The following is a 127,288-nucleotide window of genomic DNA, read 5'->3' on the forward strand; positions in this document are numbered from 1 at the left end:
CCTTCTTCTTCTTTTTCTTTTCTTTTTTAACAAAATGAACAGACTTGATGACCGACGCTCCCCCGTTACACGTTAGAAAATCTGATTTTTCATGACGTCCGACACACTTTATCCTATCGTCCGACAGGGTTTTTTTTTTTTTTTTTTAAAGTGGGTTTAGAAAAAGTGCGTGCATGACACTATGTATGCATAGGGAACAAAGGATGCATAGTTATTTTAGAGCCCGAAAGCTAAGAACATTATAATCATTGGAACTGGCAGATGTTATTGCAGGAAAGGATCACCCAACTTTGACTTGGCCCACAAGGATGAAGATTGCTTTAGGGTCTGCAAAGGGGTTGGCATATCTACATGAGGAATGTAAGTATGCTCTTTTAAACCTTATTTTCATGATAAGTTTTGTGGTTCATCTTTATTGGATTCAATTCTCAGGTAATCCCAAAATCATTCACCGTGACATCAAGGCTGCTAATATTCTTCTTGAATCCAATTTTGAGGCAAAGGTATGATATGCAACTATTTAATCATTACACGATAATAGCAATCATCTAGGTTATTTATGGAATTCACTACCATATTATTCATTTATAACTCCTTAAGCTAGTGATTTACTTCATATCTTGAAAAGCTTCGCATCCCTCCAATGTCCTCTTATAAGCCAAAGCTAAGCGAAATGGCAAAAGATCTTTGGGCTACAAAATTTGTTTTCGTGATGAAATCATTTGGAAAACTAAATAAGAGAATTTTCGTCGTGAAACTATTTTTGGAGTTATGATGAACTTTTAATACGTAATTTAATATGGTGGTGTGAAGCTATTGGGATGTGAATTTAGAAGTTGACACTCTAATTCCAGGTTGCAGATTTTGGACTTGCAAAGTTTGCTTCTGATACAGATACTCATATATCCACTCGAATAGTGGGAACTTTTGGGTAAGACCATTTCTCTTACATATGGTTTGTCTAAAATTGGTACTATTTGTTGTCCCAAAAAAAAAAAAAAAAAACGATTTGAACATAATATTAAATATAACATAGAAATAAATAGGATATTGACTTTACATGGTTGGATTCGATTTGGTCGGCGACACCTACACTCCATGGGGAGACTAGCAAAGAATCTCACTATAAAATAAGCGATAAAATTACTTTAGTCACTCAAAACCCCCCAAAAAACAATTTCTCATAATTCCCTGAGAAAGAGTTTTGCAATCTAACAAAAGAATCATAAATCTTATCATAAGATTTATTGGCTTCATGGCATTTGCGATTTCTTTAGGACGTAATTTACAAGCACACCACATAATTGATTATTATGGCCTAAAGTTCCTCTACTCAATCTAGTTCGTGCATATATGAATCCAAACTAGAAAACCCCTTTTAGCCAACTAAAACTAGGAAATCTACTCAAGCTCGAAAATCACTCAAGCTAAGAGACCTACTTAAATTAGAAACTTACTTGGATCGAATTTTCTTACAAGCTTAAATTTGTAACTTTTTCTCAACAATCTCCACTTTTGCTTGAGGTTTGAGTCAAATCACAATCACCTTGATGGAAACTAATCACTCCTACTCTCCCATGGCCCTTCATGGGCTCACCCGTCACAAGAATCTTCCAAGTCCAAGTCATTCTTGAACTTCATCATAATAGTGGACCTTATCAATACACCAACTTTATCTATAAAGGATGAGCAAAAAAATCAGATTGAATCAAGAGGACTAAGCTGGTCAGTTTTGGGAGGTTCTTGGTTCCTAAAATTTGGAACCAGTGAATATCGATTATATTCTCAATTCTAGGTGTGGACACACCCACCCGGACCACCTGGATCAGACTAATTTTTTTAATTCTTATTATTACAAATTTCCAAAACCCAATTCACAATCTTTTCCCACTTAGACTCAATCACGCACACTTGTCGCTCACACCTCTCCCTCTCACTTCTTTTAGTCTCAGTCATGCAACGCTCACACCTCCTCTGTGGCTCGACGCCTCTCAAACTTGGTTCTTGATCATGATTATAACTTTGTTCGTGAAGGAGATCATCATGTTTAGATTTGTAAAGTAGTTTAGACTATGCAATAACACTTGAGGTCTTGTAGGGAATAGGGGGAAAAGGATATATGGCCAATTTCTAGACCTACCCAAGAACCGAATTGAACAAATTGGAATGGTTGGTCTAGTTCTCTGGTGGGTTCGGGATTGGGTGGGCTAGCTCGCAATTCCACAAACTAGGAACTAACCTACCTTGGAACCAATCACCCTTACTATCTGCATCTTTAAACACTTCACAAGAATTTTCCGACACAATAGTATTTTATGAAGAGAAGTATAGCCCAAGTACCAAAACTTGGCACGGAGGGATACTTAAATGCCAAAAGTGAAACAAAATTGATCACTTAAGTGCCAATCTGGCCAAAATGCTAACATGGTGATTTTTAGGCAAAATAAGTGCAAAACGATGTCATTTTGTATGTTGATGTGGTTAGATAATGCAAAAATGACGTCGTTTTAGTGCTAACATAGTAAAAAAATTAATTTAATTTAATTAAGAAATAAATTTATTTAAAAAAATTAAAATACAAATACAAATATTTTTTTTTTTTTTTTAAATGGAGGGGGAAGGAGGCGGTGAGGGTGAGCCTTTACCGTTCGCGGGAAGGGTCAGCGACGGAGGGGAGAGGGTCGGCCAGGGTCACTGGCCCTTGGCCGACCGGTGGTGAGGGCCCATGAGCCCTTGCTCAAGCCCTCCCAGATCCGGTGAGGGTCGGCAGCCCTCACTCAACTGGGCTAAGGGCCATCGCTCGCTAGGGGGTCGCCTCGGCGGGCGATGGCCCTTGGCTCGACCGGGCGAGGGCTCCGGGCCCTCACCGCGCCCGAGGTCACCGGCCCTGGCTGGGCCCAAAGAACCCCAACCAACGCTCCCCCACCCTAGTCGACCCTTCCTGGCAACGGCGAGGAGGCAGCGAGGGGCCGCGAGCCCTTACCAAATATGGCCATCGATCGGCCAAGGGCCAGTGACACCAGCCGACCCCTCCCCCTTCATTGCCGGCCCTTCCCAAAGAAAGACGAGAGCTCGGCCCTCGCCGCCCCTCCCCCTCCTTATTTAATTTTTTTAAATTTAAATTAAATTAAATTAAATTAAATTTTATATTAATTATTTACCACATCAAAGATAAAAAACGACGTCATTTTACATTTTTAGCTATGTCAACGTACAAAAACACCGTTTTGCACTTATTTCGCCGGAAAATCGCCACATCAGCATTTTGGCTGGATTGGCACTTAAATGATCAATTTTGCTCCGATTTTGGCACTTAATTGTCACTTTCTTAACTTTTGACACTTAAGTATTCATCGTGCCAAGTTTTGGCATTCCAAGTGTCTAGCACTAGTATTTTATGGGCTGTCTCTAGCAATATTCTCCTAATTAACTTTGCTTGTTCACTTACATTAATGTTGAATCTCATTGTGCCTTCCTTCATGCATAAATTGTTTAGGGAAAAAGCCACCAAAAACCTTAACTTTGTCTAGTGTAACAAATTTACCCTAGATTTTTTTGGTGATACAAAAAATCTTAAAGTTTACTAATTATGACACATTTACCCCGAACTCCATGGCCGAAGGGCATCTTCATCTCTTTTTTTTTCTAATTTTTTTCTTTTTCTTTCATTTCTCTATTTTTTCCTTTTTCTTTTCTCTTTTTGCCTTTTTTTTTTCTTCTCTCTTCCTTCCGCCATGGTCGGTGGAGAGAAGCCAGACTCAGGCAAAGGCCGCTATTACCGACATCGAGCAGGGTCGCCTTTGCCTGGGTTGATGAGGTTCGACAAGGACAGCCCTCACAACCCAGGTGAGAACAGCCCTTGTCAAATCCGATGAGGGCAACCTTCACTTGTGTTGGGTGAGGGCGGCCCTCACCTAGATCGAATTTTGCAAGGGCCCTCGCCTGAGTCTGGCTTTTCTCCGCCACGGTTAGCAAGAGGAAGAGAGAAGAAGAAAAAAGAAAAGAAAAAAAATTAAAAAAGAAAAAAAAAAGTAAAAGACGAAAATGTTTTATATTTTGGCGTAAATGTATTACATGGATATAAGTTTAAGGTTTTTTGTGTCACGAAAAAAGTTTGGGATAAATATATTATGGTTGGCAAAGTTTGAAGTTTTTTATGTCATAAAAAAAATTGGGGTAAATTTGTCACACCGGCCAAAGTTTGGGATTTTTGGTGGCTTTTTCCCAATTGTTTAACTACTCTAAGCAAAACTCCATGCTATTGTCAATCCACATATATTTAATCGTCGTACCAACCTCCATTTTGCTCAAAGCTCTCAATCGTTTGATCTTGACAACGGTATTCAACTTGCACCTTAGCACAAACACTCCTAGGAGTAGTCATCCACAATTGTTAGCATCAATCGGTACTCTTCCTCGAAGGAAACCATGATAGCTTGCACACATTTAAGTGAATCAACTTTACAATCTTTGTGATTTCTCTATAGTCATACGAAATTGTACTTTCCATCATTTGCCTAAGCCATAGGACCCGCATACATTCAGTTCTTTGGCCACATAACCACACATCAAATTCCTATTACTCAAAACTTTTAGGATTCTCTCTGCAATGTTCCCTAAATGCATATGCAGCTAATCTTGAACCAATGCATCTGATATCTGTGGAGAAATCTAATATTGTCTACCCTTGATCTCAATCAGGCAATAATGCTCTATTCATTTTGTCATTATCATGACACCTCCAACAAACATATAACTAGCTAAATGTAGAGCACGCAAGAAATCAACTTCAGCTTCAATTCTTGGATGTGTCTCACTCTAGTGAATTCTGATTCCAGCGACATCAACACTCACAATACCGTAGTCAACATTATTCCTTAACATCATTTCACCACTATCCATGCACTAATAAGTAGTACATCAATTTATGTTTGATGTAGCATGAAATAAGCAACCAGAATCCATAACCTATCCATCAAATGACAAATCCTCAATGACAAGCATGACATCTAAGTTACTATAAGCTATTGCAACAATATCATTAATAGACTAGACTCTAATTCCTTTACCTTTTTCGTTGTTCAGCTTGAGTCAATCCATTTCAAGGTGTGCTCTCTTACCATGATTCCAACAAACAATACCACAATTCTAGATTGATTTCATCTATTCAAGTTCACATTATTCCTACTTGCACGAATATTAGTTCTTCCTCTACCTTGACTTACTATATGAGTGGGTAAGGGTTCACCCAATTCTCTTTTATGGATGTCTTGGTTTAGAATCAAATTGCAAACCTCATCAAACATTAAGTTTCTTTACCCGAATGAATTATTAATTACAATGACAATAGTATTCTGACTATTGGGTTATGAGGATAATAGAATTAAAGCACATTCCTCGTGACCAAAGTTAATTTCAACTTAATTCAGTTGACTAGCAACCACATGCTTCGCAACCGGCCCATACTTGCCTATTTTTAACTAGAACCAACATCGCACCAAGTTGTTTTTAATGATCACAAAGGACTTCCATAAATGTTTGACATGGCATTAATCAAGTTTGCAATGGTCTTCTCTTTCGCAATATTAAATGCGACATTTTGAGTCCATGTCAGCCAAGTAACTACTAATGCTTGTCTATCCAACAAATCCAACTCAGCTTGCTTCATCTTTGCATAAAGGAATAAGAAAAGATTTCTTTGATATAGGTAATACTCAACTGCATTTTCTAGAAACCGAAACTATTCCCATCAAATCTATTGATTTTTACTTTTCCTTCTTTTGTCACCATCTAATCTCTTTGACTCATTTAGACTTAGCTCTAACATTAACTATTGCAAAAACATATGATCAAACACAATAATAAAGACAATAGTGAAATAAATCAAACATCAAATTTACATGGATTTGATCAATGAGACCTACTCCAATAGAAGGGTAACATAACACTCCACTATAGATCAAGTACAACAACAAATATTATAACCACACTTTAGTCACTCAAACAGTCCTAGTATTTCTGAATTCCCAATTATAACACATAGTTCATACAATGTTTTGTCACAATTCTTACAAAACAATCTCTCAATCTCACAATAATATTTAGAAATCAAACAAACAAGATTTATTGGTTTCACTATACTCACAATTTACTTAGAATGTAATTTCTGAGCATGTTGCACAATTGATTGTTGTGGCCAAAAGCTCATCTACCTTCTCTATTGTTCTAAAACCAATACCCACCTCTTTTATACACATATATATATCCAATGCGGCCGATTAAAATTATAAAACTCATTGAGACTAGGAAATTTACTCAAACTAAAAAATCTACTTTGATCGTATTTCCTTTGTGGGTACAAACTCAAGAAATATTTTCTACACCAATGATGGTTGAGTTTATTCATTTCCTTTCTGAGCATATATTAGTTTTGTAAACTTTTGTTGACGTAAGTCTACCTAATGCACAGTTATTTGGATCCAGAGTATGCCTCGAGTGGGAATCTCACTAAGAAATCAGATGTCTTTTCTTTCGGTGTTGTGCTTCTAGAATTGATAACCGGGCGTCGTCCGCTTGACAGAACTCGACCCTTTGATGAGGAAAGCATGGTTGATTGGGTCAGTGGTCTGTCAACAAGATATTTACTTGTGGCCTATCATCGTTAGTGATCTTATCCAATTGGAAAAAGAACCAATTTTTAGGACTTTGAGCATCTATACATCCCCCCTCTTCATGTTACTTATCCTTTCCCTCCATGCTTTCCTCTCTCCACCGTGAACGTCATCATACAATTGACTCTTCTAATAAAATTTTAGGCAAGGCCTTTGCTCACACAAGCCTCAGAAGATGGCAATTTTGATGCCATTATTGATCCAAAGCTGAACAAGGACTACATTACTGAGGAAATAACTCGGATGATTGCTTGTGCTGCTGCTTGCGTTCGTCATTCTGCACGACACCGTCCATCAATGACACAGGTACATTGCCTAGTAGAAAATAGTTTGTTTTAATATGAGAATGGGTGCCTCTTTTTTTCCCCCTTTTTATAGGCACAATACAATGCTCTATCTAGAGGTTTTGCTCCTCCTACAAATGAAGTGTCATCGGTTATCACTTCATTTGAGCCAGAAAAGGGGGGAAACACTATTTTTAGTGTCTTAGTTTGCTACAACTCACTTTTCAACATGACCGGTCAATGCAAATTGTTCTACAAGTGTGGAATTATATATGAGCTTTGTGTAATTAGGTAGTTCGAGCACTGGAAGGAAAGTTTTCTATGTCCGATTTAAGGGCATATAATAGTTGTCAAAGCTCAGATTATGACACCAGCCAAGACGAGGAGGATTCAAAGAAATTTAGGATGATGGCCATGGAAAGTCAAGAGCAAGCTACAAGTGAGTTCAGCGGGCACAATAGCGAGGATGGCTTCAACCATCCACTCAAGCAGCGAGGGTCAACAGACTACCAAGAGATGGACTTGGGGAATATGGCCGAGGAAGGTCGTCACGCTAGTGGAGGCTCTTAATATTAATACAAATCGAGAGGACAGACCCTACTTTCACAGTTCCATGCGCTTTGACATGTGGCCACATGTTAGCAATTATTATTTGTATATAGAAATAGATTAGATTTGGGAAAGGCAGAAAGCACATCAGATTTCGTCATGTCTATGTTGCGGATTTGAGTAGTATAGTTTGAGGTATTCTAATAACAGTCGTTGCTGGTTCGGTAATGTGCAAGATTGAAACCACAAGGAACTCAAAGCAGGCGGGATCTTTCTTGTGATCTTATAGGAATAGTGGGTTGCTGCAATTTTTGGTTGGAAAGTTATGGAGCCATGATCATTCTTCATAATGTTGTAAAGACTTTCGAAATCTTCCAGGTGCGGTCAGCATATATGAATCTGCACATTTGTTTAATTCATGTTAGAAAAACCCCTAATTATTAATAAATGATTTCTCTAAGATAATTTCATTTGTTAGAGATATATTAATAATTCAGTCAATTATTTATATTTCTCAAGATTGCATGTATATTTCCCTTTAATTGTTCATATCTTGATTGAGATATTATTTTAGAATAGTTTAATATAGTCTATAACTAGACTCGTGTATTCCTCATTTATATATACATCGAAATAAACATAAATTCCATAATTCTCTCTTCACTTTATTATTCTTAACTCGATATTAGAGCCACCGTTGTTGAGGATATCATAAGTGCACCAGACGCAATGTGCACCAAGTGCATCTGCGCACCTATTACACACCCGGTGCACCGACTAGCAAAATAAATCCATCTCGATTCTCAATAGTGTTTACTTTATGTGCACAAGTCTCATATAAGGAAGCACTTGATCAATTATATTTCATGACAAATTGTCATGTTTTGATGCTAACAACACCAACTATATCGCCTAGTTGAGCCTTTTTCACGGAAGTGGCTTTCTTTCAATGCCCACCACAGGTTACATTGCTCGGTAACTCTTTTACCAAGCCGGCATTATAAGCCATTTGATGCTACAAGGTCAAATGTGTAGTTACTATTTCGCAAGCCCACACATCCGCCGCTCGTCATTTCATCACGTGGAGTTTTTTATGTAAAATTTCCTCAGGACTCCCTTTTTGTTTTTTGGCCAAAAGATTCATCGTCCAAATCGGATGCAGCATCTTCAACAGGACCGGACAGCGATGAGCTCAAGTGAAGGCCTCATCGATGAAATACCGACAATAAGAGGGTGTAAATGCGGACGCACTGATCGCCCCCGTCGGAAAACACGGACTCATCGGACGGCTGAAAAATCGCTCTGATTGCTGGACACGCCCGTGCGTTAAAACTGCTGTCCGAACGGATTGTCCTTTTGGATATTACTTCGGCCACTAACCCACACAAAAACAAAGGGAAATAAATCAATAAATGAATCAATAAATTAAAGGTTTACGATATAAAAATCAGATTTAAAAAAAAAAAAAAAATTGGTCTGCTCGTGTCCACCTACAAGTCAAATTCCGCTTCGATTGTCCGGTCCGACTCCCCGACCCAAGGAAGGAACGACGTCAAAAAAAAAAAAAAAAATACGAACTTTCTCTGCCTCAAGACTCGCTAGGAAGTTGTCTTCTTTGAGAGCTCCGATCGGCATCAATGGCTTCTCGCCGGCGCATGCTCCTCAAGGTCATCATCCTCGGCGACAGCGGGTAATGCGCGCGCTTCTGCTCCGTTGATTTTGCAGATTTCCGCGTGATCTTTTTGCTGTGATTGACTTCTGCTGGTCTTCTCTCTCTTTTTCTTGATTTCCTTTGTCAGGGTTGGGAAGACTTCTCTGATGAATCAGTATCCTTCTGAAACCCAGATCTCCTTTTTCTTTGGGTTGATTGATTGATCGGGTATTTTTTGACATTGGGGACTGCTGATTGTGCTCCAGGTACGTGAATCGCAAGTTCAGCAATCAGTATAAGGCGACGATCGGAGCTGATTTCTTGACGAAGGAAGTTCAGTTTGAGGACAGGCTGTTCACATTGCAGGTGAGCCCCCCAAGAAACGAGGCCGAATGGTGTTGTTGAGGATTATTGGCATGGTCCCTAGTTTCTTTTCTGTGTAGCTTGTGTAATTTTAAGGATGGATGGATGAATTGACTGCTGTTGTGCTGATCGGATTCTGCGAATTTGGATTCCCCTTCTTTTATTTGAGGGAAGTTGATTAGCTCTTGACACCGTTTGGGCTTTCCTGTTCTGAAAAAAGTTTCCCATGAATACCCTGTTACTGGGTTTTTGTCATATGACTCAAGCTCAAGAACGAAAGACTGCATAAATCTCTGTTTCCCATCTCTTATTTGCAATGCAAGAACTCACCATTATGCTGCTTAGAGACTTTTTTTTTTTTTTTTTTGCGCGAATATGTTCTATCGAGATTGGTTGAGCCAATTCCAACCCAATCAAACTTTAGCCATTTGTTACGAGCTGTTTGGTCAAACAGAAGGTCTGCTGTTTTTGACATGGAATGCTATTCTTGATCTCCCTTCGATTTAGTAGCAGCACAGCAAGCATAAATGCTGCATTCCCTTTGGGATTTGTTACTTTGCTGCAACGGTAGAAGGCATATTTTATTTTATTTTTTGGTAGAAGTAGAAGGCATATTTGAATCTGCATAAATATACAATTTATTACTGGATAAATTTTGTTTTTCTTCTGGATCTGACACGATGAGAATTCAGCTATGCATAGTACAGACCCAATTCTCTAAGTAGTCAAGTCATGGGTAATTGGTTGCTTAGGTTGTTGATTCGACCATTTGTTGATACTCCTCCAAGTTCTCTTTCAAAATGAAGAGAACAGGAGTTGTTGCTTGGTTATTTTCAATGTGTGATACATAAAGGTGATCTGGTTACATGCAAAATAGATTTAGTTGGTCTATTCAGCCAACTTTTATGAGATCTGGTATTGTCCTTGATAGTCACTCTTGGCCACATCTGTTTTATTATATCATCTCTCTGTAGATATTAAATTAGGCAGACATTGGCATCATTGATATTAAATTAGGCAGACATTGGCATCATTTTCATAGGGTATAAGACTCGCACAGAGTCTCGTACTCTTTGAAGAAACAACATTTTTTTTTCTGGAGTCACCTTATAATGCTTACTATGCATCGTTTGTGTTCAACATTTGAATTAGTGTTCACTTCAACGAAGAGAAGGTAAAAATGTTTAATTCCTTAGAGGATGAGAAACTTATTTATATACTTGCAGATATGGGATACAGCTGGCCAAGAAAGGTTTCAAAGTCTTGGTGTGGCTTTTTACAGAGGTGCCGACTGCTGTGTTCTTGTGTATGATGTGAATGTAATGAAATCATTCGACAATCTAAATAACTGGCGGGAGGAGTTTTTGATTCAGGTAACCCTCACTAAAAAGATGATGAATGAATTGTGACTTAGAGCTTACAAGGTTTCGGAAAGAGGGGCCTAAAATTGTTTTGATGACTTGGTGTCCAGGCCGGTCCTTCTGACCCTGAAAACTTCCCATTTGTCGTTTTGGGTAACAAGGTGGATGTCGATAATGGCAATAGTCGTGTGGTGAGTTCTCTTTCCTTAGCCTTTCATCCCTCACCTTTATGTTGAATACATTGCTTATGCTAGTAAGAGACCTGCTCAAGGAAACTTCTTTTCTCATGTGATGTATATTTCTAAACATCTTTCCGCTGTTAAACTGCATGACATGGCATCTTCTTCTTTCTCCACTTCCTGATTCAGGTTTCTGAGAAGAAAGCGAGGGCTTGGTGTGCTTCCAAAGGAAACATTCCTTACTTTGAGACCTCTGCCAAAGAAGGATTTAACGTGGAAGCTGCTTTTGAGTGTATAGCCAAAAATGCTTTGAAGAATGAACCAGAAGAAGAAATGTGAGTCCTTTTTTAAATCGTAACTGCTGATGGTGTTGACTATTGAGAGAGTGTGTGCTTCCCTAATCAGACGAGACCCTCATCGTTGTGATTCATCAGATTGGGAAATAGAGTTATGATGTGCTTAAACTTAGATAACAACAGAAAAATAAACTTCAGTTATGAAACCAATGCAAGACACCGGCTGACCTTGAGCAGTTGTACTTTACTAGTTTGGGGTGCAGTAAATGTTGCTAACCTAGTGCTCTGAACTTGTGTTTGTTGCAGATATCTTCCGGACACCATTGATGTTGCGGGTGGAGCACGGCAGCAGAGGTCCACCGGCTGCGAGTGTTGAAGAGTCCAACAGTACATCAATTCCCTTGGGATGCGTATACGATGCGGCTCAAGGTGTATCAATTCGTGTTACAGATACCATTCTCTTATGTATTGTCAAAAGCAGAGTAAAAAAAAATTCTTCCTAAAGGATTGATGTAGAGAACCGTTGAACTTCCCAGTGTGCATTTGTATCATAAGCCAATCAGGGAGACCTTGTTTGTTTTTTCATCTTTTCACACCTATTTGGTTCCATGATATCTTTGGTCACCCTGAAATTCTTAATATCTTTTCCTATGATGTACTGTCAATCTGAGTCCTGGGACTCATTAATAGTGGTTATATGGTTCTGTCTTTCCTTGATACTGACTCTTTTTCAATCTCTACGGAGGAACCAAACGGGCCGCCTTCTCTCTCTTTGGGCTTGTCTGGGAAATGGATTATAGATTATCTCTCCCGTCTTACTAGAAAACAGCGGTCACTGTAAAAATTCGTGTCCCGTATGATAATCCATGGAATCAAGACACGTTGCTTTAGGAAGCAACGTGTCGAACTTGAAGACGCGATGTGTCCGGGCGTCCTCCCAAATGGGCTTCTCTCAATCCTCAAAACTATATATATTTATAGAGAGAGAGAGAGAGAGAGAGTTGGAGAGGACCCCTTTCTACATCGGCAATTTACACACACCATATCCATATTTTGAACCTTAGAGCCACGAGAGAGGCAGAGGACCTCAAGAAATCGAGAAGAATCGATGGAAGCCACGAAGGAATCGGAGCCGTCGAGGATTCTGGATGCCATCCTCCCTCGGCACCTTGAAGACGATTGCCTGGAAGACCCTGCGCTTCCACCTGAATCCTTCAAGGATGCCTTCGCCAGGGCCGCCGCCACTGTGAAGTCCCGGGCTGCCTCAATCTTCACCCCCAGCCACGGCGAGGACTGCGTGAACGACCCGTGGCCCATCGGCGATGGCCTGACCGACGTCATAACCGGGGAGCCAGGAGGCCACGAGCCCGAACAGCCATGCACAACGGAGAAAGGGAGCGGCGGAGGAATAGGAGAGGTCGGCGAGGACGTGGTGGTCCCTGGCGTGAGCGGCGAGGGAGACAAGGTGGTGGTGGGCAAAGGAGCGGAGGAGGACGACAGAGGAGCTTGTGTGGATGGCCTCCAGGGGCTGGATACCGGAGAGAGAGGCGAGAATGGCGGTGGCGGCAGTGGAGATGGCGATGGGGAAGGCGGTGGTGATGAGGTGCCGACGCTAGTCGAAGGCGTTGCGTGATGAAACTCTATCCTTGAAGTTTGTATTGATACAAGATTAAATCTAGATGAACAAGCCTTTTGTATCTTCAGCACGCGTGTACATGCACGATTTAGACTCTTAATAAATTGTAAATTTTTCATCTTTCTTGCATACGAATAGAAAAGATCTCAAATTTCGGCAAGAATCAACATCGATGGCCTTCCGAATCTCATAAGAATCATACAATTTCATGCTAAAAACAATCTCGAAAGCTCTCATCTTTTTTATTCGAACCTCAAGTAACTAGGGAAAAAAAAAAGAGATCTTTAACCAGTCAAAAAGAGATCTTTAACCAGTCAACGATTCCGATCCTCCGATGAATCATATCACCGGAGTCAGCAGCGGCTTTCCGGCGAAGTGCGCCTCCAGGTTCGCCACGACGAGGTCCGCCATCGCCGTGGACGTCTCCACGGTGTCGCTCCCCACGTGGGGCAGGAGGACCACGTTGTCCATCGGGAACAATTCCTCCGCCGCCTCGGGCTCGTTCTCGTACACGTCGAGCCCGGCCCCGCCGAGCCGGCCCTCCAGCAGGGCCGCGACGAGCTCGGGCTCGTCCACGTGCGCGCCCCGCCCGACGTTGATCAGGACCCCCTCGGGGCCCAGCGCGTCCAGGACTTCCCGGCCGACGATGCGGCGGGTCTCCTCCGTCAGCGCGCACGCCACGACGAGGATCCGGCAGTGGCGGGCCAGCTCCGCGGCGGTCGGGTAGTACTTGTAGCTCACGTGCGGCTTCTCCGACCGGGAGCAGTAGCTGATCGGACAGCCGAACGCTTCGGCTCGTTTCGCGATGGCGGAACCGATCCTGCCCAGCCCGACGATGCCGACCGACTTGCCGCTGAACTGAAACCGAAGGTCAGAGTCAAAGCCGAGGCGAAAAGCTTCAAATTTCGGACAGGGCATTCGACGGAAGCGACTGATGATGAATCTACGGAGACAACCCAGATCGAAAAATCAAACCTTGGCAGTCAATCCGAAATCTCCGCTCTTCCACTTCCCGCTCCTGACGAACGCGTCGCACCCGCAGACCTTCCGCAGCACGCCCAGCATCAGGGCGATGGCAATGTCGGCCACGTCGTCGGTCAACACGTCGGGAGTGTTCGTGACCCGGATCCCCTTCTCCCCGCACCTGCCCAGATCGATCTTGTCCAGCCCCACGCTGAAGGTCGCCACGATCTCCAGCCCCGGCAGCGCGTCGATGAGCTCCGCGTCGGCGCCCACCTTGGTGTCCCCGACGACCGCCCGGATCGAGCCCGCGTGGGCCTCCAAGAACCGGCGCCGCGAAGGGAAATCCCAGAGCCGGTGAAGGTGGAACCTTTGCTCGAGTTCTTGCTCGAGGTATGGGAACATGGGGCATGTCATCAAGACGCCGATCCCCTCCATTTGCAAGAAATCTTTGCTTTGGGAATTCTTGGGAGGACGGACATGCATATCGAACTCCTCTCCTCCGCTCTTTCTTGTAGTCCTTTCACTTCTCCCTTCCTGTAATTTTTCTCCATTTTTTTTATTCTTTCTCGAGTCGATTCATTTGTCCCTTCGCCTACCCCTTTGGCTCACATTCTTTTACATTTCAAGCTTGATAGTATTCGTACAACCTGCCCATTATATTCACGATGATAAACTTCCATTGATTACCGTATGGTTAGATAAGTCTGGCGTGCCCGGACCGTGCAGGACCGGATCGCTCGGGCCTAATTTTTCTTATCAATTATATCCTATCTTCAGAGAATGACGGGATGCTATATGAATTCCGAGTTTGCATTTCTTCAAGCGCGTTTTTATCGTTGATCATGTGATCTTCGTGGCGGTGATTCACATAATTAATGGTGGAGATGATGTTTGGTTAACGTGCTTCTATATCAATGCGATAATAGAGAGGGAGAGACAGAGAGAGATAGATTGTTTTTGGGTGGTTGAGCATGCATATCTCTCTCGGCTTTTGTTTTCTCAAAATAAGGCTGGACAACATAGAACAAGAACACAACAGTGAACAACTAAACATGCACCCCACGTTCACAACAGCAAGATCCTCCAGAATTAGAAATCACCCAAAATTCCCACCGAAAAGAGAGAGAGAGAGAGAAAACAAACAACATCAACTCACTGGATTCTATTGACATTCTCTCTCTCTCTCTCTGTCACACTTTGGAGTTGGCTTCTTCCCTTTTTTTCCTCTCTCGCTCTCGTTGCCCAGCAGCTAACTCAAACCAGACATATCAATCATGTCTCTCCCTCCTCCTTGCTGAAGTTTTGACGATATTGGGTCGGGGTCGGTTCTATTCGGTACCCGATTACATATGCTCTTTCGCCTGTGTTGCCGGCTCATTGGATCGGTATCCTCTGTTGGTGACCAATGATGGTGCGGGCCCTGGAACAAGAGCAGGAGGACTACAAGTCTAGGCTCTTCCATTTCCAGGGTATGCATGACAACTCGGGGCGTCATGTCAAAAGCTTGAGTGTCGACCAGAGCATGTCAAATGGAGAGCTCTCGGGCAATGACGGGATAATGTCGAGAAGCTATGGAGCGAAGCCTCAAAATGAGAACCTGATGGAGCAACAACAGATTGGTTGGTCGCTCCATAAATCGACCGCCAAGGCACCAAAATCGCGCCTAGCCCGTGAAGAAGCTAAAGATAAGCAACCTTCAGGCAAGTCATGTTGAATGTTCGTCGATAGGACTGGTGAAAGCTCTGTGATAAGATGCAAGCGGTTGTAATGGTTAGGTGACCAATCTTTAAATCGCAATTGATTATTGTGATTCCTTTCCTCGGTTTTATTTCAGACACGGAATTGATGAAAGAAAGGTTCGCGAAGCTGCTTTTGGGTGAGGATATGTCTGGTGGAGGAAAAGGCGTTTCCTCGGCCTTGGCCTTATCGAATGCCATCACAAATCTGGCCGGTACGTTCATCTTTCTAATTGATTCGCTTTTCCATCAGATGGTCAAGAGTAAAATTTAAAGAACCAGCGAGACAAGATGATCTCGAACAGCCGAGAGATGGATCTAATGTAGTCGGTCTAGACTACCACGAATCTTCTCTAGTTTTCGTCCTAAATCACGCATGCCGTGACTTCTTTTGCAACAAGTTATGTGAAGATTGTGTATTTGCCTAATCTGATCGTTATAAGCACAATGCAGCTTCTGCATTTGGCGAGCAGAAACGGCTAGAGCCCATGGCCCCGGAAACAAGAGCGAGGTGGAAAAAGGAAATCGACTGGCTCTTATCTGTGACAGATCACATTGTTGAATTCGTTCCTTCTCAACAGAAAACCAACGGGGTGAACATGGAGGTAAAAATGAAAATTCCTTTCCCCTTGGAAAATTCCTGGTCTCTCTGTCGCATTTCTTGGTATATTTATCTCTTGGTCAATTTAATAGATTATGACAACGAAGCAACGCACCGATCTCCACATGAACATCCCTGCTTTGCGAAAGCTAGATGCCATGCTCATCGTGAGTATCTGTAACATTTTACCTTTCCTATTAATTATGCCTATCAAGTGATTATCAGTCAGACTTGCAACGTGAATTTCTACTCCATCAGGATTGTTTGGACAACTTCAAAGACCAAAGTGAATTTTACTATGTAAACAAGGATGACAAGGACTCAGGGAAAGGAGGTTCGAAGAGAAAAGATGACAAGTGGTGGTTGCCCACAGTAAAAGTGCCGCCTAACGGTCTCTCGGAAATGTCAAGGAAATGGCTCCAGTTCCAAAAAGATTCTGTCAACCAAGTCCTGAAAGCAGCTATGGCGATAAATGCGCAAGTCTTATCAGAAATGGAGATACCCGAAAATTACATTGAATCTCTACCTAAGGTAATGAAGGACGAGTCCAGCGAAAGCATAGCTTGAAAGTCGTCTCTCTCTCTCTCTCTCCTTCTCTTTTTAAACAGCTTCCGATTCTTGACCTGCAATTTTCCTCTGGTCGTTAGAATGGAAGAGCAAGCCTTGGAGACTCCCTCTACAAGAACATAACAGACGAATACTTCGATCCCGATCAATTCCTCTGTGCGGTGGACATGTCATCTGAACACAAAATCCTAGACCTCAAGAACAAGATTGAGGCCTCGATTGTAATATGGAAGAGGAAGATGAACAATAAGGACAGTAAATCATCTTGGGGATCGGCTGTGAGCATGGAGAAGAGGGAGCTTTTTGAAGAGAGAGCGGAGACAATTTTGCTCCTCCTTAAGCAACGGTTTCCAGGAATTTCTCAATCATCATTGGACATTAGCAAAATTCAATACAACCGGGTAAGTGATCGTCCACCTTAACCATTAATTCTCCTGTCCTCTTGAAACACTCCACGAGCTTACACATTAGGAAGTCTTTAAGTATCAACGCAAATCAGACTTAGCAAGGCCTCTGCTTGCCATTTGCATGGTTACTTATCCTTTCGCTTGCTGTTTTCTGTATGTTGCGTATAGTTGTGAGAGCGAAATAAGGCATTAGAAATATCGACTGTTTTGAAACTAATCTGTAACCACATTGCTCTGTAGGATGTTGGACAGGCTATCCTAGAGAGCTACTCAAGGATACTAGAAAGCCTGGCCTTCACAGTGTTGTCCAGAATCGAAGATGTCCTCCATGCCGATTATGTCGTGCAGAATCCATCGCAAGCATCACAAAAAAGAAACCCTCTAATAGATTGTCCATCACTGACAGGGACACAGAAGTTCAACGCTCGAGAGGAGATAGAGAAGCTAAATTTATCAGAAGCACCTGGTTCGATGACATTATCGGACTTCATGGGGTGGAACATGGATCAACAAGAACCCGAGGAAAAGAAAGACAGAGCTGCTGAGGATTTGCTTAAAGACAGTGACGGGAAGCACATGGATAAGCTCACCAATTTAACCACCACCACCAAGAGGGTTTCATATCTCGAGAACTTGGGCGGTGTAAGAAGCCCCACATCACGCCATTAGTGCTAGTTTCGTAGAGGAGGAAAGGTTAGGAAGGATGGTAAGCAAAAGAGAAGATTTATGGGAGGAAAATTCAAAGCTTCAAGGAACAGAGATCTCAATCGAAGATACAAGGACATGCATGAAGGCCCTCATGCATTGTATTTGGCTAATGCTACTCTTTTCCTTCTGTAATCTAGGAGGAGTAAGAGGATGAAGAAAGCTAATAAACCGAGCGTCTTGTAAATGCTAACTTCAGTGCAAGCAGAGCTTTGGTGCTGCCAATCTTTCCTTATCATTTGTTTATTGCCTTCATAAGGATTTGCATAGGTCAAAATCGTCTCTGTGATCACAATGAGCAAGGATCTATAAATAGATTGCTGAACTGCCTGAAAGAACATGCTGAACATGTTTTTCATGAGAGCTACGGTGCAATTATTCTGAAGGTCACACTTATACCCTAAATATTTCACTAGTAAACACCTACTAAGGCTTTCAGAATGAAGTGAAAACCAAAAAAGAAAGTCTGATCTCAATCACGCAATTACCATAAAAGGTCAACAAATCAAAGCTTATGCATTAGCCTAAGTTCAAGCACCATAGCCAGATAAACTAAGGTGGAAGAGAAACCTCGGATTGATTTCAATGTAGTTACGACTTTCTCAATGTACTTACAACTTTCAAAGCCAGATAATGACATATTTACTAAAGATTGTTCCAGAGATTATTTCTGAGCTGAATTAGATCTTGCCACGAGGACCCAACTTCGGTGGAAGTTGAGGACCCTTCTTGATCGGCAGAATGTCACCAGAAGCCGTGGCACTGAAATAAGCAAGAGTTGAGCCCCCTCCCAATATCAAGAACTTGAGCAAGAACCCTCTCTTCGTGAATGGAGCAACGGCTGTCTCAAAGAATTTGCTCTGCAATATCATGTTTCCACAGTTAATACACACCACTCTCTATTCATGCAAAGAGGCTAATTAATCACAAATTGATTAAAAGGTCAAATTACCCATGACACAGGAAAATGTATTACTTAAACCGATGCTAAAAAATATTCGCTTGCATATCTTGATCAGGTTCCTTAATATACGTGGTAAGTTTGGGACAACTTTCATCCACTTCTATCCCGGTTACTTCGGGTACTGAGATTCTTATGATAAACTCGCTTTCTTCCTAAGCATGTCACTACTCATCGACACTTTTAAATGTTAAGAGCACATTAAGAGCAGAAAACATTCCTCTTTTAGATCTCATCCTTGAACTAATGCATGACTTGGTCAAGAAACACAGAAGCAGTACAGACCTGAAGGGAGTTGTACGGTGAAGGTGCGTCAGATCCGTACAAGTCCCATTGCCCAGTGGTGTTACCCAAATCTTCCAAATCAAAGTAGACACTCTTGTCCCCATATTTCGCCACCACAGCACCACTCCTACTAGATCAAAGACCCTCAGTTATCAGCAATTACAGTTCAATCGTCTCCTTTAAATACCGCAGCTCATGACTAAAACTGAAACGTGAGAAAGCAGGATGACCCAAGTGCTCATGAATAATGAATAACCTATTATCTGATGCACTCATTACGGTCATTAATAAGGATCCTCATCCATGTCATGCGCTATTTGACTTAACTTATACACACCTTAAGGTTTTGGGTCTCAAGCTCTGGGCGGTGGGCTTGAGGTGGAGCTTTTTCCCGGCGAGCGAGCTTCCGGCGAGGCCCTTGATGGCGGCCGGGGGTGCGGCGGCAACGGCTGCTAGAGATGCCATTCTGTCAAGTTGGTCCTTGGCTCCTAACTAGCACAACTGACTTTACCGTTTGGGTTGCCTCCAGAGAGCTAAGCAGTCTTTTACAAGGTTTTCGAGAGGGACACGTGGCCAAATGGGTTTCCTCGAGCAGAAATTTGGAGTCCCATTGATGAGGTGACACGTGCGTCTAAGTAGGATAGGCCTATCCTTTCACGAAATCTAGTGAAAACCAGTAAAAAGCAATGAAATCTTTCAGTAGCAAACCCCTCGTAACGCTTTCATAACTGAAGCTGAGCCACCACGGCGAGACTTCAGCATGGTCGCACCATCTTATTCACACCAACCGTTTTGAATGCGTATCAACATGTAATCTCTCGTACTATATTATGTGAAATTTATAGATTGCATTATGATTTTCATATTTGCAAGTTACCCTCGGAACAATAGCGATGAATGTGGAGCCTATGAACTTGAAAATGTGTATAAAAGGTCTAAAAGTGTCTTGTGTCAAATGAATTCACATTGTCCATAGTATGCATGAGGGGCCATGTAAAACGTTGTGCGGCAAGTACATCCCTTAGAGGATCAGGTAAAATGGTGAGCTTAAGCTTGTAATTTTTATAAAACTATCATTGTTCAATGGATGAACACGGCTAGGAAATTTGAAATTAAGATGGTGGTATAACTCATGTGACTTAAACAAGAAAATTATTTGAGAGGGGAAAGTCAGATGCAAATTTGATAATTTACAAAAAGATGGCATCTGGACATGAAGCATTTTGCGATTAGTCAAAAAAGAAATAAGTATTGCCCAAGCTCACAATATTATAAGGCAGTTCTTCCTAGTACATGTCCATCACACACCTCTTTCCTCTTTTGGGGCGAGTGCAATATAATCAGAAAATTTCTGTGGTGCCGATAACTCTCTCTCTCTCTCTCTCTCTCTCTCTCTAAAGTGGCATCCGAAAAAGCCAGAAACTTTGTGTCTAATTCTCGATCATTTGCCTCTCCATATTGTGAACTCCACGAGAGAGAATATTCTTCTAGTTCTTTCTCGTGTTTGGAGTTGCAAATGGCTTCCATTCTAGCGAACTTGCCGGCAACACCACTCGTCCACCATAAGCCACAGCCCCTTTTGACAACCGTCGGAATATTCTCAGTTTCCACATCTAAAGGTACGAGATTTCTTTTCAGTCTGGTATTTGTTCTAGGCCTATCAAGAATTCTCATTGCCTGTAGTGCTATCCTCGGGGATTACTAGATTGTAAAGTTCCGAACTTGGAGTCTTTTCTCACTATTTGAGTGTCACAACTTGCGAGGAAAGAAGGTTAAATGCAAAAACTTGAGTTCTTTTTTAATTGAAAGGTTTGCGGATGGGAATGGAGTCCAAATGGGTAGTAAAAACTGTAGCTCGTATGAGAGCATGCCGTTCTTGCCTATTTTAGCAAAAGCCTACCCATTTTGGCTGCTAAGTATATGGAGTAAGACTACTAGCTATAAGTGGAAAAGAGGTTCATGATGGAATTGCAAGCGTGCTGCAACTCCCAGTTAAAACTGGGCGTAGGCTCTTTTCTTGTGGTGGTAGATACAATCAGTGATGCCCGTACTTAACGTAGGATTTTATTTTTTTATATTTTTGTGTTTTTCTGTAGAAAGAGGAAGTCGCCTAGCTGTTGTAGTGAAGGCTACGGGCGAAAGCTCCGATTCTTCCACCTCCCTAAGCATTGTCAAATCTGTGCAAAATATTGTGAGTTACTCCTCCCCCTTTTGTTTTGTACAGTGGAGATTGTTTAAGCCAAATTATGGGTACCCTGTACAAAGATGCATTTTCATGTAGCTTTCTACTGGTTTTACAGGTATGTCAATAGTTAGAAATGTTTTTGCAATCTTTATATGAGGAAATAAAGGGTTTTCTCGGAAAAATAAACTGCATCTCTAAGGTGTTATTTGCCTGTCTTTGAAAATTTTGTCCAACTTATTAATTTCATCGGCATTTTCTGTTTGGGGTCTTAGTTGGTACCTGGTTCTATCACTGTTTCTTCTGGTAGATTCTTTTAGTTGGCACCTGGAATTTCTAACATTCCACTTAGGCATTTCCAAGGCCATTGGACAAAATGTGATATTTTCCCTGATTTGATTTTAATTTGTCTGGACAGTGGGATAAATCTGAGGATCGGGTGGCTATTATTGGCTTGGGGTTTGCAGGTGTAGTGGCTCTCTGGGCGTCTGCAAATCTTATAACGGTACTCCACACTGCTTTGGTTATTTTACGCAACAGTGGAGTCTTGGCATGAGAATTGAGATGTTTAACAAGACTTTGGCACCTACCCAATTGATGTCATTCTCTCTGGTTGAAAAACTAAATAAAAAAACAAAGGGTCATTGTCCTGGCTTTGGTGTAATTTAGACAGTGTCGTCTGTTAACATCGCAATTACTATTTATTGTTAGCCCATGGAAGGAAATGCAGAGTTTGAAAATCCCCAAAAGAGGACTTCCTCTTTGTTTTTCCGGAGGGGCATCTCAGTTTCAAATATGCTGTGGATGCGATTAATTTGGAAAGCTAATTGAACTGGAATTCCTAATAATGTTCTCATGTTTATCCACAAAAGATTCTTTAAAAAAATTTACATTTCCTAATGGATTATACTCAGATTCATGCATATGCTATACTCTTCATTGGCTTATCAGAAACTCTACTCTTCATTCTTGACTTGATATACGTGCACTCTGCAGGCCATTGACAAGTTGCCCCTTATACCAAGTGCTCTGGAATTCATTGGGATACTGTTTTCTGCGGTGAGATTTGGAATATATATTGTCATTGGATGTTGCCATTTGATGATCAAACGAAAATTTCAAAAGTTTCAATTATTACTTCATTCCAAATATGTTGTCAACTTCAAAATTTTCCTTTGCTTTTCCTTGCTGCCTTGGCAACCGTGGGAAGTAACACATCTAGTCGATGGTTTATCATTATGGTCAAGTTCTTTCTTCTGTCTATGTTCTTACTAAAACTTCTTCTCTATTTGTTTCAGTGGTTTACATATCGCTATCTCTTATTCAAACCTGATCGGTAAGCCCATTTCCAGCTAATGCTATCTGTTTTCTTGTCATTCAATACCAAGATTTGCCTTCCCATTTTCCATTTTTTCTTGATATGTCAATAAATCTGAAGGAAAACGTATCATGAAACGGGTGACTTCTTACTTTTCAATTTGATTGCTATATTTTTAACAGGGAAGAGCTTTTCCAAAGCGTCAAGAAGTCCATCTCAGATATCTTGGGACAGTAAACTGTAACATATGTGCTGGACAGTGATCGAAAGGTCTCAGAAGTAGAAACTTTCTTTGGCTGTATCCTTGTCTCACCAGTTACACAAGCCTTACAAGCTGTCATTTGGTTGTAGAAGTTGATGGTGATAAAGTATCAATTTCAGGTGGAGCATGAAAACTACATAGTTTCCTGAGGAATTTTGTTCCTTTGGAAGCCTGTACCGGTATTCTGCTCACGGTTTTCTCAATAATCTCTCTCAGATCATTTAATCTTTCATTTAGTTTGAGCTGGTTGTACTTGTCTGTAAATGAGATCTGGGCACAAATGCAGTATCATTTCGTCTGTGATCAAGTTTTAAACAAAGCTGAAGCATGCAGTTGTGATTTTGCTGAGAAAAATGCTAAAATCAGAGTTTTGTCCAATGCCTATGGAGAGATGAGATGTTAGAAATTTGGTGGTGCAAGTTGTTCTGCATAGTTTTCATTCTTTACTCTGGAACTGAATGACCATTGGACCTCAGTCTGCTATCATATTGTGGATGGAGAAGAATAACCCGCTTTTAACACTAACGAATGCCGCACCCCAACCCACATCGCTCATTATGCCGTGCAATGGTGTAAGACAGAGAACAGTGAGCTCTCCAGTTTGATGTAAAATTTGTGTATACCGGAGATCCTGACAATTAGTTTAGCACAAACTCTCTCTCCCTCTGTATTCTCAAAGTGAAATGTCGACCCACCAAGCAATTTGGATATCGTACGTGGTTGTTTTGGCTTGCCGTTTGTCATTTGGCAAACGATCAATTGGTTTTCTCTAGGTTGAGGAGTGTAAAGATGGATTTGAATAGCTATGAGACAAAATGCTTAGAGTGAATATCTGGAATACGTGAATAAGTCACTCTGTTTATAAGTTCATTTTGTGAAGCTCCTGTAGTATATATACAGTCTCTTTGGGTGGCGTTAGTTTTTCCCCGACAGAAACATGGGCTGCCTCGCTAGTTTCAGTTGAGAATCTTTCCCGCCAAGAACGGAGCTGGGCATTCTTGAAATTCCAGTCAAGTTCTTGCCATCGATTTCCAGAGGCGACGGCTGCTTCATCAGTTCATCACTCTCTGTAAACATCAAAACCCGATCCGTATTTATCAAAAAGTTCCAAGCTTTGATCTCCCGTTTTCCTTTTCGGCATCGAATGGAAAGGAACGGCATGGCGAGCTTGAAGAAACCCTCGTCTTCAGTCGCTTCTCTGGTCCAGTCCACCTTCTTCAGTTCGCTCGCTGCTCTCGAAATTCAATTACCAAACGGCTCGAGTCCCTCCTCAACCTCACCTCGCAAGTCAAGCCCGAAAACCCGTAAAGCGCAAACTGGTTCCAGCAGTGGATCAACCTACTCATGTTACACCAATCTCTTGAAGTCTTGCGTCGCCCAAAAAGCGTTGAGTCCCGGCAAGCAACTCCATGCCCGCTTGTGCATGCTCGGACTGGGGTTTGATCCCAGTTTGGCGACCAGATTGGTCCATCTTTACTGTGATTGCAACTCCTTGCGTCCTGCCCACCTCCTGTTTGATAGAATCCCCAAAAGAAACAATTTCCTTTGGAATATCTTGATTAGGGCTACGCGTGGAATGGACCCTACAAGGCTGCAATAGCGCTTTACTACCAAATGCTTGAGCACGCACTTGTGCCAGATAATTATACGTATCCCTTTGTGCTTAAAGCATGCTCTGCACTTTCTGCAATTGACCAGGGGAGAGAGATTCATGAGCATGTTAAGAAGTCTGGGTGGGAAAAGGATGCTTTTGTAGGTGCAGCATTGATTGACATGTATGCGAAGTGTGGTTGTGTGGAGGATGCTCGTGCAGCTTTTGACATGATTCACGAAAGAGATGTGATATTGTGGAATTCGATGCTTGCAGCCTACTCCCAAAATGGTCGCTCATATGAGTCGCTGGCTTTGTGCCGTGAAATGGCATTGGCAGGTATAAGGGCAAGTGAAGGCACACTTGTCACTACAATTTCAGCTTCGGCTGACATTGCTGTTCTTCCCCAGGGAAGGGAGCTGCATGGTTTAAGTTGGAGATGTGGGTTTGACTCTAATGACAGGGTGAAAACTGCTTTGGTAGATATGTATGCTAAGTGTGGTTCAGTCAAGGTAGCCAGGAATTTGTTTGGGCTTCTTAAGGGTAGAGATGTTGTCTCGTGGAATGCCATGATTAGTGGATACGCAATGCATGGTTATGCCACAGAAGCATTGAATTTATTTGAAGAAATGCAGGAACAATCTTTCCCTGATCACATTACTTTTGTCGGTGTACTATCTGCTTGCAGCCATGGTGGCTTGCTCAATGAAGGTCGGAAGTTCTTTGAATTGATGGAGAGGTATTATAATATAGAGCCCACAGTCCAGCATTATACTTGCATGGTTGATCTGCTGGGTCACTGCGGTCGATTGGCTGAAGCACAGAACCTAATAAGGCAAATGAAAGTTGTTCCTGATTCTGGTGTCTGGGGTGCTCTACTGAATTCATGTAAAATGCACGGTGAAATGGAGTTAGCTGAACTAGCTCTAGAGAAGCTGATAGACTAGAACCTGATGATGCTGGCAACTATGTGATTTTATCTAATATGTATGCTCAGGCAGGGAAATGGGAAAAAGTAGTGAAACTCAGAAACTCAATGACAAACAGGGGAATAAAAAAAAGTGTCGCATATAGCTGGATTGAAGTGAAAAACCAAGTCCACCAATTCCTTACAGGAGACACTTCCCATCCCATGTATGATGAAATTTATGCTGAACTGAAGAGGGTGGAAGGATTGATTAAAGAAGCTGGCTATGTCCCAGATACTGGATCTGTTTTCCATGATGTAGAGGATGATGAGAAAACTCATATGATATGTAGTCACAGCGAGAGGCTAGCAATTGCGTTTGGACTCATTACTACTCCACCTGGGTCCAGGCTTCTAATAACCAAGAATCTCCGAGTGTGTGAGGACTGCCATGTCGCCATTAAATTTATCTCGAAAGTCACAGACAGGGAGATCACCATTAGAGATGTGAATCGTTACCATCATTTCAAGGATGGAAGTTGTTCTTGTGGTGACTACTGGTAAAGATGGCCAGGGGTCCATTGACAATATCATCCATGACATTCATTGCCCCAAAGGGTATAACTCGAATCGGGAATAAAAAATTGGATCATTTTGAAGACCGTGATGTACCAAATTTGCAGGATACAGGTCTTATCTTGCTGATAGAGTTCAAAATATCGACGGGAAAATGAGATGTTCATTGAGAGCAATTCCAGAAATTTCACTTGAAGTGGTAGAGCTGAAGAAAATCATTGTTTCAGTGGTTGCATATTTACATCCCACAAATCCATTTTGCTTATATCCCTAATTTGAGGAAGACACATAGGTTTTATAGTGAATTTGGATTATGGCATTCAGCAAGAATTCACCTATGGCCTGGTGATGGTAAATTGTCTAGTCATGTAGAGGAAGTATCTTCAGGAAAGTGAATTATATGTTTATTTGTGGCAATTGCTAAGTGCTCGTCAACTGCAGGACAAAGTGTCTCCTTTAGGTCCAAGAAGAGTATAAGATATCCCCTATCCGTTAGAACTTTCATATGGATTGGCAGGGCGAGAGCATCTTTAGGGCAACAATTTCAGAATCTCGTGAGGCCTGAGAACTGATTGTGTGGGATAGGCAGATGAGGAATGGCGTTGGAGACATGAATTTTTCCCAACTTCATTTTTCTTAATTGGCTCGGCTCTTGACCTGATGACTCCTAAATTATGTGGGGGAATTGGCTATTTTGGCTGGGTTTATCTGTCAGGCAAGTCATGTGACTTCTGTTCAGGGTTATGGTGAGCACTTGCATCGTGACTACATACTGATTTATAGTCCAAGTTCTCAGAAAAACTAGATTTGAGGGACCAAAGGTGAACGAGTGCGAAGTTTGTAACCTGTAACCTGCGTTGTGACTACATATTGCCAACTTTTGTAAAGGATGTCAACATCATGTTGCTTGACTAATTGGAGGTAATTGTGATCGACTTTGAATGATAGCCCTTTTTTTAATCAAGCATACAATCAACACGCAAGGCTATTTTATGATTTGCAGCTGCATAGTACTGTTTCTTGATAAATGATTAGGTGTAGGTAGTCGCCTTTGCCTTCGTTTGTTCAGACAGTCAATAATTCAACAGAGCCACATGAGAGTTGTTGCAAACATAGTTCTTGGGAAGTTTCATTGAAGAATTAAGTAACAATTCATGTTTGGACTTTTCTAAGGGTTTGAGGAAGTCTTAAACTGAAAAGTAATTGAGATATTCTAAGATAGCATCGGAAAACATAAATGAGTGAGTTAGTCAAAGATGACGGCTAGGAAATATTAGCAGAGAGTGCACTGGTTTGTTATTCACGTTAAAGAGGAGGTTGACTTTAAAGAGTTGGGCGTTTCCATAAACAGGTACATAGAGCTTTTTAACTATTTTAGCTGCAAGAAGAAGAACAAGCGCTGCCTGTGGAATGGACAAGGATGAAACAACTGACAATAATGGCGATCCTAACGCTGGCGAGCTTATTTGCACAAATTCATCAAATGTTCAAGCAGATCACAACGGAAATCCATGGAGCACAGGTTTATTCGACTGCCATGAGCACAAGACAAATGGTAATAACATTAACGATTCCAATTAGTGAAGTCCATACATACTTCATAAGCTCTAGCATGTCTTCAGCTTGATTTATCTGCTGAAAGTTTTTGAAGAAAACTTCTCTGGTTATTTATAAGCACTAAAAAATCTTCACATCCCAGTCACAGTTGATATAATTAAAGTTCTTAAAGGAGGAAGGTGTAATTGGCATTCTAGACTTGTGCTGGAGCTTGTGCTTCAGTTATCAGTGGGTAGGCTAGGGGAATCCGAGCAAGTTGGATCTGCACAGCAGTTGGCTCAGCCTCCACAGTTGTACGTCAAGATAGAGTAGCAACTCCATATGGCCTTTCTCAAGATAAGCCTGCAGTTCAAATGTTGGACGATATTGCTATTGGACATGCGTGGACTATGGGATTATTTGATTGCAAGAACATCCTATGGAAAACACATCAATATTAAAAAATTGCTAGTTTCCTTTGACAGCTTTATTCTTTGGGTCAGAGAAACCAGCTTCTCTGATGGCATGATTATGATTACATAGCTCTTGCTAAATAAATCAGGAAAGTCGCATAGATAATAAAAGCTGGAAATCTTTTTCCTATCATCATCTGTAATCTAGTATCTTAAAGGAGTACTTCCATTTGATGAAGTAAGAATGTAGGCCGTTAACCAGACTATTAGAGAATGAAGAAATTTATGGTAAGTTACAAGGGAAAGCTCTGACCGGTCAATTCAGTACAAGGCTTTGCAGAAGTAGCAGCTGACAATTGTATTGCCATTAAAAACACGAAAAAAAGCTTATTTACATTCTTTTGCCTGAGACTCTCACTGACTTGCATCTGGAGCAACGGTCAATGGTCATCAGAAAAAAAATTGACTCCGACCTACCCCGATATCTAATCAACTCTTTGCAGCTCTTATGACAGTATGTTTCCCTTATGTGACCTTTGGGCAGATCTCAGAAGTACTAGATGCTGGAGAAATGAGTAAGCGCTCCTTTTCTTTTCATAGCAATTCCTTGTTAATCTTTTCTAATCCTCAAAACACCGGTATATGCAACATCTGTCTTGCCATATTATATCCACTTATTATATGTTCGAGATGTGAAATTTTTCTCCCTTCTCTTCTCCTGTTTCTCTCCCGTGTATAATATTGTTGGTCAAACATGTGCAATATAAACCTTGTTCACCGCCTAGTTTCTGGTAATTGCAGCTTGTCCTCTGGGAAGTTACATTTACCTACTCATGATGTCAGCTCTGTGCACTCAGTGGCTTATGGGCTCAAAGTATAGAAGCAAACTGAGGAGGAAATACAATTTAGTTGAAGCTCCATACAGTGATGTGATTTCTCATATCTTCTGTCCATATTGTGCCCTGTGCCAGGAATTCAGAGAACTGAAGAATAGAGGACTTGATCCTTCTCTTGGTACCTGTCATCTCCATTTTGTTTCTCTGCTACATGTTCTCCTCACTTTTATATGCATCTTGACACCATGAATTTGGATAGTTATTTTCCACTACTTTATAAAGAGATCAAAGTCATGGTTTGAATCTTAGTACAGAATAAAGCTCTATGTGGGGGATGATTATAGTATTAAGGCTGTATTTTGGTTTAACTTTTCAGTGATTGCACCTCATTAAACAAGAAAAAAAAATGGGGAATGAACTTGCTAAACTACTTAGAAAGAGAGATTTTTTACCATCATATTTCTCCACCTAGAACTGAGGAGGAAATACAATTTAGTTGAAGCTCCATACAGTGATGTGATTTCTCATATCTTCTGTCCATATTGTGCCCTGTGCCAGGAATTCAGAGAACTGAAGAATAGAGGACTTGATCCTTCTCTTGGTACCTGTCATCTCCATTTTGTTTCTCTGCTACATGTTCTCCTCACTTTTATATGCATCTTGACACCATGAATTTGGATAGTTATTTTCCACTACTTTATAAAGAGATCAAAGTCATGGTTTGAATCTTAGTACAGAATAAAGCTCTATGTGGGGGATGATTATAGTATTAAGGTTGTATTTTGGTTTAACTTTTCAGTGATTGCACCTCATTAAACAAGAAAAAAAAATGGGGAATGAACTTGCTAAACTACTTAGAAAGAGAGATTTTTTACCATCATATTTCTCCACCTAGAACAGTCTATAAACTTGATTATATGGCTTTTTACTCCATATCAAGTTGACATATGCCTGGTAGATAATCATCTTTAAGCTTTTAGAGCTTAGCATAAAAAAGGACAGGCTTGAAATTATAATTTTTGGATTAGTCAGCTTGAAATTAGAGTTTTTGGGATAAGACCAGCACATAATTTTGGGTGCTTTCCGAACTGAACTTCGACATCATCATGGGCAGAGTAAACTATTTCAAAACAGAAATTGCAAAACACGACTTGAAACGGGGTTCCTTTATCTGGTCCACAACTGCAAAGCTGAGTGATGGATATTGTAAGTTTAGGTATTGGCATTAATAAGCTAGGATCAAGTTACATAGGTTCATTGCTATTCAACTCATGTCAAAACTAGAACATGATCTCGGGTGAATTTCATGAATTGTATTTGCAGGATGGAATGGTATACTTGCCGAGCAAAGGGGGACTCGGTACGCTGATCAGCAAATGAAGATTCCTCCTCCATATCAAGCCATGAAGAAGTGAAGAATGAAAAGCCAGAACAGAGCTAGTTTCCAATATTTTCCTTGTTTGGAATTTGAAGATTGAGCATGCTGTACATTACATCCCAACTCTTCCTTGTCTTTGGAAAGTAACTCGTATAGATCAGTAGGCATTCCCTTCCAATATAAGCAGTGTCAAGTTACTTAGATTATCCTTTGGATTCATTGGCTGAGATTACCAGAAGAGTAATTATGAACTCGGTTAGATATGAAGCACATAGATCTAGCGACTGGCTAACACAAGCCAAATTCCTCAAGCCACAGGATAGCTTAGGAATCACCATTACATCTGAAAAGCACTTAACCCGCAGAGTGCTTGCTCGGTTGCAATTGGTTTGGGATTTTTCCCTTCGAGAACCAATTTTAGCTTCGTTTTTGGGTCTTCCAACTCATCAGAACTTGCAGATTAAGCGAATGAGCCTACTCCTCTTGTGACATCGATGTTGAAGGTTGCAACTTTTAAGAAGTTTCAGATGACAAGGAACTCGGTGCATTTTTTTGTAATATGCGGTGTTGAAATGTCAAAAGGTCAGAGGATGACCAGAAGAAACAAGGACAAACAAATGCAAAAGAACGTTTGACAAGTTAACAAAGTGGGGAGAAAAGGGAGACGCTCGGCTTCCCTCTTTAACCGAGAGCTCGCCCAGAAAGAAAAGGGAGAGAAGAGAAAGAAAAAGAGAGAGAGAGAAAAAAGAAAGAGGAAGAAATAAGAGGGGTATTTTGGCCAAGCCGATTCGGCTACATATTGAAACGCCTGGTAAGAACTCACGCCCTTGTTCGTCCAGTCGGGGTAGTTTTTGGAATTAGGTCGTATATTCGAAGTTTTGTTAAAATTAAGTCGCGAAATCCAATTTTTTAGCTGTGGAGCTATTAATTTCTTGGAATTGGTGGGTTGTGGTGCTGTAGAGTCATGGGGTTTGACGTTTAGAGTTGAATAATCGTTTGAGTGAGCAATTTATTGACGCGTGGGAGTTATTTTGTTAGCATTTAAGCTTAGTTTAGCCGAGTCATAATTGAGACAGTGTTTTACTTGGTTTTGATGCTATTTCTCGCTATGATAAGAATGCGAATTCGTTGATTCGAGTGAACCCTATTGTTCTTATATTTATTGCGTAAAAGTCCGAATCAAGCAATTACCATATTTTTGTATTGGTGAATGATTTGAGAAAGATTTTATGAAAGACATTTCGTTGTGAAAGTGGTTTATGAAATGAATTCTAAAATGTTTTGAGAATGGTTTTAAGAAAAATATTGCAAATGGACATGTGTGTGTATTGAGTTACGAACTGGTCTATGCAATGAGTCTATAATGATTTGAGAAACTTTTTACAAAAGACATTTCGAAATGCTAATGGTTTATGAAATGGATTTCAAAACGTTATGAGATATATCTTACGAAGTGTATTTTATTTGATGGACTGAGTTATGAAAAGTCATATGATTGATTTATGAAATGTATTTTGATATGTGAGAATGTTTATGAATTGGATTTTTGTATTGGTGGATGAGGTTGGGTCTCAATGTCGCTATTAGCCTAATGAGGCTTGTAGGTATGCATATACTAGTCTAAGATATCTTTTTGTCGAGCCACTGATTAATAATAAGTAAAGATTTAAGAATCTCGATTGCCTTGTCATTAGGCATTGTATTATGAATTTATGACCATAATTAATTATTGAGCAAAAGATTGGTCGACAAATGAATTATCAACGTGTATTTGATATGAGATGGATTAATAGAACGAACCGTTAGCGTTGTTATGAATGGGATTAATCAATGGATTTGACCATTGGTATTTGAATTGTGAGGATGATTTAAATGAGTTTTTCTAATTAGTATAAACACTCTTATTAAGAAACAACTCGTATATGATTTGATACATATATTAAAGAGTTAGGATTATAAGTTTCTAATTGTACTTTATAATCATATATAAGCACAATGACAACTCAATCTACATAGAAAAAATATACTATTTACTGAGCTTGTGGTTGCTCATCCTTTTTGTCCTAATCTTTTTAGGTCCTTCAGTCAATGGCCATTAAAGTGAGAATGATGTGGATGGCAACTTTTGGGAGTTGGATTTGGTGATTTGACGCTGTGTCATTTGTGTCATTCGTATGAAAGGACGACTGTCTCATCTGGTTTTGGGGGGTAACACCTTTTCAAACGTTTTGTCGCCTTGGATTCGATCGCCGTCTGTTCGATCCGAAGAGACAATGCGCCACCACCGAATCCTTAGAATGGTCTTGCTTTTCAGGCCCCGTGTCCCCATATACCTCCCAACTGTTGCAGTCATTCCGAGCCCCTTTTCTCCCAAGAGCCCTGGTAGGACCACCGATGATCGGACGTGTTCAATGAACGATCATATAAAATCCAAGAAGCAGAAAGCTCCAGCATTTCACCCTCAATCCGAAACTTCCCAGAAAGTCCTCCAAAACCCACTTTTTCGGCGCAATTTTTACCACATCTCCAATTTCAGCCATGTCATCATAACTCGGTACTGCCCCTAGCCAACTCAATTGGTAAAACAATTATGACCTCAGATCTTCAACCACGATTCGATTCTTATCCGCGTAAATTTACTCCAATCGAGCCACAAGGAAATTTCGCAAATTTTAATGATCTTGATGCTGACGGGTCCGCCTTTGATCGGGACCATAGAGGTGAATTTATAATTCAATGTAATGCGCGCAACACCACCTGGTATTTGGCATATAGTTTTAACGACAAAAAAAAAAAAAGGAGAGAAGGTCAAGCGGGAAAGCCAATGGCCCTGCATCCTGCTGCTTGACTTTCCATCTTGAACGCTCCACCGTTAACCCGCCAATCCGAAAGTGCGATCGCGCGCTTCAAAGCTCGTCCCTTTTTCAAGATTTCGGGCGCACCATCCTGCCCTTCCGACAGCAGGCGAAGGAACAGAGCTTTGTCCGAACTCTCATGGGGTCCGTTTTCATTATTTTCATGCACCAGAGAGTAAAGACCAAGAGCAAGATGAGCACCTAACCAGAATAAACGCCATCACAAGAACCCACCTACCCGGGAGTCCTACATTTGTGCTGGTCATATCCACCTAAATGAGCTCCCCATTAAAGACTCTCAACCACCACTTCCTGAAACCCATCCAAGCCTGTCGCTCATGCCACCCATTTTCTTCTTCTTCTTCTTCATTATTTAAGGCGTGGGCGCTATCTCATCGTTTTCATCGGTACCCTGGTTTGTCCCAGTCTCGCTTTGCCTCAAGTAAGTGGCTTTTCGGATTGCTTTCTGGGTTTGTTTGTTTGTTTGTTTGTTCGTAGAATTTGAATTGAAAAGAAGAAAAGAAAAGAGGAGATCGGGTTTCTGGGGGCGTCTGGTGTTTGATGAATTGAGAAAGCCAGTGTGACGTTCCATGTTGCATGTTTAAGTGATACTATGTCTCATTTTGTGGCGCACTGGGGGCTGCAATGTAATAGATTCAATTATGCATTGATATGAAGATGCGCGAAAATCACAGTGGCCGGTGTTGGTGAATGAATTTGTCACCTTTTAATGAGGTGGCGGTAATCATGATTCGTGGGAAAACGTCTCTGTTGTTTCATCTGGTACCTTCAGATCAGTGTTGATGAGTGCAATTGAGGGGAGTTTGAAGTTTTTTTTTTTTTTTTCACTTTTGTTGATGTCTTGGCCATTAGTCCCTTTTTAATACATTGATCGCATTGCTTGACCTATTAAAGCCTTGATTCCGTTGCCTGCTGTAGTTTTTCTATTTAGATTCCTCAATACCTTATTGGACCTTCAAATCCTTCATATCCAATTTATTTATGACATGAAGACCATAATCTACTCATTAGGAATTTGAATTATCTCTGAAAGTTAGGTACTTGGATAGAAGTTATTGGGTATGTTGAGAAATTTGATTTGTACTTTTTGCCAGTTATTCACCTCTGTCAAGACTGGAAGATTCGACATGTATTGTTGTTGGTATAAGGGCTCATATTTCTCAGCATCAGTAATTTTAGAACTATGCATGCGTTCTTAATTATTATAGTGTCAAGAGTGGCCAATATAATCTTATGTCATTTCCAGGAATAATATTACGTATCCATGGCAAATAAATTGATTTATTTTTTTTCTTTGCTTTCTCTATTCCATCCTTCCTGGTTTTATTGAACAGTTTCGCTTGTTTTTGCTGTCCAGCATCACATTCCCGTTCATTTATGGAGGTAGTCAAAGCAGCTATCAAGCAGGGATCTACAGCTCGTGATAGCATTGCCATTAGAGCTGACCAGAAGAGCTACAGTTACTTACAACTCATATCATCTGCATTTGATATCTCTAAACTGTTGTGTAGCGAGGATTTGAAAACTGTGAGTGCTCATTCCCATGGCTTATGGATTTTGCTGACCTAATTCACGATCTCACACTACATTATCAGTTCTGAAGCACCAGCATTTGTATGCTAGGTCAATTCCTTTTGTTTATAACTTGTTGGGATTTTGAATAATATTCTTCCAGGAACCTTGCAAGTATGTTTTTAGCATCACTAATTGTCAATGAAGCAGCAGAAAAAAACAAATATTTATGAAGCAATTCATCCAAAAGTGTGATTCTGTTGCTGTCCCGGCTTCTTTGACATGTCAATATGCTGTAGCTTTTTCTTAAGTATTTTTATTTTGGTCATCAGATTGATGGTCTAAGGAGAAATGGCTGTCTTAATGGGGCTCGAATTGGAGTTGTGGCTAGACCTTCAGCAGAATTTGTTGCTGGAGTGCTTGGAACTTGGCTTAGCGGAGGTGTGGCAGTTCCACTGGCACTCAGCTACCCTGAAGCTGAGCTCTTGCATGTGCTAAATGATTCGGTATGATTCCAATCCCTCTATTCTGTAACTGGACATCTGAAAGGGCAATAAGAGTTGCTTGTACTTTAAGTGCAACAGTATTTTCTACATAAAACTTGAGTTCATGCTCCTCAGCCTAAGACTGGTGAGATCAAGACCTTATTGCCAATTTGAAGGCGCATAAAGAAGATGTTAGAAAGCAGTAATTGTTTCCTTAGGTTCATTTTTAAACATCTTCTTGATTACTCTTTTTTTTTTTGGGTCAAAAAATTGATTTACTTATTTTCTGCCATTCTAGTCAAATGTGTATATAAGCGTGTTGTTTTTGTGTTCACTTTGCAGAAGTATCTGATAACTCTATAATTTATAGGATGTTTCTATGATATTGAGTACTGAGGATCACCACAATTTGATGCAAAGTGTTGCTGCTAAAACTGCTGCCAAGTGTTCTCTCATTCCTCCTGTAGACAGTTCATCTAAAGCAAGCACACATGAGACTTTCCAGGAAAATTTTCAGTCTCATGAGCGAGAAGGTGCTTTAGCAGTTAGAATTAATTGCTTTCATTGTATGTTCAGTAATATGGGTGGTTTTTTTTATACGAACTCTGTTGTGCACAATGGTTCAGGTGAGGATCCAGCTTTAATTGTATATACAAGTGGTACAACAGGAAAACCTAAAGGAGTTGTACATACACACAAAAGCATCTCCGCACAGGTTATCTTCCCCCTGTCATGCATATTATGACATGCAGTTCCCTCTAGAACACTGTCGTTCAGCTCTTACATAAATAGTCAAGTAGGTTTTGATTTCGCATTTTCATGGATGTGGCACATGCACTCTGTTTTATTGCATAAGATAATTTTTTATCCAGAACAACGAAGTCCACGCAGATTTTTGAAGAAGAGTGTACATCTTTTTCCTCTTTAGATTATTAATCACAAAAGCGTACTAGGCTCTTCTTGCATTTTCTCAACCATAAATGGAGAAATGTCAATGGAGCTGAATCAAGGCAAGAACTTAGTTTCTTTCAGTTGGTGATCGAAGCTATGTTTTGTTAATACAGTACTTTGTTGTTGTTGTCAAGATAGAAATACATCAACAAAATCCTTCAGATAGGAATGGTTTATGTATTTTTGGAAAAGACTGTTCGTTTGAGCCATTTATGATCATATTTCAGGTCAAAACTTTGGCGGAAGCATGGGAATATACATCAACAGATCAGTTTCTGCATTGTCTACCTCTACATCATATCCTAGAAATGCCTTCTAGAGTTGCTTTTCAGAGAAACCAGTACTGATATATTTATTACCTTCTCTATTATGATCTATCGAATGACTGCAATCTACATTTTAGTGTTATCTCTTAACTTTTCAATACACGTTCATGGACTCTTCAACGGTTTACTTGCACCTCTCTATGCTGGCTCCTCGGTAATATATTCTTATCTTAAATACTTGTTTACTTTTAAAGTCCTTGGAGGAAACTATTTTGATTATGAAATCACTTCTTTTGATTTGCTTTGCCAACTGAAAGTATTTGAATTTGGCTGCATTTTGAAGGTTGAATTTATGCCAAAATTCAGTGTGAGGGGAATTTGGCAGAGATGGCTGGAATCATATCCGGATGGCAGTAAAGCTGCAGATGCTATAACAGTGTTTACCGGGGTAAGCTTGCCTCATGTTTACATTGTGAAATTATCTTCCCCTACGACTCAGAATAGAAAGTAATTTGTTTACATTACAAATTCTAAGAAAGTGGGACTCAATTTTTGTTTGTCAATTTATTTTTCCTATTCATGCTCTCTCTCTCTCTCTCTCTCTCTCTCTCTCTCTCCCTCCCTCTCTGGTTTACTATTAAATGAACTATATGCCAGTCGCAACCAGTAATTCGAGTAAATTGATTGCATGTGTCATAATCTTTTCCTTTTCCTGATCTGTTATTTCATGAAGAATTCTTTTTTATTAGCACTAATGCACAGTCAGCACCAATAAGTTTCATGGTTACTGCAGCAATTCTCAAGATGCTTAGAGAAATGGTTAAACTGGCCAATTACTTTTAGCATAATTCTTCACGTCTCGTAAATGGGAAATTCTGATAGTTGTATGCTTTTAGTTTTCAAATTTTTTACTGTTATGTTATTACAGCAACTCTTTTAATTTATAGGTCCCAACTATGTACACCCGCTTGATACAAGGTTATGAAGCTATGGACCCAGATTTACAAGCTCAGTCTGCTTCAGCTGCGAGCCATTTGCGTCTTATGGTAGGTGGTAGAGATATTCATCCACAGATCTGAGATTGGTTGGTTGTTTTCTTTGAGTTCCGATGATTTTTTCTCAAGTTAATGGAGGGATGACTAGTATGGGTATTGTTGCCTGTTATTACACCTTTTCTTTTAGATGTATATGCATCCTTTTCACTTATTTTCTCTGAAGTACTAAAACTTTGCTGATTCTGCTTTCCTCTTCATAACATCAGATGTGTGGTTCCTCTGCATTACCATATCCAGTCATGCAACAATGGGAAACTATTACAGGACATCGCCTTTTGGAGCGCTACGGCATGACTGAGGTAAGTGATATTCTATGTCTCCTTTCCCCATGCTATCTGTTTTGTTTTTGCATGAAGTAACCAACAAAAATTTATTGTCTCATAATCATACATGCGGTTTGGTATTTGCAGTTTGTCATGGCAATATCTAATCCTTTGAAAGGCATTCGAAAGGGAGGCACTGTTGGCAAACCTTTTCCTGGAGTAGAGGTTAGTCAGTGACGTGGCTCGTTTAATGTGATAGTGTAGATCATGTCATGATTTCGGTTGACCTATTCATTTGGGAGGTTTGGGAGGTATAAGCTAAAGATCCTAGAAAAGGTAAAAATGTTGAAGGCTTTTCACCATAGCCAACAGCAATCTTTCAATTTTTGATGTGTCAAGCCAGCAAAATTGACGGAGTGACAGTTGAAAGGATTTGATTGCACCCAAATGAAAGCATTTAGGATGTGATCGTTTCAGTTGACCCATTAACTTGGAAGGTGTGAGCTAAAGATCCTAGAAAAGGTAGAAATGTTGAAGGCTTTTCACCTTGGCCAACAGCAATCTTTCGAATAGCATGTCCTGCAGTTTGAGAGAGTCATGCAATCTCATGCTAACCGGTGATTATGAAAATGTGAAAATTCTATGCTTTGATATTGATCACGAGGGAGATTTTGCAATTATGATAGGTCAAGATCATTGCAGAAGATGAAATTGGAAATGAAACACCTGGTGCAGGTGAGCTATGTGTCAGAAGCCCTTCATTGTTCAGGGAATACTGGAAGCTCCCTCAGGTATATCTATGAAATTCTGAACTATGGAACCTGAAAAGGCTTTATTTATTGAGAATATGCTCAGCATTTCTATCAGTAGAAACCTACTATCAAGTGAATATATATTCCTGTCTTACTTAAACAAAATATTGACTAAAATTAGCTTTGGGAGTCACTCAGTACCAATTCCTCAAAATGAGGATTTTCCTGAATGAATCCTATAAAGTTGTTCTTTTTCTGATAAAAACATGTGATCCTTGTAGGTAACTAAGGAATCATTCATCGATGGTGGATATTTTAAAACTGGAGATGCTGTTAGAGTGGATGAAGATGGGTATTATATCATTTTGGGACGTGAGTACATTTATATCTAAAAGTTGTTTACCTGGTGTTTACAACAACAATGTCATCTTGGAAATTTTTAACTACTGGCTGGAGTTCAGTTATTGAAGTCCTTCAACAGTAGTCTGTTGACGTGTTATTTCATGGTTGTGGAAGTCATTTTGCATTTAATAAATAATGCCACCTCATGTCAATTTCTGACTTGAAAATTTTTTTGCTTAGTCTGTTTAAATTATTTTATACTTGTGAACTTTGTTCAGGAACCAGCGCAGATATTATGAAGGTTGGAGGATACAAATTATCAGCATTAGAAATTGAAGCAGTTCTTTTGGAGGCAAGCTGGCCTTCTTTCTGGTTGTTTACTCTCACATCCATAACATTTGGACTTTGATTCTGATATCCAGTTGGTGCACCTTTCTGTCTATGCAGCATCCTGTCATAGCAGAGTGCTGTGTGTTGGGTGTACCGGACAAAGATTATGGAGAAGCTGTATGTGCAATAATTGTGCCAGAGGCAGAACTGAAGCAGAACAGTGGGGAAGAATTGAAGCCTGCTTTAACACTGAATGAACTTACTACGTGGGCAAAGGATAAACTTGCACCATACAAGGTTTGTCCATTCAATGTTCAATTGTAATATGGTGAATTCAGCTGGTACTTGATTTTTCAAATTGAAGACGAGTCTTCATTTAGCTGCCTAGAATTCTTATGAGTTAACTTTGCTTTGTATGCTAAGTCTATTGAAACCAAAAGGCTGCATTAGCCAATGTTTTGCTGGTGCATCTGGGGAAAAAGTAATGTGTGCTTTCAAGTCTCACACCACACAAACTTATAAGTTACAAGACTTATGACTACCTTTTCAGTGGTCATCATCTTAACGGAAGACAGTTCATAAGTTTTCTTAAATTTCTTGCAGTTTGAGGTTCATGCCACCTTGCTTGTCTTTTTGTAATCTATTGCCAGAGCCGAAATTTCCAAAGGCTTTAACTTTATGAAAATTTATGACAGGATCATTTATTTGCAGCATCCACTTTTAGTTCCAAAACACTGCACGAGTGCTGCAGAAGATTAAATCAAAGAGAAGGGAATTTACTTGTCATTGAGTTAAGAGACACTTTCTTTGGTTGGATGTACCAAAACAATGCACTTGAATGACCCTCATAATAATATTATTGAAGTTGCGGAAGAGAATTTAATGTAATTTTGACTATTTCTAGCTTGGAAATATTAATTAGAATCTTGATTTTTAATTTGACCGGATTCTTGATTGTTTATTTCAGCTGCCAACCAAAATGTTCCTGTGGGACTCCCTTCCTCGCAATGCAATGGGAAAGGTAAATATTTTCAAATGCTCTTTTGGTGCCAGAGGCAGATGCATGGCTTTTCTGTTATTCTGTGCTCATCTTGAAGAAGGTAGTAAATGTTTTTTATCAATATTTCATGCATAATTCTAGGTGAATAAAAAGGAGTTGAAGAAGAAGCTGGCCGCTGAAGGACAATCAGCTTCTGTTGCTCAACATCCAGCATGACACCAGGAAGACTAACTGGGCGACAAGGTGGTGTCATCTCTTCCTCTTCCCTTTTTGTTTAGGCTGATTTCTGCTTGAAGACTATTTCCATCAGTTCTTTTTTGTTCCTTGTAAAAGAATGACAGTTGATACGTGCTCTTGAATTTTCAGGGCATAATGCATGTTGAATTATCGAAGAAGATGGCTGGAGATACATTATCGCAGCACCGCTGCACAGAGTTTTAGGAGATGATTTTTTGTTTTGCTTTTGAAGTTCTTGTAATTTTCATCGTTGGATTTTGATGTTGCATAGCTAATGTCCTGAGACCGCTTTGCACAAGAGAAAAAACTTCGTTATGCTATGATTAAATCATCTACAATAAGATGATTCTTTTGGTAAATTTGCGACACTTGATACAGCTTCTTTGGTTAGCAGTCACGCACAGGCAGCAATATACCCGTTTGACAGAAACATGTTGCTTGATATTATGATAGATATTGTTTAACTTCCACTTGTGTGCAGCATACATTAGTCTTTATTTGGATCTACTGCGTTAATCTCAACAAGCAATTTCCATTCCTCAGCTTTCGCAACAGTGGAGAAAACGCATACTCAAACGAATTTGTTGAAAGGAAAAATAGTTCTTTGGTTCGATGCTCAATTTGGAATCATTGAAGATACCGAGTAAATTCATACAATTAAAACGTGAATGATTGGCATGGGTTGTTAAATAATTGGTTGAAGAAGTACAAGTACCTTATGTTGATTTGAATGCTCAATTTAATGGACATTGCAACAGCTATCAACATTCCAGGGGGCACATGGTAAAATTTGAAGATTATAGTAATTTGCAAGAAAGGCGAAAGTGGCAAATATTGTAATCTGTAGCAGCACGAGCACTCAAATTTATTTTCTCAAAGCAACTTAACAAATGGTACAGCATGAGCATTCAAATTTATTTTCTTAGTGCGAGTTAACTAATGGTAAAACATGCCATATGATTGATCTGCCTTTCAATGATCCTCTCTTATCTGTCTAGTCCATCAGATTGATCAAGTTCAAGAAGCGGACTGCCGCCACTCCTGCAATGTTGGTGTAGAAACTCCAATATTCTTCATGTCGAAGATATTCGCTGTCCCAGAAAAAGGAGAAATTTTGAATCAATTGTAGGACCATAACAACCAAAGCATAAGCTCACTTGATTATTGTAGTCTTTCATGAGAAATAAAACAAAAGAAAGGGCCAAAAATCTATTTTGCACCTAAAACATTTCACCATGAGGCTCATGAGACATCACAGCACCACTTAAACTATGTGAAAGACCATCAGGTCAGTGATCATGAAAATGAGGCTAATGTAATTGTTCTAATATCCTTAGGATGGAAGTGACTATTGGTTAACCTTCATCTATATCTGTCTACTGCTATCATTTCTTTTAAAGGAAGTATAGAGAACAGGAAATAATTCCTGTTCAGCATCATACCATGATGGACCTCAGGAGTAGCAGCAGCTGTGGCATCAACAAGAACAGTAACAGATCGGTAATCAAGTGCCACTGCATCAAAGACCGTCTGCCTAATGCAGTTTGGAGTTTGAACACCTGCAAATGTCAAGACCGAGATATCAATAATCTGCCACCACCAAGAAATTACTTCAAAACAGTTCAGCCAAGACAGCAGCTGGAACATTGACTTGACTCACCAGCTATGACTAAACTATCTATTCCAGCACCCTGAAGAACCGAATGAAGATGGGTCGCGAAGAATGCACTGAAACGCGTCTTCACCAATTTGTAATCTCCTTCTCCGATCTCCAAGCCATCGACCAATTCGGCGCCCGCACTACCCTTGCTCGTCGGACCCAACTTTCCAGACGAGTAGAAATGTCGACGGAAGAGCTCAACATCTCTTCCTTGAGGATCATGCTCCCGAACCACCTAAAAGTGAACCAATCACAATGGCCATCGAGCATGAGAAAGCGTACAAGTAAGACAACCAAGAATTCCTGCTCTCTCTCTCTCTCTCTTCGTTCTCTCTCTCTCTTCGTTCTCTCTCTCCATGGAGCATGAGAAAGCATACAAGGAAGACAACCTAGGATTCCTGCTAGTATGCTTTTGCCAAGTTCTTTAAACTCTCTTTCTCTTTCTCACACACACACACGTAAAGGGCAAAAGAAAGCATTTTGTCCTCGTTCACGGTCACCGAAGGTTCACTACATTCAGACAGGTTGAACAAAATGAGGAAAAGTGGGGTTGGAAATTATGGCTTTTAAGACTCTTGTCAATCAAGGCATCATTGCTGGCTTCATGAAAATATTTCTCTCTCTTTCGTTTAAGTTCATCATTTCAAGAACCACTCCAAACAGCATCAAAATACCATCTTTTTCAAGAACCATTGCAGTCCCAAGATTCCAGCAGATTTAAACTGGGAAAAACAAAAAGGGAAAGTCGGCACAAGAGCGAAAAGCGAGTACCCAAACTACAAGAAGGCCACGGCGCCGAGCTAATTCAACAGCCTCCATCACATTGGGGACGATGGCTTTCCCACCTCCGACCCACATCACGCTTCCCTCTTCTATAAAATCTTTCTGCCAACAAAGAAAGAAAGATGTTCAAGAAAGATGTTCTTGTCAGTGAACGAGTGACGCACCCACTTGCGCGTTCGAACAGAACCATACGAAATCCGGGCAGTCGAGAGAGACAGACAGACAGACCTGCATGTCGATGACCAGAAGAGCCGTGCGCTTCCATTGATCTTCCATGTGGCAAACACAAGCTGCAGAATCGGAGCTCGGAAGCAGTTTGCAGAATCTGCTGCGGAGGTGGGATTGAAACTGATCTTGTGATGGGACTGATTTTAAAGATTTCGTTCTGCCTTCTGGGTGACACCGAGGGGCGCCGATTATTTATATAAATCAGGGTCCTATCCTTTCTGCTTTTCGAGTTGGCAATATCCACCAACGGGAAATGGATTTAAGAAATTTGGAAAAAGTGGACTGAAATTTGTGCGGTCATAATGATTATCTAAACAAATTCAAATTTATGACGTGTCAATTAATTCAATCTTAAACTTTAACGAAATCAATGTAATTTATCAATGCATTTCGTCTCACTAAAGTTGATCGGAAATCACTCATACAAATATTGGCCGTCTTGCATGGTCAGGCTAACGCGAATGATTTTTATCATTTCATTTCATTGTCTTTACTCTCTTTTCTTTCCATCATTTTTTGGAAAGGGTTGGCGAAAAAATAGTTATATGCTTATTTTAATCACACAAAGATTAATCTCTAATCATATGATGCCCTCTTAAGTCTCCTCTATAAATGCATAAAAAAAGTTAAAATTTGGGAAAATGTCACAAATAGTCCCCATACTATTACTTAATGTGCAATTTGGTTCATAAACTTTCGATCAGCTCAATTTAGTCCTTGAACTATTGATAAATGTCCAATTTGGTCCCCGAACTTTTGATCGGCTCAATTTGGTCCATGAACTATTGATAAATATCTAATTTAGTCATTCATTATTGTTTTTCCTTTTTTTTCTTTTTTTTTGCTTCTTCTCTCTTCCCTCCGCTGGAGCCGGCGGAGGGAAGTCGCGATCCGTCCGGCGAGGGTCGCCCTCACCGGCGTCGGGCGAGGGCCGTCCTCGTCGGACATAGGCAAGGGCGGCCCTCACCCACCCCCGGCCGCATCACCCCCGGCGTATAGGGTTTCGGGGAAGGTAACAGCAATGACGCGTTCGAGCAACAGCTTGGCTAGTCGTCGAGGGACCAAGCGGCAGCAGCAACCGGCGTCAGGCCAGAGGATTTCAGGGTTGCTAGGCTGGTGGCTGGTTGACGAGGTGGTTGGATAGGGGCTTGGTTTCAACGACGGCGTCGAGGGGTGGCGAGGATGGCATGGCTCAGCGCATGCATCGGGCGGCGTTGACGGCGCTTTCTCTCTCGTAGATCTGGCAAGGGAGCCCCTCACCGGCGTCGGGCGAGGAGCACCCCGACGTCGAGCAAGGGGCTCCCTCGCCAGATCGGCGAGGGCGACCCTCACCAGACGCCGGCTTCCCTCCGCTAAAGCTGGTGGAGGGAAGAGAGAAGAAGAAAAAAAAAAAAAAAAGGGAAAAAACAGTAACGAATGACTAAATCATACATTTATCAATAGTTCATGGACCAAATTGAGCCGATTGAAAGTTCATGGACCAAATCGGACATTTATCAATAGTTCAGGAATTAAATTGAGCCGATCGAAAGTTCAAGAACCAAATTATACATTAAATAATAGTATGGAAACTATTTGTAACATTTTCCCTTAAAATTTCTTAATTATATCTAGCGGCGAGCACAATTTCAAGATAAAACTTGGAACCTAAGAATTAGACCAATAGGAACCTATAGGTTATAGGTTCCAAAGTATACCTAAAGGTTCTAGGGTTCTAGGTTCCAAAGTATTTTTCTTGGTACATGTCTTTGCACGATCGTGTGATATTCCATAGTATATAATCTGGAAGTATTAGTTTTAGTTTCTATTTTATAACTGAGATTTTTATTTATTAATATTCATATTTTTCATGTGTCTTTATGATCAGTAAATTGTAGTAGTAAGTTGTAGTAATTAAAGATTTTAATCTACTACAATTGTTCAATTAAAAATGTAGTGAAACCTAAGTAGACCTTGGAGCCGACCTTGAAACTTGTGATAGAATAAGTTCTAGATTTTAGGGTATGCAAGTCAAGTTCCGAATTCCAAAAAATGAGAAACATATTATAACGGGTAGGTGCCGGATTTCAAATGACATCTACATGAAACCCGGAACTGCTCACCCCTAATTATATATGGCGTTGTGATGGTTTCCACGTTCCGCTCATCTAGAGGTTGTAGGTAATAATAAAACTATCGTCATTATTTCTTCTCCTTGTCAATCATGGTAGAAGAGGAAGAACACGATCCTTCTGGGAAGATCGACCCAAGGTCCATTTGACAGATAGGTCAGTGAATAATGTCGGAGCTTAAGTTTAATAGGCTCAAATGTTGAGTAATTCCAACCATTTTGTGTCTATTTTCATCCCTTTTTAAAAATATCTTTAAAGAAAATCATGAAAGCTCGATTAAGCTTGTGAGCCATCAAGCCTAACTTTTGACGAAGCTCGGGTTTAGCTCGACAAGATATTCGAGTAGCTTGAGCTCGAGCTCAACTCGGAAGTAGGCGAGCTGATCTCCGGTACATCGAGCTGAGCCGAGCTAACACACTGAGATCGGGCTACAGATCGGCCAGCTCTCTGCATCATCCCACATGAAGGGAGACGTGCATGTCGATGACCAGAAGAGCCGTGCGCTTCCATTGATCTTCCATGTGGGAAAGACAAGCTGCAGAATCGAAGCTCCCTCCCTCTCCCTCTCTATCTCTCGACCTTTTTTCTTCTCTTCCATTCTCGGAGAGGCCCCTCCTAGCTGTTTTTCGTTTTATTCCCTTATATTTCTTTTCTTACTTTCGCAATTTAGTTTTAGATTTGGGAGTTTGCTCTTTTGATCTCATATCCGAGAGCTTTTCTCTCCAATCCAATTCTAGATTTTGGAGTTTTAGGCCATATTTGTTAACATTTTTATTTCTCTATCTTTCTGTTTCTTTTATTCCTCAAAACAAAAAAATAAAAATAAAAATTCATTTGGTAATATCAACTAATTTTTATATTTTTTTTGGAATAGATCGGTAGTCATGGAATAGATTTGAAACATAAAATAGAAATAGAAAAAAAAAATTATTTCTTTGTTCTCGGAGGCAAAAGAGAGATAAAGTCATTTTAGGAAAATAAACTCAACTAACTTAATACTCATCCTTACACAATCAACACAAGGTCTGGTCTCTTAACCCAATCCGATTCCCTATTTTTGGGAATAAAAAAAAATAAAAATAAAAATCACAAATTTGGGAAAAAAAATTAGAAATTATAGTTTGAGTAGTTTTACTAGATTTTAATGTCAATTTTATTTTAGAATTAGTTTAATATAAATAAAAAAGTGAAAATCTTTTGATGAAAATTGGATTCAAATTAAATAAGCTTTTAGGGTTTTATTATATGGATTTTTGAATGCCGTTTTCTTTTAGAGACAATGCTATGTTGTGAAAGCTTGGTGACTCCGAGCAACGTGTGCTCTTCTTCTTGTACTTAACAAAAGCTCAAAAGGTCCATACACCTCTTTATTATAATGCCCATATATTTACTATCAACCTCCTCATAATGAGTTATAAATCAATAGGACTCTTCATTGTCATTTCCAGCCATCTATCTTTAACTAACTATTACGTTGGATTTTCTTAGGTCATCTTAGAATATCTTGATCAATTAAATTATTACAAAAGTCTCGTTTTATCCAAATATGAATGTTAAGTCTTCACTAACATTTTTATAATTCAATGAAAGAAATTAAGAATATATTTTTTTAAGGTCATATCAAACGCATTTTTGTTCTTTTTTCATTTTAAGAATAAAAATTTTGCGTAATTACCAAGCACGTTTTTCTGGTCGGAAACTCGTCTAGGGAACAGAAATAGAAAAAACTATTTCTGAACAGAAATTATTTCCATGAACAGAAATGTTGTCAAACACACCTTAATAAAAAGTACATCACCTCCAATTTCAATGGTGTTCAAGTGTCAAATTTGTACCCATTTGGAGTTTTGGCTCACAATGTCAGATCTAAGTTTTTTTCAACGCGTTTATATTATCTCTAAAGTGGTGTTGGAGACGCCGAACCTAGGCACACATCACCAAAAGACAAAGCCATAACTATAGATGGAGATCCCAATATGTGCTTATCACGATGGTGCTGTGTGATTTGGTGATCAGCCGTCAATCTTTTCACATAGATGTAGTCCTAAATTTGTATTTGAGGGATGAGCCTATGATTATTTTTGTCAATCATGGTCTAATGATATACCTTGATTTCTAGTTTTTGGTTTGTTTTGGAATTCTAGCTTGCGTTGTTATTGTAACTTTTGAAATCTCTTATCATATATCATTTTGGTAATAAATGAAAATTTCTTTTTGAGCCAAAAAAATCCTAAATTTTAACTAAATGAATTTTAAGTCTTCTAACAATTCGTCATTGCATTACTTCCATTAAGAGTTGGTTGGAATTCACTTATGTAGCCACCGACTGTCCTACATGACTAGCACTAATGTGGTCGATTTTTATAAATTATTTTATTTTATTTTATTTTCGCCATCATTTTTTCGAAAGTGCCGGTGGGGTCGCCAGAGCCTAGTGGATGCCATATCTGCGTGTCCCAAGATTTGTGATTAAGCCTTTCGGCGGACCATCATCCACTATCTTCTTTTTTATCACAAGACATTGAATTTGTTATCTTGGCAATCCTTGTTCAATGATAAACAATAATCCATCCACATTATCTGTATGTTGCCATCACCGCACCCTGTCCATATGCTTATTTTTAAATCGCGCAAAGATTAGTCTCTAATTATATGGTTCCCCCAAAGTCTACTTTATACATTGATAAAAAAAAAAAAGTTGAAAACTCTCAATTATGTCTAGCGTTGAGATGGTTTCCATGTTCTTCTCCTCTAGAGATTATAGGTAATACTAAAACTATCGTCATTATTTCTTCTCCCTGTCAATCAATTCAGGGTCAATATGATAGACAGGTTAGTGAATAATGCCGAAGCTTGAGTTTAGTAGGCTCAAATGTTAAGTAATTCCAACAATGTCATATTTATTTTCATTCCTTCTTTAAAATATCTTTTAAAAAAATCATGAAAGTTTGATTAGACTTGCGAGCCATCAAGCATGACTTTTGACGACTTTCGAGTTTGGCTCAACAAGATATTCAGGCCGCTTGAGCTCGAGCTCAACTTGAAAGTAGGCGAGCCAATCTCTAGTACATCGAGCTGAGCCGGGCCGAGCCGAGCTATACAACAACGGGACCAGCTACTCTATGTGTAGCTCACCTGACAATAACAAATAGCTAATATTGCTGAAAATTGGGCATAGACATATGGGGACCGCGAAGCGATAGCACTAAACCAAGCCTTCATCATCCCACACGACAGTGCAGGTCGGCCAAAACTCTGCATCATCCCACATGAAGGGAGACGTGCATGTCGATGACCAGAAGAGCCATGCGCCTCCATTGATCTTCAATGCGGCAAAGACAAGCTGAGGAATTGGAGCTCTCTCTTTCCTTTCTCTCTCTCTCTCTCTCTCAGCCTTCTTTTCATCTCTTCCACTTCTGAAGAGGCCCCTCTTTGCTATCTTTCGTTTTATTCTTTTATATTTCTTTCCTTACTTTCCCGATTTAATTTTAGATCTGAGAGTTCTGCTCTCTCAATTTTACATCTAGGAACTTCTCTCTACCGATCTAATTCTAAATTTTAAAATTTTAATGAATAAGTATTACTCCATCTCCAATTTCAATAGTGTTCAAGCGTCAAATTTATACATATTCAAAGTTTTGGTTCACAGGTGTTAGATCTGAGTTTTTCTAACATGTTTAGTGCTAGGGATGCCAAACCTAAGTGCATACTATCAAAAGGCAAATTTGTAAATTGTAACTATAGATGGAGATCTCGACGAATGCTTATCATTCATAGTGTATATTTTCACTTGGATGAAGTCGTAGATCTGTTTTTGAAGGACGAGTCTCTGATTATCCCCGTCAATAATGATTATGTCTTGATTTCTAATTTTTTATATGTTTCGGAACTTTGGCTTGTCTTGTTATTTTGACTTTTGAGATTTCCTATCATATATCATTTTTGTAATGAATGGAAATTTATTTTTGACTGAAAAAAAAAAAACAAACCTAAATTTGGACTAAAACAATTTTAAGTCAACAATTCGTCAATGCATTACTTCCTATTAGAGTTGGTCAGAAATCACTTACATAGCCAACAATTGTCTTATATGAATGGCGTTAATGCGGTCGATTTTTATAAATCATCTTATTTTATTTTATTTTCTCCCTTTTTTCGCCATCAATTTTTCGGAAGTGCCGGCCGGGTCGCTCGACCCTAGTGAACAACATATCAACGTGTCCCAAGATTTGTGATCGAGCCTCAGTGGACCATCATCCACCATCTTTTTCATCACAAGAAATTAAATTTGTTTATCTTGGCAATCCATGGTCAATGAGGAACAACAACACACCACCATCATCCATATGTTGCCGTAACCGCCCCCTATCCATATATGCTTATTTTTAAATCACACAGATTAATCTCTAATTATATGGTGCTCCCCTAAATCTACTCTATACATACAAAAAAAAAAATAATTAAAAACTCTCAATTATATCTAGCGTTAAAGATGGTTTCCACGTTCCTCTCATCTAGAGGTTGTAGATAATATTAAAACTACCGTCATTATTTCTTGTCCCTGTCAATCATGGATGAAGAGAAAGAGCTCCATCCTTTTGGTAGATCGATTCAAGGTCAATGTAACAAACAGGTTATAGACCTTTCTTTCATTTTTGTTTTGACTGCGTTCCTTGTTACTTTCAATAGACAAGACCAAGTAAAATTTTAGCCATCTTCTATGTTTTCTTTGACCGTGCAATCAAGAATTAGCATCTTTATTTGATTTGAGAATTCTATATCTGCTGCCAAATACAATCGTATCGGGTATTTCTCTTTGGCCAACCCTGGATTTCCAGAATTCATGGACAGGAACTACTGTAACAGATCATCTACCCACTCCCGCCTCCAATCTGGACTAATCCCTAGTAAAACCAATTAAAACCACCAAGGAAAAAGAAGAACCCTCCACTTTTCCCTCTCTTTGCACATCCAGAAGAAGGTTAAAAATGGTTTCCCTTACAATGTGGGGCACTTCATGGTTCCCAAACGACGCATTCTTCAATGCATCGGTTAAAGCTGCTGCAATGCTCCCTTGCTCCCGCCAGATTAATCATTTTCCGGAGCTTGTACTTCCAACTGATTCACTGAACCGTTGCATCGCGACGACCACTTCACCGCATCGGGAACATCGGAACGAAGGAGTGGCTGCACATCGAGTTCTCAGACAGTAGTAACAGTACCTGCCATCAATTGAACCGAAAATTATGTAAATTCAACACCCCATGATACATTGGGGGCCTATATAAATCAGGCTGGACAAATTCAATTTGACCTGTCTAAACTATGTGGATGAGAAAAGAGCTGAATGAAATGCAAAAGTGAGAACAGACTGTGCAGTTGGGTTTTTCTACCTGTGCTGACATGGGAGAGCGAGAAAGGGAATGCTTGGGCTATTTTGGCAAATGGGGCATGCAGAGTCATCCCCTGCAGAGTCTGCATCCTTGTCCTTTGAAAATGGGCGGAGGAAATTTTTTACAGTTGAGGAATTCAAAAGAGGAAGAAGCAATAGCAACATTTCCTGCACATTCAAGTTCACGTTTAGAACAACAGGTACTTATTAGAACAGCAAAGTGTATTGTGCTACTTTCAAAACAGAGTTGCCACAGAAAGCAGCTAAGTCATATTAGATCCATTTCTCTACTGAAATTCTAACTACTCCACAGTATCTCACTTCACACGGATTACTGGAGATCACTTGTAAAGTCTGACTGCTTTTTTATGCACACCCACTTTGTACATAACCACCATATAACATAGCTTAGGATATTTACACCATTTATATGAGGGGCAGATAAAACGGAATTAAAACAACTGCTTCACGTCACCACAACAAGAACAACAACGATACCAAGGCCTTTAGCCACCAAGTTGGAAAGGGATTAATATATATTTAAAACTGAGCAAAAAGAAAAGAATGAAATGGATCATTAAAGAGCTTTCTCATTATATTATTAAAGCAATGGCCAATGGCCTGGTGTATCTCCTAGACTGTGTTGATGTATCCCTTTCCCCCCTTTAATTAATAGAAATCAACTTTAGCCAAAACAACAAAGAAATATTACCGAAAATTCATTCCAGACTAGTTGGCGGTTCATGTACTCAAAGCTTACGGCCCGGTTCATGTTTGGGTTACCATAGACAAGCCTTGCTTTCAAAGCTCTTTCAATAAGAGTCCTATACCTGTAATTTGTCAACAAACAAAGATTATTATCCCACAAGGTAATATTTTGAGAGATATTTCCCCAGCCTGAAATTTACTGTACCAGTAGATTGCAATCAGACTTGTAATGCAAAAAATCTCCATATAAGGACATATCACTAGGAAAGAAAAGCAGGAAAGAAAACTACCCCAAACACCCAAAAGTAAAGATGCACACCCCCAAGAAAAAGGGAAGGGGGGGAGGAATCCTTCCCATGAAAGTCTTAAATGCTTCACAGTGCTCATCAAAGCCGTCATCATGGACATTTTTCATACCATTCTACATGTTCAGGTAAATGACAACTGGAGGAAGCTATTCTGATTTCCGGCATGCTCACTAATGTCTTAATAGTCACAAATCTTCAATATCATATCTATTCTCCATCCTTCAAGTTTTAAATGAGCTCAAATTTGCAGCCAAAATGCCGCTTTCCACGTTCAGAAACGAGTTGCCTACAAAAGCAATGTCAATGCTTGTGGAAAGCTAGAACTTCATGGGATTTTAGGACCTTCTCATCCCAAGGCACAGCAAGGCCCAATATTTAACGAAATTAGGGCAGGGAGAGTCGGTGGATTTCTTCAGCAAGACTTTACACTGTATTTTTAAACCAGTGCGGCTAATCATCCCAACTGGTAACTACCATCAACTTAGTTACAACATTGCTCATAGTTAGTTCTTGCAGGATGTGTAACAGTGATGACAACCATTCAACTCTAGCTTTGGGAACATAGCAGCAAAAGAGAGTTTGTTGCCCAAGGACTTACCTTCCAGTGTAAAGAAATATTAGTAGGTTGCCAAATGAGGCAGCTTTATAAATTCCTTCCACACGTTGTACCAAAACCCATGCCCACCGCAACAATGACCTCTGTAGATATCAGAAAGACACATTAAACTCAATTCAATAAATTTATACACAGGAATAAACGAAGATATATTAACAGATTCAATACCTGCTCAGAATCACCCCATCTACGAAAAGCAGAGAATGACTGTAAGCGGGCCCAGATATATTGACCACCAACACTGGCAATGCAATACCAAATCTTCTGAGCAACAGTAAGGCCAGGTCCTTCCAAGCCTGTTCTCACTGTGAGAGAGATTGCCAAAGTTCAATAGCATGTCCAAACATATATGTTAAACTGATCTACATGTGTCATTCTTACCTACTGATAGACTAACTATAGGCAAGAATTACTAGTCTAAACTTAATTTGAATGCAGAAAAACAAGAAAGTTGGTGAGATAAGTATTCACTGGAAGTTGTGATATCTTGCAACTAAATTCAGACAGTAGAAAGGAAAACAAATGATAACTTCTGTTGCTCACAGGTATGACCCTAAGTGTGTGTCAAGGCTGTCAAGCGGGAGCAAAATGGTAGAGCATATGATGACTCAATAATATATAAAAGCTTATTCTCTTCCTTGAGTATCAGTATGCGGCAGAATAACAATGTCTTTTCATCACCATCATTATCACTTGTTATAGTAGATTCACAATGAATGTTGACACCGTATTGATCAAGCATGGATCATAGGCAAAGACATAGCAACTTACACTTTGCTCTTGCTTCGGATGCACGTTCATCTCGATATCTCAAATTCATCAAGGCAATTCCAGGAGTGGGCTTATCTACCCAAATGGAGAATCTCCATATAAGGAATTCAAGAAAAGCATCAAGTTCCGGTTCATATTGAAATAACATTCCTGGCTAAACCGACAAAGGGGGCAATTACTTCAAGATGCATATTACACAACCTCAAGCAGAGGGAGGGGAAACTACAAAAAAGCAGCAGGTACCTTCATCAAGGAGAAGACTTTCACCAACTGTTCTTTCAACATCGCTGACATCTCGACATCGAGTCTTGCCGCATCAAATTGATTAACTCGCGATATGGAAATTGGAATCAATGCCTGCAGCATTATTTATGTGCAAACTATATAAGATCGCGACAAGCTTGTCAGAAGGCCAGGCATCTTATGCTTCTCCGGCATATGACAAATAGAAAGTACACAGAATAATCATCCAAAAAGCCGAGTACCACATATATAAGAGAAGTGAAAAGGAATGCAATCGAAATCTTGCCGTCGAACCAGTGACGACCTATTGCCATTTCAATTCTAAGCCCGTTGCCGCAAGAATTCAACCACTAGACCAGGTAAAAAAAAGGAAAAAAAAAATCGAACTTTGCCTACGCTGAGCTCGGGCTTGAGCTCGCCCAGAATCAATACAACTCCAATTCTCAAGATTCTAACTTCCATCCTTTCAGGCTCTCAGCGCAACGGGGACAGAAAATCATGAGAAGCCTCAATTCATTCGAATCGAACCCTAGAACAGAGCTTCGGAGGACGAAACTCCCCGCGCCAATCCGCCCGTTTTCCACGACAAAAGTAGGGATGCAAAAAAAAAAAAAAAATGAAAAAATGAAAACTTGAGGAAGAGGCAACGACAGGAAGGAACCTCGTGGTACGCGTTGAAGGATTGCCACTGCGGTTGCAATCTCCGGTAAGTGCCGACCCAAGCATCCTCCGGCGGCGGCGGCGGCGCCGGGGGCGGCGGGGGCGGCGAATTGCCGGTGCTGCTGCTGCCACTCATTTGAAGCTCTCACCTGCTGCTGCTAGTTGTAGCAGCAGCAGTCGTAGGGTTGGTCTTCGTCCCGATTGTTCACACGACGGCGGCGACGACGGCGGCGGCGGCGGCGATGAAGATGAAGCTGCCGGGAGGAGAGAGAGAGGGGGTGGAATCAGCTCCGTTCCCGAGGAGGTGGGAGGGGATTTTGGGGAAAATGAAAGATGACGATGCTGCTTTGGGCGGTTCCTCGAAGGATGCCCCCCCAACTCCCCAGCGAAAATCGGCTAAAATAAAATTTTAAAAAAAATGTTTTCTCTCTTTTTTATTTTGCTTTTTCTTTTTCTTGGTGGGATTTTTTTTTTTGTTCGTATTTTTCTTGGTGGATTTTTTTTTTTTTTTTTTTGGTCGTATTTCTTTCTTGGTGGAATTAGCTGAACCGATTTTGCTGGTGAAGAATTGGCGCACGTTTCCTCCTCTCTTCGAGGAACCTCGTCGGCTGTCTACTTGGTCTTTTGAGAATTTAAGAATTCGTACCTTTCCCCCCATACTAAATTGTGAAATTTAAGATCGATTTTCACTGATATTATGAGGTGGAAAAAGTAGATCAAATTTATGATATGCTATTCTCGCTTCGGACAATAACCTTCTATAATAAATACATAGGTAGGTAAATCTATTTTAAAGATTATGTGAGTATCAAAATTATGGTATCACACTCAATGCAAATGCTTTCTTTTTTTATTGTTTCCTCTTCTTTAATAAATGAGGTGTTCTTATCTTACTTGAATTTAAGCTTTGTCTTTTCAGCTCAACGTAATTGGTTATTTTGCACTCATTGATTTGATGGGAATCAATTCTCTTCAATCCTCGTTCTTTCCATTAAAGTGACTTTATAAGTAAAATATTCCTCGATTGGCTTCGCGATAATGGAGTTAATTCTTGAAAAGACACATGATGTGTTGTCTAAAAATCCGTCATATTTTGCATTCAAAAGCTTCTTAATTGTCGACATCTCGATGAGATCGTATCAATAATCTCATTAATTTCGAATTTTAAATCATGAGTGTTATTAAAGATAATTATGATTCAAATCAAATATTCGGAAGCCGGCAAGGATCTTTTATAATAATGTCCCCTCTCTACTCCTCTGTTTTTTTGTCAAACCATCTTAATTTACCAATTCGACTGATACCCATAAAACATCAAGAGCCACAAATACTAAGAGGTTCAAGATTCCAGCCACTTGACTATAGTGTAAATCAAGATTCCAAAATTAAGATTCGACCGAAAAAAATCAAGAATCCAAAAATTACAACGCCTTACAGCGACAATGCCTTAAAGCTAAACTCTCAACACCTCCCTCTCTGGATCGGCTCTATCGCCGGAATGACTGCCGCCGCCGCCGAGGCCGAACTCTTCGTCGATCTCATCGGCCAGCCCCACCTCCCCCATCCTCCTCAGCCCCCGGCTCAAGACCTTGACCGCGTGATCCTCCGACTTCGCCCCGGGCCCCCACCCGCTCCTCCTCATCATCCCGTAAATCCTCACCGCCGCTCCCCTCCTCCCCGCGCCGATCACCGCCTTCAGCAGCCTCGGCACCGCCTTGTCGCCCCACTCGACGGGACCCTCCTCCCGCTCCAGCTCCTCCACCAGCGCGTCGATCTCCTCCCCCATCCCCTGCCTCGCCAGCGCCGACGCCACGTCGGCGTAGAGGGAGAGCGTGACGGGCCCGTGTTCGGACCGGGTGACGGCCGGGACCTGGAGGGCGAGGGCGCACCGGTCCTGCCGGAGGAGCTTGCGGAGGGCAGCGAGGAGGTCGGACTTGAGGAGGCGCGTGAGGGAGCGGCGGAGGTGGGGGGAGGGCCGGGGGCGGCGGCGTCGGTCTGGTGCGCGCGCTTGAGGGACTGGACGGCCTGGATCGCCTCGGTGCTGAGGGTGCGGCCCTTCACGAGGGGCCCGCGGTTGCCTCTGGGGCCGCACCGGATGGAAAGATGGCCGCCCCCGCCGCCGGCCGCCGGAGAGAGCCGGCGCGGCGGCGGGTGGAGGGAAGCTCGGGGGATGGAGCGGAGAGAGAAGGTTGTGGTCATGGTGGTTGGGGGTGATGTGCGGTGGTGATGGGATGGACTGGTGGGATTTTCATTTTGGTGGGGGTTTGGATATTTTCTCTTATATGTGAAGTGACGTCTTTGCCACTGAGAAGTTAGAATATTTTCCCTTTTTTTTTGTATGGCGGGGAAGGAGAGGAGGAGGTGGAGGTAAGGATAGAATGGGAAAAAGAGAAGATAGAAAATGGGGAAAATAAAAATGAAAAATACATACCGAGTGGGGTAGAAAAAAGCGTCGACAGCAGGATTCGAACCTGCGCAGGCAAAGCCCAACAGATTTCGAGTCTGTCTCCTTAACCACTCGGACATATCGACATTTGTGCTGACTTATGCAATTTATAATATATACCTTATATTAAACCTTTACCTTTTTTTCCCACTTTTCAAATATGAGTGACGCTACATGTAGAAATTTGGGCTGCACGATTAATTTGTGGCATTATTATGGACTACAGATAATTCATATTCAGCATGTGACAAGAAATCATCCTAGTAGATTGATGTTATGGGCCGATATCTATTCATAATTGTCATATTATGCTAAGCCGTTCTAAAGTTCTAATTAGTATTAACTATCAATTCCACAAATAACAATGCACATCCACATGCCTAGATCTTCTTCTAGTACTACATAACTACATACGATGGGGGAAAGCTCATCCATTGAAGAGCTCAACTTATGGTGTAGAATAATAGTCATTCTCTAAGGTTAATTTAATTTAAAGGCTGTACAACTAATCATATCTCAATAAATAACGAGACTCTCATCAGATTGCGTTATAAAAAATAAAAATAAAAACCGCACATTCTTCATTTTGGTAGGGATTGGCTCTGTCAGCTACATCTTCCACCTTATAAATTTATTAGACAATCTTTTCGACTGACGAGATGGGTTGTTGGCAAGTTTTGTCTAACCGTATTCTAGCAAAGGCACTTGGTACAGAAATAACGAGGTGACATTTCACATCAAAGTGAAGGATAACTGAACTGCCGACCTTTCCACCACTGCATTATGCATGGCCCGAGCACGCACTGACAAGTTGCACCCCACCGAATACGGTACCTCGTACTAACTACTAACCCTAACATGGACCATGGACCATACTAAGGATAGCAACACTACTTAATACTAACCCTCCAAAAGGAAAGGCACTGCCCACGTCGATCGTGCATCGCCTTTCCTTTCCTTTCGCCATGGAATATGGCGAGAGAGATCTCCGGACGGCCTCGCCGGATGATTCACCCAGCTCGTGCCCTCCAAACCCATCTTTCCGGATCACTCCCGACAAGAAGTTCCGACGATCCCTCTCGACCAGAGAGCCCTCCTTCGCAGAGATCTTCCCACCCACAATCTCTCCACCTAGGCCGAGCACTTCAGCTCTCCCCTCGTCCCCTCTCTCCTCCCCGCTCCACTGCCGCCTCCCTCCTCCTGATGCCGCCGCCGCCCCCGGCCCCGCCCCTGCCGCCGCCTCAGAGCCCTCCTACAGGTGCATCTCCTCCCTCCTCCTCAAGAAGGACGGCCAGATCCTGTCCATGGCCATGTCGAGCGACCTGATCTACACGGGATCCGAGCGGAACGTGATCAGGGCTCGGAAGCTGCCAGCGCTTGTCGAGTGCGACCAGCTCAAGACCAAGGCCCCCATGGCGGTCGCGCTGGCGGCGTCGGACGACCGGGTCTGCGCGGCGTTCGCCGACTTCAAGATCCGAGTGTGGCGGAGGGTCTGGGACGGGAGGTTGAAGCATGTCCGGCTGGGGACGATACCGACGGCCGGGGGCTATGTCCGGACCTACATCACCAGGACAGACAAGATGGTAAGTGAATGATTTGTCTCTTTTTCTAATGATTTGCACGTTGACATGGCGTTGGACATTTAGTAGATTGGCCTCGAGTTGGTAAGCGTGGGGTTAGACGCATTTGTTGACTTCTCGTGGGTGAGGAATTATTGGAGCGAATAGCCGCCACGCAGCCACGAAGATCCTTCATATATATACATAATATATTTTATATATATACGTATATTACAGTACTTATAAATTTTAACTTGATTAGCTCATTCGAAATTTGTATCTTCTGTTATCTTCCAAACGGCACGACCCATTAGGGGAAGCACGTGGGGCCCATAACCTCCCTCGCCATCAACGCCGCCGCCGACATCCTCTACTCCGCCTCCATCGACCGGACCGTCAAGGTGTGGCGTGTCTCCGACCTCCGCTGCATCGAGACCTTCCACGCCCACCCGGACGCTGTCAATGCCCTTCTTGTCGCCGACCGTGATGGTGTGCTCTTCACCGCCTCCGATGACGCCACCATCCGTGTCTGGCGGCAGGACCTCTGCGGGGGCTCCCGCCGCCACTCCCTCACCGTGACCCTCCCTGCCAAGCACTCCCCTGTCAAGTCCCTCGCCCTCTCCCCTGACGGCAATGTCCTCTACGGCGGTTGCTCCGACGGCTACGTCCACTTTTGGCTCAAGGGCTGGTTCACCGGCCAACTCCAATACGGCGGCTGCCTCCAAGGGCACACGCACGCAGTGCTCTGCATGGCGACCGCAGGCAAATTCTTAGTCACCGGGTCGGCAGACTCGACTAGTCAGGTTTGGGTGCGAGGCCAGGACGGCGAACACAGTTGCCTGGCGGTCCTGGTAGGCCACAAGGGCCCGATCAGGTGCGTCGCGGCATACCATGGAGGATCGACGTCGTCGTCCTCTAGCGGGGCCGATGGGGGTGGTCGATTAGGCGGCGCAGATGATCATGATCATGAGGATGGGTGTCCAATGATTTGCACTGGGAGTCTTGATGGGGTGTTGAAGCTGTGGAAAGTGACTAGACCAGTTGTTTGAACGGCAGCGCAAGAGATTAAAGGTAGCAATTTTTCATTGTCTAGCATTAGCAAGATTCTAATGTGGTGGGTTTCTACAGTATATATAACGCTACTAATGCGCAATTTATAGAACAGTAATTCCTTATCGAGTTTTTACATAGAACGCGAGATCCTTATCGAGGTCCTGCTAAGTCGAGCTCCTATTTCCGGAAAGACATGTCGCCGGAAGCCGACACCAAAGAAGAAATCTAACTGTAAAGAATCAAAGATCAGAAAGCGACGTATGATTAACTAGACTTATGGGATGGTTTGGAATTGAAGTACATGTCCATCGGGTGATGTTTTGCATTGCCGAAACCGGTAACTTGCCTTCTCCGACACAGGAGCAGATCGCTCGTGCATGGCATCTGTCTCTCTTTAGCCTGCCGGAGGTTGCATCTCCATGATCGTACCGGTGTCGCTCGAGTAACTCGTTCTCCCATGCCGAGACCCCGACGCCCTCTTCAAGCACCGGTACAGGGCGAACAGAATCAGCTTAACGCCCAAGATGATGCACAGGATGACCAGACCGGAGACCACGTAATCCTTGAACGAGCGGTGATGCTTGCACCCGAAGAAGGGTCCCAGACACACCATAGCTTCCTACGCGCGAGCAGCTCGGGCTTACGACCGACCGATGTTGAGATACTGGTCGTGGTTATAAGGAGGAGGGCTTGTATTCTTGCCTTGGATCCGCGACAACTGTTTCGATCACTTTCTAGTCAAGTTTGGTATCGTTCGACATATGCAGGTGAGAAGGGTTGGATTGGAAAGCCTGAGGATTGAATCTCTTTAGCTTTTTTCTTGAGCCTTTTTTAGTTGCTTCAAGCCTTCGACCTCTTGGGACTTTGCTTTTGAGTCCTATGTATTGGAGCATGAGTCTAATTGTGGTCCTATGTATTGGAGCATCTCTTTTTGAGTTCTCTATACATTTCTCTTTTTGCAATCCATCTCGTGTGTCCCGTTTGATTGGGGATTGTTCTTTTGACAAGTTTCTTTTGATTGGTAATTTTGGTTGTTTTTGCCAATTACGCACTACATGACCCGTTGAAATGCAAAACTCGATATGGCTAATCTTGTGATTTTGACATGTGATGCCGATGTTGCATCATTATGTACTACCGCTTGCTATTGGATAATTATCCAAAAAAATCTTAAACATATTGCAAGAATGTTAATTCAAACATAAATCTTTGAATTTTATCAATTTAGTTCTAAACATTTTAATAATTAGTTAATAAAGTCTTTGATTAGTTGGCAAAAAATCGTTAACGTGGAGTCCAACTATCCTACATGGCATGATCGATTTTACTTGCGATGGGATAATTATCAAAAGTTTTAAACATATTATATGGATGCTAATTCAATCTAAAACTTTTTAATTTTACCAAGTTAGTCCTGAATTTTTTTATGATTAGCCAATATAATCATTTTAATCAATTTTGATAAAAAAATTTAAATCATGGATGCCAACTGTCTTATATAGCACTGCTAATGCTAATGCTATCAATTTGTTTTTCGAATTTGTCGATTTAATTTATTTATTTATTGTTATGACTAGCAAGGGTTGCAACCCTCACCTAGTGGCAAATGAGCCTCGGTAACCCTCGCTAGCTATGGAAAAAAATTTAGAAAATTTTAAAAACCTTAAAAAATTGTTTATCGATTGTGCCATATAAGATAGTCAATAACTATATAATTGTTTTCTTGCCAAAATTAGTCAGGACAATAATATTGACAAATCGTTAAAAGATTTAAAATTAAATTGACATTCATATAATATATTTTAAATATTAAATAAGAGTCCATTTATTTCGCGAAAATTGAATGATTTTTCAAAAATAATGTTTCAAAAATAATCGTTTGTATCATTTGAAATAATTAATCAATAAAAGATGCTTTCGTTATCGATAACAATTTATATCTATACATTTTGTTAAATCATGAGAGAGATAATCTTCTTTCATTTATTGCGACTGCTTTTTTTTTTTTTAAATTTGAAGTTTTTTTTTTTTGCGAAATAAAATAACTTAATAAAAACAAAATCTCAAATGCTCTAACCGGCCAATTTCTCAAATTTATATTTCGTCCAAGAAGGGAACGACCACGGCGACCAGACAGGACTCCGACCTCGGACTCTCCTCAATCTCCGCTCTAAAACCCTTAAAATACAGAGGAGGTTTTGCGCATCCCTTGAGATGCCATGCATGTACTCCAACCTCCGCCTCCTCTTCTCTTCCTCCGCCACCGCCGCCGCCGCCACGGCCACCGCCGCCGCCTCGCCATTTCTCTCTCCCCTTAAGCTCAAGCTCCGGCGGCCCTCCTCCTCCTCCTCCGCCTTCCCCCTTCTCCCCCTCCCTCCTCTCTCTAGCCTCCGGTCCAGGCCCCTCTTCACCGTCTTCGCCGCCGTCGAGCGCGGCCGCCGCGGCCGCCGCCTCCGGCATTCCCCGGACTTCGCCCGCGGGAGGAGCAGGAGGGCCTTTGCCGACGATCCGGGGCGGGACAAGAGGGCCTCGATGGAGGAGGGAGCCGCCGGGTTCAATCGCAAGAGGGCCGAGGGTCGCGACCGGAGCGATGGTCCCAGGAAGGAGCTGCAGCTCAAGAAGAGGCCGAGGGCCAATCCCGTCAGCACCATCTCTTATGTACAGGTAAAAAGTTCGCTTCTTTTCTTGTCCTTTTCTGGGAATTTCTTGTTAATTTCTGTGTAATTGGATGGATAAGGTGGGCTTTTTTACTTGCGCACTGATGAGACCTCCTCGAAGTTCTCTCTGTTATTGGTTCTTCTTTCTTTTTTAATCTTTTGGGTGAATAGAATTTGCGCAATTGGGTTACTTGGGTTTGTGCAGAAGTTTCTAAGCATTTAGTTCCCGGATTAGTTGGTTGTAGTATGCTTTGGCTTTGGATGAACTGGATATCTTGTATGAAATTAGATCATCTATAGTCTAGTTAGCTTCCATGGTGTCTGTCTTGAAGTGGTTTAACCAATGTCTGTTTAGTTTCTTTGACTTTATTGCGGAGCTGAAGGGATAAGGCCACGGTTACTCGTGCATTGGCTTTGTGGGAATCATGATCCAAAATGTGGAGGTGTTTATTGATTGGTTATGTTCCTTAAATTTGTCGCAGATATTGGGAACTGGAATGGATACTCAGGATACGTCATCATCAGTCCTGCTTTTCTTTGATCACCAGAGATTTATTTTTAATGCTGGAGAGGTAAGGCCAGAAGCAACGCTGTTTAGAAGCTCCGTGCATTGATTTGTCTGGTTTGATTTTTCATTAATACGATCCATTACTGTAACTTGTGTATCTTTATTAAGAAATGTGCTTTTTTCAACTGTATGTTGACCATTCACACATCTCCCAGTTAAATTGTTCAATATCAACAGGCACCTTAAGATTATTACGGTACTTAGCATGTCAATTCCTTTGCAGGGTTTGCAAAGGTTTTGCACGGAGCATAAGATCAAGCTGTCAAAGGTATGTAAAAATCCGAGACAATTTCACCCCTATGCTTTTGGTGGGATTTGCAATGAAGGAAAATCTGATTTCGTTTCTGATTTTCAGATAGATCATATATTTCTCTCTCGTGTGTGCTCTGAGACTTCGGGTGGACTTCCAGGTTTGCATCTATATTAATTATAATGAGACATTGCTTTCATGCAATTATTCTTATGTTCATTCCGTAGTTAATCTAATTACTTCTGGCTTTCATCTAGAGAACCGCTGACTTTTGATCATGCGACAGGGTTGCTATTAACGTTGGCTGGGATTGGAGATGAAGGAATGTCTGTAAGTGTGAAATTGGCTTTTACAGTATCAATGTTCTTTTCAAATATCAGTTTTTAGTAAGAAAACTTTTTTTCATGTTTTGAAGGTCAATATTTGGGGTCCATCAGATCTTAAATATTTAGTTGATGCTATGAAGTCTTTCATCCCAAATGCAGCAATGGTTCACACAAATAGCTTTGGCCCTGCTCCAAGTTCTGATGCAGCTGCTGTTCCTGATTTAAATAAATTTACCGACCCTATCATTCTTGTTGATGATGATGTTGTCAAAATATCAGCTGTTCTCATGTGGCCAGAAGAGTCTGGTCAAAATAATGGAGTTCACTCTGCAATGAGGCCTGGTGACATGTCTGTTGTCTATGTTTGTGAGTTGCCTGAACTTAAGGGGAAGTTCCATCCAGAAAGAGCCAAGGAGAAGGGTCTGAGACCTGGGCCAGAATATCGGGAGCTGCAACTTGGAAAGTCTGTTTTCTCAAAAAAACTCAATATCACGGTGGGGTTCAAAAGTAATGAAAGAATAGCTGTCGTGTATCCTTCAAGTGCAATTGAATTTCATGACTCTATCTTGTTTAACAATTCTCTTTGCTAATCCTGTAGGTCCATCCGAGTGATGTGATGGATCCTTCTATCCCTGGTCCTGTCGTACTCCTCGTTGATTGCCCAACTCAATCTCATTTCCAGAGATTATCTTCCTTAGGTTCCCTCAATGATTATTATGCTGATTTCTCGGGCAAAGAGACTCAAAAGGCCGTGACATGTGTCATCCATTTGAGTCCAGCCTCGGTCGTGAGTAGTCCAGATTATACGAACTGGATGAAGAGGTTTGGTTCAGCACAACATATTATTGCCGGGCATGAGATGTAAGCATTTATCACACATCTGATCTTTGCAGAAGTCATGTTACTTATCTTTATGAGTTAATAAATTACTCTCTATTTGTCTTCTATTCTTTGCAGGAAAAATATAGAGATTCCAATCTTGTCTTCTAGTTCGAGGATTGCTGCACGACTTAATTATTTGTGTCCTCAGCTGTTTCCAGCTTCAGGTTTTTGGTCTCTCGAGCAATCGGACTCTGTCCATCTAAGTGAGGTGTGGTTCTATCTAGGGGGAACTTTTTTGTGTTGATTCTTGCCATTTGGACTGTGGGATTACATCTTATTTGCAGGATGCTAAGAAGACATACGGTTTTTCTTTTGACAGGGTACTTCTCTCTCTTGTCCAAGCATTTCTGCCGAAAATCTTCTCAAGGTATAAAAGGCTTTATCGTTAGACCTTCAATTCTTTGCACTTTGTGCTTTATTGATCGCATGGTTTTCTTTCCTTCAATTGAAATTTGTGAGCTATTTCTCATAAGTAAACAGCTTTTACTTATCTTCTCTGCTTCAATGGGATCGACTCTGTCTTCCCTCTTGTCTACAGTCTAATCAGGGAAGTAGTTTTCCGATAGTTGAGATGTGGATGGTAATGTAATTTTTCTTTTTGTGGAGACTTTGTCAGGATCATTGCTGAGTTATCATGCAACCATGATGCAAACACAGATAGTCATCATGGATAATATTACAAGTTTTATCTTCAAGGGAACGTTGATGTCAAGTTCTTTAGGTCAAGAATTGTTAAAACTCTCTAATAAATTTGACACATAGACAGTTTCCCATGGTGTTGGTAGCACATGGATGATTCAGTTTCATAGACTTTCTTAATGAGAATTTCCCCATTTTCAAATTTGTAAATTTAAAACTCTCTCTCTCCCTCTCTCCTGAGCAGTTCACATTGCGTCCCAGAGATAAGATCGGATTAGACAAATCCTATATCCCAAATAAGATGGCTCACTCAAACATAATTGATGAGCTGCACACTGAGATCCCAGAGATAGTGGATGCTGCACAATACATCCACCATCTTTGGAATGGGACAGGTGAAACAGGGGAGGAGAGAAGATTTATGCAAGAGGAGCCATGGTTGAGCGAGAATAGCCTTCCTAATTGTTTGGAAAATATAAGGAGAGATGACTTGGAGATTGTTCTTTTGGGGACCGGTTCGTCACAGCCATCTAAATATAGGAATGTCAGTTCAATTTATATCAATCTTTTTGCCAAAGGAGGTATGCTTCTGGATTGCGGGGAAGGAACCTTGGGGCAAATGAAACGAAGGTACAGGCTAGTTAGTCCATCTTATTGAGTTGCTACGTTCATTTTGAAGGATTTGGATTTCTTGCTTACAATGATGTTAATTTCCCTGATAATAGGTTTGGAGTGGGGGGTGCTGATGATGCCGTGAAAGGTCTTAGATGTATTTGGATCTCTCACATTCATGCTGATCACCATTCCGGTTTGGCTAGAATACTTGCTCAACGACGCGATCTGTTGAAAGGAGTGCCTCATGAGCCATTGGTTGTGATTGGGCCTAGGCAACTCAAGAGATTTCTTGATGCATATCAGAGACTTGAAGATCTGGACATGCAGTTCCTGGATTGTAGGAACACCACAGAAGCATCTTTAAATTTTTTTGAGGAAGCTAGTGAGTTAAGCATAGATCAATCTTCTCCAGAAAGTCCAAATTCACACGATGTCTTGAGAAAAGTTACAAATAACTCAAGTACAAATGTTCCCGATTCAACATTGTTTGCGAGGGGAGCTCCTATGCAGAGTTTTTGGAAAAGACCCGGTAGTCCACCAGACATTAGTGTCGCTTTTCCAGTTCTGCAGAATATGAAGAAGATGCTCAAAGAAGCGGGTTTGGACGCCTTGGTTAGCTTTCCTGTTGTGCATTGTCCACAGGCATTTGGTGTTGTCCTGAAGGCGTCGGAGAGACTAAATTCTGATGGGAAGTTGATCGAAGGGTGGAAGATTGTGTACTCTGGTGACACGAGACCCTGCCCTGAATTAACGGAAGCATCTAGGGGAGCCACTGTCCTTATACATGAGGTAAAATTAATACAATCCTTTTGCACCATTTCAGGGGTTTGATTGAAATTGCTCTTCATAGTATTTTTTTTGAGATGATGGGTGTGGATCTATGTGATGTCCGTCTCGATCTAAGATATTTGAATGTTGATTTGAGTGCTTCTGGTGCAGACTTAGTGAACTCAGTGAGGAACATTACAACTAAAAATGATAGGTTTCAAACCTTCAGTTTTACATTGTACACACAAGTCTTCTAAAATTTGTACTCAATGAGGCAACCTTAGCATTAGCCTGGTTATTCAATGCTTTGAAAATGGTTCCAGTAACAAGTCAGTCGTGCAAATGCTGAACTCTAGAGGTCATGGAGTTGAATGGTGCATGCTGGTGGATCCCTTTGTAGTTTGGAAGATGATGAAATTGTTGGTGCCTTTTTATTGCAGGCAACTTTTGAGGATAGTATGGTGGATGAGGCCATTGCAAGAAACCACAGCACGACGGAGGAGGCCATCCAGATGGGCGCATCGGCAGGGGTGTACCGCATCGTCCTCACCCACTTCAGCCAACGATACCCGAAGATCCCCGTGTTTGATGAGGCGCACATGCACAAGACCTGCATCGCCTTCGACCTGATGAGCATAAACATCGCGGATCTGCCCGTGCTTCCGAGAGTCCTTCCGTACTTGAAAATGCTGTTCCGGAACGAGATGATCGTCGACGAGTCGGACGACACTGGGGATTCTGTTAGCGTAGCTTCATGAGGGAAGCGATAGGATGATTAATATGATTTAAATTCATGACCATGCCATTCTTTTGCAGTCGGCGTTGAGCAAGTTTTCTGCAACTGTTTCTGTACTCTCAAATGTCAATAATACCATAGCACAAAACATGCTCAAAAATGTTGTTGCTCTTCCACTTGGAGTTCTTGGGAGGACTAGCGATTTTTCTAAGAAAATGAACAGTTTTTCATTTGTTTTATTGGTTTAGGAAAAATGAACCTTTTTTTACGTAAAAATGTTTTTCGTAAAATTCATTTGATTCATTAATTTTTTATTACCTAAATATCGATAAGTAATTTTTTAAATAAACGGGCTCTAAATTTTTACTTCTCATTTATTTGATTGCGCAAACAATCCCGGCGCATCAGGTGGCTTTGAGAACCCCAGGCCTGAATCTAACCCCTTTTTTGTTGGGGGGAAAGGAGCCCGGATCCCAAGGTGGGACCCGGGAACCCGAACCCGGATTCCGGACGGGTCATGTCCGGGTCGAACTAGTTCGGAAGAAATAATAATAAGACAAATTCACCAGAATTTCCCCTGTTCAGTTGTTCTTGTCTGGTTTCATCAGCACCTGCAAAAATCGTTGCAGCCGGCGAATTAAAGGACCGAACTTTCAACGCAAACCCAAACCCTCTCTCTCTCTTCGATCGCCTTCTTCCCTTCAACGCAAACCCTAGAAGCCGTGCTCTCGAACCATCGAATTGAGGCTCCGCGCGGCTCGGCTCGGCTCGGCTTCGCGTCGAATCGGGGCTATCTATCCATCTTTGCTTCGGCGAAGAAGAAGAAGAAGATCTTTCCTCGGGATTTTTCGGCGTTCGTCGCGGTTCCGGGGGATGGATTCGAGCAGGAGGGCGGTGGAATCGTACTGGAGATCGCGGATGATCGATGCCGCGACCTCCAGCGAGGACAAGGTCGCGCCCGTCTACAAATTGGAGGAAATCTCCGAGCTCCTGCGGTCCTCCCACGCCAGCATCGTCAAGGAAGTGTCGGAGTTCGTCCTCAAGCGCCTCGATCACAAGAGCCCCATCGTTAAGCAGAAGGTGGGATTTGGGGATTATAGTTTCCACCTTTCTTTCTCTCTCTCTCTCTCTCTTCCCCCTTTAATTTCTTTTGGCGAAATGGAGATGAAGAGGGTCGCGAGCACTGTTGATCAGTAATTTGATTGGTTGTTTTCTTCCCCTTATGCTACGACCGCGGATAAAGTTCCAATTTTTGGTTTAAGCTAGTCGACCCATTGTTGTTCCATTGCTCCGGAGCTGATCGGGCGAAAGATTTAGCAGTGTGATTATGTGTTTTTGGGTGCACTTTGAAGATTTTATAGGGCGGTTGATTGGCAATTGCCGCTGACTCTGCCTATAGTTTTCTCTTTTGATCAGTGAAAGTATAATATCGTTACGGAGCATCAAGGGAGCAACCCCTTTTTCGAGTCTAGTGTAAATACTACCCATTAATCAAATTGTGGGTCCAGTCATGGGGGTCGACAGTGGGATGTTCTCATTTATGGAGGAGTAATTATTTGGTCCTAGTGAGAATTGGTGGGATCAAGGTCATTTGGTTAGTAATCCTGACTTGATTGTACGTAAGTAAACATGCATGTGGATAATCTATGTAAAGTCACTTTGTGCTCATGCAGTACTTTAAAGGAAGCATAGTTTTAGCTCTTAGTGCTCAGTTATTCATGTTGTTAGGGAGTTCCTCGATTGTGATTGTGCAGATTGATCTTGGTTCTTTGATACTACACCATACAAATTCTGCATATGTGAAGCCTTTTGTTCAGGAGCATCTGGCATATTATATGGATATGTAGAGGTCTCTTTTTGTCAGCAACTGATGCTTGTGCATAAATGCTGTCTATCATTCTAGAAAATTCCCACTGTATTTCTACAGCATTGGTACTGCACGGAGTTCATGCTATTTGAATTTGTGGCATTCGTTTATTTAGTTAATTGTTGGGATCCCCAAAGACAGAAGTATATCTTATAGGGATCTGACATGTGTATAATGCTGGAGTCACTCTTGGTTTTTCAGATGCATATTCACTTTTTTTCAAGTTTGAATGTTAGGACATTGTGATACTAGTGTGAGATCTTTTCAGGCTCTTAGGTTGATCAAGTATGTTGTTGGAAAGTCTGGTGTGGAGTTTCGGAGGGAAATGCAAAGACAGTCTTTGGCCGTTCGACAGTTGATTCATTACAAGGGTCAACCAGATCCTTTGAAGGGGGATGCTTTGAATAAAGCTGTGCGTGACATGGCTCAGGAGGCTCTAGCTGCCATCTTCAGTGAACAGGAAAATAAACCAGCTCCAGCTGAAAGTGTCCACAGAAGAATAGAAGGATTTGGGAGTACAAATTTTCAAATGCCGTCAGAAGACAAAAAATCATTTCTTAGTGAGGTAGTCGGCCTAGGGAGTGCTTCCATTAAGCAGGGACTTAGTAGCTTCACTCAAAGTCACTCGTTTGGAAGGGATGATACTGGAAACTACAAGAGTCCCAACCTCCATAGGTCTTTGACAATAGAAAGTGACAATTCTAATACGTATGAACCAGTTCGAATTCATGGTGAAAACTCAAATACTTTCGGGATATCAAATGGTCAGCATGGTGGATCCTCAAAGCTAGATTCAAGAGGAACTAGAACAGAACTAGTGATTGGAGATTCCAGTTCAAACCGTACAGAGAAGACTCGTGAGGAACGCTTGCTGGACACCATTGTGACATCAGGTGGAGTACGTCTACAACCAACTCGAGATGCCATTCAAGCTTTCCTTGTGGAGGCTGCAAAGTTGGATGCAATGGCTTTAAGTTGGGCCCTTGAATCAAAGCTGCAGTCCCCACAGTGGCAGGTATGATCCTTTATATGCAGTGACTTCAGTATTTCAGCTTAGAAGAGATGACTGCCCAATATGATGTAGGGGTGGATTCCTTGGAATTTTACTTTTACTTGGTGTAATATTAGAGGTACTGTGGTTTTGATTAACCTAATAGAATATGTGGCCTCTGGGAGTAGCTTTTTCTTATTGTTTCCACACATCAGTCATGGAGAAAGCAATAGTGTCCAAAATATCCTACCTCCTTGATTCAGTGAGATTTACCATGCGGTTGTTCATGTGTGCTTATTGTGTGAGTTTAATACAATTCTCCTTACTCTCTTTTCAGTTTTCTTATAATTAAGTATTCTTTTGTCAGGTCCGAATGAAGGCTCTCTCTGTACTAGATTCAATTTTAAGGAAAAAGAATGATGAGCATTTCTCAGTTATAGCATCTTATTTTTGCGAGAATGTTGATGTTCTGGTGCGATGTTCCGAGTCTCCGCAAGCATCATTGAGAGATAAATCTATGAAGGTAAGCCTCTTTAGTCCCTTTCTTTCTTTCTTTTTCCCGGGGGGTTGGGAATGGGGGTGATAATAAGCCTCCTTAGTTCTTTGAACATGTATCAAAGGAAATCTATTGAGGAATAATCCTTTCCTTTCAGTACAGGTGAGGTACATTAGCTTGAGCCTGGTATATATAGTGGTTTACTTGGTGATCAATGCAGCTTCTGTTGAAATAGGTCCAACAATTGGCTGGGAGTTAGTTTGTAGTTTGAGAACTTAGGTTTGTCATGAGTCTCAGTTATTTCTCCTTTGTCTATGACAAATTTGTCTGGGGGAGCTTGGTGGCCTGTGTAACCCTAATGTAATCTTTTCTGCATTGCTCTCTGAGAGGTGGAGTGTTTCTCTTAACGCTGCAGATGTGGTCATCTCTGATGTGTTTGCCTGATGAAGTGTATAAGATCTTTTCTTGTGATATTGATAGGTCTTAGGCCTTCTGGATAGAGAACAGGCCCTTGGTTCCGGAGCTGATTCACAGAAGTTTGTCAAGTCTGAGACGGAAAATGTCATTCAGATGCCTGACCTAATAGACACCGGTGATCCTGATGAATCTGGGGGAGCAAATGACTACTCAGGGAAGCAAATTGAGCGGAAGGCTGGTAATCTGGCATCACATACAGGACCACTTATAGATGATTTGCTTGGAGATGACATGGGCTCTGGTGGGAATACAAGTGATATAAAAACTAATGATGATCCTTTTGCTGATGTTTTGTTCCATAATGTTAAGGGTGTTGAACCTGCAGATGACATTTTTGCTGGTATGACTGTTAGTGATAAGAATGATGTTAAAGGAGACTCTGCGAAGGCAAACAAATATGGATCTGAGTTGATTGATATTTTTCAACCCAGTTCTGGAGATTCTCAAGGAAACAATGCTACAGACCATGTCAATGATATAATGGCTGGCTTGTCCATTAATGGTAATGGCTCCAATATTCAGGAGAATGCAACCATGTCCGGGGCAGCTTTGCTAGATGTTACGTCAGGAAGGGAGAGTTATCCTGTTCATCAATCTTCTAATGGTGCTATAAGCAATGTGCTTAATTCCCAAAACACAGTGATGGGTGGAAATGCGACGTTTCCTTTTAACGGTATGCCAAATAATGTACCTCCAGGCATGTTGTTCAATATGCCGTCTCAGTCCTTAGGTTACGGCAACATGGCAAATATGTTTGTTGCTCAGCAGCAATATCTGGCAACCATTTCAAACTTGCAACACCTAGGAAACCTCAATTCTCAGAATGGTGGCACTGCTTATGTTGCTGGAGATAAAGGTAGTCATCCGTCTCCTTATCCTGATATATTCCAGCCGAACTTTCTGAATCAGGCTCCGACTTCGGTGATGAACAATTCCAAGAAAGAGGAGACCAGAGCATTTGATTTCATCTCTGTAAGTCCGGACTTTCAAACATCTGAGTTGTATTTTACTCTTTGCATTCATGATTTTTGCTGGCTTTCCGTTGTTCATCATTGATGAACTCGGGTAGTAAATGCTGTCAATATTAGTACTCATCTTGACCGTCATTGTGTTGCAGGACCATCTTGCAGCTGCTCGCGATCCAAAGAGGGTGGTTTAGATCTTTTCAGCTCATTGTTTACTTTTAAAGGGGGATTTAATCTTAGCAAGTCTACACAAACAAACGAGCGAACAGATGTTTGGACTGAAGATGGTTCCTGGAGTAAACATTGGGCGAGCAAAGTGGAGATCATCATCCATCAAAGCTGCAGCCAATTGATATGTGTAATTTTCATGCTCGTGATTGTAAAGACCAGATTGGAGAGTGGATGTGGATGTCAATTTCCAAAGCTGTAAAGCAGTTAATAATTGCAGCTTCATTTATACGGCACAATCAGCAAGTGTATTGTTTTATTTATCTCCTTCACTTCGGCTTTCCTTTTTGCCTTCTTTTCCTGTCTTCTCTATACTTTTTCTCTTCATTTTTTATTTCTTGGATCTTTGCCAGAATTGCGGTATATATGTAATTTGAGTGGCAGTCAATAAAACCATCTTCTCATCCTTGATCTCATCTATTGATTCCCACCTGTAATTCCATGTTAAGTCACCACATACGCGGAATTTAGGTGCAACCATCTTTCAATTGCTTGGAAATTTAGACTTGTTCTTCATAACGACTATTACAGGGTTAGGCTCACCAGTTACAAGCTTTCACTTGCGAAACCTGCAATGCGTAGATCTTTCAATTTGGAATCACAATCTGCCACGTTTCCTTTGTGGGCACGATAGGCTGAGACCTCATTTATTCGTTACTAGTTTATTGACATTGGCATCTTTGAAGTGTATGGACCGCATCTTCCTCCTGTCCGAAGCAATCTTTTGTGGCACATTCATGTGCATGTTTGTTCACGCAAGCTTGCACCTGTTCAAACAAAAGTTAATTTGTTTTTTGGGAAAATGCCAAAGGCGAGATCATAATCTTGTGATAAGATAGGATTCTGTCAATCTTGATGCAAAAGATTCTTATGTTGAAATTGCATATTCTCCGTTTGGAATGTTTGTCCGAGAGAGTAAAAGCTTTCAATATCTGCTAATAACAATGGCATATATAGGTAGAGGCTTCCCACAATGGAAAAGGAGGTACAGTGAACATTGTCCATGTTCTGTATCTTCTGATTGCCTCCAGTAAAAGAACAAGACAAGATGATTCATCGACCTTTGCATCCCAGCTCTGCAGTATACAGACACATTCACCGAAAAAGCAACAACAGAAAAGGAGAAAAAAGAGAGTTAAAAATTCAAAATCTCTTCCCAGATGAATGGATCACTCAAGACTGTTCACAGGTGGCTACCTAGACCATTCGAGTGAGCAGCGTCGCTTGCCTAAACCCCAAACATCAAATCCATTATTTTGGAAACCACAGACTTGGCAGGCGAAGCAATGGCACCTCCTGACTGATTCTTGCTAGAAGTGCCATTTTGAAGATAGTATCGGTGAGGAGATGATCTACGAGGAACCAAATCTCTACTTCCATTAATTGGTGGAGGCAATGGCATGAAGCCTTGATTGTTGAGTCTCTCATTCAAAGCTTGCCGTTGCATAGGATCGACAGGCTTCACGCCAACAATAAGTACACCATTTATTTGCATCCCGTTCTTGTTGAGTGCCTTCTGAGCATCAGCGCGGTTCTGCACAGGAAAGAAGGGAGCTTCACAAGTGCAATAAAACGTCATCGGCAGTGCTACCAATACATAAGGAGTTTACAGGGAAACCAACCTGATAAAGAATATGCATCCAGTTTGCCTCTCTTGGGCCGGGAATATGTTTCAATATAACACCGCATTTTTCAAACTCTCTCAGTACTACATTGGTATCACCTGGAGAAAATCTGGAAACAAAAATCTCTTAAAATGGACCCAAGAATACCCTTTAAGAAAAAGACAAAGGAAACTCGGGACCACTAGTTTCCAAACAATATGCTGCTAGCATTTGAAGCGTATGTATAACAATTTGATTATGCAAGTTTCCAGCAAAATGCAGAGGCGTAGCCTAATTACTACATCCACAAATGAATCCCCATTATCCGAAGCAAGTACCAAGGCTTGCAACTTGAACCAAGCGCAGTAATGAAACAGATTAACTTTGATTCTCAGATCATGCACCTGCACAAGTCACCACATGGAACAATGCTAAAAATCCGGAGTCTCATTGGTCACTTCTTTAGCAATTCCTATATATCAATATTCCAGCATTCCTGAACACAAACAAGCTTTCCTTATCTCCTCAAGACTTCCTCAGTTTATTGGTTCTCGTTGATCTTTACTTTTAATTGTCAGAATCCATGCATAACATTAATGTTCAAATACGATAGCATCTACCTACATCCAGAGTCCTTTCTATTCTCTTATGCCCACCACTTGCTTCGAAAAAGCTACGCAAAAAAGATTCTAGTTACAACTTCTCTCATTTTTACTGTTATACTATTCTAGCAGCCATTCTCAGTCTCTTCTACACTTTTGCAACCCAATTATACTTGCAGTCACTGCCGGCTCAAAAAAACATCATATGCCTCTCAGTTAAGACCACCCTTCAAGCTATTTCAGTTTATGCTCAGTTCCATATTTCAAGTAAAATACCTGAAAAAAGGATAGAAGAGTATCATGCCATTTCTTCACAGACGGCAACTACAGGAGCAATTTGCCTAAGACATCTACTCTGCTCATAGCAGCAAACCTAGGGAACATGCTTGACAATGCAATGATACCTTTGAGAAAAGATATGACAGTTACTAGTAACTACTCTTGGATGGTACAAAAAAAATGAACTTCAAGATTGCAAGCTAGAGCAAATGAGAATTCTTGAAAGAGTTTTTTGATATTGGAAGTGGATCATGTATAAAGCTTCAATTACCGAAGCTTCAAAATGATTTTCACACTACACATTCTGATCCATCAGATCATTATTGACTGGTGACTGCAAAACTACTGAAAGCTTGATGAATTGGGAAAAGGATCACACATAGGTGCATAGCCCACATCTAAATCCAGTAAATGCAAAAAGTAATGCGGCACCACTCACCAGATCATTTACAAAGATGGAACTAAGGAATTCAAAAGTACTTCAAATTCACTCCTAATGTCATTTACCATCAGGTTCTCAAACAACAAGGCAAATATGGCACATAGAGATAGATAAGACTGATAAACAGCAGCAAGCCACCACACATTAGGCAACTGTAAGGAACATGCGATATACAAAAACAAAAATCTAGACAGCTATCCAATTCATAGAAATTATAAGAAATTTATTTAAAAATTAAGGAAATGAGGACATTACCCATAAACAGTAATCCATTCTTCCTCATCAAGGTTCCCTGCAGGCAAGCAATTTCTCTGCATCTCTGGCCTAGCAACTTCCCTTGGAGGTGGAAGAGTGATAAGTGCACCAGGCTGAACAACACCCTCAACCGGTGAACCTTTCCCTTTATCCTCCGGCTCACCAGGACTCTTTGCAGGTGACCACCAATTCAAATTCCCTGAACTCTGTTGGTTTTGCTGCCCACTCTTGAGAGCATACGAAGTGCTTGCCTCAGATTTATTTTTAAGAGGAGTGGAGAAGTCCCGGCCAGAGCTCTGAGCTGGGGTTCTCGGGTCAGACTTGATCTCTGGGGACATTGGATAGTCAGGAATGCCAGACTCTGGCGAGAAATCGGAGCGATCTTCCAAGGTGTAAATGGGAGGCGGCGGAAGGTCTGAAGCCCCGAAATTTTCTCGCCAAAGAGCGGACACCGCGGCAGCCTGGCCAGTGGTCGAAAATTTCCCCCTCCTGGCGGAAACAGGAGTCGCCAGATCTTGGAAAAACATTGACCGTCCACCCGACCGGGGAGTTCTCTGCACCGTACTGCTCATCTTATGGCGCCTCTAGTAATTTCCCTGACCATCACCAGCAACTTATTCAGTCCACTGTCTTAGCTTGAATCCCAGAATACCAAAAAGAAATCACCCACAAGAACAAGAACAAGAACACTAATACATAAGCTCCACCCATGAGTGCTACGGTCTAGAATCTTGATATTGCCAGACAAAAACGGTAAAAAGAAGTTGGAATCTCTTGAATTGAGGATGCTTCACTTCACCCACTGAAATGGGTCGTTCGGAAACGTTAACACGGTCCGAAAAAGATCAAACCCAGCTCACGAAAGCAACCGGACGGTGGTCGAAATACGTGCTGGGTCGCAAACTACTACGACGAATCATCGTGCACAGTCCTTACACCGCGCCATAGACGAGCAACGACGACCGTGCACATGCGATTTTCAGACGAGAGCGATGACCGGAGCTTACCTGAACTGCTTGACGGCGGTCTGGGTCGCCGGAGCGGCGCTCTCCGGCAATCTCTCGTCGGAAGGGAGAGGAGGAATCCGAAACCCTAGCTCAAAGGAAGAAGACAACGCCTTCGAACGCAATTTAATTTATTATTCCTTTCATTTTGAAATGAAGCGGGCCTTTTTTGGACCGGAAATTTAAAGGAAAAATCCACGCTCCTTCCTTGTTAAATTGCTTTATACTTTTAATTTTTGGCGTCCAACCAAAGCATTCAAAATTTCATAAATTTTCTAATCAAAGTCTTTTCTCTATCAAATTCTGCGAAATTGAAATGATATAACCTCATAATTTAAAGGAAAAATCCACTCTCTTTCCTAATTGATTGCTTTATATTTTTAAATTTTGGCATCTAATCGAAGCATTCAAATTCCATAAATTTTCTAATCAAAGTCTTTTCTCTATCAAATTCGGTGAAACTGAAATGAAATAACCTCGTAAATTAACATGGACAAAATTTTCTCATCAACATTGGTTAAATTTTGTGTAGTATACTTCTAAAATTGTCTTTATTTATTGGCTAAATTTTTCCCCACACGTCCACGTGGGCTCCACATGTCTTATTTGCTTTGTACCTTGGCATGGTCTAACGGTTAGATTAGCTGAATTTGGATAAACATTTTCTTTATCAACATAGATCTATAAGCTATAAAACAAGCGATAAGCACACTAAAAATCATAAAATTTGTTTTGAAACTATAAATGAGTCCTAAAATTTATAAAAAGTACAATTGAATTATAAAATGGGTGCAATTGAGCCCTTCTATTAATTCTATTCAGCTTGATTAACGGAAAATACTTATGCGAATTTTTCTATTATTTTCTCGTTCTTCTGCAGCATTAACCTTATTAATACATTAAAAAAAATATTAAAAAAGATATCGTTTTAGTCTAAATCCTATTTTTAAATCAAAATCTTAATTAAATTAAATAAAAAAAATTATTAATTTTTCTTTGTAAATAAAAGAAAAAAATCAACAATACGCTCTTGCCATCTTCTTACCGTTATCGAAAAGGACTAACGGGAGTCGTCAACCCTTGCCCAAATTAGCTCCAACCGACACTTTTCGGTAATGGTGGGGTAGAAATTACGAGGGCCTACCGTTTCAAAAGAAAAATTAGTTTTTTTTTAATCCAATTTATTTAAGATTTTGACTTATAAATTCAAATTGAACTTAAAACGACCTCATTTTAGTCTTATTTTTTATGTTATATCTATGCCATGCAAGAGAGAGAAAACAATAATAAAAGAAGGTCATGTTAGTATTTTTTTTAGTCAAATTAAATGAAGTTAACGGAAAGACTTGATGGCACTAATTCGACAATTTTGGAATTACATCTTTCGTAAGTTGTAGAACTTAATTTCATTTTTACAAAAAAAATTTAGGACTTTAAGGACACTTATTTTAAGCAAGAGGCTATAAATTTGGTAATACCGGCATGGCAAATTAAGTAGGCTAAAAACTAGTAATATTTGGAGAATAAACTCGAATTATAATCATCTTCATTCTCGTTTTCCTTTTTCCCTTATGCTCAGCAAATTTTCTGCGCCATGGAAAACTTCCACAATGAAAAGATTCCACATACGCATTATTATTAAAAGCTCTTTTCAACAATCAAATGCCTATTACAACCAATTTCATCGTCCGAAACACAACATGTCGAACAAGATCCTTGTTGCATACAAGGCACTGATTATTCAAATATAGAAATGCCGATTGCAGGAGAATGGAGGAGGGGCCTCTCAGTTGCAGCATCAGAACGGTGCTGAAAGAGGCTCCTTGAGCTGGAGTTGGTCCGGAGATTCGCTCAACGCCGACACGCACGAGCACTGGCAAGGCTGCTCGATGCATTTCGCCGCTTGCCTTTGCGACTCGATCACCTCGCCGTCGACTTCCTCTCTGTTCTCGGCCGATCGCTGCGTGTCCTTCGCGGGGTCGGCCGGCTTCAATCCCTACAAGGGTCGAACATGTCGTTTCATTTCATTTGGAAGAGATCTAGTACGAAGAAAGAGCATAGAAGTCCTGATGCCGATCACCCCTCGTACAATTGCTCTTGTTTGAGAATGGACAATGGAATGCTCCTCGGCTTTTTTTAAAGCAAGTATTAAATGAGCATAGCATGCATGCTAAATTAAATATACACCGATGAATCTAGTGGTTCCACGTGATTCCCACCATATATAATGATATAAATTAAGTTTAATACATATATCATTTTTACCAAACACATGTCACTTTTTGTGCTAGATTGAATACATTGATTTAGAGTTGGAGACTTGCCTCGGTGAATATTGATGTGGCTTTCTCCGGTTCCATCTTCTGAACTACGTCAGCTGCAACTTCCTGCTCAATAGAAAGAGAACCATCAGCCACTGTACTTTCCTTCAAACAGAACAAGACAGCCATTCAATGTCATCAAACACTAGACAGCAGAAGACATGACTCTCTATGCAAGAGGAGGACTATCTCGATCGACTCGGCTTCGGCTCGGTCAGCAACTCAAGTGTTGTCGATAGGGGCTCTCGCGCACATAGCGCATCAGCTCGAATCTCGAATGAGGTAGTGACATAGGCGAGAGTTCAGGGAAGTACCCGGGCATGGTTGAGCTGGCCTTCGCTCAGGGTGCGAGGCTCCATCTCAATGGGGCAACAAGTACTAGCCATGTTGGCAAGATCACAAACCCAGCAAGACACTCGATTGGCATGAAGAGCGGGTTACTATAGCCATCACACGCCCGGCAATATCACCCTGTCTCCTTCAAAACTCTCCCGGAGGCTTCCACTATATATAGGAACTTGCTGCGGTAAGTTCTTAGGATCGATACAGCGATTCCTATTTGTTGATGCTCACGGGTCGATTTGACTTTAACGGGATATCGATGCAGCGATTCCCATTTGTTAAAGCTCACGGGTCGATTTGACTTTTCTGGGATGAGGAAGTTTTGAGGTCGAGAAGGCGATGTGAACTGGCCTGTCACTCGCATCCCGTGCCCCTCTCGTTGCGCCTATCTCTCTCCAACCACTTCCATCTTCGCCATCATTTTCACTTGATCCGGTGAAGGGTCGTAGCTCATGAAGCTATTCATCCCTCACCTCAAGTCCATCACAACAACTTGTGGCTGGTGTGCCTCAGTAATTTGGACAAAAAAACCCTACAGGTAGTCGGTAATGTCTATGCGTCATTGATCTGTCGTGTGTATATGTGAACGGATGACGTTCGTTTGGTCCGGACTAGGTCGTTAGGGATGAGACACTGCTCTTATTTGAATTGCAGTGTGATACAAGGAGTCATCAAAGATCGAGAAAGAAATCCAAATATAATGAGGGAAAAGTATCAAAAAAGTCTTAAACCTATTGTATTTGTACTAATTCAGTTCTAAACATTTTGATTTGACCAATTTAATTTTAAATCTTTTCATATCGTATCAATTCAATACATCAAGTCAATTTAGATTGGAAACCGGTGATGTATATGCCAACGATCCTTCAGCGATGTGGACATTTTAAGCTAATTTTTTTACTAATTTTTTTATTTTTGATTTTCCTTTTTCTTATTTTTCCTTAGGCGGCTTGGGTGAGGGTGGGGAGGTCTCGCCCTCACCAGATTCAATGAGAACAACCCTTGCCCAAGTGGTGAGGGTCGTGCCCTTGCCCAATCCGACAAGGGCCACCCTTGCCAAGGCCACAAGGGTCTCACCCTCGCCAAATTCGACAAGGGCAACCCTCGCTAGCCCCCACCTATGGTCGGTCATCGATAATGGCTAGTATCGGTTACAGTCCAAAGAAAGGGAAAAAAAAATCAAAAAATCAAAAAATCAGTAAAAAACCATTTTAAAATGTTCACATCAACGCTGGTGATACCACATAGGATCGCCAGCATCCACGTCATTGATTTCCGACCTAAGTTGCCAGATGAACTGAACTAGTATCAATATAAACATGTATATGACTAAATTGATCCAATTAAAAGGTTTAAAACTGAATTGGCACCGATGTGATAAGTTTAGGACTTTTTGGTACTTTCCTAATACAACAACATATATGCTAATTGCTCACCGCCTAAGGAATCCACTCTAGGCTATGGGGCATGTAACATCACTAGTCAATGAAGTCCACCAAAGAGATACGAAATCTTGAAATACTTTCATCGAGGGGATCAAATCTAATATCTTATTAATCAAAACAAAACACTCTCACACTCAAGAAGGCCTAGGAGGGTTCACATAGACAAGAAAATTACCAAAAAAAAATTTAAATCTACCGTACATGTATTAATTCAATCTTAATTTTTTTAATTTGATCAATTTATTCCTAAGTCTTTCAATTGTACAATTTAGTCTTAAACATTCTAACGATTTGTTAATTTAGTCCTTCCAACCATGGTTGGAAAATGCTAACATGATAGTCTGGTTAGCATTAACTATCTTACATGGCATGATTAATGCTAACGTAGATAATGTTTTTGAATTTTTTTATTTTTCTTTTTTCTTTTCCTCTTTTTGTTTTCTTTTTCTTGACTGATGAGGTAGCTAGTCGACCCTTACTGGTCACAAGTTGGTCTAAGCGAGGGCATTGCAACCCTCATCGACCATGGGTGAGGTCCTCAATGCCCTTGCAGACCACAAGCGAGGACTCGATGCCCTTAGCCAGATCGGGCGATGGTCGGCCAGCAACCTTATTGGCTAAGAGCTGGAAGAAAATGAGGAAAAGGAAAAAAAAAATAATAGAAATTGAAAATTATTGAAAATTTTTCAAAAATCATCCACATTCATATTTTACGATCAAAATTGGCCAAAAAGACTAAATTAAGTTTTAGAATTGGTCAATCATAAAAAATATTTATGACTAAATTAGCACAATTAAAATATTTATAACTGAATTAACACAAGTATAATAGATTTAGAATTTTTTTTAATAATTGAGAAAATATCAAATAAGGATTTGAAGTGTCATTATTTTCTTAAATAAGAGCTTGAAGTTGACATTATTTCAAATAAGGGCCAAAAGTGCTCTCATTTTCTCAAATAAGAGTCTAAAGTGACCTTATTATAAATAAGAGTCTAAAGTGGTCATATTAGTTTCAAAGATGAGTCTAAACTTATCGATTGGTGAAGAAATGTCATCATTTAATTTTTGTCCTTGTTTATATTTTTTCTTTCCATAAAAAAAACTTAAAAAAAAAAAAAAGAGAGAGAACACACACGCTTGTGCACACACCCTCTACCCATGGCCACTGCCCCATTGCCGATAGGGCAGTGGCAATGGCTGGTGGGTCGCTGGAGCTTGGGCTCTTGCCCACATATGGGAGAGAGTGCCCTCTTTCGAATTTGGTGAGGGCTTAGCCCTCGCCCAGGATCAACCATTGCCATCGTCCCATGGGCTATATATATATATATATATATATATATATTTTATAAAGAATATATTTTATATATATTTTAAAGAACTTTTATCTTTTTTAAAATTGTGTTTGGATGAAAGTACCCAAATTAGTTGGAATATTTTGTCGTCTGGCAAGATCAAGCCCTTATTTAAAATAGCTATAATCACTTCAGATCCTTAATTGGAAAAATAATAGCACTTCGAGCCCGTATTTAAGAAAATGAAAGTATTTTAAGCTCTTAGACTCAACTTGAAACGGCCCTGCAAACTAGTCAACTTCCAAGACACTTTATCTTTTATTTTCCAAGAAAGTGCCAACATTTCCTAGACAAAACATAAATTAAAATACTAACTCTCGACTCAAATGACTCAGCAATGAAAGCACCACGCATATGACTACACAAACACATAGAAGTACTAGAAGAATCATTCTAGGGTAATGTTTTCTCATATTGACATCGATTCGTTGCGTGGAGAGAGAGAGAGAGAGAGAGAACACAAAATAATCCTGATGATTGACTGGCACAAAAGGAAATATATATCATTCCTCATTATTGCATGGCTAGTAGCCTAGTGCATAAGCCCCAATTGTGCATATATATGGTGGTCAAAGGAAGAAACATGCACCTTTTGACAGATTCCAAGGTGGTCAAACGGTGCCAGCTCCAACTTAGCTTTTTTGCTTCTCCTACAGGGATCTGAAGGGAAGCCTATAAGATGACCAAACACTGTAGCCCCAACTGGCTTTTTGGCTTAGCCATGTGCTTCCCTAGCTAATCTTTGAGGCAGTTGCTGAACTCATCTTTTCAACTTTGTCATTAGGTTATCGGATTCTTTTCTATAACACACGTGCGCGCCCAGCCTACATAAGCTCTGCAAACTCTGCAAACTTTTGCTAATCCTATCTTCCACAATGAGTTGTCTCTCCGCAGATTTCCTTTCTTTCAATAAAATTCACCATGAATGTCTGTAAGTTCTTTGGCCATCATCCACCTAAAATTTGACGGAGGGCTATATATGTATGTGTATAATGTAGGAATTGGGCAGATGAATTGATCTTCTACCCACTCCCCATGGAGAACCTAATCCTATGTGCAAAGTTTTATCTGTATGCGTAGCCCACGTGAAAGGGAGGGACAGATGAATGAGCTCATATGGGACTGCAACTTTTTTCCCAAGCCAATTGTTATATTATTGTAATCTTTTGGGGCCAAAGTCATAAATAATAAAAAAGGAAAAAGAGAGATAGACAAGAGAATTAGGGAATTGGCCATCCATGTCTCTTTGCCATTACTTGCCCATTACAGCCATTTTAATATTCTTGTTTCTTTCTTCTGCTGTACTCTACTTCGTGCATATGCTCATTTTCAGTGGAGGATGCTCAACACCCCAATCAAAGTCTCTCCCCACTCAGGGCCATGTGGGTGTTCTTTCACTTCTCGTTTACAGCTATTCTCTATCTCCTCCCCCTCTTTTTGCTCCCTTTTGGACTATGCAACTTAATTTGATCTCATCTTGATGCTCTCAAATTTCTGATTGAGGAAACCCTAGCAAGTTCCCTCCTTTTTTTCATTCTCTTCCTTTTTCGGGCACATGCAAAAGAATGTTTTGCTTCTCTAGAAATATATCCTCATTGCTTATATATTCTTCCCTTTGGCAAAATATTTGAAAAAAGGGGGTTATATTCTCCCAAAATAGGCAGGTATAAAATTAAAACGGGCTTTTAGTTTGCTTGACTTACAAGGAGAATTTGCTCTCGTAGAGAACAAAACACGTATCATGCTTCATCAAACACGAGGAAGAACCTTCATGTAAATGTCATGTGGCCATCAAGTCATTCCTTAATATTGTGACTTTTTTTTTTATCAACTTTGTCATGGAACCTACCTTTGGGATTTTGTTATTGTAAATTAAATTTGAGAGGTTCTTACAAAGCGCTCATATGTTATATTGTCGTGCAATTTCATCTTTGAGTTAGAAACTTTCTCTTGTAGATAGTATGTTATGCTCAGAATCAATGACCCACCATGCCGTTAGCCATTAGCTCCAATCATGTGAAATGCCATATGCTCGTCCCTCCCCCCTCTTCCAATTCTCCATCAGATGCCAATGGAAAGCTCTCATCACAAATGAGTAAGTAACTTAAAAGAAGAGGGTCCTATCGATAAGAATAAAGCAGAATATCTGAAAATAGAAGGAAGGTTAAGCTTTATATGGGAGGAAAAGAGGGGAAGAGAGAAAGCAAATATATCATCGAGTGCAAAGAAGAAAGGGAGGGGGACAAGACAAGAATCATTGCATCTTTTGATCGAAACCAACATGGATGATGGAGAGACAGGTAGATAGTCATATGGACAATGTAGCCAACACATGCACGACTTTCCTGTCTATTTTGTTGATGAAAAAATGCCTGAAACAAAGCTGCAAGACAACAGAAAAGAAGGCAGCCATGCATGTCGACTAGCGAGTTGGAACTACGTACCGCCATAAGTCCCCATCTGATGATCTCTCCAGAAACTAAGTTTATCAATGCATGGGAATATGTACTTTGTTGGCGAGTGGCTCCTTTTCTTGGCTTTCTTTTCTTGCTTTTCCTTTCTTTTTTTTGTTCAAAAGAAGGCCTTCTTTTTATTGATAATTACACTGTCAAAATTCCATCGATCTGTAATCGAATCCGAGTAGCATCCTAAGCCTTCTTCCTGTCCCACCAACTTCATTCGCCCTTTAGTCGTGAGACATACCAAATTACAATTATCATTAGAAAAAATCGATGTTGACAAATAATAAATGTTTTCGCAGGAGTGAGGTGCTATGTTCATGAGGAAGGGAAGTGTTATGATGCTCCATTCCACGACTACTTAAGCACTAGGGTTTGAACAATTATTTCATTTGCGTAACTTACCAAAGCTGTCTTGATATTGAAGATATTCCGTGTCTCTTATTTAAAAAATGCATGATGCATACCATGATCTTATATGCATGCAGTCTCCTATTCGAAAGAATTAGGATCCGGTTGAAGATATTTCTTTTAACTCCGACGCTCGTTTAATCTTGCTAAACATGACATGAGCGGGGCTAATGGGTTTCCGAGGTCTCTAATGACTGGTTTTTCAAAGATCATTTCGATTTGCCTAGGCCAGTAGAGCTGTAGAGAATGATAAGCACACGCACATCTTGACGATTTAAAAGGAAGAAAGGCTATTTACAGGTCAGTCTGTACTTGAGATCTATACTAGGCCCCGTACAAAAGTACCAGTTCTTGACTCAAATGGAGGTATGGTTAGGTTAGCTTTTGCCACCTCTCTTTTCAGGAATTAAATACTAGAGAGAAAACTTAATATAATGGAGTGTTTTTTCTTTTTATTTATTTTGCTTGGCCAAAGAATCATCTCCTTTGATTTAGGGCTTATCTTATGCAGCAAGTGCATTGAATTACATATATTTAAGATTGAAAATACGAGGTACATTGCATGTGATGAGAGGATGAGAAACCAGAAAGAGTTCTTGAGCGGAAGGCAAATTTGCAAGAGCGGAACTAAACATATGCAACTCTCTTTGTAAAGTGTTGATGATAGCCAAATAAATCATGAAAATAAAGCTCGAAACGTGTAGCGTCAGCACATAGTTTGACACGTGAATCGTGGCTTGCTCATGCCCATATAATACAAAATACGTTTGACCCCAATAATCTCCTCGATTGGATACTAAATAGCTTAGCGGTATAAGAAAGGCCTCCCTTGATCAAATAATCGAGAAATAATATATTTCATTGAAATCAAGGTCAAGACAATAGTAATGATAAATATAATAATAATTAGAATAATAAAATGACGAAAGGTCACATGATGAAGTTGGTCCATGAGGAGGAGGCAAGTGTCGAGAGTCGGGTGGACAATTTGATATCACCCCGATGCAAGTGCCTAATTCTCTATTATATATGTGTCATTCCCACATGGCCCCCTCTCTGCGTGCACCATTTTGCAAGCCAAGCAGCCAAAATTTTACCCCACCATATATATATATATATATATATATATATATATATATATATATATATAAATATATGTTAATATATTCTTAATTAATTGATTGATACTATCTTCCCTTTTCTCGATTTGTTCCCACATTGTTTTCACAAAACTTCATCGCATTTGACATCAGATGGTACGTTCAGACGTCGCTGAAATCCATGCTTCTCCTATTTATCTTGACAAGGAATTGATTTCTCTTTAAAAGATATATATATATATATATAAAGAAAAAAAAGGGAGAGACAAAAGGCCATGCTTCTCTCCTGTTAACTTGCTCATCGTCCATGTGCGCCCCCCAAAAAAAATTGTCTTTGTACCTTGATATTGAAGAAAAGGCACCCTATTGCAACCTTGAAATTTAGGCAAGCCTAACTATTTCTATTCTCAAGCCAAAATCATATTCATCCGTGCGACGTTATTATTTGTTGTTTATAAAACTCATAGAGTATTATTCCAAATGATTTAGATACTTTGTCATACTAATATCCTATTGTATAAATATTATATCAATCTAGTTGATTCGATACTACTATATTATACTTCACATCATTTCGTGTTCTCTCTTTCATAAAAGGAATTCCTTAAAATGGAAAACTTGCCTTCTCACCGGCAACTCATGCTGGCATCATATGCACAACTGAAGATTAGACCATCCCCGAGTGGAAGCCTCATTTCGCGATCGACTTAAGGCGATTGGTTCGATGTCGAGGGAGCTAGCGAACCTAGTCATATGAGGAATGGGGCAGTTGGGCAATCGCACGAGCCGGACCACGACGTTTCATCGACTCATCACGTTCAATTGATGCCACAAAAGCGACCCAACACCGATCCAAAATTCCCCCGCCACCTGCTCTGCCCTTATAGGGTTAAAATCTCAAGAGCGATTGATTGCCAAAATTTGCCAATTTTGCCAAGAATGTCAACAAAAGAATTTTAGGAAAAAAAAAAATCAAATTTTCATCCTTAAGAGCAAAAGTACAATCTTTTTTTCCCCTCCCCAATTTTTCCTCTCATTTATCAATCTACATCTAAAAGACCAAAATTGAACATAAACTAAGGACTGATTTGAGTTAGCATTAGCAAGCTACAAGCTTTTCTCCTTCTTCTTCCCACTCCTCTTTTAGGTGAGATTATTTTCTACTGGACGGCGGCGGCATGCTAGATCATATGCCGGTAAGCGGGTCCGCCGCAGTGGTTGATCAAGAACTCGTCGGCCCCCCCGGCCGACATGCCGAACATGGGGCTCTGACCGAAGTACTGCTGCGGCTGGTGGTGGTGGTGGTGGTGGTGCGGCCTGTGGAGCTCCTTCTGCCTCCGGAGCTCCAGGACCTTGCGGTGCGAATTCGAGTGCTTTGCAGACACGAAGGTCGGGCTCGCGGCCGGCCGGTACTCGGGCACCAGGCGGCCCGACTTGAACCGGACGCCGCAGGCGTTGCACAGCGTCTTCGGCCCCATGGGGCCCGTCCTCCACTGGGGCGTCTTCTCGGACGCGCAGTGGAGGCACCTCCGGGGCACCGAGTCCGGGTCCCCGTCCGGGCCCTCCCGCTTCTTCATGGATGCCGGGGCGGTCTTGGGCGGCTTGACGGGGGACAGGTGGAGGAGGCGGGTGGTCCAGTCGCAAGGGGCGGCGCGGGACCGCTTGCTCCGGGACTTGGAGGGGAGGGGCGTCTCCGGGAGGAAAATCGAGGGGCCGGCATTGGCGTCGGCGCCATTGGCGGCGGCATTGGCGGCGGCGGGCTTGAGGTCGAGGAGCTCGGGCCGGGCCAGGGCGTCGGAGCAGGACGATTCCGGGGTGGGCGTTTTGGATCCGGGAATGAAGTGGAGGGGCTGTTGGAGGTTCTGCTTAGTCGAGAACGAGTCCTCCACGAAATTCGACAGCCATTCAAGCTCCGCCAAGTCATCGTACTGCAACAAATGACGAAAACCATTCAGAAAATAAAGCTCGATCCGCCGCTGTTTTAGCTCTTTTCAGGAGATTTCCTTGCAATTATCATTCACAGATTTTTCCTAAATTGCAACGACGGGATCGTGTCGCATTTTGTTAATCTATCAATATTATATCTGCAAAAGGCGAGGACTTTTTTCATTTCGAAATCGAAAGAAGTTGCAATTCTAATGAAGACGTGAATCCCCTGCAGAATGCAAACTCAATTCGATGGAATTAAGATGCAAGAACATGGCGACGATCCTGGTTCGTGAATTCAAACGAAAAAGCAGGAATTTTTACGTAAAAAGTTGCATCTTTTCTCCTCAAAACCCGTCTGTTTATTTATCCTCTAGTTCTGAATTGAATTTGAGCAAATGGGGCAATGCGATTCGCAATTTTGGCTGTAAAGCTCGAGGGCTTTTTCGTACCGGAACGCAGAGCTCGCCGGCAAAACTGGAGTCCCCGAAGCTCCGGGACCCGAAGCTGCCGGAGAGGGTGTTGTCGCCGCAGGAGATGGAGGAATTGCAGCTGCTGTCGACGGCGGTGACGGTGGAGGAGTCGGCCGAGTTGGTGCCGACGCCGTCGAAGAAGCCGTCGGCGGCGGTCATCATGGCGGCGTCCTCGTTGGAGAAGTCGAGGAGGTCGTCGACGGCGAATTGCTCCCCGCCCTTCTTCTCCGGGGAGAACTCGCCGGGGTAGCCCCCGACAAAGTACTCCGACACCTCCATCTTCATCGTCCGGCGAAAGGGTTGTCCCTCCTTCAGGGGGGTCGCGCTCAAATGTAGAGAGAGAGAGAGAGAGAGAGAGAGAGGAGAGAGAAGGGCTGCGAGATTTTAGAGAGAGAAAGGGAGAGATGTGATGGAGAGAACGAAGGTGAGCTGGGATGGAGAGTGAGAGCGGAGGAGAGCGTTGAGTTTTGAGGAGGGGGAGGAGGGGCAGAGCCGTAAATAACGGGAAAACGGGGGCGAAATCTCTTCTTTGCATGCAGGGATAGGAGGGGGTTGGATATGTTATTAATGAATGGGGGAGTGACTTGCAGGTTCTGTAAAGGTAATTAAACAAATTAGCTTTTTCCTTTTTTTGGCAAGTGAAAAAAAATCATTATTGAGACAGGCTTTATTTGGAACAGGTATTATTTAAAAAAAAAATTCACCTTTTTTTTCTTTTTTATCTTTTGTGGGGTGTTTTGGGTTAATGTGATTGGAGTTCATGCTGTCAAGAGTTGGCAAAAGAGGATTTTTAACCTCTGCCCGGAAAGGAAGGTAAGGTAATGAGAGATTCAAAGTGGAATCCCTAATTTGGTGATTAGCCATTTAGTTCGCCCAAAAAGTCAATGGACTAACCGCATTTCAAACAATAGCAACGTCACTCTTTATTTATCCTGCTCTAACCATAATTTGCTCCTGTAAATATCATTAAGAAGTCATTCGTAATCACGGAACCGACCTGATTCGATTCAACCTAGATGGATGCAAAACTAAGTAAATCATATAGAAGGTTCAGTCCATTGTATTTAGTGTGCTCAATCTATTTAGAATAGCGACATGAGGTTCACTAATCGATTAAATTACAAGAACTTATGAATCTAAAATACCGAAATTTTTAAAAAAAATTACATTCGTTTAGGTTTTTTTCCTTCGAGATTTCACCTATAATGACGTACTATATATTATTGACCAAGCAAGATAAGTATAGAGTCATGTGAATTATAATCCCAGGCGACATAATTTCCACGTAATAAGTAGTCGAGGGGGTTTAAAGTAGCCCCATAACTTTTTTTTTTGGCGGGTTTTTTTTTTTTTTTTTATGGGTCATATCTTTTGGGGGTGGTTTAAAAGGTGATTAAATTTTAGCTGGCTCAGTACCAAGCTGTCGCCATACAATAATAGCAGCAGCAGCAGTTATCTTGATGAAAAACGCAGGGTTTACAGACAGCACAGCTAAAAAATACTGATGAGAGATAGAGGGAGGCCGGACGTTGCAGGCATCATCATCATCATCATCTAGCAAAAGCTAGCCATTAATGAAGTAATTTAAAAATTGATTAACTCGGGCTAATTAATTACAAATTATTTACAATTAATTAAAAAAAAAAAGAGGAAAGGAAAAATTATGATTAATACGGAAAAAATGGGGGAGGGTTTCAAAATTCAACCCCTAAAGAATCGATCCGGCAGGTTTTGTCGCCGGGAGGGTGTTGTTCCTCCATTTGCGTCCAAGTTTACAGCCGGATTCCTCTGCTCCACAAATTTATAAGAATTTTCCCTCTCCTCGGGACTCGTGCACTTAATTTTTTTATTTTATAATTTTCTAAAAATCGGCACTGGCTCTGATAATTTAAAAATACATATATTGGGGGAGAAAAAAATAATTACTTGATTAACTGTACCTTCTGACCACCCTTTGGGCCAATCATGCCGCTTATTATATTCTCTACCCCACGTTTAGGCACGATACTTACAGCTCGACCCAGTTAATTAAAAGAAAAAATTAGTTAAAAACGACGGTCATGATCTCATCCACGTGGCCCCATGGGTATGGAGATTCTTGATCTTTTTTTTTTATCTCTTTTTTTTTTTTTGGGGCTTCCTTGCAAGAATTACGGCCGAGTTTCTCATCCGTAATCCTAGGAATCTTCGCTTTTGGGATGAGCAAAAATGGGAGTTGGAAAAAAAAGGGGGAAAAAATTGGTGCGAGGAGAGTGAAAATACTATGTGAATGTTTAGAATTTCATATCAAATGGTTATTGAGATTGGTAAATTTCGTACTATAGTAAATGCTTTTGTCCCTTCTTGTGTAAAAAAAAGATGAAATTGAATAATAGGAGATACCAAGAAATTCATGATATATGTGGGAATACATGCTATTCCTTTGGATAAATCCATTTAGTTTTTCAGTTTCGACAATTAAATGTATGGGGGACAACTTCATGCTCCATGTCCATTTCTCAAAAAGGATTATGAAGTAGCATAGGATAGGAGGTGCAAAAGCAACACGAATATTGCCTTAATATCGCTAATTTATTTCTCCTCACAAATCTCTTCAATCGACATAATAAATGTATTGATTAAATTGAAAACACATTTTTATTTCGATACATTTACAATAAAAAATGCCCACACAACAGAGAGTTTTAAATGTCTTGAAAATAGTCTTTTGCATTATTGTGTTAAAATTTCTCCCTAATACAAAATCTAAATAGAAAAAATGAACGATCTTTTGAAACGAGTGAATGCAATTGTTATGAGCAAGTGCACACCACCAACATTTTTTTATCTGTACCCATTGACTTTGTCTTAGCTAAATGAGACAAATGTAAAATGAAGGGTATGTTTAACATATACCGTAGTGGTTCCAATCTACTATCATAATTTAATTCGTACAATTCAATTGAACCGTAATATGGAGGTTGTGGCAACGTGGACCAATAATGACAGAGGGAGGGATACGCATGCACGCCCTGATCCCGAGGTTAATTGACTCTGGTAACCGGATAAGGTTATTTTAGCAATTTAACATTTTACTCATTAACCTAATCAACCACCCATTAATTTAATATTTATCATATTTTCTTAATTTCCGGAGTGAAGTTAGAAGGAAAGTCGCCCAACATGATCTCCCCTCCTCTCTCTCTCTCTCTCTATATCTTTTTTTAATTTTTTTTTTTTTCCAGGGTTCATTAACTTTTCCGGTGGAAATATATTTCGTTAGAAAGAGGGGCGTCGTGGGGTCCACGCAGCACGTGACGGGAGGTGGTGGTGGTGTCAGCGATCATGTGATGTTTTTTCTTTAAGCGCTCGGAAAAAAAGAAAGCGGAAAATAAAATTAAATAAGCGGGGGCTCAAAAGACCGAAAAGCCCCCCGCGGGGCGCGTCCCGGTCAAATTCCACGTGTCGGCGGCCCGGTTTCCGCGGGGCGGGGGGGCTTGCCCACTTTCCGGTCGTGCTTCCTCGCACGTGCGTTGTGCTCCCCATGTCTAAACGCTGTTCGCCCCGAACATGGGCGCACGTGCTCCGGACTCACGTGAGCATCACGTGACGTCTACTTCCCCCATTGTGCACTGTGCAGTGCACTCTCTCAGTAGACCGGGCCCGTGCCATACCCGGCCTGGCCCGGACCGGACCGAGCTAATAGCGGTCTAGATATTTTTAAAGTTATTTAGGACCTCAAAAATGTCTAGGAAGGTAGGCATGCGCAAGTGAGAATTTACAGGAGGGTACATGGAGTCCAATGTCTTGATTCCACAGTGGATTGGAAAATTTTTGTCCTTGCACAGGAAAAAATTTGATAGGCATACATCACAGATTCCGGAGTACATACTAGATCATTAGGAGCTCGAAATTTGGTGAGGAGTTCGAGTAGTGGACTTCGGAGGCTATCGAGGGCTACAACCCTTTTCTACCTGTTCATTGAAAATTTTCATCACGATAATGTAGCTAATAATGTAGCTATCAACGCTCATGAAATTTTAGAGAAATGTCTTTTTCTCACAAACCAATCTTGAATTTTGCGCCTTAGCCTGGATTTTATATAAACTAACCAAGTATCGATGAGACTCATATTGAGTGCTATGATGGGATGAATCTAATGTACATTCATGTTGGGTATCCTATGTAAACTAAGTAAGTTTTGACAAGACTCATGTTGAGTGGTACTGTGGGATGAAGCTAATGTACATTCATGTTGGGTATCCTATGTGCAATTTTCTCTGTACAAGTCACTGAAAATGGCGATCCTTTCATTTTGCAAATTATCTATTAATGCCGCAGGAAAAGGAAGCTCTATAGAGCAACTGCCCCACCCTAAAGCGATTCAACGATTATTTTGATTAGTATAATTAAGAGAACAAAACGATCTAATTTTTTGCTCATGAATATTTCTTCTTCTTCTTGTTTTGTTTTGTTTTGTTTTGTTTTTTTGTTTTTTTGTTTTGGGAAAGGACGGTGGACTTGAACTATCATGACATGCATTTACACGTTCGGACTGAGTCCTATTTCGATCATGCTATTCAAACAACCTTAGCTGGACAGGATTCCGGGGATCATGCGTGTGCCCACGTTGTGTGTCCTGTGGACTCGCCCCAAGTTTCAATGCCCAAATGGAGACACTCTTGACAATTATTTTCTCATCTTATATTCACCCCAAAAAAGAAAAAAAAAATAGATTTATTAGCGGGCTGGGTCGACCCAATCAATCTTCAGGATATAAGAATCGGGTTTCTCAAAGAAGGCGGCCAGGTTTTAAGCCTGGATGGGCTCTTGATAACTACCGGTCCAATTGAAATCCCACAGTATCATGATGTTGCAAGATTTGCAGAAGGCAACTTCACATTTCAGCAAGAATTGCAGAGCCTGGCCTTGTTCGATATGGGTCTGATTGATCAGTCCTCCTTCGAGTCATTTCCGGTTGTGTTCACCTCGTGCGAATGCAATTGACTTAAATTTCGATTTGTATATAGTCGGGTCGATTTCGAACTCTTCGTGCATCTATATTGTATTCGTCTATTGGTGTTATTCGAAACTGATCAGAAAGCCTCTGAGTTTGCACATATGTGTTATTCACAACTTACACAATTTCAAAAAGAAGGCTGCGGTGGAGGGAAAGTTCGGCCGTTTTAAGTTAAAAAAAAACTTCTCTATTTCTAGATACCTTTCATTACATAGTACACACCGAATCGTCCTCTCGTTTCGGCCGATCTCTTGTGGCAGGATGTCATAGCGTATCAAGTGCTGCAGACGCAATGTCGTCTTCAGATTTCATCGCATACACACCGCTCACATCGGGTGGTACCCCGTTCTCATCCGCAAAGACATTGCCTTCGTAAGTCACTGCCCCTCCATCTCGAACTCTGCCATCGCCGGTTACTTCTATGATCAATTTCGGAAAACCGACGCTCTCTTCACGAATCAGACCCTCCCTTGCCTCTCCTATCAGCTCCTCAGTCTTTTCGCTTTCGCCGGCTATATCATTGTCGCCGAGGTAAGAGTGCTCCTCGTTATGTGGTACAAGACCTCCTGCCATGAATCCCAGATTCACCTTACGGCCTAAAAGTAGCGCGCCCGAGTCCGGGATGCTTATGTTCTCCTCGTTCTGGCGATGTCTTTGACTGTCGAATTGATGATTGATCTGAAAGAGCAGCCAGATGCTAAACATCGTGGCAACAGCAAATTGGAATGCTCTCCTGGATCGTCCTGCCCTCTGTCCGTGATTGTCGTTGCCGGATTGGTTAGCCATCGTGTTCTGTTCCTTCGAATTTGAATCGGATCACTGGAAATGGAAGCAGATTCCAGGCAAAGAGAGGTCAACGCGATGACTTAATGGGCCAAAAAGAAAAAGAATAGTTGATGAACAGATGAGTCAAACTATCACCAACCGGAAGACCAACTTCGTAATTTCATTCGGGTTTAACCAAACATTAATCATTTCAACTGAATTCATCGCTCAGACTCTAGCCGAAACTAATTGTGCCGAGCAATAAGAAAAATCTGTTCCCAGCTTAACAAAAATCAATGCAGGATATACTTAAAGAAGACCTGCTCATACAGTCCTATCTAATGCTCTGACTTTGTGATGATGAACTTGAGAACGAAACCGGCATGCTCGGATGCTCTCTTCTCTCTGCCTCTCCCCCAAATGATCACAGCTGATTATAAATTGCACAGACATAATATATGATGTTCGAGAGCTAACAGAATAGATAGACTCCAGACCATTTTCTGCATTTCAAACCCAGGAAAGAGCGAAAGCGCCACCGTATTGATGAACATGAAATGAACCAAGACCTTAATCTGCAGCAACTGATCCATCAAATTATAGACAGAAACAAGAGATTTACCTGGATAACGTATGCCCTTTTCTCCACGAAAGGCGACGAAGCAGAGCTCGAGGAAAGGAACCCTTTTGAAAGAAAGAAGAGAAGGGCTGCTGGGAAAGTTCTTTCCTTTCTTCCGACGAAAAGCCAAGAGAGAGTCGCGTAGAATTTGTCAAAGGCGTGGAAAGTCCCGAACGGGGGGGTTTTGAAAATTTTGGAAAGTCCAAAGAGCCGGCTTTGTCACGTAACCCCCTTTACTTCATGGCCCAAACAGAGCCTTTTTCTCAGATTTCTAGATGCTTTTGATTTGATGAAGCAAAAGTTCAAAGGCCAAGGGAAAGCTTATATAGAGGAGAAGGAGACGTCTATTTATGGGTTTTTGTTTGGTTCTCGGCCAGGTAGGATTAAGATAAAAGAGGATAAAACCGGGTGAGATGGCATAAGAACTCCAAATAGCAGATTTTCGAGACAGCAGGAAGTTTTTTGTTATATGACAGCATGGATTTTCCAAATAGGATGAATCTCGTCAGTATCTGCTGTCATTCATTCAGGTAACGGAGACAATGGCTAATCATGATCAAATGCTATATATGTTTATAATTAAGTAAAAGAGATTAACGATCATTTTGTTGACTTACATGGGTATGCATCTCAAAGAAAAGTTGATATAAGATTGTCTTTTAATCATAGTTAAAAATTATCGTGAAATTGTTCAATTGGGTGATTAGACAAAACATTTGTAACTCCAAATGGCAAATTTTCAAGATAGCAAAAAGATTGTTCCTTCGTTATTTGACAATATAGGTTTTCAGATTAGACAAGCCTCATGAATGTTTGTTGTCATTCAGCTGATGAAGACAATAGCTATAATCGTCCTACCCTGCAACTAACTTTGACTATGTTGGTGGAGAATGAACATGCTCTGAATAGACTAAACATCACTAAATGCTTATATATTTATAATTAAGGAGGAGAGATTAGTGATCGCTTCGTCAACTTACAAGAGTGTGCATCTTAAATATAAATCAATATACGATGATCATATTTAGAAATTACCATAAGATCAAAGTGATTAAATTGCTCAATGGAGCGATTAGACAAAACATGTGTACCTCCAACTCTCGAGCAATAGAAGAACAATTTCTAGAGATATTACAACCCGTTAGCATCTAAAATTTTGTGCGTATGTTGACAGCAAACATGTCCTCGACAAGTCATTTTTTTTTTGTCAATCATGTTATCACTCATCTTATGTGCTACAAAACTCTCGGGCTTGGATAGATAGATATCGACTAACGACCCATCGTCATAATTGTTTTTCTAAAGGTTCTTTTGCCGGTGATCACTATTAATACCCACTTCCATAAAATTGAAGGATGCGCAGTGTAATTCATAGAACAATCATGTTACGAAAAAGGGTAAATGCGACCTACACTTAGACTTTATTCATTTCGGCTAAAATAACTTACAAAAAAAATATTTTACAGATTTTTCGGTATTTGTTTCATCAAAAATGAATTAGAAAAAAAGATCTTCTAAAAGAGGGGAAAATGTTTTCCACTTTTCAAGTTGGGGAAAATATTTTCCTTACTCACTCTTTCGGCTACGTTTAGTCGTCCGGATTCCTAATCGGGATAAGATTGGATATGATAGAATATGAAATTCTGGGATTTTTTTTATATAATGTCCATTGTTTAGCGAATTACAATATTAAAGTCAGATATGTTCACATTATATCATGTACTTTTTTTTTTTAATTTATGTAAATGAACCTAAATGTTCATAAATAGAGATGGTGAAAATATTTCGTAACACTATTCCTTAATTTATTTTATTTTTCCTTTTTTATATTATTTTCTTTATCATTTCTTTTTTCCCCTTTCATCATTCTTTAATAAAATTTTATCAAATAGTAAACTGTACTAACATACCTAAAATACAAAATACCTAAAATATATAATAAATATACATATTTAATTTATATATTGAATGTTTATTATAAGATAGAATTAAAGTTGAATATATAAATTAAAATAAGATTAATTAATTTTTTTTATTTTTAATTTCTTAAATTAGAATTCAAATATTATTTATATTAAAATATAATTTCAATTTCGTTAATTTAATAAGTTTGTTATTCAAGAAAAATAAATTTTTATTATGAATATTAGAAATCCTATTCATCTTTATCCCACATTCCTTATGAGATAATTTTATCCCGTCTATATCCCCTTATATTCGACTTTATCCTATCATGAGTAAGACAAACGTATGATAGGATAAATTATATTCTATCATGAATTTTATCCCGACTACCAAACGTAACTTTATCTCATTAGCCCATTCTCTTTCTTTTTTTTTTTTAAATAAAAATTTAATTATTTTTTCTTTTACTTTTTTCCACCTTCTTCTTTGGCCAATCACTGGTTGTTGCGTTAGCCGGCAATCAGTCGAAGAATAAGATAAAAAGAAAGAAAAGAAAAAGAAAAAGAATTCAAAATTTGATTTTTAAAAATACAAATAAATTAAAATAGATTAAAAATATTAAAAAATATTAAAAAAGTAAATGAAGAAAATGTTTTTTTTTTTTTTATCAAACAGCAAAAAAATTTTGCACTTTATTTTTAGATCTTAACTAAATATCGAAAAATAGTTACATATTCTTAAAAAATGATTTTTTTAGAAAATATTTTCAGAAAACGCTACAGCATTAAAAGGTCGTTAAGAGAAAACAAATGTTTCTTGAGGTTATGATCAACGGTCTGAGTGCTGGGGCAACGTGGGGACACCCCATCATCGGACGGCCAGGAACAACCCACGTGATAAATTTCCTTATTTGGACATTCCCTCGTTGCTCCAATGCGTGACAAACTAACATATTCCCCCTTCTCTCTCTCTCTCACTTTCTCTCTCTAATTCCAATTCTCAATCTCTGAAACCCCAAATCGATGATCAAGCTCCCATGGACGCCGAATTCCTCATCCTCCTCCGCCGGAAAAGGTTAGCAGTTCCCGCAATTCGTCGCCGATTCCGGCGTTCCTGATGCACCGGTCGCTCGATTTGGCGCCGGAGCCTCAGTTCTCGTCCGTCTTGTTTTCCTCCCCTTCTTTGATTTTCGGTCTCTTCTAGCTCGATCGATCGCCGGGTCGATCGAAAGTTCCGCCCTTTCGGCCTGAATTCGCTGTAAAGGTCTCTCCTTTTCGCGCGCCTCTTCCGGTCGGTCGGTTGTCGAAGAGAGCGGAAGGGAGTGGGGGGAGAAAGACCGGAGCTTTGGCGCCTTCTTTTCTTGGGAGGGGACGTAGTCGTTGGGGGTATGAGAATCGGAGAATGAAAGATGCCGGTACCGCGTGGCGGCGCGTCCAAGGGCCGAGCGGCGGAGAACCGACGGAATCTTGAAGCCGACGAGGGCATCGCCACGCGGACGAGGAGGCGGCGTGCGGCGGCGGCGGCGGCGGTTGCGGTCGCGCAACCGAAGAAGAGCGCCCGGCGGGCGAAGGGAGCTGCTGCTGAGAATTTGGCTGCCGCGGTCGCTGACGAGGAGAGACAGCAGAATAGGTTGTCGGAAGTGGGATTGAGAACCGCCGGCGGTGGTGGTGGTGGCGGCGGAGAAGAGAGGGAGGAGGTGGGTGAGAAGCCAATGGATGAATTCAATAGCAAGGGACGGAGCGGTGGGAAGGCAAATGCGGCCGAGGAGGAGGGAAACACTGCTCCGCTTCCGGAAAAGGTATACTTGCAAATTAGCTTTGTATGTGAGATTATCCAGGGCTTTTGTTTTTAGCAGAGTTGGCTACCCGATTCTTATTGCCATGAATGTGATACTTGATGCCGTGTCTTCTGCACACGGCCAACATGGATTGTTGTGATTGAACGATAGAACTGCTAGGTCGATAACTTTTTGCTGTGAATACCTGGAAATTGATGGTAATATCCAATTGGTAATGATATGACTGGTTAATAAATTTCGTTAAGTGATAGGATCAACTTTTTATCTGTTCAGGTTGGTGATTCAAATTTGCAAATGGTAGAATCAGCTATATTTTTACACCATCACTTCCTGATAGCGAACCTTTTCTGTTAATGCTGGAAATCTAGGATTCCCTCCATGTATGAGTCAGTAGTTTCTTTAGCATCAGTTCTTATTCTGGGGGGCTGTTGTGCGCATGCACTATCTATTTATTCTCTATTGGAAACATTCATAAATTCTATCTCAGGTCCAAGTTGGTGGTTCCCCAGTGTACAGAATAGACAGAAAATTGGGAAAAGGTGGTTTTGGCCAAGTTTATGTTGGCCGACGTGTTTCTGCTGGAAGTTCAAGCGATATTACCACAGGGCCAGGAGCTGTAGAGGTGCATATGTTGCTCCAGTTTTGATTGCTTTAGTGTGCATATCTTGTTCTTATGATTCAGTTAACATTTTTCTTTCACAGGTGGCATTGAAATTTGAGCATAGAAGCAGCAAAGGATGCAGCTATGGCCCCCCTCATGAATGGCAAGTCTACAAGTGAGTATCCTTGTCCTATTATATTTTTACTCCTTTTTGTCACGTCCTGTTGTTAAACTTCACAATTTTTTTATATGGCATATGTACACAGCACCCTCGGTGGTAGTCATGGTGTACCAAGAGTACATTACAAGGGTCGACAGGGTGATTTCTATGTCATGGTAAGCTACTATTTCCTTTCCGGTTTGCAGCATCAGATATTTTCTCCCGTCATCTTTTAAGTTGTAATAGTCCGTTAAGCATATTAATGATTGCCTGTAGGTAATGGATATGCTCGGGCCAAGCTTGTGGGATGTGTGGAATAATAATTCTCACTCGTGAGTTTGTTCAAAATTAGCCCTATGATCTTATGGTGTATATTGTCTTGAATCAATCCTTTTTAATTGCTAACTTGATTGTATTTATTACTCTAGAATGTCCACTGAAATGGTGGCATGCATAGCCATTGAAGCAATTTCCATATTGGAGAAGTTGCACACAAGAGGGTAAGCATTCTGTTTCCCACCTTACGGTTGTTGCTTTTAGTATGTATAAGTGAGATTTTCTCCTGTGTTTCTAGCACTGTAGAGGCTTCATGAGTTCATGTGGATGAGTGATCGAGCATTGCATATTTGGTTTTGAGTGTCATTTCATTATCATTAACAGATGTTTTTGTCGGCTACTGTGGATAATGTCAGGAATCATTTACTTTCTCCTGTCTGATCTGATTTAGCCTGTAGAGGATTAACAACTTATCCTGAAAAATCTTACCGCACAACACCAGCCTTTTGCCTCTTTAGTTTTGGATTATGTACTTTTCAGGAATCTACCCCTCCCCCCCAAAGAAAAAATCCCTTATATCAACGGCGGTCTTATATTTTGGCTCAAAAAATATTATCTTTCCAACTTCCAGGTACATTCATGGTGATGTAAAGCCTGAGAATTTTCTGCTAGGGACTCCTGGAACTCCTGATGAGAAGAAGCTATTCCTAGTTGATCTTGGATTAGGTACCTTCTTGAATGCTCATTGTCTGAATTTTATTGTTCCATCAGTGTTCTATAACTGGCTAATGTATAATATTATTTTCTCTATTAGCTACAAGATGGCGGGATAATTCAACAGGTCTGCATGTAGAGTATGACCAAAGACCAGATGTTTTCAGGTACTTGGGGAATAATTGAGTGTGGAAATAAGAATAAGATGAATTGATGTAGCTTTGTCTATTAAGCCCCTTAAATCTCTGATTGTGTTCCCAATTGCAACTTACTTCAATGGTGTCGTCTTGGCAGGGGGACTGTGCGCTATGCGAGTGTACATGCTCATTTAGGAAGAACTGCAAGTAGGAGAGATGATCTTGAATCTCTTGCCTACACTCTGATTTTCCTCCTTCGAGGTCGTTTGCCATGGCAAGGATATCAGGTTTGTCTTTCTGTTTCTGGCTGATAGCTAGTTGCCCCTCTTTGAGTTTGACAATAAATGTGATTCTGGTGTTTCATTTTAGGGAGAGAATAAGGGGTTCCTTGTTTGCAAGAAGAAGATGGCAACATCTCCAGAGACTCTGTGTTGCTTCTGTCCGCTGCCATTCCGACAGTTTGTTGAACATGTGGTTAACTTGAAGTTTGACGAAGAACCAAAATATGCAAGATACATTTCTCTTTTTGATGGGATCATTGGACCAAATCCGGATGTTAGACCTATCAATACAGAGGGTGCTCAAAAGGTGGTTTAAGTTCTTCTCGGTTTGACTTAATCTACATATTTTAGCCTGTTCATTGTTCTTTCAAGTGTCTTGTTCTGCTTCTCTCTCTCTCTCTCTCTCTCTCTCTCTCTCTATATATATATATATATATCTGACTTTACTGTCTGTTCTGAAGCTTGTAATTCAAGTGGGTCAGAAGAGAGGACGGTTGACCCTGGAGGAGGACGAAGATGAAGACGGACAACCAAAGAAGAAGATCCGATTGGGTATGCCAGCTACTCAGTGGATTAGTGTTTATAATGCGCGGCGTCCTATGAAGCAAAGGTAGTGGATATGCTTACTTGAAAATTTCAACTTTTCCAGTGGCTTGATGTCTCGTTTTAGATTTCTTTGGTTCATTATCTCTGCTCTGTTTCCTTTTATTTTTATTTGCTTTGGTATTTTTGTGGAAAAAATGTGGACCTTTCAAGTAATTGTATGTACATTTTTTGAGGTTGAGGGTTTAACCATTCTCTGTAGGTATCACTACAATGTAGCAGACAACAGGCTCAGCCAGCACATTGACAAAGGAAATGAAGATGGCTTATTTATCAGTAGTGTTGCCTCCTGCCAAAACCTCTGGGCCCTAATTATGGATGCCGGCACTGGGTTTACTTCACAAGTTCATGAATTTTCATCTTATTTTCTTCACAAGGTATAGCTCTTTCTTGTAGATATTTGTGTCCCTCCCTTCCCAGATTTTTGTTCCCATGTCTCTTTAATCTCTTGCACAAAAGTGCAATTTCATTGGTGATCTGAAAGAATTTGCTTACCATGCTCTTTTGTTTTAGGAATGGATAATGGAGCAATGGGAAAAGAACTACTATATCAGTGCGATAGGGGGATCTACTAACGGGAGTTCTTTGGTGGTGATGTCAAAAGGTATATGGTTCTTAACATTAGTCTGGTACAGTCATACCTGCTTGAACGTTTCATAAAAAATTTAATTTGCTTCACCAGGTACACAGTATCTGCAGCAGTCCTACAAAGTAAGTGATTCGTTTCCATTCAAGTGGATCAACAAAAAGTGGAAGGAGGGTTTCTACGTGACATCTATGGGTACAGCTGGTAGTAGATGGGCAATAGTTATGTCTCGCGGTGCCGGATTCTCAGAGCAGGTCTTGTAGATGGTGAAAAATTCTGCTTTTTTTTTTTTTTTTTTTTTTAAACATTCATAAGTAGCTAATAGCCATTTTTTATTCAGGTGGTCGAACTGGATTTCCTTTATCCCAGCGAGGGTATTCATCGGCGATGGGACTCTGGATATCGTATAACAGCAACAGCTGCGACATGGGATCAGGCTGCATTCGTTCTCAGTATACCAAGAAGAAAACCCACGGATGAGACCCAGGAGACTCTTCGAACTTCCGCTTTTCCGAGCACACATGTCAAGGTGCCTTGTCTCGAAACTTTTCAGTTCACATCTCTCGCCGTGTTTTAAGACATTCCTCACGCTAGTTGCTAACTTGATCGGGTGCTGCCCATGCAGGAGAAATGGGCAAAGAATCTCTATTTAGCATCGATCTGCTACGGGAGGACGGTTTCATGAACTCCTAAAATTTTGATCAGAGGAGGGTGACGGGTAAGAAGCGGAAGGATCATCGAAACGAGGTGGGGGATCGCAAGGCTACTAAAAAATTCTCAATGCATTTTACATACTGTCAAGACGTAGAGAAAATTTAGTAAGACCCTTTAATTGTTTTTTAATTGTTTTTTAATTGGGAAAACCCTGCTCAATTTTCAAAGTACAAAGAAATAATGAGCATGTTTCCTTGTCATTGTCAATTTTGTATATAGAGTGGAAAAGGCTACAGATCAACTGGGAACTGGAATTGTTGTAGTTGGGTTTTGTACTCTATTAGTATTAGTACTCTAGTTGACTTATGCTATCTTTTCTGATTTAATAGGATAAACTGAGATGATATGACTGGGTGGTAGTGCTGCATTGAAAATGGAGTGCATTGCACCGAGTACTGAAGACCTATGCATCAGTGACCTGATAAAGATCACTTCTCAGGCTTAGCCTTTTTTTTCCCCCCACCAGTAGCACCATATGACATTTTCAATCCATCAAGAAAAACAAGAAAGATAGTCGATTGAAAAGGAAATAGAGAAGGTATTCAAATAGAGTGGATTCAAAAGTCGAGTCATAATGCTATTTGAATACTGGTAAGGGAAAAGAGAGGAGAAGAATATATTGCGACGTAAATATCGTATCATTTGCATGCAAATTGACATGAGAGAAGGGTATAAGTGAGAAATTCATTCAATTTTGACGTGGCAACGGTGAAGAAACGATTTTTATCGGCCGCGCTTACTTTTCCCTCAATTGTCAAGGATGAGTAGAAGTGATGGAAGCCCAGAAGCAACATGTCGGTCCATAGGATTGCCTGAATATGGAACAATCTGTTCAATAATTGTGTAGATTGACCCAAATTGGTTCAAGCCTCAAACTATATATTTGGACGCATTTGTCACAGTCTCGAGGTTTCTCGTGACCGTGACCGATCAATTTACCAAGGGTTTTTTGGGAACATTCCCCGAAAACAGGTGATATGGTAAACGTATTGAATTCTAGATCATTTTCGACGTGGATGTCAATAGTTGATAGATGGGGAGATGCGATTTCCACCACTAGATCGAAAAGCCATATGTGGCTATAATCCGAGGAACTTTTGTATAAATAGAGATGCCCTTCTTTCATTTGTATTCATCAAAATACTTGAGCATTAGAAAGCATTCTTTCATAGAGCTTCTCTCTAGAAAATTTCTTCTTGTATAATCCAAGTGAATAAATGAGTATTTACAATCCTGGTCCCAAACAATCCACTCGTCATACATCGATGTATATCTACTCTATAGTATATACACAATAGATAATATTAATAATCTAAAGTACAAATGGCTAGTATATGGCCACTTATGTATTCACTGGCAATTCACGTGCTTGCCTACTGCATCTTTGATGCATTACAAGGCTAACGCTTTCACCGGTGTCATACACTCCCCATCTCTTTCTATCCTTGTCCATTCTTCAGATTGAACTTTCTAGAATCTCACTTATGTCCTTTTTCTTCTTCCCTTTCTTTCCTCTTCTTCAAAACTCGGTGCATCACATAGGGATGAGAAAACCCTCAGATTCCACGGAGGCACCATTTTTATCGAAAGGGCAATGCTTGTTTGACTAGCGCGATTGTGTTGACGAATTCGTTCGCCCATGATGCAGTTGAGTACTTTCTGATTAGAGGAAGGTTCGCGCAAGCCACTTAGTTGAAGCTAAGGAGATACAAAAGCTAGGAATAGCGGATTCCTTGACGAGAACGAGCTTCTCGGCATCGTCCATGAGGAGAGTGTCATCGACAAGTATGTGTTCTCAATTCCAGTTGGCTGTAGAAACCGAGGGCTTAAAGAGGGTGGAGGAAGGGGCTCGTATTCTCCGTGTGTAGGGAGGATCGAATAGGTCTGTCCAATTGGCAGAGACGATGAAGATCATCAGATCGATAGATTTGGCCGGCATGGATGAGCCTCAGTCCTCGAGCACGCTCAGGAGATAGCCACTTTGCCAGATCTCTTGCTGGAGGCGAATTGGCCGGGAGTCTCCTAAATCTACGATGAGGAATTGTCACTGCGGCCGACACAGCACTGATGAGCTGCCTGGGCTGCAATGGTGTCTTTATAAACTTGGACATCCGGATCATGCCTTCCTAGTCCTGAAGTTGAACAAGACCCATCTGTTGAGCGTGGCAAGTTGTCCAGGGTGATTCATATTATCCAAATAGATGAAATAGTATGGCGGTATTACAAATTGGTTTGGTTGGTTTGGCTCCAAGAAGTTAAACAACATAGCATATATTGACTAGGTTTTGGCTACAGATTTGTCCAATTATAGATGAAATTGTATATCGGTATTACAAATCGGCTTAAATGCTTTGGCTCCAAACAGATGAAATAGTATAGCATGTATTGACTGGTTTTGGCTACAAATTTGTTGTATGCTTGAGATTGAGGGATTCTAGCATGATGCTCACTTTTTCAGTTGCAGTAAACAGTAAACTCAGTGTTCTTCCTCTCTCTGTTTTTTCTTTTTTGCTTCTTCAAATTGACATGTATCTGTTGTTGGAAGGATTGCAGGTTTAGGACAACATCTGAACAAAAAAGAGATGGCGGTCCCACGGGAGAATTACCAAAAAAGTCATAAACCTATTATAAACCTATTGCAATTGTGCCAATTTAATTCTAAACTTTCTTTTTGGCTAATTTAGTCCAAAATCTTTTATAATTGTGCTAATTCAGTCTATTCGGCCAAAATTGGCCGGCTGAACGTTGACGTGGACACTGGCCGTCCGGCGAATGTTGACGTGACAATTTTTAATATTTTTTAATATTTTTTTTGAATTTTTAATATATATTTTTATATTTTTAATTTTTTTCTTTTTTTCCCCCTTTGCTTCTTCCTTGGTTGGTCGGCGTCGGCCACTGGTGAAGGTGAGCCTCGCTGGATGTGGTGATGGCAGCCTCACCGTCGCTGAGCAAGGCTTGCCTTCGCTAGTAGCTAGCGGGGGCGAGCCTCGCCAACAGTCCAGAGGAAGAAGAAAAGAGGAAAAAAAAGAATTCAAAAATTCAAAAAAATATTAAAAAATTCAAAAAAAATATTAAAAAATATTAAAAATTGCCACCTCGCGTTCGCGGACGGCTAGTGTCCACATCGCGTCAATCGGCCAATTTTGGCCGAATGGACTGAATTGACACAATTGTAAAATGTTTAGGACTAAATTGGTCCAAAAAAAAGTTTAGGACTAAATTGGCACAATTGCAATAGGTTTATGACTTTTTTGGTAATTCTCCCAAGCTTTGTCGCTTAATCAGTCGTGTCCGTTAAACCTTATAAATTGTGGAATAAGTACACAAGAAGTTCCATAATTTTTGTACGATCGCCAACTTAAATGTCACAAATTTGAAAAATTGAACACTTAAATGCAATCGGCGATTTGCCTCGTTGGAAAATCCAATGTGAATGTTGATTATCTTACGTAATATCACCGGCACTAATGTAAACAATTAATACAAAAATTCAAAAAAAAAAAATCATGTAAGATAATTTACCCTAAATGACACTTGATCGATTTTACCATGATGTGACACTTAAGTGAGCAAAAAAAAGACATAGACATAGTGATATTAGAAGAGGCCACTTATGTAGAGAAACTTATCAGTACCATTGATGGCAGACAAAGTACACTAGGAGTATCAAAACGTGGCACATGCGAACACTTTAGTATCAAAAGTTCTAAAATGTATACTTAAGTGTCACTTAAAAAAAAAAAAATGGGACATTTCATGGCTTTAGTCTGGCGAAAGTAGTTGAAAATCTGACGTGGTATTTTTTTAAGGGTTAATACATTGAAAAACCCCAAACTGGTACACTTGTGACAAATTTACCCTAAACTATTTTTTTAACCACCAAAAACCCCAAATTGATATACCTTTGACTAATTTACCTAAAATTGATACACTTGTGACAAATTTACCCTATGTTATTTTTCGTTAAATTTTATTTTCAAATTATTAAATTAAATGACACGTGACAGTTGACCGATATATCAATTTAGGATTTTACGCCCCGTTTGTCACCGTTTACAATTTTTGTGATTTTTTTGTGGTATTAATCCAATTTAGCATATGGTATATTTGTCACAAATTTATCCTTTTTAGAGTTTTTTGTGGTCAAATAAATTAGTTTGTGGTAAATTTGTCATAAATGTACCGGTTTAAGGTAAATTTGTCACAGGTATACCAGTTTTGGGTTTTTTATGGTCAAAAAAATAGTTTATGGTAAATTTGTCACAAGTGTACCAGTTTGGGGTTTTTCAGGATATTAACCATTTTTTTAATAATATATGTGGTCTATTTGGCTCATCATAAGCTAGCTCAGTAATGAAGGTAAAAAACAACCTCGTTTTGCCCCTAAATATTAATTTTAAATAAATTAAAAACTAAATTATTAGAAAAAAGGGGAGAAACAAGTTCAGTGAGGCCTTAATCCTTGCTATCGCTACCCCAGCATTGTCGAAAATGGCCAGTGATAGTGGGCCAAGGGTTGGCAGGGGTCACTTGCTGCCTGGAGGCCCTCGCGTAGATTTGGAGTGAGGGCTGTGGTCCTCCCCTGTCACGACCCGAACCCCGGGCACATGCACATCCCTCAATGATCAATTTAAAATTTGCAACATCCCAGGAACTGTTGCCGACCCATTCATTATTTTGCACATGCGGAAACGTAAAACAATCTCCATACAACAAAACAGCGGGATAGAAACGTAGGATATTACTTTTCACAAGCCACACCTACAACATCACATTACTTATAGACCAGTTTAACACCTCAAAGTCTGATACAAAAAGTGAAGCTGTTCGATTACCCATTAACTAAGCTTCTATCAACAAGATTGGGGTTTACTGCTACACTACCATACTTATCGATATCTCTGGAGTGAGCCGTCACCCTACATCCAGTTTTGACGGAAAACCCGTTATCACTTGGGAGGAGATAGCGAGAGTCATATTCCTCATTTACTGCGATCGACTGTACACGACCTGACCTTCCTCTATTTAGGGACCTGAAAAATGTTAGCCCACTAAGGGGTGAGATCACATCTCAGTGAGTAAATCCCCTAAATCCAGATTAGGAGAAGGGTACACTTAACATGCAATCTAATCACATTTCTCACACTTTCTTAATACTAGTACTTTCATATATGTTAGTGTCAATTAAATCATGCATAAGATATTGAGATCATATATCATCAGAATACTTTTAATATATACATATGTAAGGACATAAATGTCACATACTTACCCGGGCCCCAAATTACCAGACTAAACCGTTATGGCACGTCTCATACCGCACCACACAGTTCCGTATTTTAATTAGGTCCTTCACTTTCACCCATTCATGTGTCACAAATGATTTCAATGCTCAGATAACAGTCTTCCGGCATAACCGGACATTTCATGTGTCACAAATGATTTCAATGCTTAGATAACAGTCTTCTAGCATAACCGGGCATTTCATGTGTCACAAATGATTTCAATACATAGATAACAGTCTTCCGGCATAATCAGGCATCGCCTCGCACCGTCGAGCGCGGCATCGTCTACATCTAGACGGCATTCCATATAGGAGTATCGGTCCAGCTTCCACTGCGACCGGCATCCGTTGACGTGGGGCATTCCCGAAGGAGCATTGTCCGGCCTCAAAGGCTCGTGGCGGAATCATGTCATGAATGCATATGATCAATGTCATACTTCAATAATCAGTTACACATAACATTCACAGTTTCAATTAAGCAATTTCATGGCAAGAATACTTCAAAACAAACATACACTTTTACTAACCCGAATTAACAGAAAACAATCCAATTACGCTCTTCCGAATTCGAAGTCAGAAACCCACTCGTATGAGCCCGAAAAATTCTTAAATTTGGACACGTGCTAGAAAAACACAAAAAAAAATATTTTTCATGAAGGCACTGAGATCCAGATCCCTCTGGATTCGGCCCAGAAATTCTTTCTATCCAGCACAAAAATCAGGTCCAGTTCTAGAGAGCCTAACTCATCGTAATCAGTTCGTTTTTGGGTCTAAATCTAGTCCGTTTGATTTGAAATTCAATAATGTTAAACTAAAGGTTATAACGACCAACTTTCATGAAGAAACCGATTGGAAATTCGACCTCTAAAGGTCAGTAATAGCCCTCTGAATCATAATAGGTCACGGTTTACAGAACTGTCCGAATTACTGCTTCAAGGATGACGTCATGAAAATAGTCTTCTTTTTAAATTATAAAAATTCTAAGAAAAATATATGTTATTATTTAAGATGTCTAAAATATTTCTTCAGAATAAGATTCGTTCAAAATCGCAACACACAATTGTCTACGAAATTAGCAAAACACACACGTCCTGGAAACTGTTTCTGAAATTAGCTACTGTTCTAGTCTAAATCTTCCTCCACAACGTTTGTCTCGCTCTCTAAACCCTATCTAAGCTTTTCTATGGCTATCATAACATTCCTAACTAACATCCATCCACATATAACGTCATCTACATCTTTCTAATTTGTACGGATTCCTAATAGAGGTACTCAACCCCTAGTCCAGATTTAGAAGATAACTCACCTAATCACAGCTAACGGCGGCTCTAGTTGGTGGTTGGACAGCAACATAGAGACCAGCCTTGAGCCTCTCGGTGATGGTGTTGAGCCGAAACCACAGAAGAATGTGCTGTGGTGTGATAGCAACAGCAACACACAAACTTATAAATTTTTCGGTAGAGGAAACTAAATATGGAGTTTGGTCGGTTGTGCGGTTCTTGTGTGGGTGAGGGGGGTTTTTTCCTCACTCAAACTATACGACCTATATATAAAAAGCCATGGTGGTAGGCTGTCGACGTTTATGTGGATCTAAGAATTTTTGTTAACGTCACATTCACGCCTTGCTCTAATTTGTTTCTTAGTCTCCGGTTTGTCGTTCAAGAGGGAGCAGAAATGGAAGTAGCACGTTTAAGGGAAGAGAAAGCAACAACTTGTACGTTGAAAGAGATAAGGAAGAAGAATAAAATAAGAGGAAGAAGGAAAATGTGGAAGCTACCATCGTAAAATACAGCAGACATTCATGCGTGGGTAAATGGTGGGAAGGAGAGTGGAAATTACTTGGAAGTTTCACTGAAGTTTCCTTCAGCTTTTGGCCTATTTTTCCATGGAAATTTTGGCCACATATCACCATCATAGGCCCCACAAGGTTTTCCAACATTGTCTCTTCTAATTGAGATGAAAGAAAATGTTGGAATTCATGTAAACTGTTGAATCCGAATTTTAAAGTTGATTCTCGTAGCTTTTCCCATGGAGATTGAGTTCCTTTCCCTATTAAGGTCTCAAAGGTAACTATCTCAGTTTCATAGAGAAATTGATATAGAATCTTCGTGGTCCCTCTATCTTTTCCAAGTCCATCTCCATTAAATACCAAGGAAATTGAGGTGAAATTGTAGGAGAGAGGGATTCCTACGAATTTCCTTTTGAGGAGACTTTTCTTCTTTCTTTCTTTAATTACCAATCTAACATCTAATTCAATAGGGTCAAGTCCCTTAGTAACAACTTATAATACCTCTTAAATTACTTCACATTAGAGGCCTTAAAATCCTACTTAAAATGTGCAAATTCCCTTGCTCTTTTAATTTGCTGATTTTGCACATTTCATGAACAATTCTCATCATCAATAAATTTTGAGAAGATGCAACAATGTCATTTGGATGAATTGTGACACGTGACAATTCTTAATTTCTGTAATCGACATCATTTCCTCGGTTAATTTCAGTCAAAATGTAATTTTAGCGTAACTTAAACTACCGGTTAGTTTTTGGGAACTTTTGGTGCACTGACCCGTGGTCGAGTATTCCCGAGCCACAATGTACATCTTCGACGCATTGACGATTCTCGATTATCGTGAAAAATCTTGAGGTTTCAATTACAAGTACAAGGTACCAAAACAACAGAAAAATCGGTTTAGTGCCGATCGACGAGAAATTTGTAATTAGTTGGAATCACCCAAGCCTAATTTTATCTCTATCGAATCGACCTATTTCCGATTTCTGATAGATTTTCGACTGTGCCGAATTGATCCTTGTAGACTAACACGGTCGAGTAGTTGATTCCTGGTCGAATTCTCAAGTCTGTTGCATCAAAATCCTTTAATAACTTTCCCGATTAGTCAAGTTATCTCATGAGTGATCAGCTAAGAGAATAGCTATAAGCACATCGACGAAAAGCTCGATTTATTTAATTGAAAACAGAAGCGGAAAATCAGACTATCACATCCCCCATATCCAATGAGGGCCTGCAAGCCCTTACCAATGATTAGCCCAGGTCGTCGGACATTCTCCAGGGTTAGTGACCCTAGCCAACTCTTGCCTCAACATTGTTAGCCTTTCCCAATGATGGTGGAGTAGCGGCAGTGAGGGCTGTGTAAGCCCTTGCCGAATGTTGCCCCGCCTAGTAAGTTAAGGATTGGTAAGTTGATGGCAAGAATAGGTTGTGAATCCACCCGAGGGTCGATTATGGAAGGAGGACTAGCCACATGACTAGCTAGACAATTGGTTGGCTAATCGACTAAAGGATCGTTTGATTGGCCAAAGGCCTGGCCCTTGGACCCAATTATGAGACATTTACACAATAAAGGAGAAGTCCAAACTTGGTTTCACCGGTTAAGCTCGGTTGCATCCAATATTGTTCGATCATGGCTTAGGCACGAATTTCAGGCCGAATAAGGTAGTTGGTCGCAGTTAGACTTGATTAACTCTTGTTCAATGAGATGACCTTCTAATTTTGATATTTTTCTATGGTGCATTTAATGTTCTTGGAAGGTAGTTTATTAATGCATGATGACTAAGGATGACACAATTAGTCTTTCTCTTGAAAGGTAATCATGAAATTTTGGATGATTACATATTTAGACAGGGTGAGTCATAAGCTTATTAATGTTAGGGGGTGATTCATCGCCTAGAAGAATGATGACAAGAGATCTTGAAAGTGAAGTAGGGCATCACCCCTCCTCCTTAGACTTGCCACTTAAGGTTTCATAGGTTTTGACTTTCCAGTTTTTCGAAATTCCTAGACCTTTTCCGCTTTCCAATTTTATAGACCTTCTTATTATTCGAATTTGGAGAAATTTGCTTCATGAAAGTTGTTCAAATCATTTTGATCTACAACATATTTAAATTTCAGGTATTTCTGAAGTGAAATGGTTAGGACGAAGGTCCGATCATTTACCGGCTAGAACTTGCCCGGTGAAGTAAAAATAGTAACTAGATTGCCTTATCAACTTTTTAATGAAATTTTTCCTTTTGAATTTGAACATGAGTTCTTCACAAAAGTTTTAAAGGACATCCATGTACACAACATATAAAAATTTCAAAGAATTTTGTGAAGATTTGGATTTCGAACTGAGTCTCTCTCTCCGACCATTGAATCCGCTCGAAGGACGAATTTTGGGGTGTATTCAATGGTTTGCTACTGTTTTTCACCGAATGAGTTTGGCTAAGCTTCCTTCATGAAATTTTTTATTTAAGATATTCTTTACAAAATATTAATTTTTATAGTTTTTCGAGCTTGTTTGATAAGGTAACAATGCCAATTTTGGGAATTGCTCAAAATTATTTTTCACTCCAAGATAAGAGAGTCACACGCCCAACTTGGTAAGGAAGGGGGCTGCACGCCCAACTTGAGAAGCAATTCAATCTAGAGACTTCTTAGTTTGAAGATAAGAATGCATTAAATGCTCTTGGACCTTAGTACATTAATGCTAGGTTCAATCATAAGGCTTAGGTGTTGCATAATTAATATAGTCATTATTACTATTCATCATTACAAAAATGACTCAACCCCAAATGACTCAATAAGAGACGAAACAAGTGTCATCTTTTAGGAAATAGACTTGCCACTCATCTCTTTAACCTTGCCACCTTATCAACCTAGGCTTGCCACCCAAAGAAATCCTATTAATCCATTTGGTTGGGTAATAATGAGGGGTTTGCCTATAAATAGAGGCATTTCCCCCCTCAATTCGACACCACACACACCACTCCATCTCTTCTCCCTCACTCGCTCTCTTTCTTCTCTCACGCCCTCTCACCGTCACCCCTTCTTTGTCTCTCAACCTTGTTTGCCCCCCGCCTCACAAGACAAAGACCACCTATAATTCATCAAGGTTTATCGAAGGTAAGTAGAATCTTTAACTCTTGACTAGGGCGATAGCCTATGTCGTTGAATTTAGTGGTGTGCTCACCTGTGTAAACCGTGTGTATTTTGTAATGTTCTTTTGTATGATTTGCTCATATTTTGCATGTTTGAATGTGTTCACGCCCCAAGACAAGGTCGAGGTTTGCTTGGCTTGGAATTGACGTCAAGTCGTGATGGCTTAAGCCACTAGGCCTTGGATCAGCATTAGAGCGTGTCAGTTCTAAGTCTTGCTTGGTGTAGACATTGGCCTAGGTGTGCGGCTCAAGCCACGAACTAAGAATCGTGCTCGGTATATCATATAGTATGATATTAAGAGTCATGGCACACTCACTTGAATGAGCACGCCCTTGGGCCATGTATGAGTGGACTAAGAAGAAAAGTAAGAATCGGCTTGTGTGATGTACTTAAAGAGGAAAAAACATCCGTCGCCACATAACGTTGGCGATGATGCTTTGTTCATTAAATGGGATGCTCTGGTTAAGCTAAGATGCTTGGATCTTCAGGTAAACTGGCCCCAGGATGCCCTAGTTGAGCCAAAATGCTGCACTTAAGCTTGGATGCTTTGGTGAGATAGCGCTAGGATGTTTCGGTTGAGCCGGAATACCCTGGTTGAGCCAAGAAGCCCAGTAAGAACCTAGAAACTCTGTTCAAGCTGGGAGGACCTAGTCAAGCCAGGATGACGGTAAATGAATTTGCATTAGTGCCGGTTATGCATAAATATGATAGGTCGATATGTTTCTTAATAAGCCAAAGGTAAGTATGCATTTAAGCATGTTGTGACGGACATCTGCATGTAGTCGAGGATAGTAACAAGTTTGTTATTGATCTATTATCGACATTGTATTGCAAGTGTTGTACCTGCTGAATTTTGATGATGAGATGTCCTCCTAGTAGAGAATTAAGGGTTTTACTTACTAAATCCATGACTTACTCCATCGTTTTTCAGAATTGTAGGTATGAAGGAGTTACGATCTCGCTGGAGGAGTTAAGGTTTACACCAGCTTTTTTGAATATAGAACATGTAGTGGTTGTAATTATAACGGCCCGTGATAGAATGGCTTGTAAATGTAACTGATGTAATTGTTTGCGTGCAAATGATTGTTTTCCTAGCTGCTTGTTGATATTTGGGTGTTAGATGTACGCTTCCGCATGTGCTTAATGAAGAGATAAAAATAAATGGGACGGTGATGTGCCTAGGATGTCACGAAAATAACCCTTGCTGCTTGAGACCTTGGAGATGGAGTCAAGTCGTCACACCGTAACTCTTCTTCTTCTTCTTTTTCTCTCTCTCTCTCTCTCTCTCTCTCTTTTTGAAAAATTATTTTAATTAATATTTATATTAAAATTCAATTTTTGGGCCACATCAGAATCAAAATAATGTTGTTTCGGAGTTATCTAGCCCCCATTTTAGCGCAAAAAATGATGTCGTTTTGCATTTATCTTGCTAGAAAAATGTTATGTCAGCAGTTTGGTTAGAATTTCTCATTGTAGGCATTTAAATGTTCTATTTTTCTCCGATATTGGTACTTAGGTGTACTTTCTAGAAATTTTGGCACTTAAATATCCTCTTGTGCCAAATTTTGTCACTCTCGATGTCCGCACCTCATTGATGGCTCATCAAATTTGAAAAAAATCTTGCAGAGAAACACCTCTTCACCTTATGTGCTTGGACAAAGGACATATGGTTAGATCCACAGATTGGAGTTGCTACTTCCTTGATATATATAACTCGAATTGATAAATGGGTTTGTGATTACCTAATCTCTAGAGTATCTCCACGAGCTAAAGCTCCATTTACAGGTGTTCTTTGCCTGATCTAGAAGGCGAGAAACGACTTCATATTCCAGGACAGAAAACCCAATTTAAACTTGATCGTGGGTGAAGTTCTTTCCATGATCAAGCTGTTCGAAAAATGGAATCGGAACACAGCAGGCAGAGAATCTGAGATCAACCCTCCAACGAAGCAATGGACTCCGCCATCACGTCGATCCCTGAAATTGAATGTCAACAACTCCTGGTGCTACTCTACGATGGAGGGCTTGGTCATGAGAATCTGTAGAAACAGCAACGGAGTGCTCATCGATCCATGCTCCCTCGGCTTCAATAGTTGAAACCCTAGCATGCGTCAAACTTGAGCGAAGTACTCCAAACTGATCCGCAAGTGGAACTAGTTAGTGATAACTTATCAGTTGTGAAAGAAGTGTAGGGCCAAGCGGAGATACCATGGGCCTCCTGGTCCATTCTGCTGGACTGCCGTGAGTTGATGGCCCAACTAGGAGAAATTACTATCAAGTTTGAACCGAGAGAATCAAATCGGGCCACAGGGTTGCCAAGGCCCACCAAGCCGGAACACTCCCACCTAACTGGGTTACTTATCCCCTCATTTTCTTTGATTAATTTTATTTCTTGACTTTGGAAATGCTTGGAATCTGTCTTCTGGAGTATCTTTCCAACCACCAAAAAAAAGGAAAAAAAAAAAGAGGCTGGTTGAGTTTCTGATTGCACATACTATTTAAAAAAAAAAGTCCAGAGTCTCCTAAGGTATATCATGACGAACATGTTCTCGGCAACCAATTTGCCGGGAATCTTAACAAACAGGGAAAGGAATCTTCCAAAAGGAAGGTGAGAAAGAGGGAAGGTCGTTATTGAATTCTCATTTCAAGTCTTGACCAAGTTCAGAGAACCGTTGCCTTCTTCGAATCCTCAATACTAACATAGCATGCGTCACCTTTTCCTCGTGCTGGAAGAAGGAAAACATCCTACTGAAATTGCCGAAATCGACTCCAAGCACTCTCCAGTTCATAAAACCTGGAAGAGACATGTAGATTTATTTAGGGATAAGTGTATCTAAAGAGATTGAAGGTACAATTGAGTTTTAAAACTTACAATAAATTATAACCGAGTCTTAAAATTTGTCAAGTTAATACGATCAAATCTCTTCATCGACTCTGTCCAATTTGACCAACCGAAAATATTTGTTTCTATTAAAAGCATACTCTTATTTGAGCTACATAGATATTCAGAATTCATAGCGATTCACATACTCTTATTCACCGAAGGAAATCCAATAGCAGATAATTGCATGGTGGGACGATAAAGCCACTATACTTCAGGTAACAGGACCCGATAGACATGTTGTTCATGTTACTTTTGACATTGGAAATTGCAAACTCAGCAAGAGAATCCCTTTAGGCAGAAGAAGATGAGTTATGTTTGGTCTAGTCTTTCACTAAAAAAAACATAGGAAGTGGAGGTGTTTATTTCAAATATACATTAGCATGGGGTTAACTGTGTAGGAGAGAGTTGGGAACCAATCAATTCATAAATAACCAATGGTTTGCCAACATTTGCAACGATCACGCTAACTACGTGCTAGTCTTGATCTCACATGAGAAATGGGAAATAGATAAATGATTTTCAAACCTCGGAAGTTAGAATATCATTTGCGTAAGTCTCCTTCTCAACTTTATGTATCATATGATTAAGTATTATCGTCAATGAAGCTAGACACCATTAGCTTAAGATGAGAGGGCTAATTGGAGTTATGACGTGTACCAAGACCTATTCATTTGTCGAGGACAAAAAACAGGATCTCACTTGACGATTTAGATGGACTCTACTGATAAAACGAGTGTCCGAAAGACACGAATATCTGCTTTATTCTAGCAAAGAGTATATGACAATGTGCATGGCACGGGTTAACCCCACTATTCTTGTCTATCAGCCCCCTAATTTGGATGATTTAGAGGATTCAAGAAAATTACCAAGACATTTCTTAACCTATTGCACTTGTGTTAATTCAATTCTAAACATTTCAATTCAACCAATTCAGTTATAAGCTTTTTAACGATTTGCCAATTTAGTCAATTTGACCAATTTTAGATAAACAATAGACTTCAATTTTGTCATTCCGGCCAATTTTGGACAAACAATAGATTTCACTTCTGGCTGAAGTCAAAATGTTTAAAACTAAATTAGAAAATTTTCATAAGTTTATGATTAAATTGACAACTGATCAAAATATTTATGACTAAAGTGGCCAAATTGAGAGGTTTGTGATCAAATTAACACGATTATGATAGGTCTAGGACTTTTTTTGATCATTTTCCCTAGAGAATTTTTTAGCCGGTTTCACTTGTCATTAAGTTGCCATCTTTATCTGCTTCATTGTTCGGTCGTGGTGTGATTATGATACGTCAGGAAATCTCGGTTTACATGATGATCCAATTACAGGAATAACTCGCTTTTTGCTGGATAATTCATCAGACGGACTTGGAACAAAGCATGTCAAGCTCATAATCCATCACCCAGCTCTTTAATTTTGTTTGGCGGAGTGGATGGTTATGGTGGCAAAACTTCATCGATCCATCATTAGCGTAGGTTTCAATCCAAGACCATGCTTTCATTTCCTTTTGCCATGTATGTAGCTTGTCTTACTCGGTTACCTAATCATGGAAACATGTTTTGACCAAGTATCATGCCACCATATCACCTTCCTGATTCATGCATGATCGCCGAAGGAAGTCGGTAGAGGTGGAGGCGCTTTGTTTATAAATTCTTCTGGACACAATAATTGACCTAGTCGAGGCTTATAGAATTGTTTTACTCTGGCTCACCAAACATCTCCTAGACATATCAAGCTTGAACGAAGCTTCATGTGACATCACATTGTTGATTTGACCTAGTGAAACCAGTAGTATCATTTGAGGACAGCTCTTTCCCCCACCTACTTTTGGTTCAATGGATGAAGAAATTGACCCGTTTAATAATTATAAAAGGCACCAATTGCTTGCAAATGCGAGGTATGGACTTGGTGTTTGGCTAAGTAAAAAATCGTTGACGAAGCCAAGACGTGTGAGTACGGAGGATCACATACTTTCATCGGTCATTTATACATATGTACATGAATGCATAAAGGCCGCCTCTTGAACAATATATAGTCACCTGCAATAGTTTTCTAGGCCTCCATCATCTCTCTCTCTCTCTCTCTCTCTCTCTCTAAAGAAGAAGAACAAGAAAATTCGTTTTGGTCTATGAGAAGTGCCTTAGCCTCATAAGCTGTTCTCGAGAATTTGAGGTGAACGTTTCTGCTTTTCTTTTCTATTTTATGTGGGAAAATGCACAGTAAAAATGTTTTTGCTGATATGCACGCTTGCTTCTTCTCATGAGCTTCGACTTTGCACTAGCAGTACTGAGCAAGGCTCATTTGGTCGTATGTCTATTCATTCAAAATTCAAAGTTGACATACCAGCGGTGTCTATTAATTAAAATTTGTACATGAAGATTTTGCTGCCACTGACTTGATACAGAACAAGAATAAGCATAGAAGAAGAAGAGGAATAGTGCTAGTTAATATGGAGGGATTCGAACGGGGGAGGTCGTGGAGGCAAAGGAGCCAAAACATGAGCCGTAACATGAGCCGGAGCATGAGCCGGAGCATCAGCAGGAGCATGAGCAGGACTAACTGGGGCATGGAAGATGTGTTTGCCGGTTCTCGACAATCGAGACGGACGAGCCGCATCGACGAAGATGAAGAGGCTCTCAAGTGGGCTGCGATCGAGAGGTTGCCGACGTATGACCGGCTACGGACGAGCATCTTCCAAACTTTTGTCGAGAACGACGAGCAGAACCGCGAACAGAAGTTGGTGGTGGATGTGAGGAAGATGGACCTGAGTGATAGGCAACAGTTCATTGATAGGATCTTCAAAGTGGCTGAAGAAGATAATGAGAGGTTCTTGAAAAAGTTCAGAAGCAGGACTGATAAGTAAGTTCACTTTCAATTTCAATTGAATCTAAATAAAATGCTTCACCAAATATTTGCCATTTTATTCTAATCTATACTAATGCCCTAGTTTTCTCAGCCATTTTTACTAATGATAAATAATAAAGTCTGGAAACAATGTCTTGCAATTACAAGGGCTCTTTCTCATTTTCTTTTTCTTCATTTTTTCCATGAAGATACGTAACCATAGAAGTTATTGCAGAAAATTTTATCATGATAAATCATAAAAGTGTTTTTTGTTATCATTATGCGATCTCTTCCAGCAATGAAGATGAACATGAGCAAATAATAATGGCCGCCCCCATGTGCACCACCAACCATCTGATTCGATGACTCATATCGTTGACTCAATCTCATGTTTTTTTTCATTGCCATGTTGTTTGCATCCATTGTGAATGCATTTAGAAATCCTAACAAACGCAGCATTCATTATCAATTTCAAGTGACTATTTTAGAATATTGTACATTGTCATTTAGCTAAGGCAGAGTCGTGCTTCTCCATATGTGACTTCTTGATATATATGCGGCCGATTAATTTTGTTAATAATTCAATGGTTGACATCACACGTTGTTGACAAGGTCAGCTAATTAGGAGGAGGTCCTGGGAACAAGAACTAGTCAACTCAACCAATTAATTATTCATGAATTAATGTGTATTACATTTGAATATTTGTATTGTAATTGATTTGATTTGGCTGATTATTTGCAGGGTAGGGATCCAACTTCCGAAGGTGGAGGTGAGATTTGAGCATCTAAATGTGGAAGCAGATTGTTACATCGGAAGCAGAGCTCTTCCAACACTCGCCAATGTTGCCCTAAACATGGCTGAGTCAGTTCTTGGTTTAGCTGGGATTAGACGGGCCAAGAGGACAAAACTCACCATCCTTAAAGATGTCTCTGGCATTGTCAAGCCATCAAGGTGAAATAAAGGCCACCCCTTAAAAGAAAAAAGAATTTTGCTTAATTAGGGAAATAATTGGTAGGATTTAATTAATCGGTTTGGATCGGCTCCTAAAACAGTAATTTCTTGGTTTAACATTTGTTATGATTTAATTACAGGATGACCCTTCTATTAGGTCCACCATCCTCAGGGAAGACTACCCTTTTGCTAGCTCTGGCAGGAAGATTGGACCCAACGTTGCAGGTATAAGACTGAACTCAGATAAAATCTCTTGACCTTATTGAGGATTTATAAATTGATTAATATGACAAGTGTGAGGCTGAAAAGTAATTTGTGAAATTGTAATGATTGAGCAGGTTGAAGGGGAAACATCATACAATGGGTACAGGCTCAGTGAATTTGTGCCTCAAAAGACATCTGCATATATCAGCCAAAATGATGTGCATTTGGGTGTATTGACCGTGAAAGAAACTCTAGATTTCTCTGCAAGATGCCAAGGAGTTGGAACCAGATATGGTAATTTTGATTCTAATTAATAATTATTGAATAATTATTTTTTTTATTTTCTTTTAAAAGCACGTTTAAATATATATGATCCATTATTGTGTTTTAGTAATCGAACACAAGTATAATTGGTCTGTACTGTTACAGAGCTGCTCTCTGAGCTTGCAAATAGGGAAAAAGATGCTGGGATATTTCCAGAGCCGGAGGTTGATCTTTTCATGAAGGTAATGAAGTTGAATATCTCTTTAGTTTTCAAACTAACTCTAATTTCGTCGTCATTGCATTTTAATATTAAGTAATTCCTGATTCTTGATGATTGAATTATTAATTTCACTTACAGGCCACAGCCATGGAAGGTGTTGAGAGCAGTTTAATTACAGATTATACATTGAAGGTAAGTGAAACGAAGAGTATGCATGTCATTTTATGGCAACTTTTGGATTTTGTGCTAGTTGGAAGCAGCCTCTTCTTTTCTTTTCTTTTCTTTTTCTTCAATTTCTTCACTTAGTCAAGTGTTTACTTGCAAGTAGGCCCATAAATATTCTAGGATTATAAAGAAAGAGGATAAGAGAATCGATAAAAACTACATTTTCACTCAATTAACTTAATAAAAGAGCACATAGATAGCTCTATTTATAGAATATGGAAGACATCCGAAAACCCCTACTTACTGATATTTATAACTATTCTTCAACATGGCCAAGCTTGTTTATTTGATTCAAGATCTTTTTGTTGGTTTATACAGACATTTGAACCAACTAGATCATCAATCTGTCTATGACCCAAAAAAAAAAAAAAAAAAATTATCAATCTGTCTACCAATTTGAAAATAAGTGAATTTATGTCCTTTTCACTTTCTCACCGTGGTTTTGGAAGAGTCATTTTCCTGTTTGTTAAAATTCCCAGCAAATTGGTAATTTCTTCTTTTGTTCTGTTTCCATCAATATATGAAACAGATCTTAGGGCTTGACATATGTCGAGACACGATTGTCGGAGACGAAATGCAGCGTGGGATATCCGGTGGACAGAAGAAAAGAGTAACAACAGGTTTTACTTTAAGCATTTCTTAATAAAAATCCTTCTGATTATCGACTCCATGTCCATATTTATAGAGCTCGAATGAGAGGTCATCACAAATTACCGTGAGCGTGCCGGGTGAAAAGATACTTGCGAGATCATTATGGAAGAAGTAACAAATATGCTCAAATTCATGTAAATGCAGGAGAGATGATTGTTGGGCCTACAAAAACATTGTTCATGGATGAAATATCAACTGGCCTCGACAGTTCGACGACGTACCAGATTGTGAAATGCCTGCAACAAGTGGCACATCTCACTGATGCTACAATCTTAATGTCATTGCTGCAACCTGCACCGGAGACATTTGATTTGTTTGACGATATCATTTTCTTATCAGAAGGCCAGATTGTGTACCAGGGACCACGAGAACACGTTCTTGAGTTCTTTGAGCGATGCGGGTTCAGGTGCCCTGAGAGAAAGGGTACTGCTGATTTCTTGCAAGAGGTAAAAGAAATAAACAATGATGGAAAGCTTAATTGAACAGCTGTGCTGAATTTTGTTCCAACTTTGAGTGTCATTATTTGGTAGGATTATCATTAGGCAGGTCAGGTCGGTGTCTAGGAATTTCATCTGAATTAGAGTTGAACACGTTCGGACGGTGCTAGACTTTAGGCTGCTTTTAAACCTGTATATTATGTAAACCATGTTATCACGTCACATCTGATATCATCACCCCGTGAATCTGATGGTCTAGCTCGTGTGCCACAACAGGTTACCTCGAGAAAGGACCAAGAGCAATACTGGGCAGACAAAACCAGACCATACCAGTACATATCAGTCAGGGAGTTCGCCAACAGATTCAAGCAATTTCATGTCGGCATGAGGCTCGACAATGAGCTCTCCATCCCGTTTGATAGGAGGAGGAATCACCAAGCGGCTCTAGCCTTCACGAAATACTCTGTCTCAATGATGGAGCTAGTTAAAACCTGTTTTGACAGGGAATGGCTGCTGATAAAGAAAAACGCATTTGTGTACATTTTCAAGACCGTCCAGATCATTATCGTGGCAGTCATTGGTTCGACAGTGTTCATCAGGAGCAGGATGCACACTCAGAATGAAATGGATGGGATGCTGTATATTGGCGCTCTCCTGTTCTCGATGGTCATCAACATGTTCAACGGTTTTGCTGAGCTGAGCATGGCTATTCAGAGGCTTCCAGTTTTCTACAAGCAGAGAGACCTTCTGTTTCACCCTCCTTGGACCTTCACGTTGCCTAATTTCTTGCTCACAATTCCCATGTCCGTGGTGGAGTCTGTGGTTTGGCTGGTCATTACGTACTATTCCATGGGATTTGCTCCAGAAGCTAGCAGGTATGTGAACTGAAGTTGCAGAAGAATCACAAGGAGCCTTCAGTGAGATCACCATAAGTTTCAAGCCCAAAGTTTTGGGGGGAGTTCAATGTCCTTCCTGACTGTGAGGCTCTTCAAAAATCTACCCCCAAAAAATCTACAAATCATTAATCTGATAAGCAAGTTTCTCACCCAGTTTTAGCCATCCAAATAATGATATTTCTCAAGAGCTTCTTCTTGATTGACGAAAATAGCTTAGGTAACTTAGTTTGGAAGAATCGCTTTGTGTCACTTTTCCTACAAGAATATATCGTCTTAACTGAATTTGTCACTGTTCGTTGATAAAGTGAGCAGAATTTGTATTGGTTACTCTGGGACGTCACGGCCATATATTGCACAAGTTGAATCTTTATTGGAGATAGCTGCAATTCTTTCCCTTCTTAAGGCAAAATTGCCACTGACCCTGAATCTTCCTGCACAATGATGAACTTTGTTAATCATGGTAGACTCTAAGGAATGATGCTTCAAAGTAAATATCGAATGATCATTCTGTGATTTTACTACTTGCAGGTTCTTCAAGCAACTTCTATTGATATTCTTGATCCAACAAATGGCTGCTGGGCTATTTCGATTCATTGCAAGTGCTTGTAGGACTGTGATCATCGCTAGTACAGGCGGTGCTTTAATGCTACTCCTCGTGTTTTTGCTTGGAGGTTTCATTATTCCTCATGGTAAGTGTTCCATTAAATGAAAAGGACACAGAGACTACTTGTTAGAGGTGCTCACTCGTACTTAGCAAGCAAGGTGGAGTAATAGCAGAGAGCTGAAAGCTTGTTTGTCTGTGGCAGGTAATATACCTAAATGGTGGAAGTGGGGTTACTGGGCATCGCCTTTAACTTATGCTTTCAATGCCATGGCTGTGAATGAGATGTTTGCTCCTCGTTGGATGAATAAACTGGTAAATCTCCTATTATCCTCCCATGCTCTATCAAAGTAGGCCTGCTATGTGTCATTACAGCAATTTGACTAAGACGTTTTGTTCTAAAGAAATTTCATTGTTCCAAGCTTTTTGCCAACTTAATTGACATATGTTAAGAAGAAGCACAGCTAAAGTATACCATTTATCACTGTCAAACGTGCACTATGAATAAGGGGACATACATCTTTTGTTCCTTTTTAGTCTTTACTAGAAATAATCAGTTGTTTTACAGGCTACCAGCGGTGATAAACCTTTGGGTTTGGCAGTGCTCAACGTGTATGATCTGTCCAGTGAGAATTGGTATTGGATTGGTGCATCAGCTCTAATTGGATTCATAATTCTCTTGAATGTTCTCTATACCCTTGCACTCACGTACCTAAATCGTAAGCTCTAGCTCCATGCATAAAAAGTTCTGAGTTTTGTTTCTCCTGACATACTCCCTCTGAGGGTGTCGATTTTGTTAGTCTCTTGTTTAATAAGATGCATGAAACTGCAGCTTTTGGAAAGCCTCAAGCTACAATATCTGAAGAAGCAGACAACGATGAGGAAGACGAGCACTCAGAATCGAAGGACAAATCTAGAATGAGGAGACTTTCTTCGATTATGAGAGAGCCTTTTAGTGGGCCCTTATCTACATTCGATGGGAACAACACAAGTAAATAAAACTACAGAGGACAAATTACTCCTTCCTGAGAAAATGTTACCGGTTTTGATATACCATTTGCTTCTGAATATTTCAGGAGACATGGAGCTCCGAAGGATGAGTAGCCGAACAAATGCCAATGGCGAGAGCAGAAATGCTTATTCTAATCTTGAATCAGCAAGAGGCGTTGCTGCGAAGACTGGAATGGTTCTGCCATTCGCTCCTCTAGCAATGTCCTTTGATAACGTAAATTATTACGTAGACATGCCTCCGGTATGTAGTCTTTACTTTTCATGCACATCTTAAGTCAACATTACATAATTTATAGTGATTTGAGATGGCGAGAGCTAGTCAAGAACTCAACGTTGTGAGCTTTATTCAACAGGAAATGAAGGAACAAGGGGTCACGGATGACAAACTCCAGTTACTCAGGGAAGTAACAGGTGCATTTAGACCTGGAGTGTTGACTGCACTGATGGGAGTAAGCGGAGCTGGAAAGACTACCTTAATGGATGTTTTAGCAGGGCGGAAGACAGGTGGCTATATTGAAGGCGACATCAAAATTTCAGGATTTCCCAAGAAACAAGAAACCTTCGCCAGAATTTCGGGATATTGTGAGCAAAACGATATTCACTCACCACAAGTCACCGTGAGGGAATCTTTAATCTACTCAGCTTTCCTACGTCTACCAAAAGAAGTTGGGAAAGAAGAAAAAATGGTACGAGTACATTCTATTTCAGCCTTTCGCCTATTTGTTCAAGTTGTGACAGAAAGACTGACACTAGTAATTCTATCTTGAAATTGTTGTGCTGCCAGATTTTTGTTGATGAGGTGATGGAGTTGGTAGAATTAGATAATCTCAAGGATGCACTAGTTGGTCTTCCAGGAATTACGGGTTTATCGACAGAACAAAGGAAAAGATTGACTATAGCCGTAGAGCTTGTCGCTAATCCATCTATTATATTCATGGATGAGCCAACATCAGGTCTTGATGCACGAGCTGCGGCTATTGTAATGAGAACAGTGAGGAACACAGTAGATACTGGACGGACTGTGGTCTGCACAATTCACCAGCCTAGCATCGACATTTTCGAAGCATTTGATGAGGTAACTAATTTGAAACTTTTGTTTCTTTCTTCCTGTACAAGCAAGTAATGACATAAAAGGTCATTAATTTAACTGAATTACCTCTGTTTCAGCTGCTGCTAATGAAGAGAGGAGGGCAAGTGATATATTACGGACCACTGGGTCGGAATTCCCACAAGGTCGTCGAATACTTTGAGGTACTAATCTTGTATACTAACACATTTCCTTTTACACCTCATATGGTACGTATTGAGAAGAAAAAGCAGAAACCTCTGGTCTAATGCTCCTTTTTGCTAAATTTCAGTCTATTCCTGGAGTCCCAAAAATCAAGGAGAAGTACAATCCTGCAACGTATATGCTTGAGGTGAGCTCGATAGCAGCTGAAATACGGCTGAAGATGGACTTTGCTGAGCATTACAAATCATCGTCCTTGTTCAAGTAAGTGAAGTGCTGAGACTGAGATCAAACTAAATCCTTTTCATGTTGTCAATGAAAACTTTGTCACTGGCCTGCTAACATTTTATGCCTTTGTGTAGGAGGAACAAGGAACTAGTGAATGAGCTGAGTACACCACCTCCAGGGGCGAAGGATCTGTATTTCCCGACGCAATACTCGCAGTCCTCATGGGGACAGTTCAAATCTTGTCTTTGGAAACAATGGTGGACTTATTGGAGAAGTCCGGACTATAACCTTGTGAGAAACTTTTTCACATTAGCAAGTGCCCTAATGGTAGGGACAATTTTCTGGAAGGTCGGCACCAAGAGGTACGTGCCTCAATATCCTATGGAGTAAACTTTCTGCGTCGGGGTTTTTCATAGAACATCGAGGCTAAAATTCGATCTTTCACCCGATTCATTCTTGCTTCATTACATCACTTTCCAGGGATAGTCAGTCTGATCTGACCACGATTATTGGAGCTATGTACGCTGCCGTCTTATTTATCGGCATTAATAATTGTTCAACCGTACAACCCGTGGTAGCTGTTGAGAGAACCGTGTTTTATCGAGAAAGAGCGGCTGGAATGTATTCTGCTCTGCCTTATGCGCTTGCACAGGTGGAAATTAATTACTTGGTTATACCTCAATTGTTTGTTGCGATACATCTTCCAATTCATTAAACTTTAGCGATTTGCTATGCGCAGGTGATATGCGAACTGCCGTACGTACTCTTTCAGACCACATATTACACGGTGATTGTGTATGCAATGGTCTGCTTCGAGTGGACGGTGGCAAAATTCTTCTGGTTCTTCTTCATCTGCTTCTTCTCCTTTCTCTACTTCACATACTATGGGATGATGACAGTAGCCCTCACGCCCAACCAGCAAGTAGCTGCCATCTTCGCTGCCGCTTTCTACGGTCTTTTCAATCTTTTCTCCGGATTCTTCATCCCAAGACCAGTGGGTTCCTTTTAGTCCTCAAAAGTTTAGTTTCAACTCTTTTATGGCCATCTGGTCGTACTTTCCTGCTCAGGACATAACAATTTGTTCTTAATTCTTTTTCAGAAAATACCGAAATGGTGGGTGTGGTACTACTGGATCTGTCCCGTGGCATGGACCGTGTATGGATGCATAGTGTCACAGTATGGTGACGTCGAGCACAAGATCCAAGTCCCTGGCAAAGATGACCAACCCATCAAGCAATACATTCAAGATTATTTCGGATATGACCCAAACTTCATGGGACCTGTTGCTGGAGTCCTGGTTGCTTTCACAGTTTTCTTTGCCTTCATGTATGCTTATTGCATCAAAGCACTAAACTTCCAGACGAGATGAGGCTATGACGATGCTCTTGAAGATGAAGGCGAGCTCTTGCTCTGATCATCATGTACATGTAAAACATCGACATAAAATGCAGCCCGGTAAGGTTCTGCGAGGCAATGATTGATTTTTGATAGAGATTAGGCTACGGTATTCGGTACAGGCTTCAGACACATAGAAAAATGCAGAAGTTAGCAAGGTTAGAGGATAATGCGCGTATGTAGAGGGACATTTTCCTAGACAAACTTGCAAAATTGGTCAAATTTGAAAAGATCACAGTTGCTTTCTGGGCGAACTTCATAGATATAGTGCCAATATCTTCCCAGTATCGTATTAATGGATTCCCTCACTCCTTTTTTTTTTTCTCCTTTTTGAAAAGGCCATTATTAATGTTCCATGAAAATTCTGGCATTTAAGAATCAGGAAAATTCAGGGAAACAATATGATAATTGCAACCAAACCGTGAGTATATTGCATGTTATGCGAATGAAAATAATTTGCTTGCTCATCTCGATCGCAGTTTAAAGTAGAGTTCAGCAAGATCTATCAAATTGAATAACTCAACGATCGATCATGTTAACTTAAATTAATTTTGATTTCATACATCTAATTTAGTTCGTGTTGCATGCATTACGTGGGTAACTACATAAGTCATGAAAAATGGATAAGGATTTTCAAATCTTGGAAGTTAAAATTGCTTTTCTGCAAGCATCTTTCTCTACTTTAATGAATTATACAATTAATATCGTCAATGAAGTTAGACACCTTTACTTTAATATATTAATTCATTGTATGGTATATACACTTCATAAATCACAGGACTAGCCGGAGTCATTATGCGTTCCAAAACCTATCCATCTGTCAAAGACAAACAAGAGAGATACCATGACCTGGATATCCAAAGGCAAGGGTATATGTAGTTTTTTCCATAATGATTTAGATACAATCTACCGATCAAATTAGCGTATGAAATACGCAGATATTTGCTTTGTTCTACCAATGATTATTTTACCATGCACGACATATAATTTTGATAAAGATCAAGGTCAAGCAACAAGTAACGAAGATGAAATAGTATCATATGCCCATACTAAAAGTCCATAACTTTTATATAATACTTATTTTAGTGCTAAAATTTCTCATCGAATCACTTCAATGTTAAATCAGAAAAAAAAAAAAAAGATTACTTAAGTAACTCATGACGAATTCCAACCGTTGGTCCCATGTGGCCTTTTTTTAATGAAAGTCTAATGCCTACGTGGCTATCTAATAAAAAATGAAGTCCGATATAGACGAGGACTTGGCTTAAAACTCTCTCTCTCATCTAAGAATAGAGATCACTTGGCTTGAAGGTCAAGCTCTCAGGAAGAAAAAATTCATCTTCAATGGCGACCAACCCCAAGCAAATCGACCCGAAAAGCAATTTCTATAGCTCCGACTCCACCTTCTACAGAAAGCACAACTCATTCCCTTCTTGCCCATCCTCTCCCTCAACATGACCACCTTCATCTCTTCCTATTCGCACCGCAGCTCCACTGTCTTCATTGATGCCTCCTCCGAATTCCACATCCCCTTTCGCGAGCTCTAATACTCCGACTA

At 40.5% G+C, this 127,288-nt stretch overlaps 21 protein-coding genes and 1 non-coding gene across 28 annotated transcripts; 12 read left to right on the forward strand and 10 right to left on the reverse strand.

Moving 5' to 3' along the window:
• The first annotated feature begins 6,239 nt into the window (after nt 1–6,239).
• On the forward strand, nt 6,240–7,969 carry LOC104424169 (proline-rich receptor-like protein kinase PERK15). The gene is made up of 3 exons (XM_018863902.2): nt 6,240–6,617; nt 6,816–6,977; nt 7,247–7,969. The coding sequence occupies exons 1-3, from the start codon at nt 6,462–6,464 to the stop codon at nt 7,523–7,525; spliced, it is 597 nt and encodes a 198-aa protein (XP_018719447.2). The 5' UTR covers nt 6,240–6,461; the 3' UTR covers nt 7,526–7,969.
• A 1,052-nt stretch (nt 7,970–9,021) lies between these two features.
• On the forward strand, nt 9,022–12,019 carry LOC104423099 (ras-related protein Rab7). Its single transcript, XM_010035566.2, has 7 exons — nt 9,022–9,194; nt 9,304–9,330; nt 9,422–9,521; nt 10,745–10,891; nt 10,990–11,070; nt 11,248–11,393; nt 11,661–12,019. Exons 1-7 carry the CDS (start codon nt 9,142–9,144, stop codon nt 11,728–11,730), a joined length of 624 nt encoding a protein of 207 aa, XP_010033868.1. The 5' UTR covers nt 9,022–9,141; the 3' UTR covers nt 11,731–12,019.
• Nucleotides 12,020–12,462: 443 nt separating this feature from the next.
• On the forward strand, nt 12,463–12,987 carry LOC104424168. Its single transcript, XM_010036536.2, has one exon. The coding sequence runs from the start codon at nt 12,463–12,465 to the stop codon at nt 12,985–12,987; it is 525 nt and encodes a 174-aa protein (XP_010034838.2).
• Nucleotides 12,988–13,141: 154 nt separating this feature from the next.
• Nucleotides 13,142–14,548, reverse strand: LOC104423098 (glyoxylate/hydroxypyruvate/pyruvate reductase 2KGR). 2 transcript variants are annotated; one of them, XM_010035564.3, is made up of 2 exons: nt 13,966–14,548; nt 13,142–13,843 (listed from the first exon to the last, which is right to left on the reverse strand). In XM_010035564.3, the coding sequence occupies exons 1-2, from the start codon at nt 14,434–14,436 to the stop codon at nt 13,283–13,285; spliced, it is 1,032 nt and encodes a 343-aa protein (XP_010033866.2). In that variant the 5' UTR covers nt 14,437–14,548; the 3' UTR covers nt 13,142–13,282. The 2 variants fall into 2 exon arrangements, with proteins under 2 accessions (XP_010033866.2, XP_010033867.2); XM_010035565.3 differs by having other exon boundaries at nt 13,142–13,848; nt 13,966–14,544.
• Nucleotides 14,549–14,931: 383 nt separating this feature from the next.
• On the forward strand, nt 14,932–18,212 carry LOC104423097 (rop guanine nucleotide exchange factor 12). The gene is made up of 8 exons (XM_018864556.2): nt 14,932–15,572; nt 15,621–15,653; nt 15,788–15,904; nt 16,143–16,294; nt 16,383–16,457; nt 16,549–16,821; nt 16,938–17,258; nt 17,505–18,212. The coding sequence occupies exons 1-8, from the start codon at nt 15,359–15,361 to the stop codon at nt 17,931–17,933; spliced, it is 1,614 nt and encodes a 537-aa protein (XP_018720101.1). The 5' UTR covers nt 14,932–15,358; the 3' UTR covers nt 17,934–18,212.
• Nucleotides 18,213–18,436: 224 nt separating this feature from the next.
• LOC104423096 (photosystem I reaction center subunit VI-1, chloroplastic) lies at nt 18,437–19,751 on the reverse strand. Of its 2 annotated transcripts, none has more exons than XM_010035561.3 (3): nt 19,553–19,751; nt 19,216–19,342; nt 18,437–18,829 (listed from the first exon to the last, which is right to left on the reverse strand). In XM_010035561.3, exons 1-3 carry the CDS (start codon nt 19,678–19,680, stop codon nt 18,650–18,652), a joined length of 435 nt encoding a protein of 144 aa, XP_010033863.1. In that variant the 5' UTR covers nt 19,681–19,751; the 3' UTR covers nt 18,437–18,649. The 2 variants fall into 2 exon arrangements, with proteins under 2 accessions (XP_010033863.1, XP_010033862.1); XM_010035560.3 differs by having other exon boundaries at nt 19,216–19,345.
• Nucleotides 19,752–20,532: 781 nt separating this feature from the next.
• On the forward strand, nt 20,533–23,355 carry LOC104423094 (protein CURVATURE THYLAKOID 1C, chloroplastic). 2 transcript variants are annotated; one of them, XM_039307611.1, is made up of 7 exons: nt 20,533–20,834; nt 21,312–21,406; nt 21,816–21,902; nt 22,394–22,456; nt 22,696–22,733; nt 22,898–22,985; nt 23,067–23,280. In XM_039307611.1, the coding sequence occupies exons 1-6, from the start codon at nt 20,732–20,734 to the stop codon at nt 22,950–22,952; spliced, it is 441 nt and encodes a 146-aa protein (XP_039163545.1). In that variant the 5' UTR covers nt 20,533–20,731; the 3' UTR covers nt 22,953–22,985; nt 23,067–23,280. The 2 variants fall into 2 exon arrangements, with proteins under 2 accessions (XP_039163545.1, XP_010033861.2); XM_010035559.3 differs by having other exon boundaries at nt 20,535–20,834; nt 22,898–23,355.
• A 102-nt stretch (nt 23,356–23,457) lies between these two features.
• LOC104423093 (pentatricopeptide repeat-containing protein At4g21065) lies at nt 23,458–28,879 on the forward strand. The gene is given in 5 exon segments (XM_039307610.1): nt 23,458–24,536; nt 24,539–25,507; nt 25,510–26,797; nt 27,403–28,575; nt 28,802–28,879. Coding segments are annotated over 3 exon segments (1,914 nt in total). The 5' UTR covers nt 23,458–24,121; the 3' UTR covers nt 26,040–26,797; nt 27,403–28,575; nt 28,802–28,879.
• A 4,150-nt stretch (nt 28,880–33,029) lies between these two features.
• On the forward strand, nt 33,030–40,660 carry LOC104423091 (malonate--CoA ligase). 2 transcript variants are annotated; one of them, XM_039307368.1, is made up of 18 exons: nt 33,034–33,511; nt 34,448–34,617; nt 34,935–35,108; nt 35,458–35,620; nt 35,714–35,802; nt 36,266–36,335; nt 36,466–36,518; nt 36,648–36,752; nt 37,252–37,350; nt 37,566–37,658; nt 37,770–37,847; nt 38,309–38,413; nt 38,656–38,746; nt 38,995–39,068; nt 39,164–39,343; nt 40,014–40,067; nt 40,188–40,289; nt 40,413–40,660. In XM_039307368.1, exons 1-17 carry the CDS (start codon nt 33,346–33,348, stop codon nt 40,260–40,262), a joined length of 1,839 nt encoding a protein of 612 aa, XP_039163302.1. In that variant the 5' UTR covers nt 33,034–33,345; the 3' UTR covers nt 40,263–40,289; nt 40,413–40,660. The 2 variants fall into 2 exon arrangements, with proteins under 2 accessions (XP_039163301.1, XP_039163302.1); XM_039307367.1 differs by having other exon boundaries at nt 33,030–33,511; nt 35,458–35,802.
• A 407-nt stretch (nt 40,661–41,067) lies between these two features.
• Nucleotides 41,068–43,136, reverse strand: LOC104423090 (probable inactive nicotinamidase At3g16190). Its single transcript, XM_010035552.3, has 5 exons — nt 42,955–43,136; nt 42,715–42,828; nt 41,944–42,178; nt 41,726–41,842; nt 41,068–41,374 (listed from the first exon to the last, which is right to left on the reverse strand). Exons 1-5 carry the CDS (start codon nt 43,000–43,002, stop codon nt 41,301–41,303), a joined length of 588 nt encoding a protein of 195 aa, XP_010033854.2. The 5' UTR covers nt 43,003–43,136; the 3' UTR covers nt 41,068–41,300.
• A 6,652-nt stretch (nt 43,137–49,788) lies between these two features.
• LOC104423089 (peroxisome biogenesis protein 2) lies at nt 49,789–54,143 on the reverse strand. Its single transcript, XM_010035550.3, has 8 exons — nt 53,765–54,143; nt 53,104–53,217; nt 52,861–53,014; nt 52,258–52,394; nt 52,072–52,172; nt 51,170–51,287; nt 50,459–50,625; nt 49,789–50,287 (listed from the first exon to the last, which is right to left on the reverse strand). Exons 1-8 carry the CDS (start codon nt 53,897–53,899, stop codon nt 50,158–50,160), a joined length of 1,056 nt encoding a protein of 351 aa, XP_010033852.2. The 5' UTR covers nt 53,900–54,143; the 3' UTR covers nt 49,789–50,157.
• Nucleotides 54,144–55,216: 1,073 nt separating this feature from the next.
• Nucleotides 55,217–55,962, reverse strand: LOC104423088 (protein THYLAKOID ASSEMBLY 8, chloroplastic). Its single transcript, XM_039307015.1, has 2 exons — nt 55,675–55,962; nt 55,217–55,633 (listed from the first exon to the last, which is right to left on the reverse strand). The coding sequence occupies exons 1-2, from the start codon at nt 55,960–55,962 to the stop codon at nt 55,217–55,219; spliced, it is 705 nt and encodes a 234-aa protein (XP_039162949.1).
• A 251-nt stretch (nt 55,963–56,213) lies between these two features.
• TRNAS-CGA lies at nt 56,214–56,295 on the reverse strand. The gene has a single exon. It is a non-coding gene; the product is annotated as a tRNA-Ser (tRNA).
• Nucleotides 56,296–57,100: 805 nt separating this feature from the next.
• LOC104424167 (protein JINGUBANG) lies at nt 57,101–59,819 on the forward strand. Of its 3 annotated transcripts, none has more exons than XM_018864117.2 (3): nt 57,101–57,792; nt 58,083–58,839; nt 58,960–59,819. In XM_018864117.2, the coding sequence occupies exons 1-2, from the start codon at nt 57,175–57,177 to the stop codon at nt 58,815–58,817; spliced, it is 1,353 nt and encodes a 450-aa protein (XP_018719662.2). In that variant the 5' UTR covers nt 57,101–57,174; the 3' UTR covers nt 58,818–58,839; nt 58,960–59,819. The 3 variants fall into 3 exon arrangements, with proteins under 3 accessions (XP_018719662.2, XP_018719663.2, XP_010034837.2); XM_018864118.2 differs by having other exon boundaries at nt 59,182–59,819; XM_010036535.3 differs by having other exon boundaries at nt 58,083–59,819.
• A 1,120-nt stretch (nt 59,820–60,939) lies between these two features.
• Nucleotides 60,940–66,436, forward strand: LOC104423087 (tRNAse Z TRZ4, mitochondrial). The gene is made up of 12 exons (XM_010035548.3): nt 60,940–61,485; nt 61,961–62,050; nt 62,270–62,314; nt 62,402–62,456; nt 62,583–62,626; nt 62,712–63,116; nt 63,221–63,483; nt 63,580–63,712; nt 63,824–63,871; nt 64,388–64,773; nt 64,869–65,547; nt 65,967–66,436. Exons 1-12 carry the CDS (start codon nt 61,036–61,038, stop codon nt 66,282–66,284), a joined length of 2,916 nt encoding a protein of 971 aa, XP_010033850.3. The 5' UTR covers nt 60,940–61,035; the 3' UTR covers nt 66,285–66,436.
• Nucleotides 66,437–66,842: 406 nt separating this feature from the next.
• Nucleotides 66,843–71,702, forward strand: LOC104423086 (protein MODIFIED TRANSPORT TO THE VACUOLE 1). Its single transcript, XM_010035547.3, has 5 exons — nt 66,843–67,342; nt 68,398–69,144; nt 69,488–69,643; nt 70,097–71,065; nt 71,211–71,702. Exons 1-5 carry the CDS (start codon nt 67,136–67,138, stop codon nt 71,250–71,252), a joined length of 2,121 nt encoding a protein of 706 aa, XP_010033849.2. The 5' UTR covers nt 66,843–67,135; the 3' UTR covers nt 71,253–71,702.
• Nucleotides 71,703–72,217: 515 nt separating this feature from the next.
• Nucleotides 72,218–75,632, reverse strand: LOC104423085 (nuclear pore complex protein NUP35). The gene is made up of 4 exons (XM_010035546.3): nt 75,476–75,632; nt 74,469–75,064; nt 72,909–73,020; nt 72,218–72,820 (listed from the first exon to the last, which is right to left on the reverse strand). The coding sequence occupies exons 2-4, from the start codon at nt 75,038–75,040 to the stop codon at nt 72,515–72,517; spliced, it is 990 nt and encodes a 329-aa protein (XP_010033848.1). The 5' UTR covers nt 75,041–75,064; nt 75,476–75,632; the 3' UTR covers nt 72,218–72,514.
• Nucleotides 75,633–77,075: 1,443 nt separating this feature from the next.
• LOC104423084 lies at nt 77,076–78,297 on the reverse strand. Its single transcript, XM_010035545.3, has 3 exons — nt 78,108–78,297; nt 77,797–77,859; nt 77,076–77,468 (listed from the first exon to the last, which is right to left on the reverse strand). Exons 1-3 carry the CDS (start codon nt 78,177–78,179, stop codon nt 77,271–77,273), a joined length of 333 nt encoding a protein of 110 aa, XP_010033847.1. The 5' UTR covers nt 78,180–78,297; the 3' UTR covers nt 77,076–77,270.
• A 7,562-nt stretch (nt 78,298–85,859) lies between these two features.
• On the reverse strand, nt 85,860–87,732 carry LOC104423083 (GATA transcription factor 12). The gene is made up of 2 exons (XM_010035543.3): nt 87,284–87,732; nt 85,860–86,833 (listed from the first exon to the last, which is right to left on the reverse strand). The coding sequence occupies exons 1-2, from the start codon at nt 87,587–87,589 to the stop codon at nt 86,087–86,089; spliced, it is 1,053 nt and encodes a 350-aa protein (XP_010033845.2). The 5' UTR covers nt 87,590–87,732; the 3' UTR covers nt 85,860–86,086.
• A 4,644-nt stretch (nt 87,733–92,376) lies between these two features.
• On the reverse strand, nt 92,377–93,968 carry LOC120290332. Its single transcript, XM_039306313.1, has 2 exons — nt 93,691–93,968; nt 92,377–93,122 (listed from the first exon to the last, which is right to left on the reverse strand). Exon 2 carries the CDS (start codon nt 93,087–93,089, stop codon nt 92,568–92,570), a length of 522 nt encoding a protein of 173 aa, XP_039162247.1. The 5' UTR covers nt 93,090–93,122; nt 93,691–93,968; the 3' UTR covers nt 92,377–92,567.
• A 2,569-nt stretch (nt 93,969–96,537) lies between these two features.
• LOC104423081 (casein kinase 1-like protein HD16) lies at nt 96,538–101,811 on the forward strand. The gene is made up of 17 exons (XM_010035541.3): nt 96,538–96,666; nt 96,796–97,390; nt 97,878–98,012; nt 98,093–98,166; nt 98,258–98,327; nt 98,428–98,483; nt 98,580–98,651; nt 99,059–99,153; nt 99,242–99,308; nt 99,436–99,565; nt 99,648–99,866; nt 100,021–100,169; nt 100,365–100,539; nt 100,676–100,766; nt 100,845–101,002; nt 101,089–101,277; nt 101,374–101,811. Exons 2-17 carry the CDS (start codon nt 97,001–97,003, stop codon nt 101,431–101,433), a joined length of 2,130 nt encoding a protein of 709 aa, XP_010033843.1. The 5' UTR covers nt 96,538–96,666; nt 96,796–97,000; the 3' UTR covers nt 101,434–101,811.
• A 14,799-nt stretch (nt 101,812–116,610) lies between these two features.
• Nucleotides 116,611–125,989, forward strand: LOC104423078 (ABC transporter G family member 35). The gene is made up of 23 exons (XM_010035537.2): nt 116,611–116,746; nt 116,979–117,433; nt 118,161–118,370; nt 118,511–118,595; nt 118,709–118,868; nt 119,004–119,080; nt 119,197–119,250; nt 119,813–119,903; nt 120,079–120,380; nt 120,648–121,246; nt 121,796–121,956; nt 122,074–122,183; nt 122,437–122,587; nt 122,701–122,859; nt 122,945–123,120; nt 123,233–123,565; nt 123,664–123,954; nt 124,047–124,130; nt 124,238–124,371; nt 124,470–124,697; nt 124,816–124,987; nt 125,075–125,329; nt 125,435–125,989. The coding sequence occupies exons 2-23, from the start codon at nt 117,024–117,026 to the stop codon at nt 125,702–125,704; spliced, it is 4,512 nt and encodes a 1,503-aa protein (XP_010033839.2). The 5' UTR covers nt 116,611–116,746; nt 116,979–117,023; the 3' UTR covers nt 125,705–125,989.
• Nucleotides 125,990–127,288: the final 1,299 nt, after the last annotated feature.

Source organism: Eucalyptus grandis, chromosome 2 (assembly GCF_016545825.1).
Source record: "Eucalyptus grandis isolate ANBG69807.140 chromosome 2, ASM1654582v1, whole genome shotgun sequence".
NCBI classification, from domain to species: domain Eukaryota; kingdom Viridiplantae; phylum Streptophyta; class Magnoliopsida; order Myrtales; family Myrtaceae; genus Eucalyptus; species Eucalyptus grandis.

Coding starts and splice junctions, on each gene's coding strand:
- LOC104424169 (XM_018863902.2), top strand. CDS start 6,462: ATGCACAGTTATTTGGATCCAGAGTATGCCTCGAGTGGGAATCTCACT. Junction 6,618..6,815: donor AGGAAAGCATGGTTGATTGG/GTCAGTGGTCTG, acceptor ATAAAATTTTAG/GCAAGGCCTTTGCTCACACA. Junction 6,978..7,246: donor ACCGTCCATCAATGACACAG/GTACATTGCCTA, acceptor TTGTGTAATTAG/GTAGTTCGAGCACTGGAAGG.
- LOC104423099 (XM_010035566.2), top strand. CDS start 9,142: ATGGCTTCTCGCCGGCGCATGCTCCTCAAGGTCATCATCCTCGGCGAC. Junction 9,331..9,421: donor AAGACTTCTCTGATGAATCA/GTATCCTTCTGA, acceptor ATTGTGCTCCAG/GTACGTGAATCGCAAGTTCA. Junction 11,394..11,660: donor AATGAACCAGAAGAAGAAAT/GTGAGTCCTTTT, acceptor TGTTTGTTGCAG/ATATCTTCCGGACACCATTG.
- LOC104424168 (XM_010036536.2), top strand. CDS start 12,463: ATGGAAGCCACGAAGGAATCGGAGCCGTCGAGGATTCTGGATGCCATC.
- LOC104423098 (XM_010035564.3), bottom strand. CDS start 14,436: ATGCATGTCCGTCCTCCCAAGAATTCCCAAAGCAAAGATTTCTTGCAA. Junction 13,844..13,965: donor ATTTCGGATTGACTGCCAAG/GTTTGATTTTTC, acceptor GTTTCAGTTCAG/CGGCAAGTCGGTCGGCATCG.
- LOC104423097 (XM_018864556.2), top strand. CDS start 15,359: ATGATGGTGCGGGCCCTGGAACAAGAGCAGGAGGACTACAAGTCTAGG. Junction 15,573..15,620: donor GATGGAGCAACAACAGATTG/GTTGGTCGCTCC, acceptor AATCGCGCCTAG/CCCGTGAAGAAGCTAAAGAT. Junction 17,259..17,504: donor GCAAAATTCAATACAACCGG/GTAAGTGATCGT, acceptor ATTGCTCTGTAG/GATGTTGGACAGGCTATCCT.
- LOC104423096 (XM_010035560.3), bottom strand. CDS start 19,680: ATGGCATCTCTAGCAGCCGTTGCCGCCGCACCCCCGGCCGCCATCAAG. Junction 19,346..19,552: donor TTGAGACCCAAAACCTTAAG/GTGTGTATAAGT, acceptor TCTTTGATCTAG/TAGGAGTGGTGCTGTGGTGG. Junction 18,830..19,215: donor CACCGTACAACTCCCTTCAG/GTCTGTACTGCT, acceptor ATGATATTGCAG/AGCAAATTCTTTGAGACAGC.
- LOC104423094 (XM_039307611.1), top strand. CDS start 20,732: ATGGCTTCCATTCTAGCGAACTTGCCGGCAACACCACTCGTCCACCAT. Junction 20,835..21,311: donor CTCAGTTTCCACATCTAAAG/GTACGAGATTTC, acceptor GTTTTTCTGTAG/AAAGAGGAAGTCGCCTAGCT. Junction 22,734..22,897: donor CTCTTATTCAAACCTGATCG/GTAAGCCCATTT, acceptor TATTTTTAACAG/GGAAGAGCTTTTCCAAAGCG.
- LOC104423091 (XM_039307367.1), top strand. CDS start 33,346: ATGAGCTCCCCATTAAAGACTCTCAACCACCACTTCCTGAAACCCATC. Junction 39,069..39,163: donor TTGAAGCAGTTCTTTTGGAG/GCAAGCTGGCCT, acceptor CTGTCTATGCAG/CATCCTGTCATAGCAGAGTG. Junction 40,068..40,187: donor CTCGCAATGCAATGGGAAAG/GTAAATATTTTC, acceptor GCATAATTCTAG/GTGAATAAAAAGGAGTTGAA.
- LOC104423090 (XM_010035552.3), bottom strand. CDS start 43,002: ATGGAAGATCAATGGAAGCGCACGGCTCTTCTGGTCATCGACATGCAG. Junction 41,843..41,943: donor AGATAGTTTAGTCATAGCTG/GTGAGTCAAGTC, acceptor TGACATTTGCAG/GTGTTCAAACTCCAAACTGC. Junction 41,375..41,725: donor TACTCCTGAGGTCCATCATG/GTATGATGCTGA, acceptor TTTCTGGGACAG/CGAATATCTTCGACATGAAG.
- LOC104423089 (XM_010035550.3), bottom strand. CDS start 53,899: ATGAGTGGCAGCAGCAGCACCGGCAATTCGCCGCCCCCGCCGCCCCCG. Junction 53,218..53,764: donor CCTTCAACGCGTACCACGAG/GTTCCTTCCTGT, acceptor ATAATGCTGCAG/GCATTGATTCCAATTTCCAT. Junction 52,173..52,257: donor GATGGGGTGATTCTGAGCAG/GTATTGAATCTG, acceptor TGATATCTACAG/AGGTCATTGTTGCGGTGGGC.
- LOC104423088 (XM_039307015.1), bottom strand. CDS start 55,962: ATGACCACAACCTTCTCTCTCCGCTCCATCCCCCGAGCTTCCCTCCAC. Junction 55,634..55,674: donor CGACCTCCTCGCTGCCCTCC/GCAAGCTCCTCC, acceptor CTCGCCCTCCAG/GTCCCGGCCGTCACCCGGTC.
- LOC104424167 (XM_010036535.3), top strand. CDS start 57,175: ATGGAATATGGCGAGAGAGATCTCCGGACGGCCTCGCCGGATGATTCA. Junction 57,793..58,082: donor TCACCAGGACAGACAAGATG/GTAAGTGAATGA, acceptor ACGACCCATTAG/GGGAAGCACGTGGGGCCCAT.
- LOC104423087 (XM_010035548.3), top strand. CDS start 61,036: ATGCCATGCATGTACTCCAACCTCCGCCTCCTCTTCTCTTCCTCCGCC. Junction 63,117..63,220: donor CAAAAAAACTCAATATCACG/GTGGGGTTCAAA, acceptor CTAATCCTGTAG/GTCCATCCGAGTGATGTGAT. Junction 64,774..64,868: donor TTGGGGCAAATGAAACGAAG/GTACAGGCTAGT, acceptor CCCTGATAATAG/GTTTGGAGTGGGGGGTGCTG.
- LOC104423086 (XM_010035547.3), top strand. CDS start 67,136: ATGGATTCGAGCAGGAGGGCGGTGGAATCGTACTGGAGATCGCGGATG. Junction 67,343..68,397: donor GCCCCATCGTTAAGCAGAAG/GTGGGATTTGGG, acceptor AGATCTTTTCAG/GCTCTTAGGTTGATCAAGTA. Junction 71,066..71,210: donor GAGCATTTGATTTCATCTCT/GTAAGTCCGGAC, acceptor ATTGTGTTGCAG/GACCATCTTGCAGCTGCTCG.
- LOC104423085 (XM_010035546.3), bottom strand. CDS start 75,040: ATGAGCAGTACGGTGCAGAGAACTCCCCGGTCGGGTGGACGGTCAATG. Junction 73,021..74,468: donor GAATGGATTACTGTTTATGG/GTAATGTCCTCA, acceptor TTTTGTTTCCAG/ATTTTCTCCAGGTGATACCA. Junction 72,821..72,908: donor GGATGCATATTCTTTATCAG/GTTGGTTTCCCT, acceptor TTTCCTGTGCAG/AACCGCGCTGATGCTCAGAA.
- LOC104423084 (XM_010035545.3), bottom strand. CDS start 78,179: ATGGCTAGTACTTGTTGCCCCATTGAGATGGAGCCTCGCACCCTGAGC. Junction 77,860..78,107: donor GCCAGCTCAACCATGCCCGG/GTACTTCCCTGA, acceptor TCTATTGAGCAG/GAAGTTGCAGCTGACGTAGT. Junction 77,469..77,796: donor CCACATCAATATTCACCGAG/GCAAGTCTCCAA, acceptor CGACCCTTGTAG/GGATTGAAGCCGGCCGACCC.
- LOC104423083 (XM_010035543.3), bottom strand. CDS start 87,589: ATGAAGATGGAGGTGTCGGAGTACTTTGTCGGGGGCTACCCCGGCGAG. Junction 86,834..87,283: donor CCGGCGAGCTCTGCGTTCCG/GTACGAAAAAGC, acceptor CATTTGTTGCAG/TACGATGACTTGGCGGAGCT.
- LOC120290332 (XM_039306313.1), bottom strand. CDS start 93,089: ATGGCTAACCAATCCGGCAACGACAATCACGGACAGAGGGCAGGACGA.
- LOC104423081 (XM_010035541.3), top strand. CDS start 97,001: ATGCCGGTACCGCGTGGCGGCGCGTCCAAGGGCCGAGCGGCGGAGAAC. Junction 98,328..98,427: donor AGGGTGATTTCTATGTCATG/GTAAGCTACTAT, acceptor GATTGCCTGTAG/GTAATGGATATGCTCGGGCC. Junction 100,767..100,844: donor TTTGGTGGTGATGTCAAAAG/GTATATGGTTCT, acceptor TTGCTTCACCAG/GTACACAGTATCTGCAGCAG.
- LOC104423078 (XM_010035537.2), top strand. CDS start 117,024: ATGGAGGGATTCGAACGGGGGAGGTCGTGGAGGCAAAGGAGCCAAAAC. Junction 118,596..118,708: donor GATTGGACCCAACGTTGCAG/GTATAAGACTGA, acceptor ATGATTGAGCAG/GTTGAAGGGGAAACATCATA. Junction 121,247..121,795: donor TTTGCTCCAGAAGCTAGCAG/GTATGTGAACTG, acceptor TACTACTTGCAG/GTTCTTCAAGCAACTTCTAT.